Genomic DNA, 144,179 nt, shown 5'->3' on the forward strand with positions numbered 1-144,179 from the left:
CTAGACATGGTCGCCAGAGCCATACCCTGCCATAAAGTGAGAGAGAAACTCTCTCCCTGGTACTCCCCTAAACTTCGAACTTTTTAACAGAATTGTAAAAGAATGGAGAGGAAAGGCAGGAAAGATTTTAACGCCCTCAGCAAACAGATATACAGAGAATCCATAAAGCATTATTAAAAAGGAATTAAGATTGCGCAGGCAGCATACTATGAAGAGAGAATTCATTCAGCTGCTAACCCCCCCAGAGAAATTTCTGTGTCGCAAAGGACCTGTTAGAACTTTCAAGTTCCGAAACCCATCTTGCGACCTCTCCTGAGCGATGTCATGAACTAGCAGACTTCTTTCTACAGAAAATGTAGAAGATTTACACTGCTTTTCCCAGCCTACCCTGCCCTAGTGACCTACTTGTAACAAACAAGCCTTCGCCCAGCTCAGACCATGTTTTTACAGTACTTCCCCCTTTGAATTTAGCCAGGTTATCAGAAACCCTCTCTCAAATAAAGTTAGGCTCCCCTCTACACCCAGCTCCCCCCACGCACTATACAAAGTAGGAAAAGTGATATTCCCCCACATGCTTGAATTGATGCATCAGTTATGGCTACCGGCTCAGTCCCATCCCCTTGGAAACATGCCATGGTGAGGGCGCTACTAAAAAAAACGACCTGGACCCAGAACTTGGGTATTTATCACCCAATATCCCTGCTTCCAGTAATCATTAAGGCCCTAGAAAAGCATGTGAATTCGACCATCTCAGAATTTCTAGAAACCCACAACCTTTTACATCCCACACAAACAGGCTTCCGGCCTCAACTCAGAACTGAAACTTCACTGCTCGCTGTGTTGGAGGATTCTAAACTGATCCTCAACCAGTGGGGGGGTTGTGGCCATCATCCCCCTAGACCTGAGCTTAGCCTTTGATACTGTGAATTTTAATATCCTATTGGAGAGACTCAGTAGGAGAGGTATCTCAGGTGAGGCACTTAACTGGATCCAATCATTCATGTCTTTTCAAGGGAGTCATCCCCTAGAACCCTAGCAATCAGTTGTGCAGTCCCTCAGGGATTCTCCCTGAGCCCCACATTATTTGATGTACATATGCAGCCACTAGCGGACTTTGAAACCTGTCTGGGGAAGTGTCCTCATGGATAGAACACTCTTGCCTCAAGCTAAATGGTGAAAAAACAGAGCTAATGCTCCTGGGTAACACCTCCGGACTATACCTCAAACAGATCTGGCCCAATTGCCTAGGGCCGACCCCAACTCCTAAGACCAAGATAAAAAGCCTGGGCATCTGGCTGGACAGTGCCCTCAAGTTCGAAGAGTAGCTGGAGCCTGATTTGGCGCTATCAGACTATTTTGCAAGTTTCTCACCCTCCTTCAGCTGAATGCAAGGAGGACCCTGATACAGGCCCTGGTTCTATCATGCTTGGACTACGGAAACTCCCTTTACCATGGAGCACCCAAAGCAACTTTAAGGAAACTCCAAGTTGCACAGAACTGCGCTCCTAGACTACTGCTCGGGGTACCAAAAAAGAAGTCAGCCAAACCGGCCCTGAAGATGCTTCACTGGCTACCTGTCTCTGAAATAACCACATTTAAGGCTCTATGTATAGCCCATAAGGTCTTTTGGGGTACCGCCCTGGCTATCATCAGACCTCTCATCACCCCCTACCATCCCGGAAAGTGCCTACGCTCAGCTAGTCTCCATTTTGCAGTTATTCTGAAAATTAGAAGTGTAAGAAGTGGAGGCAGATCATTCTCCCACAACGTGGCAAGACTCTGGAACTCAATCCCCCTCACATCCGTGCTGAATCCAGCAATCTGCTCTATAAACTGACACCACAACTCTGTCTAATCGCTAGCGCTGGGATGCCCTTGGGTAGCTTTGCGCTCTACAAATGCTGAAGAATAATAATAATTTACCTTTCGTGATGGCATCAGGGTTTCCAAGAGGAAGCATGTTTCCTCTCTCTCTCTGTCTTCCACGAGCTGGACTCCAGGCGTATCTGACACCCTCTTGATTAGTCAGTTGTACATGGACAGGTAATCTGGGGCGAGGGCCTCTGGGTAGCTATTGACACTCTCTTCTGGGGTTTCGGCGTTGAGATCATGCCAATGGTCGTCAATCTGATCTTGTCTCTCCACAACAATGGACTCATCCTCCTCATATTCGAAGATGTCTTCCTGCTCCTCTTTGTGTGGGTCTGGTTTCGAGGGCACCTCGATGTCACTCAGCCCCAAGGGCTTTGTGGGAATGCGGAACACCTTCAGGGAGTCATTAAACTTCTTGCGCTGTGGGAGGGCTGCCATTTTGGTCTGGAGTCGACCTTAAGCAAAAGCTCGTCATTGGTCGTTGAGGAGGTCTTCCTCTTCTGACCCTCGGGTTCTTTGTGCTTCGCCTTCTTGCTCTTTCCCTTCACCCCCTCCTTTGTGCCTGCCAGCGTCAATGGTAGGTTCTAAGGTGTGCCCCATCTGTGTCCTTTGCTGGCGACCCATGTGGCTCTTTCTGTCTGTGTCGATCTTCGGTCATCAAGTGTTTAGGTTCTGAGGTGGCTTTCGGGTCCTTAGTTACCTTCTGCCATTTTGTCTTTTCAGCCTCCCTCGCCGCCTTCTTAACGGCTTCTGCTCTTTCGACATCAACAATGCTTCTTTTGCCATCCAACTCTCCCCCTTATAAAGGCTCCACTTTCTTGATGTTTTCCTTGTCATGATTGGCAAGGCACAGTCCCATCAGGGATTCCTTTAATCTGTGGGTGCCAGCCATGGCATTGTGTGCCAGTTGTTGTTTAAACCTTGACTTGAGGGTCTTTGGTGCAATCTTGGTTGCAGACCTCGTGTGGATCCCTCTATGCAAACTTGTGGCAATTAGGGAATAACTTGAAGGGGTGTTCTCTCTATCCCTTGGCTGCCTTTCTCCTCTGTATTCTCTGGCCATGTTGCGTTCACCAATGGTGTCCCCCATCAGGTTCGAGAAGGCTCCCGTCTCTGCTGTGTTTTTTCCTCACCTTTGGAGATTCTTGGTGTCTTTGGTCGAGTTTTTCTTCCTTTCTGTGCATATGTTCGTAGATTATCATCCAGTATGCTTCCATTCCCAATAGCAGAAAAAAGAATCTGAAGCTGGCGACCATGCAGAGGACCATCCGGAGTGCTGTCTGCCATCATACAGGGGACAAAGGTGCAACCAAACTGTGGTCGTCGACACCCACACAAAAAAAGAGAAGGACCACGTGGCATTATTCCAGACCCAACCACTAGATGGCAGAATAGATGCAAAGCGTGTGAATTCAGAAAAGTATTGATGCTACAAAAATAATGTTATGCAAGCAGCTATATAATGAAAATAATTTTAAAGTAGGTCGGTATTAACAATTTGTTAAATGACATTATACTGTGGTGGGTGATATAATTACGTGTTATTTTTTCTTTTTAGCTAGTATTGAAAGAATGGGAACTTTGTAATAATAGTAAATAATAATTCAATGAATATATATAGAAGTACTTTATTGACTACAACTAAAATCATTGTTCCATGCATCGTCTGAAGATGAGACAAGCTCCTCACATGGTTAGCCCTTCTCTTCCTTTTTCGCTCTGTCTGACTGCGATGGTGGCCCAGAAGAAGACTATGAAAGTACCTTGTGGTGTTTGCTGGACTATAGACTGCTTGTGTGGTTCAAGGGTCTTCGTTTATTTTGAAATGTGATAATTGTGCATATGGGGTAAATAGCCTCCTCAAATTTAATATTATGGTTAATACCATCTGTTGGACTTGGCCCTTTTCCCCAAAAATGTTTGGTGAATAAAGTGTATAGGCCATGTGTGGTGTGAGACGCCATGTTAATGTGAAAATGTAATGCAATGGTGTGCGCACCTGTGATAACCCCATGATAGAAATGTACCCTGGTGAACTGCTAATCTTTTAAAATGGAGGCCATGGTTGCGCGTTGTGCCACCTGACTGCAGTAGGGTAGCGGTCTAGATGTTAAGTACCCAACCATCCCTGCTTTCGGAGGGAAAGCCTGGCACCCAGGGTGCTCTATTCCTCCCCTGAGCCAATTTGAACCAGTTCACCAGAGAATTCCAGAAGCTGCTGGCACTGTCTGGGAGGTGGGGTGAGGGGGTTATAAATAAGGGGGATGTGCCACCATGTGCTGAGACAGAGCAGGGACAGGAACGTGAGGGGACCTGCTGCCAGGGGAGACCGCCACTTGGGCCTGTGTGCTGGACCCTGCACCCATCCACCACCCCTCTACTGTCCCCACGGCTAATGGAAGCCCCACTTCAGGAGTTCAGGCTGCTGTTCAGGAGGAGGGCTATGCTGCAGTGGGGATGGTGAAAGCCTACCGCCCTGTTTTGATGAAGCCCCCACTGACTGTTAACCTGGCCCAGTAGTGCCCACTGCTCTGTCCCCCGGACCCTTGAAGAAGGAGGGCCCCCCTAGGTCCCTGAAGTGCCGGGACCCTTCGCCATGCAAGCGCTGCGCCCAGAAGCGCCTAGAGGCGAAGGAGCACCTTGGACCCCCTCCCCCCCCAGAAGGTGAGGAGTGTTACTCTGGGGCTTGCTGCTGGGACTGTCCACTCCCCTTTCACTGTGTGCCTAGAAGAAGCGCTGTGTGCTAAAGCGCTGTAGTAGGAGGATTGTGCCCCTAAGGAGCTGTGCTGCCTGGAAGCCCTGTGGGGCCCCGGAGAACTGTTATTGGGGAGCGCTGTGCTGAGAAGAAGCGCTGCATGCTTGCTAGCGCTGCACAGCTGGAAGAGGCTGCCTTTGTGCCCCACGTGGTGTTAAGTTAAGCGCTGTGCCTTCTAAGCGCTGTGCCCGAATCGCGCTGCAATGAGGAGCGTCCTTACCCCAGCGGGAGCCTACCCCGCGTGTGAATGCTCTTCCGCGGGTGCCTACCCCGCACTTCAGAATTGGCGTGAAGTCATCGGCGCGGCCAGAGCCGACGAACGTACCTGGAGAGGGTGCCTACCCCTCATCGCCGCCGGGGAATCACCGCAGCGGCCCGGCGTGAGGTCAAGAGAAGTGCCGCTGCAGTCTGCAGCCTCCGCTACGGCCCCCGGAGCCTGGGGAGGGCCGCCGCGTGATTATAGAAGGCCGCACTGGACCCTGGAAGTTGACGCGATCCACCGTCACGGGACGGGGGCGTCGGCCGCGTCATAGGCTACGCCCCGCCAGCCGCGCAGCCATTGAATCAGACTGCTGCGCCCCTGCAAGCTGTGCTGTCATTGGCGGCTGCGGGCGCGCCCCAGGAAGACGCTCACCGATTGGCCAGGCCGCAGGAAGAAGCCGAGGAGCTGTGGAGTGCTCACGGTGTCGCGAACATCTGGTGAAGGCGGAGGGGGCCTCGAGGCACTCTGTCGGTGCCTGACCCCTCCGTGGCGAAAACCCCTGCTGCCTATTGAAGTCCCGGGCCCCTCGCAGCGGGACCCGGGTGAAGCGGAGAGCCAAGCAGCAGCGGCGGCCTGAAGCCGCGAGAAGGTGCTGCAGGTGACCTGCGGGGCTCCCGGTTGGACAGGGAAGCCCCGCGCCAGTCACGGAGGAGAGTGAGCCCTGCAGCACATACACAGCCCCGGAGGGGAAAGGAGAGCCCCGCAGCACCAGCCCAGCTATTACGGAGCCCGGGTGAGGAGGGCAGCCCGTGAGTGAGCCCTGCAGGGCCTACAGAGCCACACAGAAGTCCAGATAGATCTATATTTTAAAATGACATGTCCAGCCGGACAGAGGTCCTTCAAGTTTACTTAATAAACAAAATTCAAAAATAGAACAAGGATACTTTCCACAATGCCCCTGTGAGGTACACAAGCCTGTGCCCAACACTAGCGGGGTGATTACAGTTGAAGAAGATAGGAAAGGTTTTAAGGCAAACAAGCGTTTTTCTGTTTACATATACATTGCACAGAAAATATCAAATAGCACCATTACATCAGTTTCAACAACCAAATATGTTTGTATAAGGTGCATGAGCAAGTCGACGGCGTTTCGGTTCCCCTAAAGGGTCATGGGAACCATCATCAGGACAAACAAATAATTGCCTTATTTAACTAAACCTGAAATTGCAGAGGCAGTACGTAGTAGTCAAGGGGCAAGTCGTTGCTCAAAATTAGCCCGGACCTCTGTCCGGCTGGACATGTCATTCTAAAATATAGATCTGATTTCGTCTATATTTATTGATTGTGAACTGAACTTTGCATGGGACCATTGTTGTTTTAGAAAATTGCTCCCCGAGGTCCCTAGCTGACTGATTTGGGGTCCCTTGTTGTTAAAAAAGACACAGAAGTCCAGAGACATCGCAGAGAGCCCAGTGAGTGGGGCTCTACTGTGAGAGGGTTGGGGGGGCGTGTCGGGGCATTTAGTCGGGGCCCGCCCCCAAGACTGGTGTTTTGCTGCCACCGAGGCCGTCCTGCCCGGCTGGAAACTGTTGTCGGCCCTAGTTGGCCCCTGTTAAACTGAAGAGGCCCGGAGGGAACTGAGGCTCCTGAACTGGGCATTAGCAGAACATCTGCCTAGGGTTGATTTATTGAATGATGCCCCCACGTTGAGGAGGATGCCCAGATGTCCCTCTGCGGATGTTTTCCTTGCCTTCATGGGCAATGGTGCTACTGCTAAAGTTGTGCCTCCCTGTTCCTATGCTTTGGGCTGTAGTGGTATAGTGAGTTATATGCCTTCGCATAGGTTTCACCTAATGTGTTCATGCTAAGGGAGGTTGGTAGGTCCTGTGTTCCGCCTATATGATGGTGCCCACTGTTGATATCTTCTATGCCATTTGTATGCGCACCATGGTTCCTGCCGAAGGATAATGTCCCTGAGGCCTACTGTTTTTCTAGGAAGGATTCCGGCCTCATGATTTAGGACTGCTGCATGCCTAGGCCAGATGTTGATGCTAGGTGTTTAGGTTCTTCACACAGAGATGCTAATGCCAGGCCTGCGGTGTTATCCCTAGTGTTTTATGTTCTGCTTGAAGCCTACTGCTAAGGTTGCCTCGAGGATTAAAGCCTACGTTTTCCCTGCAGTATTGACCCTGATGTTTCATGCATAGTGTTTCTCTCCCTCACTTTGATACTGCTGTTATTTCAGGTCACGTGATAACGCTCTTTTCATTTCAGCCCGGACACTAATGGGCTTACTTACTTTTTTCTTACTTTTCCCATTTTCCTTGTAAATAATCCCCCTGGTATCCATTGCCCTGGCGCCAGCTTCTCCCCATTGTGATTACTGTGTTTTACCTTTGCAGCTTGGATCTAATACAAAAGTTATTCTTTTTCCAACCAGAACTGGCATTGTGTCTCTTTTGTGGTGTGCCTGGTGTGTCGTCTGTGGGTACTGCGTGGATGCTTCACACATGTCCTCAGGAGTTTGGCCTGCCTGCTCTGCTCCATGCTACCCCAGGTAGAATTGGTAACCCCATTTCTAACATTGTTGGTGAGCGGTGGGATAGGACTTGTGCTTGCGCAGTACCACAGCGGCCACAGGTTACACTTCAAATAGAGCTTTGAAGAGTAATCACAGTCTTTTTGTGGGGATTATTGTTTTTCTGATTATTGTGTTTTCTTTATTATTGCTTCCTCCTGAAAAGTGTTTTGAATTGTGTCCCTTTGTTGTATTGTGGGTGGTGTGTCCCGGGTGTACCTTGTCAGGGTGGGGTTGGTTTATAATGATGACGACCTCATGGATTACACCGAGCAGGAAGTTTTGTATTTCTGCAAGGAGAGAGGGATACCCCCAGTAGGCAACATTAGAAGGAAGTTGTTCCTTTACGAAGCTCTCAAGAGGGGGGAACCCTTAGAGTCCTGGGGAGACCTGTCTGATTACCCCTCTGCGTATTTGAAGGGTGGATTTCGTAGAGAGCAATGGGAGGGCTCCCAGTCCATAACCCTGGAGGGTGGGTACTCCGATGATGAGGAGGAAGAAGGTTATAGGTCGGAGACGCCAGTAGCTGATGAGGACCCCATAGATAGGGAGTCTCGCACTGGGTCCAGTCCCGGGGGCACTGCCCCATCCCTTTCCCTGTCCCCAGAAGAGAGGGTAGATAGGAGGGAAGAAAGGAAGTATCAGCTGGTGCTGGAGAAGATCAGGAATGTCAAGGAGTTAGCGCAGCTGAGGGTGGAAGAAAAAGGCTACAGACGGAAAAGGTCCTAGCGCAAGAGAGGATGGCGGAGGCGGAAAGGGCCTTTGCCAGAGAGAGATTAGCTCAGGTGGGTAGGTTGTCCCCTGAGAGTGGTTGTTTTTGTGGTCTGGATTCACCAGTGAGGGTGGGATCCAGTGGTGGCAGCGAGAGCGGTTCCAGTGCAGGGAGTCCCACTCCCAGAGCCCAGGAGACGGTGCCTTACTCCCAGGAAGAGGGGGACAGGTTAGTGTTCAGGGGCAGGGGAAAATTGTCCCACCAGTCCTGGGAGGAGTTTGCGGAGGTGTGTTGGACTGCATTTGAGGATTGGGTGGTGAGTAGAGCAGTGGAGGATTGGGAAGGGCTGTGCCATGCAGTTATCAGGGAGCACATGCTAAAGAATTGTTTTCCAAAGCTGCGTCACCACTTGTTGCAGTGTAGGTTCTCAGCCCCAGGGAACTTGCACGGGAGGCAGACATTTGGGTAAGTGCCAGAGATTCTGATAAGGCATTGGGGAGTGATCCTGAAGGGGGTGGTGCAGAGATCTGACCCAGCGAGGCGGGAGAGGTGAGGAATAGCCCAGCTAGGTCCCAGGATAGTGAGAGGGTTGTAGGGCCTCACATCCTATCTACAGGAGGGAGTAAGACAGGGAGGTGTCTCGAGGTGCCCCTACCGCAGTCACAGGGCCTGGAGAGTTTCGGAAGGGAACCCCAGGTTGGGAGCCTATGCTGTCCGTATGTGCCTTCCAGTGAAAGGGATCCCCTCGTGTGAGGAGAACCCGGAGCATCTGTAATCGTAGCTCCAGTGGTTCGGGGGTCTGACCAGCCGCAGGGTTTAGATCCTGGACTGGGGTTCCAGGTTCTGGGGTTGCCTGACCTGGAGGATGGGGCACTTGTAATCAAGGTCCCTACAGGTTTGACTCCCAGGGGTACTTCTCCGGGTAGGAGGGTGCGGAACTCTGGGAGGGGGTGCAGAGGGAGGAAGGTCTCTTCTCTGTCACCGGTTCAGCCACAGGGCGTAGATCCTGGGTTGGGAGGCCAGGGACAGGGGTTGCCTTACCTGGCGGGTGGGACGTCTGTAAACAGAGTCCCCTCCCCCCCCGGAATTGACTTCCAGGGGTACTACTCCAGTTAGGAGGGTGCAGAACTCTGGGAGGGGGTGCAGGGGGAGGAAGGACTCGCCCCTGTCACCGGTTCAACCTGAGGGTTTCGACTCCAGGTTGGGGAGAGAGTGGTGTTCTGAAGGTGTCCCGCGTAGGAGGAGAGGGCGGAACCCCAGAAGGAGAAGAAGAGGGAGGAGAGCCTCGCCCCTGGTGGCTGGTCAGCCTGAGGGTTCGGACCCCAGGTGGGAGGACCAGTGGCAGTTTGGTAGGAGGAGAGTGGTCAAAGGGTATTACGGGCCTGAGGCTAAAGCCTCCCACTCTGTGAGAGAACAAGGGCCAGAGACTTCTGGATGGCCTATAGGCCAGTCCTGGCCACATCCTACTAGAGAGCTTCAGTGGGGTGGTTTGGTTGGTGACGGGAGGGTTGAGCGAGGGAACCATCGGGTTCCAGAGTGGAGAAGAAACTGCAGGTGCTCCTGTAGTTGCGGGCCTGCGTCCACCTTTTTCCGCCCCAAGCAGGGAAGCCCATCAAGGCAATGATTGGTCTACCCTGGCTTTTGGCTGGGGGGGAGTTGTGTTGGACCTGGCCCTTTTCCCCCCAAATTATTCGCTTTTCACCCCCCTAATTTTAGGGTGTCTCCCCCCATGGTGAATAAAGTGTATAGGCCATGTGTGGTGTGAGACGCCATGTTAATGTGAAAATGTAATGCAATGGTGTGTGCACCTGTGAAAACCCCATGATAGAAATGTACCCTGGTGAACTGCTAATCTTTTAAAATGGATGCCATGGCTGTGCGTTGTGCCACCTGACTGCAGTAGGGTAGCGGTCTAGATGTTAGGTACCCAGCCATCCCTGCTTTTGGAGGGAAAGCCTGGCACCCAGGGTGCTCTACTCCTCCCCCTGAGCCAGTTTGAACCAGTTCGCCAGAGAATTCCAGAAGCTGCTTGCATTTTCTGGGAGGTTGGGTGAGGGGGTTATAAATAAGGGGGATTAGCCACCATGTGCTGAGACAGAGCGGGGACAGGAACGTGAGGGGACCTGCTGCCAGGGGAGACCACCACTTGGGCCTGTGTGCTGGACCCTGCACCCATCCACCACCCCTCTACTGTCCCCAGGGCTAGTGGAAGCCCCACTTTAGGAGTTCAGGCTGCTGTTCAGGAGGAGGGCCACGCTGCAGTGGGGATGGTGAAAGCCTACCGCCCTGTTTTGATGAAGCCCCCACTGACTGTTGACCTGGCCCAGTAGTGCCTACTCCTCTGTCCCCCGGGCCCTTGAAGAAGAAGGGCCTCCCTAGGTCCCCGAAGTGCCGGGACCCTGCGCCACGCAAGCGCTGCGCCCAGAGGGGAAGGAGCATCTTGGACCCACCCCCCAGGAGGTGAGGAGTGTTACCCTGAGGCTTGCTGCTGAGACTGTCCGCCCCCTTTCGCTGTGTGCCTAAAAGAAGCGCTGTGTGCTAAAGCGCTGTAGTAGGAGGATTGTGCCCCCAAGGAGCTGTGCTACCTGGAAGCGCTGTGGGGCCCCAGAGAACTGTTATTGGGGGGAACTGTACTGAGAAGAACCGCTGCGTGCTTGCTAGCGCTGCGCAGCTGGAAGAGGTTGCCTTTGTGCCCCACGTGTTGTTAAGTTAAGCGCTGTGCCTTCTAAGTGCTGTGCCCGAATCGCGCTGCCTGGGGGAGCGTCCTTACCCCAGCGGGAGCCTACCCCGCGTGTGAATGTTCTTCCGCGGGTGCCTACCCCGCACTTCAGAATTGATGTGAAGTCACCGCTGCGGCCCGGGCCGACGGACGTACCTGGAGAGGGTGCCCCTCATCGCCGTCGGGGAATCACCGCCGCGACCCGGCGTGAGGTCAAGAGAAGTGTCGCTGCAGTCTGCAGCCTCCGCTGCGGCCCCCGGAATCTGAGGAGGGCCGCCGCGGGATTATGGAACGCCGCGCTGGGCCCTGGAAGTTGACGCAATCCACCGTCACAGGGCGGGGGCGTCGGCCGCGTCATAGGCCACGCCCCGCCAGCCACGCAGCCATTGGATCAGGCTGCCGCGCCCCCCGCAAGCCACGCTGTCGTTGGCGGCTGCGGGCGCGCCCTAGGAAGCCGCTCACCGATTGGCCGGGCAACAGGAAGAAGCCGGAGGGGCTGTGGAGTGCTCACGGTGCAGCGAACGTTTGGTGAAGGCAGAGGGGGGCCTCGAGGCACTCTGTTGGTGCCTGCACCCTCCGCAGCGAAAATCCCTGCTGCCTATTGAAGTCCGGGGCCCCTCGCAGCGGGACCCGGGTGAAGCAGAGACACACTGGTTCAGTGTAACCATGCGCTTTACAAATGCAACTATTATTATTATTAAGCAGCGGTGGCGGCCTGAAGCCGCGAGAAGGTGCTGCCGGTGATCTGTGAGGCTCCCGGTTGGACAAGGAAGCCCCGCGCCAGCCACAGAGGAGTGTGAGCCCTGCAGCACGTACAGAGCCCCGCAGGGGAAAGGAGAGCCCCACAGCACCAGCCCAGCTATTACGGAGCCCGGGTGAGGCGGCAGCTGGCAAGAGAGCCCTGCAGCGCCTACAGAGCCACACAGGAGTCCAGAGACATCGCAGAGAGCCCGGTGAGTGGGGCTCAACAGTGAGAGGGTTGGAGGGCGCGTGTCGGGGAATTTGGACGGTGCCGGCCCCCAGGACTGGTGTTTTGCTGCCACGGAGGCTGTCTTGCCCGGCTGGAAACTGTTGTCGGGCCCCGTTGGCCCCTGTTAAACTGAAGAGGCCCGGAGGGAACTGAGGCTCCTGAACTGGGCATTAGCAGAACATCTGCCAAGGGTTGATTTATTGAATGATGCCCCCACGTTGAGGAAGATGCCCAGATGTCCCTCTGCTGATGTTTTCCTTGCGTTCATGGGCAACGGTGCTACTGCTAAAGTTGCGCCTCCCTGTTCCTATGCTTTGGGCTGTTGAGGTATAGTGAGTTATATGCCTCCGCATAGGTTTCACCTAATGTGTTCATGCCAAGGGAGGTTGGTAGGTCCCTTGTTCCGCCTATATGATGGTGCCCACTGTTGATATGTTCTATGCCATTTGTATGCGCACCATGGTTCCTGCCCAAGGATAATGCCCCTGAGGCCTACTGTTTTTCTAGGAAGGATTTAGGACTGCTGCATGCCTGGGCCAGTTGTTGATGCTAGGTGTTTAAGGTTCTTTACACAGGAGATGCTAATGCCAGGCCTGCGGTGTTATGCCTAGTGTTTTATGTTCTGCTTAAAGCCTACTGCTAAGGTTGCGTCGAGGATTAAAGCATACGTTTTCCCTGCAGTATTGACCCTGATGTTTCATGCCTAGTGTTTCTCTCCCTCACCTTGATATTGCTGCTATTTCAGGTCATGTGATAACACTCTTTTTATTTCAGCCTGGACACCAATGGACTTACTTACATTTTTCTTACTTTTCCCATTTTCCTTTAAATAATCCCCCTGGCATCCATTGCCCTGGCGCCAGTTGGCGCCCCATTGTGATTACTGTGTTTTACCTTTGCAGGTTGGACCTAATACAAAAGTTATTCTTTTTCCAATCAGAACTGGCGTTGTGTCTCTTTTGTGGTGTGCCTGGTGTGTCGTCTGTGGGTACTGCGTGGATGCTTCACACATGTCCTCAGGAGTTTGGCCTGCCCGCTCTGCTCCATGCTACCCCCCCCAGGTAGAATTGGTAACCCCATTTCTAACACCATCCTTCCCTGAAAATGGTAGATTCTATGATGAAGTACTGATTGATTTGGCAGAGTTTGTGAACCTAAATACATTCTTCTGAGTTTTCTCTTTAGGTGGTCCCTTTCGGGGTAAATCGCTCTTCGAATTCTCTTCAGTATTTTATAGGTCCAAACCTCCTCATGGGTCGAGGTAGGCTTTTAGATGCGTTTTGAATTTTCACTAAGTAATTACAGCTCATTCTCAAAACTGCAACTTAAATCTTGAAGTAAACAATGTTTTCCAAACCCAACACTAGGTTTCAGGATTTGGTACAGCAAGTGATCTAGAAAAACACTTGCTGTAAACATATAGTTGTTGCATGAGTTGCATGAGTTGCAGATCGAAAACTTCAATCCAGGTGACGAGTTTGAATGATCTCATTTACCTGCATCATTCTCAATGGTAAGGCATGCACATTCTTCTAACATATACACTTCCAAAGATAGTTGAAAACTCTTGAGAAGGGCTTACAAAAATTGTTACAGTTAAAATCTTCTACACCAATGGTTTATCCACAGGTGTAACCAACACCAAAACGTTTGCTTTATAAATTAATTTGCGAGATTCCATGTTTCAAAATACTAGTGTAAGGCCTTCAACACGGCAAAATAACAATTTGGATTAAATAAATGCATTTCGCAATATGTATGGCAGGCCTGCTACCTTTGTCATAACGTTTCATAATAAACAGATCAGACATTTGGCAATTGACATAACTTTTCCCAGTGAGTAAATAAAGCCTACAGCCTTTATCATTGATTTATCACCCTAACCAACCAAGTCTGCAATGACCGCAAGCTGGCAACTACTAGGCAGACAGTCATAAAACTATAAATATATACCAAATTAAAGTTGGCAAAGCAATATACAGCCCTTCTGAAAAGGCCTCGGAATGATCACATTGCAAGTCTTTAACTCCAAGTGATTGTCAGGGGGTAACCAACACCGAACCCTTGCCAGCGACTGTAATCTGTCCATGTAACGAAATACCTGTTTACAACCGTTAGCACAATGTAATGACAGTCAGCCCTTAAAGGCATATTAGCATTAACTAACACTTTTCACAATAAATTGATCAGGCTCGTACTTCCTTTGTCGTAACTCTTCAAAATAAATAGATCAGACTTTTGGCATTTGACATAAATAATCCCAGTGGGTCCACTGAATTCTATAAAGTTGCTGCCAGAAACTAACCCTGAGGCATACAAACAGAAAATTATAACTATACGCAAACTTCCACCCTTAATGGCCTATTGGCTTTGACATATGATTTACACAATAAATAAAAAGGCAGGCCCACTGCGTCTGTCGTACATTTTCATTGTAAAAGGATTACATCTATAACCTCTGACCTAACTTGTTCCAGTAAAGCAATTAGTTGTATAGCCTTTATCACTGGTTTGTTAGCAAATACCAAATAAGGTCTAATGTATCCCGCGTAAGCTTTCTATCAAAGCAAATATCAGTATACAGTTATAAATTACAAATATGTACAAAATTGCAATTGGTAAAACAATATAGATCCTTCCTAAATTGGCATAACAAGGATTCCTAAAGTGCAAATGGTCTACCCCCAGGGTTTGTTACTGGAGATCATCACACCAAAACCCTTGCCTATTGTGGTGATCTGTCAGTCAATGTAGCATAATACAGTCTACAAGTTTTTAACACAGTGTAATGACAATCTGCCTTTAAAGGCCTACTGGCTTTAACCTATGCTTTTCACAACACACAAGCCAGGCCTTCTACATATTGTCGTTACTTTTCATTATAAACAGATCAGGCCTATAACTTCGATCATTGGTTTGTCACCATAAACAAATTAGTTTTGCTGTATTGAGCATAAGCTTGCACACAGGGCAAAAATCTCAGTGGAAGCAATCAACCTCTGTCCAATCAAAATCTATAGTCCAGGAAATCTACATTTGGATGAAGCGAAGCCTCTCTCTCAGTACTGCTTCTTAAGTCTCTTTTCTGATGATCACATCAGGAATGATGACAGCTGCACTGTCAAGCTAGACCTTAATATAAATCTTAAAGTACTATTACTTGGTTCTGATGGTTAGGTTCACCAGTGTCATGTTTCCTAGCATTTATTCTATTCTATTTTAATTCCTGGTGGTTACCCTGTGTAGCTGACAGGAAGGTGTTGCGACTTGTTACATTTAAATGAGATATTTTAATATGGCCGATATCTTCCCCGACTGTGCTATGCTAATCTTGTGAGCCGTGGCTGCAATGCCATTTATTTGCTAATGACTTAATCCTTGATCTTTCTATCAAATATTGATTAATTGTTTGATTTTGGCTATTCCCTATGTCAGTATCGTGACTTTAAGTGCCTAGATGTTATCCTTCACATCTGACAGTGAGGTGTTGGGACTGGTTACATTCTAATTTGATATTTCAACATGGCTGACAATTTTCCTGACCAATACCATGCAAAAACCTATTTTGACCCATGGCAGCGATACCATGAGTTCTCCTATGACTTGGTTTTTGCTATTCCTATCCGATATTCACGACTCACCTGTGACTTTAATAAGATATTTATGAATGATAAATACAGTGACGAGGGCAATGACATTTAAATACCAAAAGGGGTAGTTGGAGGGGGTCTATGGCTTTGTTGGCATAACTAGCCATATGAGTTTTATGCAGGTACGCGTTAATTAATATGGAGGGGCAGACTCTGAGGTGCCACTCGAAATGGTCAATGACTTTGCAGATATACGTAATGCAGTAAACGAAATATAGGCGACTGTTGGCCAGTGCGTAATATATATGTTATTTGGAAGCAGAACGAGGGACTTGGGTCAAGCCTGGGCTCTTAATTTTGATTCCTCCCTCTCTTTCCCTTAATTCTTTATGAATAGGGGGAATAGGTTCCCGAACACTGTCTTCTTCATTATTACAGAATGTTTAACTCTGTGCACGTGCACAAATGTTTTTTCAGACCGAGTTTCTTTGTTAAGTCAACCGATCTTTTATATACATCTTCCTGTATCCTGTGACCCAACTATCGAGCTTGTGAGGTATCATCAGCATTATACATTTTCAAGCAGGACTATTTCACTAGCAACAAGGGCCACATGGATTAGAGTTTTCTTATGGAATGGGATAGACTTTTTGGAAACTACAATAGGAAAGGCAGAAAATGTGGGTGGCATGAAATGCAACTTAATGGTGATATCGTTACGAGGCGCGTATACACTACACATACAAATAGTAGCTGCAGTCCATTTGATGCTCCTTTTTTGGTGCCTGGGGAACTTCCTCACCATATACACATGTAATATTGACTTGGAATGATTCAGCTTTCTCTATAACACCGGTGATGACTGAATGTTTTTTCTATCAGGCATTTACCGTGGGCACCCTGATGCCCTTTGTACATTTTCTATCTCCAACAAATCTGAGCTGGAGCCTTTGTGTCTCATGAATTTGGGAATATATTTGATTGTATCAAGATATCTAAGGTTAGACATAAGAGCAAATTGGTGCCACTGGTGTGTATTTGAAATTAATTGTACTCTCCCCTCAACACCTCTGGTGGCTGTGGCCTTGTGTTTACCAGATTTTTTGGTTTCTCTTTATAAGCATACTCATAATTGGTTTTGACTTTTCTGTTCCTTTGTGTGGATTGTTTCTTTTGCTTAGGGAATTCTCTTTGCTCCTATTATGGGCATTACATTTAAGTTCAAACTGGTAAGTCCTTGACTGTGACCACTCACAACATGAGGTATATGAGGAGATTGAGAATCTTCTCTACATTTGAGCCAGTTATGTGTTTTAAGTCACTGGGGATTGTATGGAAATTAAAATAAACAATAAAATTAAAATAAATTAATAATAATCCTAGCTAATTATTATAGTATGTATCCAAAACATGTTTCCCTCTGTTTGTTGTTTATTTTTGTGTCTTTTATTTTATGTTATTCCATTTATATATGTTTTTTTGGTGTGGTTAGTAATGTTTCTCTTTCTGTTTTGTTCTTAGAATTTTACATTTTCCTAATTGTGATTGTCTTTTTCAGTTATTCTTGCTTGAATTGGTGGTGTCTTGTGCCGTGTCTTGATGTATTTATATAAATTTATTTTGATTATTGTGCTGTGTTGTTGATGTGTTTTTATATATTGGTTTTCAGCCCTGATGTGGAACGAAACGCATTGGCTGGACTTTCTGTGTAAACACAAAGAAATTAAATGTGAAAAATAAAGAACTTTCGTCAAAGACATCTAATTGGACTTCCTTTACCTGGTGCACCTCCATTAGCCTCGTATTCTCATATTTCCTAGCAGTCTAGGTCTGCTGGAATGCTTGAAACACTTATTGCTCATATAGGAGGACATAAGTTGGGCAACAGCTGGAATGTTAATGGAATAACAAGGCCTTTCTGAATCAAAACATCCTCATTTTTTGTATTAATCTCCAGCTTGACCGTGTTCGCACTTAAATGCTCAAGATAGCATTGTTGTGATTCTGGTTCATTTTTGTAGGTTTTTAAATAACAGGTGAACAGTTCCTTGTGTTGCTATTGGTTATCTACTTGCTCCACATTCATGTGGTTTCATACTGCCTTAGGAAGCAGGTGTTAATGTTACCCACCTCAGTGGTCCTTATTTTAGGAACCTCATAGGAATTAAAGAAGAAAGTGCTCTTCCAGGATTCAAATCTGTGTCTTACAACATGCAAACTAGTTGATTAAACCACCACACTTATCATTGTATGTAAGTAAATATGTTAGAAGGCTGTTTGTCATAGAAAAAGACAATGCAGTTGATGATAGAAATGAGTTTTATTTTGTAAAAAGTTATAAAATGAATATTGTACAAAAATAAAGTCTGTAGAGAACTTTGGTTGAATGACACAAAATGACGGAGACATGTGAAGTAAAACCTGTAGAGAAGTATGACTATTTTCTTTGATACAGTTGGGAAAATCACAAACTTTACCCTCTTGCTTTAGGGAACATTTAGTTAATTAATAAGCCTGTTGATTGCATGGTGCACATTTATTTGGGCAGGCAGTCCACAACCAGTGAAGCAGCAATAAAGGGTTTATTACCAATGCACCAATTTGAATTAAAACCATTTAAACTGGTGTAGGACCCTATTATTTTGCTCTTGAAAGGCTGATGGAAATTGATGACCATCCGCTTTGTGAACAAGGTACTAATAAAAGGGAAATTTCAAGAAATGCATGTTAACAATCTTCTAATATTGAAAACGTTATTGCACATACTAGCTCTTACTAATATGCCCAGGGCTAACATTTTACAGTGCCAGTTTACTATAAGTACAATGGAAATTATGAGTGGGGCTTTGTTTAAGAATACTGGAAATTATTTCCTTGAAAACTAATAATATCCAGGAACTAGCATTAACAATGCACAAACCGAATGGAGAAATATTTTTGCAGGACTTAATACTTAGCAGAAATTTTAAATTGATGGTGTGGCTGATAGCCTAGGTGCGCTTTGTTACTCGCATTAACCATTTCCCAGCAGCCGAAAGAAGGCTATCTATGTTGAGCCAATTGCAAAGCATTAATATTCTTTGTGCACTCCTTCTCTTACAAAGAAACTCTACCCACCTTGTGTAGAAAGAATGGTTCTTAGTGGATGAGTAATACATGTGTGCCAAGTGGATCATGAAGTATTGTGTTGAATTTGCTACTCTCATCATGTTTTACAAAGTTTTGTTTCTTTTCTGTAATCATTTAGAAATGTCCTGAATATTTTAGACAGAACTTTTTATAGATTAGTCATAATGGTGAAACGTCATCAATAATATGCCAGTGTATGTTAATAACACATTGCTACAACACACTGCAATGTGCTAGCCAGAATAGAGATTGGAAACAAATTATCAGGTTTAGGAAATATTGTTACTAAATATGCATCTTGGGACGTCCTTAATCAACCTTACATACATTTTATTGATATGCAATAGCAAAGTAGTTTTTGTTTAAAAAGGTAAAGTGAGTGATTCTTTTGTTTTTTGTAAATGTTAACACTTGGATTCTTGTTCCCAGCTTAAATCTTGCGAACATGTTCCACTTTGGCACCTTTGAAGAAAGTCTTTAATAAATAAGAAAAGAGAAAAGGTTCATAATTGGACTATAATAAATAACAATAACTTAAATCTCAATAAATATCTATTATATATTTATGAATTTGAATGGATGCATGGCATCAAATAGTCAAGTGTTGGTCGCAATGACCAATCATAGATGTACTGTTATGCAAGAGAAATTAGTCTTTTTTTGTAAACCAGAAGAAATGCCTAGCGTGTTGTGCAGCAGGATACACTAACACCCCACTACACACAATGCTTAAATCCACAATGTCTCGTGAAGGGCAACAGTCCAGTGAGATCTCAGTACTTTAAAACATTACCTGCAAGACTTCGAACAATTACCCCAAACACTTTACAGTTGTCCTTCTCCTCATCCCGCCATAAATTAAACAGTTAAGGCAAGTGTGTCTTGTTTACATTTTGATGTGCTTGTTAAAGTAAAAGACACTCTTCTGTATGTTTCCAAAGGCCATCTTCAAACAGAAAGAACCCTATGATTTTAAATGTTGTTATGTTCAATCACCCAGTAGCAATTCTCATTGTAATGGCAAAAAGTGGTTGAAACAAAATGCTCAAAATACAATATATAGTTGGTTGTGTTCAAGCCTATAAACTGATCTCACCATCCTCTTTGGTTAACCATACCCAACGAAATGGTTAAAGCACATCCACCCATCCATCAATGCTGCCAGACCAGCCATAAACAACTCTTAGTGACTCCTGTCCTATCCGTGGCTCTGGCGCTGGCTATTTCTCCCCTGGAGGCTCCCTTGTCGACTGCATTGCATCGCCCTTGGTCCTCTTCTCCTTCCTCAGAAGGCTTTTTCCTGGGAACCTGATCCCTCTGTTTGCACTACTCGCAGGAATGGAACTACTCACTGTATTGTTGTGATATTAACCAGTCAGACACATCCACATCTTCTTGCGGAATGTTGCCGTAGTGTGTGATAAACCAAGTTATCATCTAAAAATGCAAGGTCATCATCAAAGGCGATGGGTCTGCAACAAGCCTGTTTCACTTTGTCATTTGCAAACTTTTTCTTTCTAGTTAAATTTTTTAAGATTTGGTCATACGTGGTCTCTGGAGCATTGCAGGTCCCACTGCAGTACCGAAAGATAAGCTCCTCTTTGGTTTCATATCCCAGATCCAGGTCAGTCACGTTTAAATGGATTTCCTTTAAAACACAACCCTTGTTCTTTCGCCTTCTGTCTTTTCCTGTCTTTTTAGAGTAATTATCCATATTTGCTGCTACCTTTTGTCGACTCCGCTCCCTTTTTGAAAGACTTTGAGTTTGTCTGTCCGATGATCTCTTCAGTCTCTTAATGGTATCTTGGATATATTCCATCACATCATCAAGTCGATCTGGATAGTGGTCAGGCATATTCGCTGCAAAATAAAATTATAAAATGTAGTTTTACTGCTTGACAACAATGATCATCTACGAGCTTGGGTAATGATCAATATATGATTGAGATAAACTTTACGCTTTATCCAGCTAATCCCATTAAAAGCCTGTGCACAGCATCTAAATGCATCTGGACAATTGTTTGAATCATTTTGTTTGAAAAAACACTTTTGTTACCAAGTGGTGTGAGAAACAATTTATTAAAAAGTAATAAAAACCAAAGCTACAAAAGAAACATGCAGAATTATGGGAGGGAGAAGATACAGGTATAATTATGAGAGGAAGCGAAAACAGATAAAGGACCAACAGAGAATTTCTTCCATTCCAAACTAGCAAAAATCTTTTTCAAATGTAATACAAAATAAGAAGAAAGGAGAATGCCAGATGGGAAATAAGTAGGTATTAATTTGAAAGGTGTTTAATGGGGTGGGTTTTTATCATTGAAAAAAAGCTCCCAAAATCAAAAGAAACTCAAATCCATTAATAAGACAATTTCATTAATTTTCTTCACATTATGAAGAAAACTTTCAAGCAAATTGTTTTCAAACCATTTGAGTAAAAAGGAGTTGTAATTTAAATCATAACATTTTAACTATTATTGATGATTATGCACATAAATTATGGTGATTACGCTCACAAATTATGGTGTGTAATAATTATTTTTCCCACTAGTCAGATATCCTAAAACCTTTTTTTTGTATATATAAGTAAACCACTCCATTATTCCAAATAAGTGTATAGGAACATTTGTTTGTGAAGTGTTCCCGCGTCTTTGCAGGTAGTAGCATGCCCCAGTCTGTAGAAGGTCAGGGATAACCCATATGATGAAACATGCCACCATGGGGCAACCCTGGTGGGTGGGGGTTATTTAAAAGAACATTTTATTTTCCCGTCCTACAAGGAGGTTGCATCTCCATTCTTCTCTAGCAGGAGGGACTTTTCTTTGGTTACTGGATTTCAGTTTGGTGGACGAGTCTACCTCCTTTTGCCTCTACCCTCCCTTAGTGGTTTTGATATGATAATATAAATATAGTCATGCGACTGAGAATACTACTCAGACTGAAAACAGACTCTGGTCTAGGACAGAATCCACTAGGCATGGGCATGAAGGTAACCAATAGCGCTGCAAGGCCATTCTGATGGCAATCTAGTGCTGTACAAATCTCTACTAACATAACATACTGTCAAATGGAAACAATAGGGATTAGGACACCATGCTGTTTGTTAACCCCTACTAAATATTTGAATATGGCAAATGATGCAACAGAATTAATTGTTACCAAAAACAGCCGCTTTGCTTCTGAGCCCAGTGGAGTCTATCTCAATTGTCCGTTTTTTCAGGTTACAGGACATGGGGAACATATTTGAATCCTGTGTGACTTTGTGCCCTTCTTCAAGCCAGGCCTAACTGTCTGCCAAGCATGAAAGGCACTAAGTCTTTTTATAGTGTTTATGTGCAATGCTTAAGCTTAGAAACAAATGTTTTGAGTGTTGATGCCAGCTAAGCGAGCGTGTGAGATTGCCATATTATTTTAGCAGCAGGTTGACATTTGTTGCGCTTTTGTTTAGAGTTTTTCGCACTCGTGCAAACTGCTGTTTTTGTCTGCTGAGTTGGTCCGCTTCTGTGTTGTCTTTCTCTGGCAGGTTAATTGTGTGTAGGCTGATTTTGCTTGAATTGGCCCATTTCCATATTTCTTGAGCTAATTTGCTCAGGGTGAATGATTTCAGTTCTCTGTTTTTTTTTTTAGGTAAAACATAGTCATGGTGTTGTCCATTTGTATTAATACTGTCTTCTTTCCAATATGTGCTTGGAATGCCTTTAGTGCCAGGAACACTGTCGTCATCTCTAGGAAGTTGATGTGCTTTATATTGTTTCATTGACCCCATACTTTCAGGTTTCCTGAATGTGCTCCCCACCCCTTGTGGGATGCATCTGTTGAAATGGTCACGGAGAGAGTTTCTGTCCTGAAAGGTCTGTCTAGTGTTATGTTCTTGGATGCCCACCATTGTATCTCTCTTTGAATCCTTTCTGTTACAACCACTAGATATTTCTAACTCCCTGATGTTGTTTGTGACCAACTGCTGCATAGCCACTCTTGCAGATGGAGCATGTGGAGGCATAAAGGAGTGATGAGGGGAATGCATGATGCTATCATGCCCATGAGCTTCATGACTGTCCTCACTATCAGAGGCTTGTCCTTCTGGTAAATGGCGAGTTTCTTGTTTAATGGTTTGTATTCTTCTTTGACTTGGGTATGCCCATGAAACTTTGGAGTTTAATCTTGCTCCTAAGAAGGTTTTTTATTGTCCTGGCCTTGTGGATGATTTCTTGTGGTTTATAGAAGACCCAATTTTTTTGCAGTGTTGTGATCACTTGATTGATGTGAGTGTAACATCTCAGTTTTGAATTTGCTTTCACAAACCAGCTGTCTAGGTAGGGATAGACTTGTATCCCTCTCCTTCTTAGGGATGCAGCCACCGCTGCTAGGCACTTTGTGAAGACTCTTGGTGCCAATTTTATCCCGAAAGGCAGAACTTTGAATTGGTAGTGAGCGTTCTCGGAGAAGAACCTGAGGTAATTCCTGTGAGCTTGGTTCATGGGGCTGTTGAGATAGGCATCCTTTAGATCTATTGTTGCCATAAAATCTCCCTTTTGTAGCTGTGGGATTACCTCCTGCAGTGTTGCCATCTTGTAGTGCTGTGTGCGAATGAATTTGCTATGAATCTGAGGTCTAAGATGAGTCTTAGCGTGAGGTCTTGATTTGGTACTAGGAAGTAAGGTGAATAGTTTACTTTGAAGTGTTCCCTCCTTGGTACTTTCTCTATTGCTTGTTTTTGCAGGAGATCCTTTATTTCTTGTCTTAATTGTAAGAGTTCTGTTCCTTGTAACTTCTTTTTTGGTGCGTTTGGTGGGGGTTGTTTGTTAGTTCTATACAATAGCTGTGGTGTACCACGTTTAAAATCCAATTGCCTGTGGTGATGTCTTTCCATTACAGTAGGTGGTGTGCTATTCTGCATCCCACTGGTGTTGTGTGGGGGTCTTTTGTTGTGGGCAATTCACTTGGAGTTTGCTCCTCCTCCTCTTGAGGGTTGTCCCCTGCCTCTTCATCTGCCCTGGGCTGACTGCCTTGGCTGCTGTTGCCAGCCTTGGTATCCGGAATGCTATTTCGATTGCTGCCCACTGCCATGAGATTGATGTTGTTGTTGATCTGTTGAGAAAACTCATCTACCTGTGGTTCTTCTGGTGTTAAATCCTCCTCTTTTGAAGGTGCCCCTCTGTTGTAGGGCTCCCATATCTCTGGCAGCCTCATTGTTCTTTTTGTTTGCAGATTGATCCGCTTCACTTCCAAACAGGGTGACTCCTGTGAAGGGCCTGTTGATTATTAAGGTTTGTACCTCTTGTTTGAAGCCTTAAATTCTGAGCCAGGGGTGCCTTCTCAACGTAGTGCCTGTGCACATTTGTCTGCTGGGTGTATCGGCAGCGTCTAGGGCTGATTTATGCAGGTGCCAGCTATTTTATTTCCCTCTTGTATGATAGATTTTGCCCTCTTTCTATCTTCTTCTGGGAGCTTGTTCATCATTTCCTTGATGTCATCCCATTGTTGGTGGCCATACTTGTTAATAAGAGCATTGGAGTTGCAATGTGCCATTGCGTTGCTGCTTGTTTCTCTCTCGTTCTCCCTACCATGTCCATTATTTTGGTTTCTCTCTCTGGAGTTGGCCAGTGGGCATTGCCTCTTCTTCTTGCCGTGGGGACAATGATAGAATTTGGCACTGTGTTTCCCAGAATGTGTTTTGGGTCTATAGTGGATGGCTTGTATTTTTTCTCCACCCTTGGGGTTACCCCCTTTGCTGGGGCTAGCTCCTTGAAAGCCTCCTTGCCCTGGTCCAGGATGCTTGGTAGCATTGGGAGATATTGTGTCCCTTTGGTGGATGGTGGCAAAGTCTCTAGGAGGAAAAGGGAGTCTACTTTCTCCTCCTCTAAGGGGACCCAAAGGTATCAGCTACTCTGTTGATGAGGCTGTTGTAGAAGGCAATGTCGGCTGGTGGCGAAGCCTTTGAGGGAAAGCTACAGACCACCTCTTCTGGGCTTTGTATGTCAAGGTCGTTCCATTTATCCCTGAAAGTCCCAGAGGATTCCTCTTCTTCTGGATCGTTGAGTTCGTCTTCGACGGTTTCCTAGTGCGGTTCCGGGGTTGCCGGAGCTTCGAGGATCACTTCCTCTTCTTTGGCATTTTTGGCGGCGCCAGTGGGTTTCGTGGGAATTTGGAATTCCTTCAGCGCTTTGTTAAACTGCTTTTTTCATTGAAGGAGTGCCACTACTTCTGCTTCGAGGCGCTTTTTCTTTTTCTCCACCTCGAGGGCCCTTTCGACATCTGAGGCCGGGGAGATCCTCTTCTTGGGTGTGGTGGCTTCTGGCTCCGAGGCTGTGGTCTTTCCCTTCGTGGCCTCTCATTCGGCGCTTGCCTTTGTTGATTTAGACAATCTTCCCTTGATGGTATGAGATCTGTGGTTTTCGACGCCTGGGCTGCCTTTTGCACCTTCTTTTCGCGTGGCCCTTGGTTTCCTATGGTTGAGGGTTTCTTGCCTTGTCCGTCTTTTTCTCTGTCACCTTCTTTGCGGTGCGCCTCTTCTTGGCATCTCCTTCGAGGATTTCGATGTCTGATCCCTCGTGGGTTGATTCTGCAGATACTCCCTGGTCGTCCTCGTCGCTTCAGAGGTCTAAGTCCCTCAATGAAATCTATTTCTGGCTTTGGAGCATGGGTGCGTAGTGGTCTTCCCTCTGCTGTCGGCGTACCTTGAGTGTCTTCCACATGAACATCGCGCAGGCCTTGCAGTCCTTATCCTTGCGCTCTCTCTGCAGGCAGAGGTTGCGCTGTGCAAACTTGCACTGTACAAACTTGTGGTGGCACTTAAAGCAAATTTAAAAGGGGTATTTCCCATGGCCCCTACCTCGCCCTCTGTTGATCCATCTGCGTAGTTGCTCCGTCGGGGTCTCCCGACGGAAATAAGGTGTCCGTAGGTCCTTCTTCATCTCCAGTGTTTTTGGTGTCGATGATCAATGTTTTTTTTACTCGAATTCTGTGATTTCTTCAGGGATTTCATCCAAATCTTCGGAGTATCTCCCTTTGCTATCAGACCCAACAGCGGAAAACAGGATCTGAAAATGGCTACCACACACAGGAATTTCCAGGGTGCCGTCTGACGTCACACAAGGGATGGACCTAGCACCAAATGGTAGTCAACGATGCCCCAAGCAAGAAAAACACTATTCCGGGCTCAATCACTAGATGGCAGAATAATGTACAGCATGTGAATCCAGAAAAGGATTCATGCTCCAAAATCATGTGTCTGATACCCTACATATACCTTCCTTATGGCCGTATTGGGAATTATTTTTCCACCAAAAAATGCTTCCGCTTTGCCAGCGGAAATACTGTTAGTGAAAAGGTTTCACTTTAAGGGGAGCACAAAGTCATCTGTTGTCTGCGCGAAGGCTTCCATTGCGCTTGCGGGATGCCTGCCATACTGTAAATATTGTAAGTACTAAATTTACTGTCTTTTATTAAAATAATTCTGCAGAGGTTCAGTGCTTGGATTATGGGCGTAACAAATGAAAATCGCAAAGATGTGCAGGCGATTAGACAAAATGGTCACTTGAAGTGACAGCTCTTTCTGACTTCTATACTACTAAATAACATAGCATGCAGTCTGCACACAAAGGGAATTGTCACCAGTCATAATAAGCAGAGTAATACCTTGCTAATTAGATGTCCAGTCTGTGTTGTGAGGGGGACACTGTCCCCTCAATAATGTCAGCACTTTTCAGACAGAGGGAGGCACAGCTACTCTCAGTTTGCCTGCTCTGTCTCCATGGTCTGGCTCTGACAGACAGTTCCATATGAGTAGTATTACCCCTAGGCAGAGGCTTACAAGTTTGGTGGCGCGTGTGAAGAAAGGATCAGGGACCAGTTTGTATTGACATGTAGGACAGAGCGTGTGCGGGAGGAATTATGGCTGAAAGATGATCCTCCGCTAAGGGAGGTACTGATCATAGCCAGGCAGGTTGAACACATGATGCTGTGTGTGAATGAGATAAAACAAGACAGCGAGAATAAGGTCGTTGAGAATAAGGTCAAAGTGAGTGAAGTGGTGACAGAAAGCGAAGAAGTGTTAGCAGTTAAAGAGCTAAAGAAGGTGCAGAGAGAACAAACTTAGAGCAAAGGGGGGTGGAGCTTTAAAGGTAACTGTTATAGATGCGGCAAGCAAAGACACATGGCGAATGATAGGAATTGCCCCACACTGAAATATACTTGCAGTAAGTGTGGTAAGAAGGATCACTTCAGACAGTACTGCTGGAGTGGTCAAGGATACAAGAAACAGGGAAAAGAAAGTGCTACAAGTTTGTGTGATGAGATTGTTTTACAAGTGCAGGATGGACAAGTTAGCTATCCGAAAGACAGAATAACAATAGAAGAGACTGGTTTAGAAGCACTGTTCGATTCATGTTCTAAAATCACTATCATCAATGCTAAGGAGTTTGAAGGGGTGAAAAAAGGTAAACTAAAGCTGAACAAAATGGATATCAGGCTAGGGGGTTATGGGAATCGTCCCATCAATATGAAGGCCTACTTTTGGGGCACAGTGGGGTACAAAGACAGATTAACAGTCTCCAAGATATATGTATCACTAGTAGGGGATAACATACTAGGTTGGCAAGCACAAAAGGATCTGGGAGTGTACCTCAACCCTAACGAAACCCCCCTAATCTTAGTGCAGGAAATAGAGGTGAGGTCTGGTAACATTGAAGAGGAATTTAAGGAGGTGTTCAGCTGGGAACTTGGGTGCCTCAAAAATTACTCACATAAAATAAATTTGAAGTAGCATGCTGTGCCAGTGGTGGCGAAGGTGAGAAACCTACTAATATCCATACAAGAAGCAGTCAGAGCGGAGCTTGAGAAACTGTGCAACCTAGGGGTGATTGAACCTGTGGAAACAACGGAGTGGCTGGCGCCGATCGTCGCAGCCAGGAAAAAGGATAACTCTGTCCGTATGTGCATAGACCTCAGAGCACTGAATAAAGAGTTCGTGGTAGACAAGTTTCCGCTACCCAACATCACCCAAATGATGAGCAGATTGGAAGGAGCACGAGTGTTCTCGACGTTGGATTTAACCTCTGCCTATTTTCAGATCAGACTTCACGAGGATTCCCAAGAGCTTACGGCGTTCGTGACACCCATGGGGGCCTACAAATTCAAGAGCATGCCGTTCGGCCTAGTCTCGGCTGCATCGGTATTCCAAAGACTGATGAGTAACATTCTCAGCGGCATCCCTGGTGTGTTGTGTTACCAAGACGACGTGCTCATATTTGGTGGAGACAACAGACAACACAACAATAGGTTAAGACAAGTGCTGGCGAGGTTCAGAGAACAGGGCTTAACAGTGAAGAGAGAAAAATGCAGGATTAGGTGTGAGGATCTTGATTTCTCGGGACACAAGATAACGTCTAGAGGCATTCAGCCTAAAGCTGAGCTCCAGGACAGCATAATCGGTTTGGCCCCACCAAAAAACAAGGAAGAAATCAAATCATTCATGGGCATGCTGGAGTTCTACAGCAAGTTTGTGCAGAATTTTGCAAGCAGGACATACGCCATACGCCAACTACAGAAAAGAGACGTGAAGTTCGTGTGGAATGAAGAATGCCAGAGGGAGTTCGAAGAGGTGAAGAAAGCCCTAGCAGGAGCCCCTAGCCTCAAAGCGTTTATGCCAAATAGGAAAACGGTTATGACGACTGATGCGAACTCTAAGGGACTAGGAGTGGTCCTGACCCAGATGGGCGTGGGTGGAGAGGAGACAATAGCCTTCGCATCTAGATCTCTCAAGAAGTCTGAGGTGAACTACTCAGTGATAGAGAAGGAGGCCTTAGCTGTGCACTTGGCTGTGAACAAATTCCGGGACTTCCTCTGGGGTGCAAAGTTCAATCTGAGAACGGATCACAAACCCCTGGTAGAGGTTTTCAACAAAAAAGGACTTGACGCCATCTCAAGTAGAATCAGACGTTGGGTGGTGAATCTTCAGGAGTATACGTTTGATGTAGAATATGTTCCTGGGGCGAAGAATTTGGCCGCTGACTGCCTTTCACGTCTGGTGGGCGAAATGGGAGAACAACAAGTAGGTGGAGACAACGACGAAGATCAGGACGAGACACTGGCAGAAAAGGTATGCGCGATCACCCAAGGAGCTGTAGGTGAGGTAAATTGAAAAGAAGCTCTAAGAAACGATGACCTGTTGATGAAGGCGACTGAGAAGGTAAAGGGTAACTGGAATCACCAAGACAAACAGAATGACACCCTACGACTGTTCTGGATGGTCAAGGACGAACTATCCATCTCCGATGAGTGTCTGTTCTGTGGCACAAGGCTGATCCCTCCCAGTGTGTTAAGGGAATATCTTATCGATCTCGCCCACAAGGGACATTTGGGTATCACCAAAACCAAGCAGAGAATGCGGGAAGACTACTGGTGGCCAAATATGGACAGCATGATATAGAGAAAGGTCAGGGGCTGTATACCATGCACCACGAGTGACAAAGTCCTGAAACAACACACACCTCCCATGCAATGCAGACCACCACCTGTGGGGCCTTGGGAAGAAGTGGCATTGGACATAATAGGGCCGCTCGCAGGTGAACTTCGCACGCCCTACATCCTTGTGCTCGTGGACCTGTATTCCAGGTGGCCAGAGGTGAAGATGGTGTCTGAAATAACCACAAAAGTGGTCATTGAGTTCCTGCAAGAACTGTTTCTCCAGGAAGGTCTACCAAGTAGTCTCCTGACGGACAATGGGGTACAGCCATGCTCGAAAGTGATGGGGGAATTCCTTGAGAACAATGGGATTATGCACAAACGTTGCGCACTGTACCACCCCGAGACCAACGGAATAGATTCAATAAAACGCTCAAAGAAGGCATCCAACTGGCAAGAACCAATGGTCTGAACTGGAAAGAGGAGATGAGAAAACGTCTAGAGGCGTATCGCCTAACTCCTCACCAAACAACGGGGATCACCCCCTTCAAACTACTCAGAGCTAGGAAGCCTAACACGAAGTTACACCAGGTTAGATGGGGTGGCAGAAGGGGTGGACAGGGCACATTAGGGAAACTCAAGGGCTGGACAAGCAGCACAAAGCCATGATAGAGAGGAAAGAAAAGTTTGACAGGCTACACTCGGTGAACGAGGTTGGGTTCAAGGTAGGGGACACAGTAAGAATCAGAGCACCTACAGGCAGAGCGCATTGGTATGAATTCACTAAACCAACGAAGATTGTAAAACTGTTCAAAAATGCGGTAAAGACCCAGGAGGGGAGGATATGGAATCTAGGAAGGGTGGCTAAATGCCACCTCCCTCCCCAGGTCATTGATGAAGAGGTCATGGGTGAGGAGCCGACCCGGGGAGGAAGGGAGCCTACCCGCGAGGGTGTGTAGTGTGTAGTGGAGAACCTCATGCCTCACGCAGAAGTAGGCAGAGGGTAGTTAGGCGCCCCAAACATCTGGAGCAATATGTGACTATGTAATTGCTCACCATGTTGGTGTTCTGTTTCCGATATTACATGTGTTAAAGTTTGTAGGGTAGGGGGATGTGTGGTATCTTCCGATCTGCTGGGACTGCCACTGCTTGGGTCACCCCTGCCCTCTGCACCACCTTGGAACGCGCTGCAGTGACATCACTTAGAATGTCACTGTAGAGAGCGTTCCAAGGCGAGCGCCGCGGAGACCCTTGACGGGGCGTTTGACGCGAGCCAGCTGTGGTTGCGGTCCATATCTGTTAAGCAAACTCGTTTAATAAACTAACTTGTTTATCCTTCATCCGTGACTCATCCATGGTCATTTCTACACAAGACTATCCAGAAGTAGATGCAGTAAAAGTTCCAACTGCAAGAACTACAAATCAGAGACAAAATTATTACCAAGGGAGCGAAGAACACTACACAAAATAAGGTGATAAATGTGTTGCAATTATCCCTTTTAAACGCCTCCTTACTTAAGATTCAAACAGGAACTGACCACAAGAAACAAGCATTGTCATAGCCTATAGGTCTCGCCTTTGGGACCTTATAAGTATTTAGTTATGCAGCACAATATCCTTGGTGCTACAACATCAATCGTTGCATGGCTAAACACTTATAAGGTCCCAAAGGCGAGACATATTGGCTATGCCAATGCTTGTTTACACTGCTGGCGGTTCGGTGCTTGCAATGCATTATGTGTAAGCTGGATTTACCAGTGCTTGTTTTCAAAGTCCCTAATCAAGTTCAACGGAGGCTAAAGGCTGCGATACCACGGACGGCTAACAGAGGCCTTCAATTGGGGTTACATCTTCACATAGAGACTGGGGGAATATGGGAAATGTAAGCACATTTAGTGGCGCTAGAGGGGAGCAAAGCTCGGGACCACAAGAAATGTAAGCGCATTTCATTTTCAGAAGAGCACAGACGTTTTACTGGATTCACGTTTCGTGTACAATCATTTCTATTGAGATTCAACATTCATATTCTAATTTGGGAATATTTTACAAAACTATATAGTAACATCTTGATCTGATTAAGAAACCTGTTTGTGTACTAAATTATCAGATCTCCATTACAAACAGGAGACCTTTCCAAAATTAAACTAGAATACCTTCATCAGCACCACACATAGTGCAACTAATTCAAGTAGATCTGTTTAGTCTGTGAATAGCATTTAGGGCCTTACACGGAGCGTACATGTTTGTTTTACATGTTACACTTAGAGCGGCCTAATTCTAAGTCCTTGGGTACAACCAAAAGAACCAGCTCTTATGTCACATAACAGTTTCAAAATCAATGTCCAATAATTATCGATAACGGACTTTTGCTGCTGCGACAGTTCTATGCTTACACAAATGCATTATGGGTATGACGGATTTGCCATCTATTCTATACAATGGCCTCATTGGAGATTTCCTTCAGACTAAAGACTGCAATTCTACTGACTGCCGACAGAGGGCCACACTCCGGTTTACATCGTCAACCCGGGTCACAGGCTATCTTCGAACTTGGCCTTATTAGACAGCTGTGAGAATAGGAAGTCATCAAATGCACTGAACACGGGGGCGCTGTAGCATCAAACCCCGATTATGAAGATTAGCACAAACAACCGGAAATTACATAGGCCCGGAGAGATCTCTAGTGCAAACCCCTGTCCCTCAAACCCCTCTTCTCTCAGCTTCAATGGACGGACCAGCACCACGGCGCACGTGCGCTCCGATACTGCATCTTGGTTCAGTCGAAGCTGCCTCCAAAATAAGGCCAGGGCTGAAGGCCGCGAAAGGAGGGTGGCTAAAAATAGCATGAAGGATCTGCACAGAGCCCTGCCTGCTGGGAAGGCACCAGGGCCAGTAGGATTGCGTCTATATTTGGGGACTGCTTCAGAGTAGCAGACGATAAGAAAAGAGAACAGGAGGAGTGTGAGCTGATCAGCCAGACGTGTTCTCGGCCTTTGAACGGAAGGAAGGGGGCATCAACCAGAGTTTTAAAGCGCAAGAGATGCCAAAAAAGCAGACACGCGTCTTTAGCGTTATTTTCACTAATATAAATACAAGTGTGCTTATTTTCTCTACTATAAATACAGTGTGCATCATGAGCAGCAGTTACAGTACTTTGAGCCTGTGTGCGATAGATGTCAGGAAATTACATATTTTTAGCTAGACGGGCCGACGTTAATCATTTTTTCCCGCCCGAAGCCCTCTGGTGGAACAATATAACATCAACAATTCGAATAGTCTCTTCAAAGGTAAACCTACTAATATCACAATTCTCAAAGAAAAAAATGGTATTCTTATTAATTCGACATAGTATAAGGACAGTAGAAAATGCTTACGAAATGAAAGAATCAACTGTGACAGGAAAGGGAGTGCTTTCTTTGGCAGCTGACAGAAAACAAGCTGATCTCAGCAAAAAGACAGAAGTGGATGCCTGATTGTGCCCCGGGGGAGCTGCAGGACAGCAAAAATAAAAGCACACGCAAAGCGGCATTTTATTTGCTATGGCAACAAAATGGCGTGGGACTATCCACAGTCCCCACGGACACGTGCATGCTGTTTGCTATGGACAAATGGCGAGAACAGCCATGTTTGTCCATGCAGACGCGTGCATTAAAGTCCTCGGAAGATTTGATTCCAAAAGGTGCTCGCAATAGCGAGAGCAGCGCATGCGCTGCTTTCGCCAGGCGAGACCTAAAAACTCTACTTCATCTTTGACTGGAAACCTTAGATAGAATTCTCTGGGCAGGCCAACATCTTGAAAAAGGTAGTTTATAAGGCATGTCTTGGCCTCTACGCTAAAACTCATGCTGTCCGCTTGGGCTTGACACATGAAAATACAAAAACCCAACTTTGTCACACTGACCTCTAGTCCCATTACCACGCTTCTCTCACATTTATTTATTTATAAAGTTGCACCACTAGCGAATTACCTCTCCAGGTGACCGTGAGTGCAAAACACCAATGGAGTCTTAGCATCGAGGACCACGTGTTGAGCACAGCATCAAGCAACATGTTACCTGACTGTGTATGAAGAGTTCGCCATCTACTCCTGAATGCTTGCATTCTCTGGTAAGCTTGCAGCACAGATATAACAAGGTTTACATTCATGAATAATCATGCGTCCAGGATCAGTAGTATGGCAATAGCCAAGTCTCATTAATGGTGCACCCCTTAGAATGGAGTGTTTTGAATGCTTAAGCCAAAATGCCTGAAATTTGCAGCTAAATCCATCCCAGCAAAAAACTGAATCTTACAGCTACCTTACTGCCACATTTTGCCAAACTGGGTTTTTGCATCGTAACCTTAATTTTTCCAAAATAATTCTTCTTTTCCCAAAACCTAACACGGACATGTAGTCATTTACAACAAATATACTCAAAATAATTGACAATTGGACGCTAATAAGAACACATAAACACACTAACACAATAAAAATCCTTAACTCTTTCATCATATTACTAATGATATCGGAGCTTAAAATATCACAAACAGCATTGAAATATTACTGTGTTAGTTAATTATACAATAAATTGTAATGTTTAAAAATTACCTCCCCTGTCCTTTCCTACTCTCCTTTCCTCTCCTCTTTGCCATCCACCCTCATTTATTTAATCAGTTCCTAGATCTATTGTGAAGTCTAAGATAGATCAACTGACAAAGTTTCCAAATCTTTAATGGCTTTAGAAGTTGGTTAATCCCAACTAACCCACCCATTTGAGCAGTTAACGAACACTCAATTGAGCGATAATTTGAATTTAAAAAAATGGCTCAAATTTAAGTCAATGTCAAAGCACAAAGTAGGTGCAAACAGAGCTCTCATAGGGACGTGGCGACCTCTGAACCATGTGATGTCACTATAATGGTGAGTAGGGCACTTGACTTCTTTTAAGCAATTCTGAAACTGTTTCTTTAACCACATCCGTGCGGTGCAGATTTACCGCTGGTGCTGGGCCCTAATGAAAACGGGCGTGGTCATGACGGAACGGTTCCGTCATGAGCACAGCTCGACCGATGCTCATGACGGAAACGTTCCGTCATGAGCATCGAAGGGGTTAATTGAAATGATTTGAAAAGTATTCTTTCGGCCACTGTATTAGCATTGAATAAGAGCTTTGTTCTGAACCTCTCAGATAATCGCCAATACCATCCACTTTGCTGCTTCACTTTTGACTAACATATTTAGATCACCATGTAAAGCACAATTGGGGATCGCATTAAAGTAATAGCATTTAAATTAAGCAATCCTTTCGGTATCAGACTATTAGGACGATTATTTCCTATTGTTACGGACATTATTGCCTATTATCTTAATATGAATATAATGATTGTATTACTGTTATTAAGGTATTAATTGCAATATTTCAATTGGTTCCCTGACTTTTTAGTCGTACTGAGTTCCTTGGGATGGCTGGGATAGGTGGAGTTTACAAAAGATTATAGGCCATATGTATCAACATTCCGTTTTGCGATTCCTAAATAGCGATTTTTAAGGAATCGCTATTTAGGAATCGCAAAATGGTATGTATGTAGAAAATCGCTTCTTTTTAGAGATTCCTTAAGATTCCATAATTGCGATTAGCAAATTGCTAATCGCAATTAAGGAATAATTTCCCAATCATTTCTATGGGCCAGGAGGCCCATAGGAATGAAGGGGAAATTGCGAATTGGAATCTGCTAATCGCAAATTGTGAATATTTTCAAAGGTGCAGGGGTGTCTCAAGAACACCCTGCTGCACCCCTGAAAATGAACACCCTGCTGCACCCCTGAAAATGACATGTGTGCGCAATGGCACACATACATGCCTTAAGGGCATGTATGAGCGTCACATGGCACCTTTTGATTTTTTAGAAAAATGCTTTTTTAAAAGAATTCGCAACTTACCACCAACTAGAAGTTGGTGGTAATTTGCGATTCCTTAAAGGCATTTTGGAATGTTTTTTTCCTTGATACATTGCATTTAAGGAATCGCAAAATTTGCAATACCTTAAATGCAATCGCAAAATAAGGAATGGCAAATTTAGCAATTCCTTATTTTGCACCAAAAATGTTTCATACATACCATTTAGTGAAAATGGGTTCGCAAACCACGGAATTCTGCGAATTTCGGCGTTTCCGAACCCATTTTGCCTTGATACATATGGCCCCATGTCATTTTGTTCTCCCGGCCAGTGAGTAGAAAATGCTCTTCCAAATATTTTAGCTGAAGGTTTAGAATTATTGATGAAAGCATGTCTCTGTACCCTGTGAGGTTCATGTTAGGTATAAACTAGCATCAATGCTTCTTAGGGTTGAATAAAGTTTTTCCAGGTGGCAAGGTATACATCTTTACAATGTTTTATGCAAAGCTGTTGTGAAAGTGTCCGTGGCTGATGTGGGAAGTCGAATGAGATCTTTTCGGATACGGATAATCCAGCTATTTTGATGGATGTTCCTACCAAGGGAACCATGTCCCAAATGGCCCCGAGTGTAGGGGTGAGAAAAGTTCAGGTAGGTGCCTGCTCCACCAAGGGAATTCTACAATTCCTAAATTTGCTTCCTCCCTTGTTTCTTAAGTGAATAAAGAATGTAGTCGAAGGATGGGGGTGTTATAGACGGTTGTACAGAAGAGACTCGTGACTCATGAGTGAAGCGGAGTACACACTGCTTGATGACTTAGGAAGGGCAAACCAGAAGTTCATGACATTTAATATTTTTAATGTTTCTGCTTCTGACAGTTGTTTGTCCTTTCTTCTCCCTGTCCTTTCTGTCTTTTTCCTTCTTGCCTTCATTCCCTTTTACCATCATTGATGTACTTTTTTTCATCCGCTCATGCATCTATTCATTCATTCATCTTTGTCTTTTCCGTAGACTCATCCGACTTTCTGTTCATCTTAATTTGTATCCATTATTCCATCTCTGCATCCTTGTCTTTTTCCTTCTTACATTTTTCATTCATCATCCATCCATCTTTCCATTCAACTTACCTCCCTTACTTTGATCGTCACTTTCTTTTCTTCCCATACGTTCATACTTCTCTACATTCATCCTTTCTCCATCCATCTGCCATCTACTCTCCTCTCCATTTGTCCCTCCATCCATCCCTCTCCATCCATTCCTCCATCCTCCCCGCTTATCTATCTCTGCATTTCAACCTATCCATCTATTCATCATCTATCCATCCTTCTTCGATATCGCAGTCTCCAATCAAATTTAAAGGAGCAAAAAACATCTAAATATTGTTCATAGCTTCCACTTCCACCCAAGCTGAGATAGTGGCGGTTTAATGACCCCTCTAGTTCGCACCAATGAATTCTGTGCTTTTTTTGTAAGCATCCCAATATATTTGTAAGGGTGCCAGTGTAAAGATTGTTGTATGGACGAAATCCTCAGGGACTTAGTGTCTTTTTGGGGATAAAGGAATCATTGTTGAATAGCAGATGGCAAGCAATAAGTCCAGTTGAAGTCTGTATAACTAGAGGCTATAGCACCGTGTCTGCCTTTTATTAGGTTTTTTTAATGGCCTGTGAAAAAGGATAGTATCATGTTGTTTCCAGAGATGAAGCCTATGCCATGTCTTTGATCTGATTTTTAGGTCGAGCGTGGGCAGCGCATATGCTGCTCTGCGAGGCATGCTGTATTCAAGTATGGAATTGAAGTGCTGCCTGATTTCTGCCCATATTTTTCATTGGCTTGTGGCATTGTCCTTCATAAATGCTGGCTTCTAATTCATTAATAGGCTTGTTAATCCCTCCTCAGTACCTCCTTTTTTTTCATTTGTAACCTCCCATGAGGACTGGTCCTTTTACGTCTCTTATACGGCATGTCTTATTTAGTCTGTAAGCACAAGTTTCTCCTACTGCAGGCACGACATGCTTTCCTGCAACATTCAGCGTGCCATGCATGCTTTCATTTTCCAAGTAGCCCGGGACAATGGCAGCCGCTTTGCATTTGCAAGAGTTTGAGCTATTGTCATTCTAAATGACAATTCCTTATATATGTTAATTATCAAAACAGATGAATAAAAGGCATTATCATTTACAATTCCAACACCTTAAAATATCTCAAATGCGAAACCTATTGCATTGCAAATGCTTGTTACAAATGTTGTGAGTTAATGTCCTAAGCAATACTACAGTGCGACCATAAAAACTGGACTGTCCTACACAGATATTTCGAAAGGTATATTGTAACATCTCACAGCATGATCTTCCCTAGTGTGGTCTCTAACATTGTAGTCTCTTGTTATTATCTTGGTCTGGACCATGATTGCCATTTTTCTAGAGGCTTGACTAAGAAAATAATGTTGGATGTGGATGATCGAATAAGGGTTGCACTGTGATGAGCATGTGTTTCTTTATGAGTGAATAAATAGCTTTTTTTAGTAGTCTGAGGATTTTGGAGTCATTGATGGATGCACAGAAGAGGTACGTCATAATATGAGTGGTGCGGAGTTTACAGTGCTTGATGACTTGGGAAGGGCAAACGTGAAGTTGATGATATTTATGATTTTGGACGTTTCTGTGTAGAGAGAGGGTGAAAGGTGAAGTTTCCTAATGTGTACTTCTAACTAAAATGGCCTCTCGCTTGAACAACTTATCATCCAAATGTATACATTAAACATGATTAAAACAAGTGGAGTGCATGCAAAATTCAGTGTTAGAATATTATTAGGATTTATGCTTCATAATATAAAAGGCCACTGGGATTACGAGATTTTACACTAAAGACAAAGTCTGCATTCTTAGGAATTTACTGCATTTGCCACAAAACCCATCATCAAATCTGCTCTTCTGTGAATAAGATATTTCTTATTCAAAATAGATAATATCTAACAAAACTACTGTATGTGGAATATAAAACCGCTCTCAAAATCCTGGGATAAAGATTTCGAACAATTTGACTGTCCATTTCTTGACTTACCCTTTGAAACGGTGCAGACCCCTATCCTAATTAGATTATTATATCTAATAGAGGCTCTGAAAGATTGGAACAATGTTTGTATTTACCCTTTAGTAGAAAGCATAGATCTTGAACATGAAATAACAAAATTAAATAGTCTTTTCAGCAGGCATTAAAAGTTCGGATCACTTAAATACTTGAGATTAAGAAGATGAGAATCGGATGTGTACAGAAATTCCATTCCAGTTAAATACAAACATTGAACTAATGTCGTGATTTCACTTTCTGCAATCTATATTTTTAATGGATGCTTTAAAGGTTTTGTTTTATTGTTCTTTCTATGTTTCTGCTCCCTGTGCAGAATTTATAACTTCAAAACGTTTTCGGTGTATTTGTAGTGTTTGAGGTCTTTACTTTAAAATCTCTCTTAGTGGGACATTCAGATACAGGTTTTACTGACATGCTCTACTGCAGGGCCGGCACTTATACAGTGGAGTGCACATTGCCTCGTATGCGAACAAAATACCTTCCAGAATGATACCCAAGAGACCCATTTAAAGCGTACATAAAATGTTCAGAATGTAAGTTTCTTTTACTGCAGGGAGTTGGAACAAGATTGGAAACCAAACTTTATACACTATGCTAAATCTGTTCTTAAAGGAGACTTGTAACATTCTATAAAACTCCTTAATAAATAAATAAATAAAATTTCAGTAAATCTTAAGACTCTGTTATGTCTGATGAATATAGCCCTGTGTCTAAATGTCAGCTCATCGAGGCAATCGTACCAAAGAAAGCACACCACAAACTAACTTTACTGACATATGTTGTAAAATTAGGTTTTTCTATGCTACTAGGTCCAAACATGATCCGACATTTAGGAGAGCTGCTCTTTGGCTCCAGTGGCCCTGTTTATATGCTATTTCTGCATAATCTTGTATACAAAAATAATTCCTCAGGAGTTTAGGTGGACACGTAATACAAAATCTGACTGAGGAAGATGATATCAATCCTGTGGCCTTGTTTTGAGCGAGAGAGACTGAGGCCTGTCTCAGCCCCACTTCAACGCCTAACATCGCCACCGCAATACCTGAAGGATACAAGATCACCCACCTCAACAAGCATAGCAGAGGGATCGCCATCATACAGAAGGAATTAATCCAGTGCACCACTACAAATGACATCACCCCAGCCATAGAACACCTCAACTTCCAACTCCAAACAAAGAGCAAAACCACCATCAGGCACCCTCACCTACCATCCTCCGGGACTACATCCAGCCTTCTGCTACTTCATTGCCAACTTCTATGCCCCCACACCATAGACCTCAACAACATTTTCCTCAGCGACCTCAACTCCCCTCTTGACATCCACACTGACATCAACACTACCAACATCCTCAACAGCATGAACAACATGGGAATCACCCAACTGGTCCACGACACCACGCACACTGCAGGCCACACACTGGACCCAATCTAAAGCTCCAGTGACTGCATCAGGTACAGCCACACCAAGTTACTCTTCTGGATAGACCACTTTATCGTCCACTTTAACATTACCAACTCACGGACTTCCACCCCCAGTCTGCCCAATGCCCCGCACCGCAGCTGGAGCAAAGTCTTGAAGGACATAAAGATCAATGTCCTCAACACCACCCACCCCATCTCCTCCAACAACCAAACCAGAATGTCAGAAACTTCAACAATTGCATCACTAATTGAGTTGACTGTGTAGCTCCCATTGGCAACAACTTCAACAAAGGGTCCACCAAGCAGGTTTTGTGGTACACTAAAACCCTCATACCTGCTGAATGACACAGTAAACACTTGGAAAGGAGATGGCGCACCAGCAAAGACACGACCGACAATACCATTTACAAAGCAGTCCTCAACTTCTACCACAGACAGTTGAGAGAATCGAAGGAAAAGACCTTATCCTCACACATTGAATTAAGCTCCAGTAACAGCAAAGAACTCTTCAAATTCGTCAAAGAATTCGCCAACCCCTCAGTTGCAACAAACAACATTATCCCCTCACGTGAACTCTGTGCAACAACCTTACAAACTTCTTCCACAAAAAGATCGCCAACATCAGCAGAAACGTCAAACCCCAGCCCACGGCCACCGACTTCTTCAAGCAACACAACAACCTGGTTACCATCACAGAAATATGACTCACCTAATGGAGCCTACTTGCCCCACACGACTTCGCCTCCAACATGAACTCGGTGCACTCAGGGGCCTCAGCCGACCCAGGCCTTCACCACAATCTTCAACCTGGGTTAAGCCAGAATCAGCCACGTACTCACCACCTTATTCAACACTTCAATTGCCACTGCCACATTCCCAGAGGACTAGAAACACACACTAGATAATGCCCTGTTACAGAAACCATCTGCAAACCTCAGCGAACTCAACAACTACCAACCAATCTCTCTGCTCTCAGCCAGAGTATTACAAAAAGTCATCAACCGAGAACTCTCCTCACATCTGGAATGGAACCTCCTGCTCAACTCCTCCCAATCCGTATTCCGCAGCAACCACAGCACCGACACAACCCTCATCATGGCTACTGACAACATCTGAGCCTTACTTGACTGAGGGGAGACTGTGGCTCTGATTCTCCTAGAGCTCCTGGCAGCCTTCGATATTGTCTCCCCCACATGCTCATCAGAAGGCTGCACAACATAGGCATCCAAGAAGCTGCTCGCAGATGGATTGCCTCTTTCCTCACTGGAAGAACCCCAGAATTCCACCTTCCCTCCTCAACCTCCGAACCCAAGAAAATCATTTGTGGAGTACCACAAGGGTCCTCGCTCAGCCCTAATCTCTTCAACACTTATATGACACCTCTAGCCAGCACGGCCAAAACCCACCGACTCAACATCATATCCTACCCGACGACTCACACCTCATCTTCTCCCTCTCCACAGACACCACCAAGACCAACTTTCACAATTGCATGACAGACGTCGCCAAGTGGAAGAAGGACAACTGCCTGAAACGGAAAATGGACTAGACAGAGGTACTGATTTTCATAAACAAAAGCCCCACGTGGGCCCTGGTGGCCCTCATAACTTGAACCTACTTCTCACTCCACTGTCCACGCTAGGAACCTAGGCCTCATTCTGGACAACAAGCTAATCGTGATGACTCTGGTCAACTCTATCTCCTCCTCCTCCTTCTTCTTTATCAGATTTTCAAATGGCTACCCCAAAGCTCAAGATGCACCACCACCCAGACCCTCGTCTCCAGCCAACTGGATTACGGCACTACTCAGTATGCATGGATTACAGCTTACCTCCTCTGACAACTACAGACCATACAGAAGGCCGCAGCCAGACTCATTCTGGTTCTCCCAAGACACTCCCATATCACCCCTGCCTCAGGGAACTCCAGTGGCTCCATGTAAAGATAAGATGCCAGTCCAAGCTCCCGACCCTGGCATACAAGACCCTACAAAAATGCTGACCTGCCTACTTGAACCACCACCTGAACTTCCATCAGCCCACCAGACACCTCCACTTCGCATCACTTTCTCTAACCCTCATCCCCTGCATCTGACGTAGCAGATGTGGAGGCCGCTCCTTCTACTACCTAGCAGCGAAGACATGGAATGAACTACCTTTTCCTCTACGGACCTCCCATCTCTTTCAGAGTTACGAAAGTCCCTTAAGATCTGCCTATTTGGCTATTCAACTGGAGCCTGCCAGCGCCTGGAAACCCTTACGTGTGACAAGAGCTGTTCTGCAAATCAACTGATTAACTGATTGGAAGTGGCAATGGGTCATGTGTGGATAGACTGTTGATGATTTGGGAGTGTGAGACGTTTACTCCCAGGTGGGGCTCAGAAAAGGTGTGATGGCTTCACGGAAGGACGGTATATAAATGGTATTTTGAAGCTGGAGCATTACCTATCTGGAATTCAATATTTAGCAGCATATGAACTAGGTGGAAAGCTTTAAGGAAAAAGATATTGACTATTGTTACCACGTTTGGATGTTTGCATGTTTAGTACTGGAGTGGGCATATAGGCATGGTGATGAGGTGGCTGGATGCTGTGAATCGAGTATTAAGCATGGGTGAATAAATGTGATCAGATAGTGAACGTAGAAGCTCATGCCATGCCTTGTTCTGTCCAAACTCGATTACGCCAATAGCCTCTACCACGGATCCCCTTTAACGACCATGAAAAGACTACAACTGATTCAGAACTCGGCTGCCAGACTATTCTTGCATATCGAGCTGCAAGACCACATCTCCTCTGCCTTGAAAGCCCTGCATTGGTTACCGGTTGTCAGAAGATCCACGTTCAAGCTGCTTTGTATCACCCAGAAAGCAATACATGGAATGGGACCACTCTTCATCAGGAATAAAATCACCAAACACATTCAACAAAGGAACCTCCGCTCTAAAGGAGCATCTCGCCTCAAAATCCCACCATACAAGAAAACAAGCATTTGCAATGCAATAGGTCTCGCAGCATTAAAATTGAGTTATTGGCATTGTATATGACAATGTGTTGCATTAAGTTTTTAGCAAAGTCTGTATTGGTGTATAAAGATGATTTGCAAGATGATAGCTGTTGCAAAATATTAAGCAATGTTGGCAATAATATTATATTATAACAATATTGTAAGTTACTGTTGTACTTATAAGCATTTTGGTAGCGCATAATGATGTTGTGGTGCCCCTGAGTAATGCTGTGGTGGTGCCGAGTGATGCTGTGGTGATAGGATAGATAGTGAGGGCGATAGATAGATAGAGGGAGGGCGAAAGATAGATAGAGGGAGGGTGAAAGATAGATAGAGGGAGGGCGAGAGAGAGATAGAGGGAGGGCGAGAGAGAGATAGAGGGAGGGCGAGAGAGAGATAGAGGGAGGGCGAGAGAGAGATAGAGGGTGTGCGAGGGATGGAGTGTGGGGCAAGGGATGGAGTTTGGGGCATGGGATGGAGTGTTGGGCGAGGGATGGAGTGTGGGGCGAGGGATGGAGTGTGGGTCGAGACTGTTTGTGAGATCATGGGGAGAGCTGTGATGTCATACACATGGCTCAGTGAGCAAATAGTCAGCGGTGACGCCTGGTATATTCAAAAGATCCCAGCTGGAAACATGCGAGGCGGACTCAGACTTCCATCCTCCCCAGGTCGGTAAATTGACTGCGGTAATTGGATGCTTCCTGACTGGCTCTCCATACTTTTTGTATTTGCCCTCATGTTTCCCATTTCTAAAAGCGCACAGAAATGTAAATAATAAATCTGCTGTTTCCTAACAACTGAGATTGACTAACATTATGGGGGTTGTGCGCCTGTCGATAAAAAGCTGTTTTCTTTGGAATGGGTGTTGGCAGGGTGGTCCTTGTTAAGCAGCTCACGCCAGGAGAGCTAAAGCTGTTTTTACAATGGGGGTTGTGCGCCTCTCGATACAAATGGGGGCTAAAGCACTTTTAGGCTTAGCCTTAACATGCCTTTCTTTCGCACAGGCTGTGAGGGGTCAATTTAGAGTTCAATGCCCCCTTGTCTTGGGCAGAGTAGCTTATGTTAGCATTGGTGATATTCGGAGTATCATTGGTATTACGGCTGGAAAGGTCAGCAATTGTCATTGGGGGGCTATAACATGCTTCTGCAGAGGTACGAGACTATCTGCACCCCCAAATCTATCCATACCTGTACCAATGCCACACCCCACCTGACCACTTCCAATGTCCGGGTGTTGACCGAGTGGTTCCCCCATGGCTGAGTTAAATTGCTGTTTCAAGCCCCCTTGGCAGTTGTCCAGTGAGGTTTGATATGGCTGAGAATTTACTGTCTGCATATCCACCGCTACCTGAGATTGTTCCTTCAACCCCCCACCCCATTTGGTCTACTAGCCCTATCAACCACACTCATCAGTGGCGAATTTACCGCATCATCGGACAGACCCTTCAAGGAGGGGTCAGAGTTCTTGCCCCCTTCCCCAGTGCTCGGGTTTGTAAGGCTCCCAAGTTCCAAGCCTTTTTAAGACTTTGAACCAATGTCAAAGCTGGCAACAACACTGGTATCTCCGCCGGGGGATTAATAACTGCCTCCATAAGTGCATCCACCATCTCACCCTCCGCTGGCAAATTAACAAAACCGCTAGGATTAATCACTTCACCGACTTTGCCTGATTGCAATACCTTCATAGTAGGACGTCCAATTCTGGAAGTAATCGGTCGAACTGCGTTACTCTTAGTAGTAGAAAAGTATGTTTCAGCACCTGTAACAGCCAGTGCTGCCGGGTCGGTTGTCACTGTAGTAGAGCGTGAGCCAGCTCGACCTCCCTTCTGAGCCGTTACTTTTGGCGGCGCCATTCCACCAAATGAAGCGTAGACAGGTGTATGTGTCGGGGAGCTCAGCGAGTCGATCAAACCCCGCAGGGTAAGATTACAAACCCGCAGTGGCGTCCCTGCAATCAGGTCCAGCATCAGGTGAGTCGGGGTCAGCGTGTTTCACTTTCTTTAAAAAGGCTTTAATTGTTTGATATTTATCAGATAGTCCCATAATCTCCAGCAATGCGCAATTCTCATATCTGCAAACAAACAAGACGTGCGTGCGCAGACAAAAACGAAATCTATCGTGGGGCGGGACTTCCGCCTTGTGAAGCCCGCGCCCACTGACTGGCTGGCACAGAGAGGAGCAGTGGTGACGCGGGGTTCCCATGCCCGAGGGAGAGCCCCGCGGAGGCTGCTGATGTCCGGAGTGGCGGTAAGTGGGCCTTAGTTGTAGGGGGGGGGTCTTGGTGCGCGTGTGTGTGTGCGACAGCGGGGCGGTGTCTCTGTATGTGTGCGTGCGTGTATGTGCGCTCGTGTGTGTCTCTGTGTGCGCATGCGTGCAGGGGGAGGTGTGCCTGTGTATGTTTGCGCTTTCCAGAAGACAGGAGATGGCCACAGCGAGCGCGTTCTCGCACGTGACCCGCTCCGATCGCCTTTTGGAAGATGCGCGCGGCCAGCTCCTGTCTCCTGGAAAGCTGAGTCGCTGACAATAGGTCTCTGGCGAGACCGCGCTTTTGCGCGGTTAACGCCGCGAGACCTAAAAACCATGGGTGGCACATCTTTCTCGGCTCCAACAGCCAAACTATGGAACTCTTTACCCCCAACATAAGGTCCACCGACAACCACCTTATCTTAAGAAAACTACTCAAGATTTGGCTCTTCCCCACATAAGTACCATACACAAGTACCATACGCAAACAGAAATTTACAGCATATACCTCTGTATACAAGCATTTTTATAACTATAGATGTGTACCTATCTTTGTGTATTACTTTGTATAAACATGTAAAATAATGATGTTGTTGAGAGAAAAAAATAATAATAATAATAAGTAAATAAAAATCATCTTTGGTCTACATGTATATAATACCATTGTGCATCTATGTACCTTCCATGTACTTGGATCTATGTGTCTGTTACTTTTCTCCTGAAAAAGCATATCCAATGCACTACCCTATTTCTCATCCTGTGCCTCTATCAATATCTTTCATCTAAATATACTTACCTCCTTTATGTAGCTATATACTTTCAATGTAATTATGGATCTATATATTTATCACTTTTTTCTAAATTAGCATTTCCAATGCACTACCCTATTTCTCAGCCTATACTTTTTTATTTATTATTTTTTTTAATGGCATTTCTTAAACATACAATCAAAGAAGCATGTGCAATCACATTTCGGACTTCAGTTGTACAACAATCAGACAGCATGTACTTTATCAATTGAAGAAGCGTCCTATCTCCCACTCCTCCCTTGCCAAACAATATACACAATATGTTTACATTTCCAAGACACCGTTTACCCAATCCACGCGAGGCATCACTGCCTGTCATGAATCCTGTGTGTTCAGTGGGGTTTGTGTATCGCTCTGTGCGCCCTCCTCCCTTATCTGCCTGCGCTCTAGGTACATCGCCCAATAGTTTTGAGGCCTATTTCTTGGTTGTAGCAATTCGCTATAGTGCTCCGATTGTGTGCAACAGTATAACATATCGTCTGACCAGCGAGTTAATGTGGGTGTCGGCCCTTTCATCCAGTTCAGAGCTACACATCGTTTGGCAACTATAAAGGCCATGTCCACCAATCTGCGTGCAGTAGGCGGAACATCTTTAGAGTATCCCAATAAGGCTAGCAGGGGGAACGGCTGCAGTGACAAACCAGTGACTCTGTTTACTTCATTATAGACCAGACGCCAAAAGTCCGCTACCCCCAGGCACAACCAAGCCAGGTGAAGAAAGTCCGCTGTTAAGGCACGGCATCTCTCGTATCTCGGGCTGTCCCGTAAGCGGTTCGACGTCTAGATCAGTCTGCCAAGCCAGACGATGTTTCGAATAGTCCGTCATCCTCTCGGCAAGGGTGATACGGTAGAGATTAGTAAGTAATTTAGTTGAAACTTCGGCTTTGACTATATAGTCATATGCCAAAACCGTTTGTGGCTCCGCCATGTCTCCACCTAGCAAACCTCTCAGTGCATGGCGAACCCGGTGAAACTGGAAATGGGGAAGGAGCTGAGCCCCGGCTCCCTACTTAGGCCGAAGATCCTCCCATTTACAAGCCTTCTCAGCAAGGAATAAATCCCCCATTGTGTTGACATTCAATGCCGATAAAGCCCCTATCACCGCCTTCTCTCTGCAGGGGGCTAGCCACGAACACCACGCCAGCTCAGCTCCCGGGGCGTATAGCAGCGAGCAAGCCTGAGCGTCCATAAGATGATACCATGCATGTGTTGCCGTATTCATTGAGTCAAGAATGCCCGTACGCCGATCTCATGGTCGGGACATCAAGGCTGGTAGGGGAGAAGGAGAGGCCACTAGTGTCTCAATTCTCACATGCGGTGCATCAGCAGGACCGTGGATCCAGCTATAGGCATGTGCTCCATGCGCGACGCGATAGTATAGCTCCAGATCCGGAGTGTTAAGTCCCCTGTCCTCATACGACCGTACAAGGATACTCCAGGCCACTCTGGGCTGCTTTCCAGCCCATATCAAGCAGAGCACGAGTGCGTGAAGCTGCCTGAAGAATGCGTCAGACAGAACCATGGGGATGTTGCTAAACAAAAATAAAAAGCGAGGCAGCACAATCATTTTAAGCAGTGATATGCGCCCCATCAGGTTCAATGGCAGCGTAACCCATTTGTTCACGTCATCCTCTAATCTAGAGACAGCAACGCTATAGTTTTCCCTGAGGACCGTTTCCGAATCAGTGTGCAGTTTAATGCCCAGGTATCGTACCGGCTCGGTAGTCCACTGTATGGGATATTCCGAATCCACCACGCGGGTTGCAGGGGTGAGAGGGAACATTATGGTCTTCCCCCAGTTAACATGGATCCCCGACAATGAGCCGAATAAAACTACTTCCCTCAGTACCGTGGAAAGATTGTCTTCTGGGTGCCTCACATACAATAAATTGTCATCTGCATATGTTGACACTATTAATTGGTAAGTAGGAAACCTAATACTGCGATGACTATGGTATTCCTGTAATGCACACGCCAGAGGTTCCGCAACCAAGGCATACAAAAGGGGATATAGTGGGCAGCCCTGTCGGGTACCTCGCTCCACTGCAAATGGGCCTATATGGACCCTCACCCTAGGCGAGTTGTATAGAGTGTTTATGAGTTGTATAAAGAGGTCCCCCACCCCCATGCGCGCAAGACCAATTGAATGAAAGGTCATTCGACTGAATCAAAAGCCTTTTCCATATCAAAGAATACGGCCACTGCGGGAACTTCCTGCTTCGTATGTTGGAAGGCCACAAATACTGTCCGTATGTTGTAAGTCAGATTGCTAGTGGGTACAAAGCCCGCCTGTTCAGGGGCTACAAGTTTTGGGATCAGTGGGGTTAACCGATTTGCAATGATCTTAGCAAAGATCTTTGCGTCCACGTTAAGTAATGATAGCGGTCTGTAAGAGGCGCAGTCGTCTGGGGATTTACCAGGTTTTAGGATAGCCACAATGAGGCCTCTCTCATCGTCGGCGGCATCATTGCCTCTTCCGCCATCTCCACCACCAGCATCAGCAGTTTAGGTATCAAAAGGTCAGAATAAGTCTTATAGAAAGAAGTAGGGAATCCATCACTTCCAGGGGCACTCCCAGCTTTCATGGAGGAGAGCGCCCATACCACTTCCTCCCTCTCAAACGGCCTCATCAAAAATTCACGGTGCGTAGTTGTCAGTCCGGGTAATTGTATGTGTGTCAAGTAATCCAATATACGTTTTTCCGAGGCTGAACCCCTCGATGCGTATAACGCTGTGTAGTAGTCTCTAAACCTCGCAGCAACCTGTACATCAGTCAGCCTCTCACCTGTGTTGTCATCCGACATCGATGGCACCATGGTGCCCTGTCTATGTTGTTTCGCCATGCGCGCCAGAACAGCGTCCGGACGTTCACCTTCACCATATGATCTGGCTACGCTATATTTTCCTAGGTGTTTGACCTCAGCGTCCGCTTCCTCATGGTATTCACGGAACGCCTGAGCCAGCTCGCAATCCAGTTCAGGCCCAGGGTCATATATTCTTCGCGACTCAATCTCCTTAAGTTTAGCTTCTAATGCGGAGAGTCGAGACCTAATCGATTTGAGTACACCCGCGTGTTTAGCTATGGCCAATCCGCGCATATAAGCTTTAAAGGCCTCCCATACCGTGAGGAAGGAATCAACGGATCCTACGTTAGTATCAAAAAATTCCTCCGCTGATTTTGCTAATTCATCGCGAAAAGCTGCATCAAGTAGCGCATATGGAGGAAGACGCCAACTAAATGGTGGTGGACGAGTTGTCAACGCTCTGAACTTAACCAGGACAGGTGAGTGATCCGAGTACGTGCGGGGTAAAGTCAGGCACGATAGCACCGAAGATAGTAGGGGGGTAGGGAGCAGCCAGTAATCTATCCGGGTGTGTATGCCATATTGAGCAGAGTAGTGTGTGCATCCTCCTTGTGCCGGGTTTCTAGTACTCCACACATCTTGTAGTCCCAGCCTAATCATCTCAGTTTTGAGGGTTCGTGCCGAACCCGTAGGTCTACGCACCGGGCCATCTGATCTGTCCAGTTCGGGGTGTCGCACCATATTAAAGTCTCCCCCCCAGAGCACCTGTTCTCCGCAATGTTCCCTTATAGCAGAGGCTAAATTAAAATAAAAAGAAGGGCAGTCATAATTCGGACCATACGAGTTGACTACATAGAAAGACATTCCTTTTCCCTCGCATTTTGATATAATGTACCGCCCTTCAGTATCTGTGACAACAGGTGTCAGCGTCACCTTAGCCTGTGGGTTAACCCATGTGAGTACTCCTCGGGCGTCCGATGTGTACCCTGCGGCGTATATGTGTTTATGCAATCCCCTATATGATAATGTAGGGCTGTCAGGGCGTAAATTCCTCTCCTGAAGAAGCGCGATATTAATAGAGTGTCTCAACAGATATTGTATAACTTTCCTAACTTTTCTGTGGTCATTGAGACTGCGAACATTCCAGGTAAGCAGCGCAATAGTGTCCCTATCTTGAGTCAAATGTGTCTCTTCAGGTGGCATCGGTTGTAAGGGGAACAACTAGTGTCAGCCTGGTCTCGAAAGTTGTCGTCCTACATAGTGTGTGCACAACAATAAAACTCCAAACATAACATAAAACCTTAGTCCAGCCCCCCCCCCCCCCCCCAAATCCCTCAGCTGTTAATGAACTTTGGCATTCCCCCGCAAAGAGCAATCCTCTAAATTCCTACCCTCTCCCACCCACGCCTGCCCAACCCCAACATGATTCTCAGCCTATACTTCGCTCAATATATCTTCTAGCCCAACCTTCGGACTCATCTCAAACTTCTTCTACTACTCCTTCCAATGCACTACCCTATCTCTCATCCTATACATCTATCAATATATCCTCTACATCCACTCTCTCATTTATCCCAAACCCCATACCACTAATATGATTGCCAAAATAACCCTTTCTAGGCTTTCTCCTACTCTACCCCTCCTTGTATCATCTGTCACCTCTTTTACTATACCAATCCCCTAAAACAAACCTTTCTAAACTCTTCCCACTGAGTCCTCCCCTCCAAAACTCCTTTTTACTCATCCAAAAGCCTCCTCCTACTGCTAAGACCTAAAAAAAATAAAAAAAACCTTCACTCTTTTATCCCTCCACTATCCTTTTCAATCGAAATTAACAGACTAACATGTTCACTTCTCAAATTCTTTATTAAACTATACTAATATACTACCCAAATAACTGAATAACATATCCACTACTCAAATTACTTCTTATTTTTTAACTATACTAATTTTCAACAGTAATCCTTTATGGGTTCCGCAGTGGTGTGCTACTCGCCAGAAAAGCGCTTTAACCCCAATCAGGGGTAACAAGTGCTATATGAATGCAAATCTTCTTCCCCTTTTATCCCTCCGCTATCCTTCTCACTCCAAGTAACTGACTAATATCCACCACTAAAATTACTTAATATTTCACCATATTAATTCACCACTAATCCTTTGTATGCTTCCTGAATAGCGTGTGTCAACAAGCGCTATATAAATACAAACCTTTGTCCTCCTCTATCCTTCTGCTATCATTCCAAATCCAATTAACTGACTAACCTATCCACCACTTAAAATGTACTTGCATGTTTCACTATACTAATTCAACACTAATCCTCTATGGGTCCCGGAGTAGCGTGCTTCTCGCCGAAAAAGCGTTTTGACGCTTTGTCAGGGGTAGTAAGCGCTATATAAATGCAATTACAATGCAATACAATACAGTATAGGTTAGTGAGGGCTGTCGGGGGATTAAAGCACACATGAATATAGGTTATGTTACAAGTACAGTGTGGGTCACGTTCAACAGCTTTTGATGGGTAATGTTAATATTACCTTTAATTATACCTCCTATCTGACAAGGGATTTGGCACACCCTGCAAAAAAAGTTAACATTTGCCTTACTTTTGGTTTGTAATCAATTAACATTCACTGTATTGTGCAATTGAGAATGAGTATGTGTACGCCAAATGTCTTGCTAAACTCTGGGCTTTCGAAAATAAATATTGAATATGCATCAAAGGGACTGTTTTTGAGTGACAGAAAAACAGGCAATATCCATGGATATGTGTGTGTCTGTCTCTGTCTCCCCCTACAAATCTAAGTCTCCAAAGGAAATATTGGTTGCTGTGCATTTCTACAGCCTTACAGACCAATCCTGTGAGCATTTCCAATCTGCTGTATTGGAGGATTTGAAACCACTAGAGGTGTTAGGCCGTTTGGACAAGAGACAGGAAGGGCCGTAATAATTATTAGGGTACCTGACTCCTTTGATATTTTTTGCCTTAATTTCTTTATAGCAACTTTCAAATAAGACATTTTTTTGTGTTTGGTTATAGGGTATTTATTCAACCAGTTTGTTTGAATGTTTTTAATATTTTTTAGCAAAACGTTGTTTTCAACAGTAGGAAAAAAAGTCCACTTATATTTGAATTATCGACAACAATTAACACATTGGACAATTCACAAAATTACATTCATGCAAACAAATTTGAAAAAAATGTATGACAAAATATTTTAAAAATTCAAACAAACGTTGGATAAATAACCTATAATCAAACACAAAACAAGTTCTTGTTGTATAGTTGCTTTAAAGAAATTAAGGCAAAAAATATCAAAGAAGTCAGGTACCCCCAATTATTTTTGGTATTGGAGGATTTGACACTTTTTCAGTGATAAATGTTGTACCTGTTATGCAGCCTGATTTTTAAAAACAAAAATCCATAAATGTACTCCTGTGGGAACACCAGTGCTTAATTTGAGCCAGTGGTTTCCGGGGCTCAGCAGTCCCACTGACTCTACTGATAAATCTACTACAAGGTGGCGCTGTCTGTCTAATTTTGAGATGAGTCAAATAACAGTGTTTATCAAGTCAATATACATTGAAAAAGAATAAGACCTGCCGCTCACGCCTTTATTATAGCTTTGAGTGGCTTAGAAAAGGCTGAATTGTCACACTTTCGGAGTATGATATTGTTGTGTTGGTACTGTCTTTGCCAGAGCTGCCAGGGGCAATGGGTGGTGCAGGGTGCAGTGTTCTCCCCATAAAGGCCCTGGCACTTTTTTTTTTACACTTTAAGCATCAGGGAACACTCTTATTTTGTGAAGTGGAAAGGTTGTGGGCGTTACCTGCAAAGATGCATCAGTCACAGTTTTTCAGTAACAGTTCCTCGGAGGCCAAAGAATTTTCACTTGTGTAAATGTCACAAGTGTAAATGCAGGCAAGCGGGACTCCTTCACAATAGTGCTTGCAATTTCTTCTTTTCTCTATTGGGAAAATATATTTTCTGTGGAGAGACTCTTTTTCCAGAACCACCAACAGTTTGGGGATGGATATCCACTCTCAGCTTTGATACAGATAAACTCCTGCCATTGACAGGAAGGAGTAAGTCTGCAACCATATCCAGGGTGGGAACTTGCAAGTTTACGGGTGTTCACCTACTTTCCAAAGCATTCCTACTCTGGAATGCCCACTCCTTTCCCTGTCAGCGGAATTGCTTGGACGTATTATTTCGTGATACCGCTATAAAATTAAATTTATCATTAAATGTTGGTAAATTGATTTAAATATAAAAATAAAAAATTAACCCTTTGAGTTTACCACTTCCCACCCATTTGGGCTGATTTGCTCACATATAATATTTTACTAAAGTGCTACAATATTAAATCTAAGTGATGTTGAGCATTTACATTCTAATTTTGTGAATAACAAATATGAACTTACACTTGTAGAGTATGCCATTTGTGCACATGTTCAACTTAGGTGTGCAAATATCTTTGTGGAGTGAGCACATACTACTCCAGTCTTATAGTAGGTTGGATTTCACAGAGAGACGGGATGCTCCTGAAATGGCAGCAAAACTAGCCTCTAAACGAATAAAATAGTTAAAAAGACCATCGCAACCTTGGTGATAGGGTTTTAATGTAGCTGGCACGGGACTGTTACTTTTAATGCTTTTGCTTTTTTGTATTTTATATTTGCTTGGCCTTGTTTGACCATTGTTCCAAAAATAAATTTCAAGCAGTGGAGCATGTTGGTCAACTCTTTTTTTAACAAAAATATTTCAAACTATGAAATGTTATAAGTGTATACCCACTTGAGGATTATCCTCGCTTTGAAGATTTCCTTGATAATGCATGATGCCAGGGGCAAAACGGGGGTCAAAGAGATACCTGTCAGTGGAAATCAATGAGGGACAGGACATCAAAGATGCCGAGGTCAGCTGGCCTTTTAATGATTAATATTGTCCTGGCTCGTTGCCTTATTCAGCGACCTGCCAAGGAGGGAGAAAAGACATTGTGTGTCTATTCTTTGGTGGAGAAGACCTGTAGAATCTGACACTGGCCGGGTATCACCTGTCCTGCCAGCAAGGTGAAGTGTTATGTAACCTGGCGGCCGCACCCTACCGGGCCATCTTTGGACATATCAGATGGAGCCCGCTGCCCTGGTAACACGACACCCTCCTCATCACTAGGCAGTGGCGTAACAACCGGTCCCACCGCCCCCGCAGTGTGAGGGGGCCCGAGCACCCCGGAGCCCCCCCCCCCCCCACCCCCTCACCCCCCACCTCAGGCACTGTGCACGGGTGGTGGCTGAGAGCTCCTGACTGGGTCCCCCCTCCATGAACCTCTCAGGAGGGTGGGGGCTCGAATTTCGCCACTATCACCAAGCGCCTCATGTAGAGCAAGGGATCAGGGATGTAGGGTTCCAGCCATGCAGCAAATATAGGGACAAGGAAACTGGAAAGGGTACCTTTTTAATGAAAATAGTCCGAGTGCACTGTGGTCGAGGCCGCCGCAAACTGAAATGGAGCAGAATGGCGAATCTGTGCACTAAGTAAAATGGCACACGTTCCCACTCCGAGCTATTTTGCAGCGCCTTACTGTTTTACACAGACAAGGTACACTGACCATTATTGCTGCCAAATAGCTGTCAGAAAAAAAATGGAGCAAAATAGCTTTGAGAAGCTATGTAGGCAATTATTCCTTCTAGTTTCGCTATCACCGTGGTTGCATCTAGAAGACCAGATAACTTGAACTAATCGCCTGTGTGGTGCTACATCGCACAAAGGAGCTACTTAAGATAACATTACATATTGTGAGGGTGCTACTTAAGATATTACATATTGTGAGGTGGCTGCTTAAGATAACATCACACATTGTGAGGGTGCTACTTAAAGATATTACATATTGTGAGGGGGCTGCTTAAGATAACATTAAATATTGTGAGGGTGCTACTTAAGATATTACATATTGTGAGGGGGCTGCTTAAGATAACATCACATACTGTGAGGATGCTACTTATGATAATGTTACATATTCTGAGGGTGATACTGAAAATAACATTACACATTGTGAGGGTGATACTTGAGATAATATTACACATTGTGAGGGTGATATTTAAGATGATATAACACATTGTGAGGGCATGCGAATTTTCTTTTTTGTAGCGTTTAGCATAGCTTTCAAACAATACAAATATTGTTCCCATTTTGTGTCTGTAAAACAGTAAAGAACTGGAAAAATAAAGGAAGTAAAAATAGCACATTCTTACAAAATGTAATATGATGCGTAAAAGGACTACCCAGTCAGTTTAAAGAGTTCATCCACCGAATGATGTGACAATACCCAGCTGACATCACCAAACACAGTGACATTCAAGAATACCTTTTGTTAGGGATTGTTATGGATTGTTGGAGAAGCTGGACTATGTAATGACAACTGTTTTTTTCTCTTTACACTTGATGGCCTCTAAAAGTATTCTGATTTAGTGCATGCAGAAAGGGGACAGACTGATGTTTGCCATTAGTAAAAGCAGGCCCTAAAAGGTTTGAACAGGAAATGTTAAATACATGTTACAGTAGTTTCAGAATGTAATGAAACTTCTAATAATGAACCAGCATGATAGCTCAGTGGGTTAAGAGCTTAGTGCTGAAATCTGTGTGCAACCAACAGGCAGGTCACTGGATCAAACCCCAGCAAGGCTTTTCACTCCTTCCAAATGTGATAACGTGTGCATCACTGAGGTGGGTAACACCTGTTATTTACAGAGCTACAAGATGGGAAACCACTGGTACCAAGCTGTATATTTAAAGAAAACGATTATGAAACAATGTTTTTAGCACAAAGCTGCATGATTCTTCCAGCAACTTCTGCAGAACCATCTGACTCTGGTGTTACAGACAACCCACTGGGAAAAGGTCGCCCAGCGAGTCATGTTCAGGGCTCTCTGCTTTGAACACCATGAACTCCAAGGAATTAGACCAACGTCATACAATAGAGGTTGCAAAGTTACAAGCCCAAGCGAAGCCTTTCATCCACTTTGTATTGAGATTCTTCAATGGTACATATGTCATCGGGGAAAGACACCTCTTTCTCGGTCCAAGCTATGAATCTCTTTACCAGTTCACATGTTGAAACTTCAGGACCACCTCTAAATTCGGAAAGATCTAAAAACATGGCAGGGGTCCCCTCCTCCAGGACCTGCACTAGGTACCCGTCCAGTAGGCGTCTGGAAAATACTAGTCCACAACATCCTCTGAAGAGCTTTATAAACATGGCTTCTCTCTCCTGGGCCAAACCAGCTCCTTCCTCAGGACTAAATCCACTCCTGCCTTCAGTCTCAGACATAGTCTCGGAAGACCTCGCCAGGTTATGCATAAAAAGTGTGACATCTTAAACACATCTTGTGACACATGCGTCCTTGGCTTTGGCAACAAATGCACCACAGACAGATTGGAGCACATCCCAAGCCCTCCTGCATCACACCCACACAGGACACCTGTCCTGTGTGCACATTCTAACCACATGGACAAGCGCTGTGTTGAAAACAATCCCAGAGAGGGCGCCAAAGCTACGATGTCACACTAGAGTCATTTGTGCGCTGAGCCAATATCAAATAATGACATAAGACGAACGATGTATAAGATATTTTTTTTTATCTAACTTGTCTGTCCTGCTTTAAGGTAAACAATATAGCAATAGCCTAGGCCTGAGTGAGCACAAAACAAACACAAGAGCTTTGTGTAGTTTTTGCCACACGGAGGTTGGTCTTGAGTTTGTGAGTGATACTTTTCATGTCTCTCCTTTGCTGCTATGGAGCAAGGTCTGGAGATCTGATGATTTGAAACTCACAAAGGAAATTTTGCAAGACTGCCTTAAGCTTGACCATTCTATGGAGATACCATGGTTACTATATGTAAGGGAAACCCTTCATAAGATTGGATGGGGACACATATTCTTAAATCCTGAAATTGTTGGCAGTGAGACCAAATTAACAATTAAGGACGCCTACCGTACAAGTTTAGGTATGTTAAGAACTAGTGAGCATGCAGTTCATGATAGGGGTAAGCTTCAACATCAGCCCTAATTGTCATACATTATGCATGCCCAATGGCGTTTCTATTTAACAAGGTTTCGCCTTGGCACGTTGCATTACCTTTTTGCTTTCCCAAAGCAAGCAGGGTGGTGTGAGAGACTTCCCGTTTGCGCCTGTAACAATATAGTTTCACAAAATACTGTGCACCTCATTCTTTTTTGTAATCTGTATAAAGATCCACGAAATCGGTTTATCAAGCCTGTTTTGTTAACTCTTGGATCCTGTTATTATAAAGAGGGTTATGAACACCTATTATCCTTATCAAATCCAAACATATGTAGTGCTGTGCTTAGTTTTATTTAGAGTATCGCTCATTATCAGAAATCGATATTGAACAGTATTATTGTATACCAATGATCATTATCTGAAATACATCTAACAGATTACTGTATATAATGGTATCCAAATGAAATGCACATGCATCTACAGTACTGATAATATTGTCTGCTTATTTTCGTGGTTCTTTACTTTGGATGCTTTGCAAATTTAAATTGGATACATAATATGTGTTTTGGACATTAATATAACCGTATGATTTTTTTATTTTAATCCTATGTGTAATTGTCCTTTTAACTGTTTATACTTTTATGATTCTATTTTCGAATCGAAATAAAGTTACTTGACTTGAGTGTGGTTATACTGCACCTAAGAAATGTTTATCCACTGGTGTACTGAACTCAACCACGGTATAACACTGTGGTGAAAACTCCACTGATGAATGGTCCTCTAGATTTAGCCTCTATCAGGATATTTTCTATTACCACACAGCTCCAAGATCCCCATTCTCTCCTGTAGAAATCACAGTCTGGAGGAAAATGGGAGTTAGAACCCAAACCGGGATTCCAAAATGAGCAGGGATTACTGCACTCTCTCAACAATTTTCAACTATTAAAATATGGCGGTTTTCAGACGGGGGAAAAATGCCACATACCGAAATCCACACCTCAGAATAGAGGAAAAATCGTAGCGCTACCGCGTTATACCCTTATGTGAAGTGTAGAACTTCAAATCCCACTTTATACCAGTCTCTGTAAACACAGCACTGTTTCAGTATTTCTGCCGAAAGAATGAGGATTTGACATTTCCATCCCACCGTTTCTTTGATTTGGTTGCCTGTTTCTGTGGCTCCTAGATGGGAGAGCCTGCAATCTGCAGACAACCGCCCTCCTTAGGGCCTAGTGCACGTGCAGTGCAGTGCAGTGCCCCTTGCAGACACAAGAAATTATTGTGAGAACCCTCTGAATACTATTGAAATGAAAGGGATGAATTACTGCCCCATTACCGTCTATATACTAATTAGCTCTTGGGTGTCATTTGCGCTGCTTGTCCCTGAGCAAGGACCACACCGGTGCAAATCGTTTCATGTCTGCACAAAGGTCAACAAACCTCAAACATTAGTGCTTCTGCAGAACCCGTTCAGCCTTTCCAGCCTCAGAGGCATTCATGATAACTTCTGAGGGAGGGCCACGGCCCAGAAACATTGTCCCTGCTTTGTTGTATTTCCCTGGTTACTTTTTAATGGCTTTTGTGAACTTCAAAGCACAGTGCGAGTGAAACAAAGCAACCTTTCCATGGCTTCTTTGGTCCTTTCTCTGCGGTTTCTACGGTTGATTCTGTCCTTTCTGTGGCTGGCATGGCTTGCGACTGCAGGGAGGAGAGGGCGTGCTATTCAGCTCCCGGGGTTGAAGTGTTCCTGAATTGTGTTGGTCTTAGTGACCAGTGTGCGTTTATTTGTTTCGCTGCATTTCATATAGCGCTTAGAGCCCGTGGGTGCTAGTGTGAGAAACCTTACTGCTGTGGATACCCTGCGTCGATGTAGTATTACATAACTGTCCCTCCATTGTAATTACCACTGAGAATACCACTAAATCGAGTAAGCTAAGTGCTAGGGTAACTGTTCTGATTTCAGCAAGGGGTTGTGTCAGCTACAGGTAGGGGTAGTAGTTGGGCTTGGTTGTAGGGGTAGTAAGAGCAAAGTTAAGGGGTAGTGTTACCTAGAGGTAGGAATTGTGGTAATTAGGCTTAGTTGTAGGGTTAGTGCTTAGGTTTAGGGCTATAGGGCTATGGCCAGAGTCTGGCGTCGATTGAGGCTAGAACCCAGGGGTAGTAGGAATTATAGTAAATTTAGGGGTAGGATTGCGGAACGCTTATATTTAGGGCTTCGAATTAGGGCAGTGTTGTGTTTAGGGTTACAGAAGCCTTTTGATTTTGTGTAGGGTTGGAGTAGAGAGAGGTCTTAGTCTTGGAGTAAAGTTTATGGTTAGGACTAGAGTTCGGGGTAGTATAAGGTTTATGCCTAGAATGACATTGAGTTTAGGTGTATGGTTTAGATTAGGGTTAGGCATAGAGTAAGGGGGTAAATTTAGTTTGTGTTAGGGGAACGTTTGGGTTATTTTTTTTATTTTTTTTGAAAGTTTTATATAGCGCGAACAAGATCTTTGCAGATATCAGAGCGCTTTACAATGGCACGGGGGTGATAGTCAAGGTACATGTGCATAGTTACATAGTTGAGGTAGATAGGTACAAGGTGCATAGTTACATAGGTAAGTCAAAAAACAAACAGGAGGTAGGTCGCAGGTGAGGTAATGTCTGTACAAGGTGCATAGTCAAACAGTTGCGCCAATAATATAAAAGTACAAAAGTGAGCATATACTTGTTTAAGCGTGCTTAATGTGTTTTAGGAGATAACATAAAGGTGTGCATAGTTGAGGTAGGTGAGTGCAGGATGTATAGTCACACAGGTGCCTCAGTAGTACAAAAGTAGGGATAGTTGAGGTGGTGTAGGTACGGTGTGCAAAGTCAGACAGGTGCGTCAACAACATAACAATATACAGAAAGGGAACGCATACAATCAAATAAGTCATAATACAAATAGTACAAGTAGACCGAGGGGTCCAAGGCAGGTAATTACGGAGCGGATTCATGAGAAAATACCGAGTAATAGATCATGTGTATTTAGCCATGAGGATCGCTTTTACTTCTTTCTTAAACAGTTTGTTGGAGGAGATGAGCCTGGTTTCAGGAGGGAGTGAGTTCCAGATCCTGGGTGCCATTCCTGAAAAGGAGCGTTTATAGGTTTTTTCCTTCCGGAATCTTCGATGTTTCAGCAGAAGATTGCTTGTGCTTCTAGTAATTCTAGAGCCACCCGAGATTGTCAGCTTTTGAGTGAGGTAGGCAGGTGAGTTCATGTGTACAGCCTTGTGAGTCATGCAGGCGATTTTCAGATGTATTCTGGCTTCAAAAGGTAGCCAGTTCAAGGATTTAAAGTCAGGGGAAATATGCGAGTGCTTTTTTGAGCCAGTGATGAGTCTCGCTGCAGCGTTAAGGGACGCTCTTAGGGGAGCCGTTGTAGTTAGGGGGAGCCCGCAGAGGGCGGTGCTTCCGTACTCTATGTGCGGGATGACTATAGATTGTACTGCAGTTTGGAAGTCTTTGGCTGGGAGGAAGGGTTTAAGTTTTCTCAAGGTGTTGATTTGAAAGTTCGCTCCTTTGGTTGCCTTGCTGATGTGCTGCTGCATGTTGAGGTTGGCGTCAAGTGTTATGCCTAAAGATTTTGCTGAGTCTACGACGGTAGGTTGTACATTTAGAGCTGTTAAGTGCTTAAGCCATGTTTGAGCCATAGAGATTTTTGCGGGAGGTGAGATCAGGAGGAACTCAGTTTTCAGGGCATTGAGTTTGAGGTGATTCTCGGCAAGCCAGGATTGGGTGTTTCTGATCGTGGTGTTCAGAACCATGATGTCCTCGGGGGATTGTATTTTGAGATAAAGTTGGGTGTTTTCGGCATACATATGAAAATGAACATTGGATGTCTGTAGCAAAGTAGTGAGAGGTTCCATAACTAGGTTGAATAGTGTTGGGGAGAGGGAGGATCCTTGAGGGACGCCTAGCGATACAGGTACCGGAGAGGACATCGCGTTGTTACTTTTGAATCTTTGTGACCGGTTGTGTAGAAAGGAGGTGAACCACTTGAGAACAGTCCCTGATATGCCCATTCTTGTGTTTAACAGATCGAGTAAGTTCTCATGTTTAACTGTGTCGAATGCTGAGGAGAGATCCAGAAGGATGAGGAGGCAGGTATCGTTTTGGTCTAGTATTTGGAGGGCGTCGTCCACTATGTGGGTCATGGCAGTTTCGGTACTGTGCCCTACACGGAAGCCTGATTGATGAGCGTCGAGGAGATCAAACTTGTCTATGTGTTTAGTCAGTTGTAGCTGTACGCATTTTTCCAACAGTTTAGCGAGGGTGGGAATATTTGTAATCGGGCGGTAATTGTTTAGATCAGCGGGGTCTGCTGTTGTTTTTTTTAGTAGAGGTGTGACTTGTCCGACTTTGAGGGCGTCAGGGATGGATCCTTGTTGAAGAGAGCTATTGATAATTTTAGTCCAGAGTGGGAGGAGCAAAGGGGTAAAGTCTTTTACAGCGTTTGCAGGAAGGGGGTCAGTGAGGTGATTGGATGGTTTCAGGGTGCTGAGCAATCTGCCAATTTCTTCTTCGGAGTAGGTGCCAAAGGCGCTGCTGTGTGTTGGGGGTTGGAGTAAAGGATTGCGTCATTGAGGAGATCGCTTCTTATGTTGTCGGTTTTTTGGTTAAAGAAAGAAGAGAAGTCTTCACCGGAAGGTGTAGCGCCCATAGTGCTGAGTGTCTGGGGTTGTTCTTTGGATTGTGTTCTGATTAACTCAAACAATTTCCTTGGGCGGTTTTTTGCTTGGGCGAGCTGGAGGCTGAAGAAATCCCTTTTTGAGCGATTTATTTTCCTGAAGTAGGCGTGTCTCTGTTTCTTCAGGTTTTTTAGGTGCAGTGCAGAGGGGGCTGATCTCCATGTGCGCTCTGCAATTCGCATGGCCCGTCTATCCTCATTGAGGCTCCCGTCATACCAAGGGTTGGAGATCTTGGACGAGACTCTTTTCAGTTGCATGGGTGCAGCCTCATTGATTATTGTGGACATAGCATTTAGATAGTGGTCAGTCAGGAGTTGAACGTCCGTAGCGCCGGACGGGGGAAGTAGGAGATTGCAGCTGTTAGGCGGTAATGAGTTTGGGTTGAGTTTCTTCATGTCCCTTTTCCAGACTTTGGGCTTAGAGAGTTGTACTGTGTTAAATTTAATTTTTTCATTGATAAGGAAGGAGACAATATGATGATCTGACCAGTCACAAGGTTGGATTGACTCAAGTTGAATAGCGTCCTCTTTGGAGATGATAAGGTCTAGAATAGAACCTTTCTCATGGGTCGGGCTATTGCATATTTGGGTGAGATCAAGGGCGTTGAGGAAGCTTTTGAGGCTATTTACCACTGTGTCTGCTGTCATTTCAATGGAGATTGTAGTCGCCAAGGAAAATTTGGGTGTTTTGCCGTCCTGAGTTGGTTGAAATTGTGTCCATGAGTTGTTGGCAGAAGGAGAGCTTGTCCCCAGGTGGGTGGTATATGATGTGTAGTGAGCAAACCGGTTTGCTTTCGCTGATGACATCAAGGCAGAGGTATTCACAGGAAGCAAGAGAAGGGGCGGGCGCTTTAGAAACTGAGAGGTTGCTTCTGTAAATACAGGCAATTCCACCGCCTGTCTTTTTGGTCCTGTCAATTCCACCGCCTGTCTTTTTGGTCCTGTCAAGTCTAGTGATACAGTAGTTGGGGGGGACTAGGATATCCAAGATAGGTGTAGAAGAATCAGACAACCATGTTTCAGTCAGAATGGCTAGATCCGGTTCATGAGACATGATGAGGTCGGCGACCTCTGTGGAATGTCTTTGGGCCGATCTGCAATTGAGAAGTATGCATTTGAGGCTAGGGGCGCAGAGGGCGGAGGAAGGTTCTATAGTGATGGGCACATTAGTGTGGTTGTTGGGGACGGCGCCTCTGTAGTTTTCCTTTTGGTGCCTGAGAGGGTTAGAGATAATCGTTGGGATGGACAGGTGGTTGGTGGCTAGGCGATTTTGGGGAGCCGAGACGTAGGAGTGGAGAAGGGCGAGTGTGTCATGGTCTGAGATCGTATTGGTAGTGCGTCTGGGGCGATTGGTGGTATTGCGAGAGGGGATAGAGGTCCAGTGTGGGGGGAGTTGTGTGATGAGGCGGGTAGGAGGTGAGGAGGTAGTGTTGTTAGGTGTAGAGGGAGTATTCCGATTGGTGGTAATGCGAATGCGATTGGTATTGTGATTGTTGGTATTGCGAGGGGGGATAGAGGTCCGGCGTGGGGAGTGTTGTGTGGTAAGGCGAGTAGGAGGCGCGGGGAAGTGTTATTAGGTGTAAAGGTGGTGGTGGGAGGGGGGTGTCTGGGGTGTGCGATGAGCAACTCTTTGATGGAGTGTAGTTCTTCTTTCAATTGGAGGAGGGTGGACATAATCATGTCCAGCGAGGTGTTGGGCGCGGAGTTGGGGAGGGGTACAGGCGGAGAACAGGCGAATAGGTTGCTGGAGACGGGGGGGAATTGGGGTGAGGAGGTGGAGCTGGTGAAGGGGTTGGGAGTGTTAGAGAGAGGATAGGTGTTAGGGATGGTGTTGGCGTTATTGGGAAGGGCATCAGTGCTAGGGGGGGAATGGTAGATGAGGGCGGTGTGGAGGCTGGCCGTTGTGGGGGAGGAGGTGGGATAGTGGGGAGTGAGAGTGGGGGGTGAGAGGTTGAAGGAGGGGTGAAGGCTAGGCGTGACGGGAGTGCTCAGAGTGGGGGGGGGATAGACGGAGAGAGAGGGTATACACCCGTTACAACGCATCTTTTACTCCGCACTACCATTACAACGCGACTTTTACTCCGCATACCATTACAACGCATTGCGCTGGGGGGCGCTCTAGGATAGGGAATAAGTATAATTTACTATCCAACACCTTCCCTAGGGTCCACGGGGACTGGAGTTAGAATAGTAAATTATACTTACCACTATCCAGCACCTCAAAGCGCTATGCGTTGTAATGGTATGCGTTGTAAAAGTCGCGTTGTAACGGTATGCGGAGTAATAGTATGCGTTGTAACGTCATACATCCGAGAGAGAGTCATGTGTGGGGTGCAGTTGGGGAGGAGGGGTGTTCTGAGAGGATTGGTGCGGAGGACGGGACGAGAGTGCTAAGTGAGGGGGGGGAGATAGGCGGAGAGAGAGTCATGTTGTGTGGGGTGCCGTTGGGGGAGGAAGGGTGTTCTGAGAAGATTGGTGTGGAGGAGGGGTGCTCTGAGAAGATTGGTGTGGAGGACGGGATGGGAGTGCAAAGTGTGGGGGGGGATAAGGGAAGATGAGCGGAGGTACGAGGGTTGGTAGGGGGATGGGGGAGCGGGTGGTGTATGAGGGGGCAGATCTCTGTCTGAGATTGAGGGGTGGGGAGGGGTCGCTGCAGCAGGTGGGTAATTGATTATGATGCTGGGTGTGGAGGTGAGGCGAGTGTTGTTCTGGTGCTGAACTGTGGTAAGGGTGGGTGCTGTGCCTTCAGGAGTGGTAGGACTGGGGGTGATCTGAGTGTAAGCCCGAGGATTGGATAGGTGCTTTTTGAAAGTGGGAAACAGGTTGTCAAGAAGTACCAGGTTCCTGTCTGTCGATTGAATTAGGACAATCCCGTTATTGTAAATAGTGATGGTGGTTCTGTCTGGGAAGAGTTGGGATGGTGTGATGGAGAGTGTTAGGCCATGGGTGGATTTCCTGGTGGTGGAGACGTTGAGTAGGGTGAGGAACGCTTTTTTCCACTGAGCTCTGCGTGTGGTGTGGAAGATGATATGGGTGTTCAAGGGTCCATTGACCGATGAGAAGTAGGTGTCAGCAAAGGGGGTTTCAGGGTGCGATCTAAGGAAGTTGTGTTTAAAACGTTTAGCAGCTTTTTTGGTGAGTGTTAGTGGATAGTTGATTTTATATGTGTGATTGCCAATAGGATCCATGTTGGGATGGTGGTTTAGGTGGGTATGGGTGACTGCACTATAGTGGTACACATGTGCGGATAAACAGATACATACAAATACAACTACATACAGTGAGTTACACAGTACACAAGTGGTACTAGTGATCAACCAGCATAAGCATATAAGGACAGTATACAGGTGCAAACAACAATTTACGTGAATCAGAAATCAAAAATCAAAAGTGACATTAGTTAGCCGCCACAATATATGAGGTGGCACTCTTTGCTTTACTAGTGTTCAAAATACAGTTAGAGGTGACTCTAGTGAGCAACCAGAAATATATGAAGTCGCAGTCGGTGTGTTATAGGAGAGAAGAGGTGACACTAGTGAGCAACCAGAAATATATGAGGTCGCAGTCGGTGTTTTATAGGAGAGAAGAGTGAGAATGGGTGCGGGTTGCAGAACTGTGTAAACTAGTACAGAATACAGAAGAAGTGATGGTGGTTCTGCCTGGGAAGAGGTAGTAATCTGTGCATTACAAATGTTCAAAATACAGGTATAGGTATAATACTGCCATGATAGGCAAACACTCTTTCATATATAAGGTAGCAATCTGTGCATTACAAATGTTCAAAATAGAGCTAGGCGTGTAATAAGGCAATGATAGGTAAACACTCTTTCATATATGAGGTAGCAATCTGTGCATTACAAATGTTCAAAATAAAGCTAGGAGTGTAATACTGCAATAATAGGCAGACATTCTTTCATATATGAGGTAACAATCTGCGCCATACAGATGTTCAAAATATAGGTAGAATTATAATACTACAATAATAAGCAGACATTTTTTCACACTACTCTAAAATACTATAGTCCAATAGAGACTAGTCTAAAATGGCCGCCAGATAGTTCAGATCGAAACAGTAGTCCTCTGTTTGTTGCTGTTGCTTGGATAGCAGGGGAGAGCAGCTTCCGTTCACAACCATGCAGGCAAGGGGAGATAGAGATATTCGTCCTCTGTCTGCTGCTATTACTTTGAGCACAGGGGAAGGGATTACACTTTCTGTTTAAGCAGGCAAAGCTCAAGGCTAGCTGGGAGGAATTCTTATCTCTGTGTGGGGGAGTTAAGCTGAGGGACCTCGTGGGCAACAGAGGTAGGGGGGGATTTATTGCTACAGTTTTATGGCCCCAGCCATTTTGAACAAAGGAGTTAGTTTTTTAAAAAGAGAGCAGGCGGGTGGAAGAAGTAAATACCTTAAGTTTCTGTGTGCCTGTTGATTTTGCTCGTAGAGTTATACAGGAGCAATGCTTTAGACCATGGTGATGATGATCCCTTCCGCTTCGTAGATATGTCACTTCACTCACTCACTCCTATAAAAAGTTCTTCTTTTTTTTTTGTTTGTTGAGCTGTGCTTAGCTCTCGCGGGTTCGCTGCGCGAGAATGTGATACTCCTGTGTTTGCTAGCAACCAGCGTCCCAGGCCCCTCTCAGCCCTCCAAACCGTTAGGATTCCTCAGCTGCGGAGCGGGCGGGAGGGGGGGGGTTGCGTTGTCGTGTCCCGGTGCTGCTATCTGTGTCCTCTGTTGCCGTCAGGAGGGGGTCCCTGCTTCAGGTCGTGAGTGGGGGAGGGGTCCGGTGTACTTTTCGTTGTGCAGAGCGGGACAACCGCTCTGCGTATAGTGTCACTGCAGCCCCGAGTGCCAGACTCATCAATGCAGCAGCGGGCAGCTGGGGGGCAGTGGGGGGCAGCGAGGGGCTGCGAGGTGAGGACCAGGACAGCAGTGCCGATGTCCACTGTACTTTTCGTTGTGCAGAGCGGGACAACCGCTCTGCATATAATGTTACCACACTCCGGTGCAAGGGGGGGGGGGGGGGGGGGGGGGTGAGCTTCAGAACCGGTAGTCGCCTTCAGCAGCGGGTTTACCGCGCCGCGAGACGCCTGCTGCAAATACTCCTAGCGAGGTCATTAGAGGCTAAGTTCTGTGCTCCGATGGTTTGCGTTCCACTGCGGCAGCCATTTTAATTTTCCACTGTTCGGTGGAACGCACGCCGTAGTTACTGTTCTTTCCTATTTGATCGTTTTTACTCAGGCGCTTCTCGGAGCCTTCGGAATCCTGGCTTTTATATTCCGCCTCTGTGAAAGGCGAGAGGTTGGCGGCGGGCAGCCGATGGGGCCAGGTCGAGGATGGCGTTGTCGTCCAGCATCCGGCGGCCGGTGGGGCTGGGGTGAAGTTGTCGACTTCAGGGGCAGGAGCCCTTCAGGTATCCACAGTCCGGTGCAGGGGTGGAGGGGGTGAACTTTAAATCGACCGCCGAGCCTCCATAGGATCGAGGCTTGTCGGGAGCAAGGTTTAGGATTGTGGGTTGTCCTGAGTTTAGGGTTAGCCTTCTGATTAGGCTTAGGGTAGTGGATAGGCTTTGTGTTAGGTTAATTAAAGGCGTGGTTTAGGCTTAGAATTAAGGTTAGGCAGTGGCGTCACTAGGATTGGTGTTACCCGGTGCGGGTAACTCATGGTGTCACCCCCCACGACTTACCGCATGGACCTCCTCCGCTCCGAGTCTGCCAATGGACACAGTTGGCAAATAACGGGACCATACAGAATGCTTAGTAACTTTTGTAAATTTAGGTCCTATATTTACAAAGGCCATAGAAGAAAAATTGAATTCAACGCGGTCCTGGTGCAAGGACTCTCATCAGAGGCCACTTCAGCTTCCACCATACGTTGCCCATGCCAATGCTACCAATGATAGTCACAACACACTTACTAACCATCACACCCTACAAGTGTGACAATTTGGAATATTCCAGGCCCCTAAGTTATAAGAATGGCTTGGTGGGAGGGTAAGGGGGGAAAGCAGTTATTTTAATGTATATTGAATAAATGATTAACTGTTGTTGTTGTTGTCATCTCTAAATTAGCCAGACAGTGCTAATTGTTTCAAGTGCTGGTGCTGACAATTAAGTGCCAGTGCCGAGCACCGGAAACTGCCAGCTCAAATTAAACCCTGGTTTTAAATGCTGTATACAATGTATGTTCAGAGGAATCATGCTACCACAATGCACAACTTTATTCAGTCCTCATTTAAAAATATTGGAAAAGACACCATACATCACAAATTATATTGAAAAAGAATATTGTCAAAGATTACCACGAAACTTATTTAAGGAATTAAAGTCTAGCATTGCTAGAAGACACTCACCTAGAAGTTTTCTTTAGAGAAAATGAGATTGACAGAGTACAGGACCAAAGCTTTTTTTAACATTCAAAGTTCACATACATACTACATTTTTTATTATTCAAGTCTTGATTTTTAAGAAACAAAACCAACCAAATAGTTCAGCACACAAAACATAACACTTTTTGCATGTTTTGGGAGGTTACAGATGCACCAAACATGATGTGGGACTGACTGGTGGGTATAAACACTAAGAAGAAGGTGGTGACGAACAGTCATTGTCAGGGAACCTAGAGCTGAAGGTACACAACCTCCTCACCAAGATCACAAATGTTTTATGGCTAAAGTCCGGTTTGCAGATTACATTATATAAAAAAAAGTGAAGGGGCTCAAAGTTTTCCTTTGGGAGCCTGCTGCTGGCAACCCTGAAGGCTGGGGTGGCCGGATACTGGTGTTTTTATATACCAAAGCCTTTACCCTTTTCCCACCACCCTGCCTTTCTTTATCTTATCTCTTGCTGGTTCCTTTTCATCCGCCTTTTCTCCCTTTGTTACTTTTTTACATCTTTATCTTCCACATAATTGCGCTTGTTTCTACCTTTCTCTCTCTTGCTTAAAGTCTAATATTGAAATATAGGTTCTGGTCCCCAAAAATGAGCGCCGGTGCCTACCAGCAGCACAAATTATGCACATCCCCTGACGCAGAAAGAGAAGCTTCTTGTACCTGCCCTATATACCTTGCCTGCTGTCCCTGGCTCACTCCCTAAGCCCGTGGTAAAGTTGTGTTGCATCTCTTCAGAGCTTGTCTCCTCTTCCTGTCTCTCCCACCCTTTGTTTTTCCAACTTTGACCTGCCTACAAACACCTTGTATTTCATTTCGGGCTAGTTCCTCGCCCATCCAATGTGTGGCTCCTCATTATAAAATTTTGTATAGGGCATCATACAGTGGTCTGTAAGCACTTTAAATAACATGGGATGAGACCGACAGTAGGTAACTGGAACCAGTAATCTGATGTCAGCAATGTGTGTTTAACTCTCTGAATCACCTTGCCAGCTATACAAATCAAAGCGCAGCTAGCCATGAACTTCTGTGTTAGATGCTCATGATACAGTAGAGCGGATGTCTCAGTCCAAGATGACGTCAGACAGAGCACCGCACACGTGTGCCTTATAAGTTGCAGACACATTTTGCACTCTCAGTATGGGAATCAAAGCAGCAGACTCGTCACGGTAGGTCCCTGCACGTTCACCCCAGGTGACCACCTCCAACCAGCCTTAAAAATGGGGGTCCAGTTATACATGGGGAGTGGCCTGTGGGACCTAGGCTGCCAGATAGCTTCGTGTCCACAGAGTACCATGGTTCAACTCCTGAGAATCCCTTTATAAATCCCTATATTATGTGTCCGTGCAATTACTTTTATTAAATCAATCAAAGTCTTCAAATCTCAGAATGCAGTATTTGTTAAATAAAGTGCAGACCTGGTAACATAGTGACCTGGAGCAATCTGAGAACCGTGTCTGGGACAAGAGCGGCATCAGTCAAACGATAGGCAGGGCGGAGGGCTTGGACTGGTAGAACTGTCAGGGAAGCCATTGCTAATGACCGGGTCTAAAGCATGGTCGAGATAGACATCCCCCCCAAGCTGCAGAACAGCAAATAGAAACACTGGCTGGCAGCTAGACTTCGAACTAACATCAGGCCTGGAACTTCTGGAAGGTGTGTGTCACCTTAGCTCCACATCCAATTTTTACAAGACTTTTGGAGGTGGGGGTAGGTACCTCCTTAAAGTCAATCTTGAAAAATAAAATGATTCAATTACTCTGCGGGTGTCTCAAGCGCTGCGAAATTCGGAAATCACACTAACCATCGCCCCACTTACCTTTTCTTTAGACTCCACTGCGGTGGTGGCTGGGCCCCTACCGTAGGGGTTCTGCAAATCGCCCAGCAGCACTCCCCTGCCGAGACTGTCTCCACGCAGTCTAAACACGTGGTCTGGCACGCGTCAGAGGAGCACAGCGGTGGCTGGCCCAGGGCCATCATTGGTAGCGCTATGATTGACGGCCATGGGACCCACAAACTGGGTACGCCGCCGCGCATCGCACCATCACCACTATGCTAGTAGGTGGTGCGTGCGTGGCGTGCACTGCAGTATTTGTTGACTGTAAGCAGGTGCGCTTGCACAGTGCACTAATAACTGTGTGTGAACAGCGCGAGATCTCAGTGATCATGGGGCCCCCAGCTTCAAGTAAGTGTGGCCAGGCCTTGAGCAATCTAGTTGAGATGTTTGAGGAGCTGGGGGTCCCCTTGGCTCCCGGTAAGACGGTGGGTCCAGCTACCAGCATGTCTTTCTTGGGCATTGAAATAGACACAGTGGTGGGCGAATGCAGGTTGCCAGCTGACAAGGTACAGGCTTTCTCCAAGCAATAGATTCTGCTTTGACCGGTCCCAAGGTCACGTTGCATCAGCTCCAGGTTTTAGTGGGCCAGTTGAACTTTACCCTGAGGATCATCCCAATGGGGCGCCCGTTCTCAAGGTCAATAGCACGCGCTATGGCAGGGTTGACGCAGAAGCACCAACATGTCTGGCTGAAGGCTGATGTGAGGGAGGACTTGAGGATATGGCGTAGTTTCCTGGGCGAATTCAATGGTAAGGTGATTTGGCCTGAACCCGCTATATCCAGCACAGATTTGGGCCTGCTCACTGATTCAGCTGGAAGCATTGATTTGGAGCTGGGGCCTCACTGGTGCAGGGGTGATTGGCCAGCATCTTGGCATGATTTAGGCTTGACTAAGAACATAGCCTTTCTGGAGCTATTCCCGATCATAGTGGCAGTAGATGTCTGGACTGAATTCTTTAAGAACAAGTCCGTAATTTTCTGGTCAGACAACATGACAGTGGTGGAGGCTATTAATAGGCAGGGAGCTACTTGCAAACATGTTTTGAGGTTATTGAAGCATTTGGTTCTGGCCTGTTTAAAGCTCAACCTGCTCTTCAGAGCGGCACATATTCCAGGTGTAGAGAATCTAGCTGCTGATGCTTTGTCTCGCTCCAAGTTGCAGGATTTCCGGAGGTATCACCCGCAGGCGGAGGAGCGGATGACTGTGTTCCCGACATCTCTCTGGAGGATTGGAGCCCCGGCCTAGCTGGGCTGGTGGGAGCTTCATTGAGCGAGCGCACTAGGAGGACTTACCAGCAACAGTTTCAAACATACAGGACATTTGTTAAGCGGTCAGGCCGGGGGGCTCTTTTTTCAACAGGGGCTCTCTGCGATTTTCTGCTAGTGGTGAGGAAAGCTTTGGCAGGATGGGCTAGGCTAGAGGGGGTGAGAAGGCCGGTAGATGTCAAAACCTTAGGGGACATTCTTGGAGTACTAGAGTCAGTGTGCTCCTCTTACTATGAGAGCATTCTTTTTGGCGCAGCATTTACCTTAGCTTTTTATGAGGAGTTCTGCATAGGGGAGTTAGTGGGGACCTCCAAATCTGACCATGCTGGGGGGCTCCAGTGGCAGGACACAAGGTTATTCCAAGGGGGCTTGGTGGTGGTTCTGAGGCATGCCAAAACTGACCCGTTGGGCAAAAACCTTCCCCCGTGCCGGGGGAAGGTTTTTGCCCGGTAGCCAAGATGGAATCATACATGGCAATTCGGGCTACAGGGCAGGGTCAGGCACTGTTCATACACGAGCAGGGCGATTGCTTGTCTCAGTTCCAATTCAGGGCAGTCTTTAAGCGAGCACTGGTAGTTCTGGGCCTGGATCCTAGCGGGTATTCAGCGCACTCTTTCAGGATTGGGGCGGCAACTCTGGCAGCGGACGCAGGCTTACCGGCCGAAACAGTCAAAAGTGTAGGGCGCTTGTCTTCGGCCTGTTTTAAGCGCTATGTGCGGCCTGAATTACTCTGAGACAACGGATTGATGTTTTCAACAAATGATCCAGCACACACGTCAATGTATTAGAAATCTATACAATAATGGTCATTGCACGTAGGTCAAAAAAGCTAAAAAAGTTCAGTAGCAGAGTCTTCTGATGTTTTTTCAGAAGTATAATCTTTATTTATTTCTTCAATCCTGTAGCCAACGCGTTTCGTCCTCCACGGACCTCTTCAGGGCGATAGGGGTGAACTCTTCCTAATGTTGATTAAATAACTGTAATTCCAACAGGAAAAGAAACTGCAGTATGAATTTACATTTGTTCGTTTATTCGGTGAAAAAACATTCCAATTCCATTAGGTTTAGAAGATAAGGGTCAGATAGCCCAGTGTGACAAGAATTTGTAAGTCTGGATCAGACCGGCTCCATTGCGTGGCGTCTTCTCTTGTGACAACGGATTGATGTATTTGACATGACAATGCTGATGTTTACACTTCTCTTCCTACAATTAGTATGTCCTCGAAGGTGGTGTGGGTGTTGGGGCACTCGTTCGTGCGGCGAGCCACAGTCCGGCTTCGGCAGAAGCGGGTGTCTAAACCTCCAGGTTTAAAAAGAACGTTGTTCCTATGGCGCGGCGTGGGCGGCCTATGAATACGAATGTGTCAGAATGTGTCAGAATGTGTCTGGATGACTAAGTTTGTGCTTTGAGGATGTTAGGAAAGCACACAACAAGATATCGCTCTGTATGGCCAAATATGGGTCCATAAGTGACCGCTTAGTGTATCCACGTGGTCACAGATGCAACATATCCAGCCGACTCCATAGTAATACACTCAAGTAGTTATTTACTCCATCTTCCTTAAAATATATTACTCGGTTATATACACTTAAAACATATTATCCACAATGCCGAATTTTTCTGTGTGACACACGCCACAGATTTACAGAGCACCGTTTCAAAGTAACCATCTTAGAACGATCACACAGGGCACCGGCATACTAGCACTAAGCGTACTACGTCTCCCGGCATACCTTGTCGGGCTTCGCGCTCTACAAAACAAATAACGTCAGCATACGCAGCCCCGGCACCTCCACATACAGCCCAGATGGCTGCAGAGTGTACCGACGGGCAGGTAAGCCCACGCTACCCTATAGAAGCAGGTAACGAGTGTTTGTGCAGTTTGAACGAACCACGAACTAGAGTGCAAATGAGCGGTTACCCGGTGAGGGTGTTGCATTTGTAGACACTGCGAAACAGAGTACAATTGGTTGTTTCCTTTTTATACAAGCCGTTGTACGAGCGGATATGGCCGTGTTAGAAGGGTCGACATTTGAGCACTCAAGCTTTGACTTATTTACCATTATCGAAGCTGTAATAAGAGTATATCCTTCGAATCGAAATGCAGAACTGTGATAGAGCAGGTGCAAGCAAACAATAAAACAGAGAGATATGAAGGTACATAATGAGAAGGGATAAGATATACACAGGGTGTAAACATGGACAATAGTATCTCATTCATACTTGTTGGAGTGCTTTCATGCCTGACTCTCGCGTTGTTTTTAATTGTGACTCTACATATCACTTTTTCTACATTGTAGAGCGGTGCACTATCTTCCTGAGCTGTTGCCAGGCGAGGAGTGGCACGTTACTCTTACCCTAGAGGTGAGCGAGAGGAGTTAAGTGACCCAGTGATTAGTAGCTGGTCATTTAGGATTGCCATAAAATCAGATGACAATATGAGATGACTTACACTAACCATAGTAATGTCGTTTTTATCTTTGTATGTGTCTTTTATTTATGTTGTCTGTGTCTTGATGACGTCTTTTCCTGGGACATCCCCTGCACAATTAGGAGGACTACCAGGTTTAAACAGGTGATATCTGTATCAAAAATCCTTTTTATATATCGCACCTTCGAGCAGTAGCAAATGTTATAGGTCCTGAAGAAGCAGGAGATACTTAGTGATCTTTAAATTACCGCAGAAACATGTCGACCATCACATTGGGCCAGTGACTATCAGGGTTAATCACTGGCAACTTTGCACTGAACTGTTTTTAGCCTTGGAAATGAACGGTACCAGAATAACGTTTTTTTGCGTTCATTTTTCAATTTTATCATAGGGCACATTCTTTCCCCTTTTTTGGTTTTCACAACTCGTTTTTGCACTGCTCCTCAGTTACTACACAGCACTTCCCTTTAAGTCCGCACTGAACTGTTTTTAGCCTTGGAAATGAACGGTACCAGAATAAAGTTTTTTTGCGTTCATTATTCAATTTTATCATAGGGCACATTCTTTCCCCTTTTTTGGTTTTCACAACTCGTTTTTGCACTGCTCCTCAGTTACTACACAGCACTTCCCTTTAAGTCCGCAACCTCATAACAACAGCCTTTCCCATAGAAGGTGGCAACAACTAAGACTCTCCACTCTGGGAAGTGGTTTAAATGATGAAAGGGCGGAAAAGGGCGAGTAACTGATGCATATCTTCCCATACAGAGCGATATCTTGTTGTGTGCTTTCCTAACATCCTCAAAGCACAAACTTAGTCATCCAGGCACATTCTGACACATAGTTGACCCACAGTTATTATTTTTTGTATTTGTACATTTGGTTAAGGGGGCTGTAACTGCGTGGTCGGTAAATATTCCCTAGGACCCTCCGTTTATTTGTCTGTTGTTATCGGCCTACGAATACGGCAGTTGCGGCGGCTGGTCGAGGAGACAAGAGAGCACGAGGGACATTAGTCCCCGGATTTGATTATCCTGCATTTGGGCGGAAATGACATGGTAGAGTTGGGTCGCATGGCAATCAGGGAAGCTTTATTGACTGAGTTTGCCTGGATAGGGAGAGCTTTTCCTAACACGTGGATTGCCTGGCCATGTTTGATACCGCGCCGGACATGGGCATTCAGATCAAGGGCTTTGAACGTATCGGTGAGGCGCCTCAACGGAGAATTGGCCAAGTTGTGCTCAGGCCCGGGCCGCTTGTGTCACATTCCACATAGACTGATCAAATGGGGCTTGATGTTTCATCATGACGGAGTCCATCTGTCGGACATTGTCACGGATGTATGGATCAAAGGGATCTGGTCTTCTGTGCAGAACTTGTTCGCAGGTGGGGAGGGTGAAGGACCTGTGGGCCCTGGTCACCCTAGTGGCGGAAAAGCGGCCACGGAACATTGATTTGCAGGGGGGTTAACGGGAGGCCTGCTTACATACTCCCGAGGCCAGCAGTTAGGAGAGAGACGGTAAGCTCTCTGCAGGGAGAATGGGGACACCGGCGGGGGAGGCAAGGGCGCCTGGTCACACGAGCCTCCTTGGCAGTCTGGTGGTAGAGGGGTGGGCCCCTGGATATGACGGACAAGGATCGAGGGCTGGGGGCTCAAGGACGCAGGTGGGTTGCGCCTTGCGTGGTTCTCAGATAGGAGATGCGAGCCAGAGGGCCCCTTGGTGCTGGAGTAAGTAGTTATCGCATAACCGGTGGTTATGAACAGTTATGATACTTGTACATATTAAAATGTGTTCATCTGAATTTTTAAAATATGTCTTGTGAAAAATGATCTTGTCATGTTTCCGAATGTTTTGAAGTTATTAAACATGGCCGTTTTTATCCACACTCTGGACTGGTTAAGTTGATTGTGGGGTTGCACGAGGTTGGGGCGGGGGTCATGCTGGGGGGTACGGGCCCTATTACACAGCGTAACCAGATGGTGTCACTCCATGATGGTGTCACCCAGTGCCGTCCGCACCCCCCTAGTGACGCCACTGAGGTTAGGGTAGCAATGAGCTTCAATGCAGTGATATTCTCATAGTGGTAAATTTGATTTTATGGATTCGATGCAGTGATATCATGCTGTAGTCTTCTTTTATATCATGACATAAACCTGCTGAACTTCTGTTGGGAAGCTGCCAAGAAACCAAGAGGTCATATTTTGGGGTGTGTTTATTAGTTCGCTTATCAGGTGCCTACATGTAGTATCACCTAGTCGTGGCTTTACATTCAACAACCTAATGCATTCTGGCAATTGCAATCTCGATTCTTAACAACTGGTTTAGTTCAACGTATATCAATCACAAGAATCTGCGACCTTGTGTTACCCTTGAACTAGTGAAGTAGATGGTGGAAGTGCCAGGGAGTATATGAACCCTTCAGCGGTGTTCAAATTATGGTATGGATTTGTGTACACCCTTTGTGAGTCTCCAGTAGATTTACCTAAGATGTACTTTTAAAAGGTATTTTAAATATGGATTGTCCTCTTGCCGGTTTATGCTATGTTTGCTATGCACAATGCACTTTTGTTACCTAAACAATTGAAATCGGTCTTGCATTTTAATAGGTTAAACTGATGCATTCCTATGGTATAATCGGGTTGCAGATCACCTAAGATGCACTTTGGTTGAGAAGGTATTTTATACACCTATTTATATTTTTTTAGGTCTGTGTTATGTGGCGGTTGCATTGATGTGTCTTTGTTCTGTTTATTGGAGATTTTATGATATTTATTAAACGATAACATTAATTAATTGAAAAATGTGTTATATTTATGTAAGAATATATTTATGGGAAATAAAGAATTTGACTTGAGCCACAAAGTGTTTTGGAGAGGCAGGGAAATTATACACTAAGCCCTGTCAAAAGATTTATAGAAAGACTTTGTTACCGTGTACGTAATTTGCTCTAATTTAATAACTCAGTTAATTCCGGGAGCTTTAGTCTTGTTTATTTTGTCAAATCTGTTTGCATATTTAACCAAGAAAAACAGATACTAATATTACAAAAGCATCATGATTTAAGTGCAAGTCATCCAACCGGCCTCCAGAAACCTATTCTTCTGAATATAATAGCATTCCTTCCGTTATTGAAATAATAGCACACTATATATCGGAATTCCATTTGTGTAAATTTCAATGATTTTAATGCCAATCACTTATAGCCGGATTGGACCATTGGTAAATAGAAATGCACACAGATGCTTGGCTTTTAAAGGGTGGAAAGGCTACGATGGTCATTTCCTTCCACCTTATAACGGAATCTCTGTTTACAGTCCTGGGATTTTGTGCACAACATACTGCATTGTTTGTATTTTAATCCTCATTTGCACTAAGTGCTGTAAACCCCCAGATAGCAATGACTTGAAAGTTACAAGCCCAGAACTGGATATACCATGTCTATGGAGTGAGGATGCCACCCTGCATGGCACTGAGCTTTTATCAATCTTGACATGTGAAGAGCTGAGTTCCAGCCCTACTATCCTTTCAGACAATGTAATCTGAAGGTCTTTTAGAGCTGCCAGGCGAGAAATATTTTGAGAGCCCCTGCATGGAACAAAGTTAAATTTTATTACCCATTTCCTGATGATTCAAGCCCCCTCGCCCCCCACCGATGCCAAACAGTGCTCAACTATTTGTTCAAATTTAACAGGGTCACACAAGAAGAGATGAAAGATTCGGAAATATTTTAGATGACACCGGGTGAAGAAACTAAGCCAGGGGTAGATGTAGGCTAAGGGAGAGAGGTTTTAGACAACGAAATAGAATAGGAGATGGTCAAACAGTGAGAAAGTTACTTTTCCCAGGGGGCCTCTTTGGAAGTGGGGTCACTGGGAAACTGTCCACTTTGCCCATGCCTTAAAGCGTCTCTGCTTTCAAATGCTATTCCTCTGCCCCAGTATCTCTGCCTACATCTGAGCAATGCACCCGCTTTGCCTCCCACCCCTTTGTAAATAAAGTGTTTCTTACTGTGGGTGGGGAGAGCCCTGAGCCCCAGGCTGGATGGTGGGTCTCTAGGAAACTTCGGGAACAGCGGGGAGATCTGGTTCTCCTCTTCCTTCTCAGGCTCTCGCAGGACCGATGACTTCTTAGCGGCTTCCCAACTTGCTGGCAGAGGAGAGTTCGACACGGAGCTCAGCAGCAACACGCAGACAGCCACAGCAGCCCATAACTTCATCTTAGATCAGCTTCCAAGAGAGGGACCTTCCCAGGGCCAAAGAGAGAGGGAAAAGAAAATATATTACAAACCCTGGTAGACGAGAAGGCTTGCTAGCCACAGTCAACTCATATCTACGCTTCCTCCTATCTGCTGCCGTTAAGTTATGCTTGCATGTGGAGGGTTCGAAACGAGAGCCTTATCACATGGGGTGGAGCAGCGCGTCCCGCTTACAACCAGGTAAAGGGAAAACTAACAATGGCTTCGGCAGTTTTTAACCAGCCTATCTCCTTGCTCCTCTAAGATGGCCAGCTTTCCACTCCTGCATCATCTTTTTTTTCTGTGCATCACCTTTAAATATATCCTGGTTCCCGTCCCCTTATCTTTTCTACCCTAAGACTCTGGAGTTTCACGCACTCTCAGGCTTTATTTTCAATTTCTCCTCTCAAACCACCATGCTTGTCGAATTGTTTTCAATTACACTTGTTCCTTAACACTGGATTTTGTTCCACTCCATTTAAGATCTAGCCCTAGCTTAGTACCTTCTCAGGGATCACTTCTCTCTTCTGTGTATTACCTTTGGTTACTGCATTCCGACTGTATACACTTGCCCTTAATAACTATACCATATACTTTAAAAATGATTTTACAGTGCTTTGTCAAAAGCTAAATAAATTCAGTATGTAAATAAATATACACATAATTTTAGCTTTGGTCTGTGTGGCCAGAAATAGGCCCGCAATGCAGTGACCATTGCTTTCTCAAAACCACAAATTACCATACGAAAATATTAGGAGGTCCACTAAAGACAGTTCTGTGCCACGTGGCTTATTATAACATCCAGAGACCTGCGGACATATATTTGCATGTCTTCAATAATAACTTGTTCTTATCCATTGCATAATGGAGCGCTGCGAGCACTTCAACAATTCAAATCAGAGTTAATATCCGATCTTAGGCCGAAACAATGTCATGGTTTGCAACTTACAGGTCTTTGGAAGAATGAAAGGCTATGCTGGCCTTAGACAGATTGGAACTTGTGATGGACAAATTACATCAGATATCAAAAGCAACTCTTTACTCACTGGGCCATCTTGCCTTTTACCCTCACAGTTTTAACTATAACTTTTTGCCTTAAATGGGTGCAGCATTCCAAAATAGTGAAATCATTTCTGCTGATAGCTGTGCGACCCACCCTTGCTGCCTGGCCTGGCCTGCAGCTCAGTTCATGATGCTTGGATCTAAGGCCATTCTAGCCCTCATCTGCAGACGTTAATGAGGTGGCATAGGTTGTAACACTAGTGCGTCTTAGACATTGAATGTCTTGACAACCATAGAGGTAATTGCTAACACTATCCCAGTGCTGTACAACATTTGTGGCATGTGAACGTTGCATTGCAAGTTGTATTCATTCATGTATTCATCAACAGTTTATATACAGAGGCAGGTACATGCTACAGTTGGCTGTAATACTGTGACTGTCAGTCATCACAGCATCATACACTATGGGGTATGGCTGATGTATAAACATGCACCGATCACAGCTGCAAGAAGCCTACACCATATAAAATGTGACACACAGATCCAGATTGGTATTGTTGGGGTCTCAAGGAAGCGTTGATGGATAACCTCATATCCTGATGGAGCGATGCGCCTCTTTCCTGCTTCATCGTCTCAGACAAGTTTAGGGATCGACCCACTAAAGAAGCAGCTCCACTGCTACAGACAGTGGGGTTCAGAGAGCCACTCACCGCTCAATGCCCTACTCTTCCCCAGCCAGGATAAAAAATACACTGGCTGCACAGCTCCCCCTCCTACAAATTGGGGGGTTGGAGCACATAAGCTGGGCACCTCCATGCAAGGTAGATGGGTTTGTATTGCTCTCATTGCTTTTTAAGGCCGTTGAGGAACTTTACATCTCACATATTGACACTTGAAGGCCTTGCATGAACTATTTTCACTGCCAGCTTGGGCCACTGAGGGTTTGGCAGTTTTTGGAACGTAGGATTGAGGACCCATGCTTCTGATCTTTATGGCCCTCACCCGGGAGTTCCATGTGGTGAAAAGAGAGATCTGATCCTGAAAGACACTTTTAGTGATGGTTGACTAAGTTCACCACAGAGTATGGTTATTTAAGGATGGTGTTGGCACTCCAGCATGATTGCAATAATATCATTTTAGTATGTCGTTTTTAAGGGCCTTGCAAATAGTTTAGAGCTGTCAACTTTCTAAGCTTCGTCATAAAATAACTGTGAGATGGGTTCTGGGCTGCAGCAATGTTGACATTAAATTTTGCTTGTAAGATATCAATTCATTTCTAATGAAAGTAATGTAAGTCGCCTTTTTGAACTTTTGTCAGTATTCCATTGTCATTCCCTTGTTAGGATAACGTTTTTATAAGTACAGTGGGATTGTGAAAAGTAACCAATGTTTTTCTATAAAATAAGACCCATACTTTATATTAAAAAAAATATTTGGGTTATTTGAACCCTTCTGAGTAGAGCGGGTTCCATGTCTTGCCTGTCCACAGACATACCTTATGACATGATGACAGCGGTGCCGCCTGTCCTCTCAGGCCTGTCCTCTCAGATCCCGCACTTACCACAAAATAGTCTATGTAAATATCCAACCTAGAATCCCCAACTCAAGAAATTGTGAGTTGGAGTAACATGGTGATGGTCAGATACAACTGGACGCACCTGGCCAGTCTCTTCTCTAGCCAGGAAGAAATGAACATTCTTGTGACAGCGTTGCTGCCTCTCCTTCCAGCTCGTTTAACGAAAAGGGTAAACCCGGAATCACTGGGACCTGGGTGCTAGGCCGTATACAATTAAGTGGTCCCAGTATTGTAACATCCAAAGTGTTAAACAGACAAACAAATCATAGTAAAATACAATTGTGCAAACACAGTTTTCTGGTTGTAACAGTGTTATTTAATCACACTGAAATGTTGTTGCCAAAGCCTACATTTTTTACATGACAGTGCCCCAAGTAGGTAAGGAGGAGGGGGGGGGGAAAGGTTGTGACTTCAGTGGGGTTGTGAAGTCAAGTTTTAAACAAAATTGTCTGAGTTTTATGTGTGTCTGAACTTGGATATGACACTCAACCCCTTGTCCCCTTCCAGGTCCCCCCTCACCCCACACCACTGTCCTGAGGAAGACCCCTTGCGTCAGACTGATAACTACTTACACAACAAAGTGGGGTCGAAACGTCGACTTTTGAACATTGCCAGTCCTTCTCAACAGTACTTGATTTACTGTGAACAATATATGCCTGAACTATTTGGGATTTTTTGTCACCATCTTTCCTAAAACTTCACTTCACTACCCCACTGAAGTGACAGCCCCCCTTCCCCCCCCCCCGCCCCCCCCCACCCCCACCCCACTTCCTCCTTCCCTACTTGGGGCACTGTCATGTTGAAAATATGTCAAAAATGTAGGGTTTGGCAACACAAATTCAGTGTGATTAAATAACACTGTTGCAACCAGAAAACGGTGTTTGCACAATTGTACTTTACTATGATTTGTTTGTCTGTTTAACACTTTGGATGTTACAATACTGGGACCATTTTATTATATCTCCTTTCAGCTCAGCCCACATACTTGTCTAGATATACCCGATATAGTGATTAAATCAATGGAGCATTACCAACCCCAGTAGTTTTTTTTTTTTTTTTTTTGAAAATCTGTTTATTAGCATAGTAGGTAAAGCAGTCACAGAAATTTCCAGTCCCGGAGGGAAACAGAGTAATACATACATAAGGTTGCTTAGAACATATAATTGCATAGTTGTCTCGATTATTCATTTTGTTGGTGACAGTAACCGTCACAGTTCATACAAACCCCGGTCAAAACTATCACTCCCCCCACCCTCAACAAACCCACCCGACACTCTCACAAAAACATATGATTGAGCAATCATTAGACTGGGGCACATACAGAATCACAACATATGGCTCCATTCGACTGTACACATAGGTGGAACGAGACCAGTACAGAGATTGTAAATTGGGGACCCCTCGCACCTCCCCGTAGCGCACCACGGTTAGTGGCAGTGCATGTCAGTCCGGCCAAGGACACATTTATCGTGCATTCGAAGAGGCACCTGTACCCTCGTCTTCCCCGTCTCCCCCAGTTTCAAACATACCTAATATGGTATACCAGTCCAGTGAAATTGGCGTTTTCCTCAGGCCTCTGTATTCCTCCCTCTGCAGTGCAACTCCCTCTGCCTTACCCCATCGCACCACCTCTGCCCTCCACAATTCCGGGTTGGGAGGTCTGGGTGACTTCCACCTCATCGTGATGGCACGCTTCGCCAGCAACAGGGCCATGTCCGCGAAACGTGCCTCCACGGTTCTAGTGCGCTGTGAGGGCCCCAACCCCAGTAACGTGCCTTCCAGTGTAGGAGATCGGGTCAAAGCACCCGCTTTCTGGAGCGATTCATGGACCGTGGTCCAGTAGTATCCTAGTTTGGGGCATTGCCAAAGCATGTGTATTAGTGTTGCGTCCTCAGTGTCACATCGGGGGCAATTACTTTTCGCATCAGGAAACATCAAGTGTATGCGGCGTGGGGTCAGGTAGGCTCTGTGTAGGAGCATCGATTGAATGAACTTAAACTTGGGGTTCCTAGCTACTTTTTTGGGAAACTGAAGGATACGTTCCCACTCCTTATTTCTCAGGGGCCTACCAATGTCCCCCTCCCATGCTGCCCGGAGTGGTGACAGATCGAAAGCCCTCCCCTTCTTAATACTAGCAGTGAGCCACCTTGTAAGGTGGGCGCCCGTGCCCATCAGGTAGTGCATGGTGATGAGAGGATTTGTAGCTGGCTCCATGCCCCTAGGGGACCACTTATGTGTAATATAGTGGCGAAGGCCAGAGTGTAGCAGGAAGGTGCCTCCAGGGACTCCATGGGTAGTTCTAAAGTCTGCAAAGGACAGTAGGTGCTCTTCCGCGAACAGGTCACCCACGTGCGACACTCCAGCGTCATGCCATTGTTCCAGCGAGTCCGCCGACAGAGTCCCCGTGGCCAGCTGGATACCCAAGAGCGGGATCGTGGGGGCATAGGACGACCCAGGGGACGTGTACTTTAACGCCTTTCGCCAGTAAGTTATCGCCAGTTTGAGGAGAGGCGGAACATCCCTCGGTATAACCGAGTTGGGCAAAAGTAACGTGTGTATTCTCCCCAATGCATGATCCCTATCCGTCATGTTGATCTCCTGCAGATTGCGACCCGCTACCCAGAAGGCCAGCCATTGCAGTTGACACGCATAGGTGTAGGCCCTAAAATCAGGCAAACCCATGCCACCGGCTTCAGAGGGGAGCTGTAGCCTGGACAGACCTATACGCCTGCGGCCGTGCCCCCACACAAGTTCGGTGAGTAGAGTGTCTAGGGTCTTAAAGGTTGCTGCCGGGATCAGGTGTGGCAAGTTAGTGAAGTGGTAGAGAAGGCGGGGGAGCATCACCATCTTGGATATCGCCACTCTGCCGGGTATAGAGAGTGGTAGTGTGAGCCAAAATTGTATCTGCGACTTCAGTGTTTTGATGGCCCTCCCAAGGTTACCGTCGATCATCTGGTCTGCCTCCCTGTAAATCTGCATCCCCAGATATCTGAAGGTGGTTTCAGCTATCCGGAACTCGTGGGGGGCGAAGGGTAGTGGAGTAGTCAGACCAGTTGCTGCAAATGTGAATCCATACGATTTGGATTCGCTTATGGTCAGGCCTGAGATCGACCTAAAGTCCTCAAATACCTGGGCAACAGGGCTCAAGTCGCCCCTCAAGTCCCGGAAATATAAGATAATATCATCCGCATAAGCGGACACTATATGTGCCGTCCCATGACGCAGAATGCCAAACCGGGGGGCCATGTGGCGGAGCCTACAGAGCATCGGCTCAAGGGCAAGGACGAATAGGAGGGGGGAAAGTGGGCAGCCCTGTCTGGTGCCACGTGCGATAGCTATAGGAACTGATATATGACCTGAGGTGCGCACTCTAGCTGTGGGGGCTGTATACAGCAATCTGACCCAAGCGAGGAATTCGGGGGGTATCCCAAATTTCGACAGTGTGTCGAACATGTAATCCCATCTAAGGGAATCAAATGCTTGTTTCAAGTCCAGGGAGATGCAGCCTTCGGAGCTCGTGTCCTCACCGTCACCGAGCATGAGCTGAGCTAGTCGCCTGAGGTTCATGGCTGTATTGCGGCCCGGGACAAAACCACATTGGTCCGAGTGGACCAGTTGCACGAGCCTCGATGCCAGCACCTTGCTCAATATCTTGGAGTCAGTATTGAGAAGGGACAGGGGTCTATAGTCAGCCATCTGGAGCCCTTCTTTATTAGGCTTTCTAAAGGGACGTGATTAACGCCTGCATAGACGATTGCGGTAGGGTGGCTGTCCGCAGAGCTTCCAAGTAAATAGCGTGTAACCGTGGGGCTAGTAGGTCTATGTATGTTGCATAAAAGTCGGCTGGTAGGCCATCTGTCCCAGGGGTCTAGCCCTTAGGAAGGGCGCGTATTGCCTGTCTGATTTCAGCTATAGTAATGGTGCGCTTAAGGTCTTTGACCTGCCCGTCTGTAAGTCGAGGCAGGGCTAAGTCCCTCGTGAAGGCCTCAAATGCAACCTCGGGAATGGGCTGTGGGGGACTGTACAGCGTTGTGTAGTATGCCCTGAACGCAGTGTTGATCCCGACCTGGGTGGTGATTGGATTTCCTGCTTGGTCCAAGATTCTCAGAATGGGGTGGCTCACTGGGGAGTCCCGTAAGAGGCGGGCTAGGAGGGGGCCAGCTCTATCCGCTTGTGCATGCTGCCTGTTCGTATATTCTCTATAGTCTAGGAGCCTCAGGTCTTCCAGTAGCTCTGCGTGTCGAATGTGAGCCTCCTGTAGTGGCGTGAAGGGTGCATGTGTGCCGGCAGCCTCATTCTCTAGGGAAGCTAGGGAGCCCTCCACCTCCTTCGGTTGATCAATTATCTCTCGTTTCCTGCCCATTCCAGCGGCCATGGCCGCCCCCCTAAGACAGACCTTAAATGCGTCCCACTCCACTTGACAGGTGCTGGCCGTGTTCATGTTTGTGGAGAAATATGTTACTATAGCATCAGACAGGGAGGCCCGGAATACTGAGTCTTCAAGGAGATCTGGGGACAGTCTCCAAGTGGGGATGGGGGCTAGTCGCCTGCCCCACTGCCATGTGAGTTCTACAGAGCTGTGATCGGACAGAGTTTTCCCCATGTGTTGGGCCTGAACAATTGTATCTGCCACGGAGCGGGAACAGAATATGTGGTCAATTCTGGTATGAAGCTGGTGTGGTGGGGAGAAAAAGGTATATTCCCTCTCTTGTGAGTGTGTACTGCGCCATGCATCAGTCAGGTCCCAGCCCTCAGCCCACCGATTAAGAGCATCCGCTTGTTTCCTACTCTCAGTCGCCTGTAAAGGGGGATGTGACCTATCCAGCGTAACATCAAGCACAGCATTAAAATCACCCCCAATAAACCATCGATGATCAGCCCACTCCGTCAGCACCCCGTTCACCATTAACAAGAACTCCGATTGATTAGAGTTCGGCGAGTAAACACACCCAAATACAACAGCATCCCCGTCTAACAGCCCCCGCACAAATACATATCGGCCCTCTTTATCGATTCTATGCTCTAACATCTGAAAGGGGACAGAGCCACGGAACCAAATCGCTGCCCCCCTTGAAAACGCAGAATAGGAGGTAGCAAATAGTTGTCCCCTCCATTTCTTGCGCAGCTTCACAGCTTCAGAGGCGTTCAAATGTGTCTCTTGCAGGCATGCAATCTGGGTTCCCCTGAGGTTAAGCTGGGCCAAAATTCTATGGCGTTTCTGGACTGCTCCCATGCCACGCACGTTCCAGGTGCACAGTTGGTAATTATTAAGTGGCCCCATAACCATCTATGTGGTGCGACCCAGTGAAACGCCCTGGGCCCCATGTCAGTTCTGCGTTGAGATAAGGTGAGTGTGTCGTGAAAACAAATAACCCCATAACAAAAAGGTCCCCAAGCCAACGTGCCCGGGATCCAAACTGTGGTGCCCAACGTGGGCACAAGTCATTGGAGTCCGTGTGCATACCGGGGGGTGACAGGCCTCTGTCGACTGTCATTGAACGGTCTGCATGGGCTCGTTAGTCCTCAACAAAGTGGGTTCCCCATGCAACCCACCACATGCGAAAGGAGGGGGGGGGAGTTCAAGTATACATTACCACCTGGAGGGGATCATATTCTCAGCAAATCAGAACTCCTCTGCCATTTGGGCTGTAATTTTCGGGAACAGCGGCAAGCTGTCCATTGAGCCAGACACCTCTGTATGAGTGTCAGTGGTGGCGGAGTGCCTGTCATTAAGTGCTTGGGCGTCGTGTGCTGCCAGTGCCTCCTCCGTGAGCTGCTGCCGATGAGATGACGATGGGTGGCTCGCCACCCGAGCATCAGGAGGGTGCGTCTTCGCAGAGGGTCCATGGGAAGAGTGGTGTCCCGGGCTGGGAGTGTTGTGCCGTCTGTCCGGTGTATCTCCGCGTTCGTTGCGGCCGCCTTCCTGGTGCTCCCCGAATGGGTCCTGTGAGGTCGGCGGCGTCAGAGTGACCTCCATCCATTCCTCAGCCTCTTCTGGTGAGTAGAAGAAGTGGGATTTGTTGTCGTGCAGGATTTTGAGCCGAGCAGGGAACAGCAGCGCATATTTCATATTTCTGTCTCTTAATTTGCGTTTGACACCCATGAAGGTGGATCTGGCGCGCTGTACAGTGGGCGTGAAATCAGGATAGACTGAAATGTTTTTATCTTCAAATCGTATCGGTGCATTCTCCCTTGCCGCACGCAACACAGTGTCCCGGTCTCTGAAATGAAGGAGGCGCGCGATCAGGGGACGAGGGGGCGCCCCTGGTTTGGGGGGCCGAGGAGGCATCCGATGTGCCCTCTCCACGCTGTACAGGGCAGTGAGATCTTCTTGGCCCACCAGTTTTTGTAACCAGTCCTCCACGAATTGGGTGGGGTTCCTCCCCTCACTTCTCTCTGGAATGCCTAAGATGCGGACGTTGTTGCGGCGCGCACGTCCTTCTGCCTCATCCACCCTATCCCAGAGATGTTTAAGCTGTTTCTCCACACCCTCCAGCCTCGTGGAATGCTCCGTCTGCTGTGGCACTAGGTCATTCAGTGCTATCTTCTGCTCCGCCACTCGTTCCGCCAATTTGTTATGGTCCGCCCTTAGTAGTGATAGGCCAGTCGCCATATTGTCTATACGCGATTCCAGGGCTTCACGAGTCGCTCGTATCTCATTAAGGATAAGGTCCAACTTTGCGTCTTGGGACCTTTTCCCAGTCGGCGGAATGATGTCCATGTTGGAGGAGGCCAGAGGGTCCTCGGAGCCCGTGGACTGCAGGTCCGTCGCAGCGCCCTGTCCATGAGTCTTGCCCCTTTGCTTGCCCATGGCTCTCGTTAGCAGGGTGACGCCGGAAAGGGCACAGCAGATCGCCGCCGCCCACTCCCGTGTCTACTCCGGACGCCGGACTGCGTCCGCCGCAGGATCAGAATGTGGCGGTCAAGGGTGGGAGTAGCACAGGCCCAGGGTTGGCAGGGAGCGCGTAGAATCTCTGTCCTTGGCGTCGGTGTCAGTATAGGCGGCTTCCTCAGGGAGGCCCTGTGTGCAGAATCGACTGTAGCTCCCTATAGGACAGATGAAGGAAGTAAGGCTCCTGCTGCAAGTGTCCAGTGAATCGGCCTTACGCAGGAGCACTCGAGAAGTCTGGGCCAGTGCGTGGTGGTAGGCCCGCAGCGCACGTGTCTCACCCCTTTGCCGCTGTCTGGGGCCGGCTGCCCGGATATCCAGGGTCTGCTGTCCACCGCCCTCTGCTCACCGCCGGGCACACCGCCCTCCGCAGGCCGTCGCTCCGCGTGGAATCCCAGTCGCGGTTCCGCCAATTGGCCAGTGTGTGGGCCAGAGAAACGTTCCAGCACAGGGCCGGGGACTCTCCCCGCCCGGGTCCCAGTGACAAGATGGCGCCAAAATACTGCTTATGAGGCCTGCAGTGCCCGGGGGGGGTCCGGGGCAAGCGGTGCTGGTGTCAGGTGCCTGGCGCTGTCCGCCCCACAGTCCCGGTCGGCGCAGCAGGTAACGGGCGGCTTGCCCACTGTGTAGATTGGGATCAAGCCGGTCAGCCGGTTAAAGAAAGCCTCCGCTCGATCCGCAGGTCACCCAGCAGGGCGGCCGGGCAGGACTCCGCTGCGGAGACGGGGGCCGCAGGGTCGCCGTAGGATCAGATCACCTCTTCATAGGCGAAGTCAGCCGCTGGTGTCCGCCTCTGTGGTCCGGCGCTGAGTCCCGATCGGACCGCGCCAGAGGCTATGGGGAGGCCGGGGAGAATGCCCACTCGAGCCCGGGGCTTCACCCTGTGCAACAGGCCGCGGCCGAAGCAGCCGTGTCAGAGCGTCAGCAGAGCGGGCGGAGTGGAGAAGCACCGCTCCGCTTCCAGGACACCTCCGGGGACCTCCGGTGCAATAATCAGGTGGGTCGCAGGTGGGGGAATCAGGATATTCAGCTCGTGTAGAGGATTACGGACGGAGCTCTCGGGCTACACGTCCACCATCTTCGGCTCCAGGCCACGCCCCCCCACCAACCAACTCCAGTAGTTGATATCACTGAGCTAACTGTGGATGTGACTTCGCCTTTGGAAATGGTGCAGTGCTACAAATCCATTTGAACTGCTTCCGGACTGTAATGGTAACCAGGTTAAGGAATTTTTGCAATATATAATTGAATCCAGTCTTCTACGTTACTGCTGTCTTATTTTGGAAAAACATTTCTCGTAGCCGAGCAGACAAACTAGCATGTCGAAAGTGGGCAGATGTTGAACATTTTTGATAATTATTAATGTTCAACGATAGCCTTGAAGGCATAACCAGTGAACATTTCTTAGGATCCCTTCATACCTATGTCTTCCTGTTTCCTTATCTGACTCTTGAAGGTTCTTTTTATTATCTAATTTCGCCAAACATAACTTGTTCCTATCTTTCTCGTCCTTTCTTTCTCCCTTTGCTGTCTTTCTCTCTGTTGCTCTGGGCCAAAGTTTGGCGATGAAAAATAAAACCCCATCCCCAAATATGAGTGCAGGTCTGCGCCACATGCAACCATTGTGACAAATTGAGCACTACCTTAACTCCATTTTGTCTCCGGTACTGGATCTAACTCAGGGTGTCATTCAGGGCTATATTACAAGATATTCACCTACTTTGACACAGTCTGTACCATATGATCAAAAGGGTCACAGGGCCATTTTGTGATACCAAATGTGCGGAGGAGCGTCGCCCTACTGCTTCACAGCAGTGAAGTGAGGGAAACATAAAACTTGTGTTATTATCATTTTATGTTTCATTCTGCTGTAGCTTTACGTTTGGGGCGGTGCTGCTCTGATGACAGAGGAGCTGGGGAGGAGTGGTTTGCCCGCTTTTAAGTGCACATGGCAGTTTGGCCGGCCCAAGACATTCATACGCACTTCGCATCTTCTCCATGCAGGATGCATTACAGCCTGCGTGGAGAACATGCCCAGGCCCCCATTCCCTGGCTGAGCGCCGATCCAAGGTGCTCAGACCAATCACAACGCTGTATTGCAGTGCAGCATTGTGATTAGCTAGTGGGAGGCTGGGATCCGGGCTCTTCCTGCTGCTTCCTGCATCCTGCTGCAGTACCGGAGTCACGAAGAAGAGCACAGAGGAGAAGCAGCGGCCAGTCGGCTGTCACAGAAAAGTGTTTTGTTTTTACTTTTTTCGTCGCCTCCCTCACCTCAGCCCAACCACCCAGGTCCGGTAGCAGCCGCTACTGAAGTTGACAATCAAACTTTACACCCACATTTCTAACCACTTTCACTGGTGGAAGTGGAGGGCGAAGTTCCATATGGCCATTATTGGTTGGTCCATGCTCAGTGATTGTTACATAGGATCACGAACGGGGCATGGCCGCCCCGTCCTGCCGGCGAGGGATTTACATATTTGTCTATGGGCGGCCGCTGCCCCGGAAGCACTAAAGTGCTTGCGGGGCAGTGTATGTTGATTCCGCCCCTATTTAAGCGGCTCAAGCAGGTCTCTTGTTTCCTGCTTGCGCCCTGAGAAGACACGATCGCTGTTGGACGCCACCAGATTGGAGGGACACTCTGGGATCTTTACGGCATCCTGTTTTACCAAATTTAACAGTGGCGTCCCTCGACCCTCCAAGTGGTGCTGCCACCAGGTCGAAAGGAGGTGGTAGGGTTGCAGGAGTACTGGGTGGATGCTGACTCCCGGTCCTTACCTATTTACCACCCGCGCAGGCGCATTTGGGCACAACCTAGTGATGGAGCAAGAACTTGTAGAAAAGAGACTTGCTCGGAAGCAATCCGCTCCTTTAACTCACTACCAAGTTATTAAAATTGTTTCCTGTAAAACTAATGCGCACCACACAATAACCCGGTTAGTGAAGCTTGCTTATGTGTTTACTAATGATAATAACATGAACGAAGGAATAAAACTTCATTAAACGGGAAATTTTTACTGCGCATGCATCATACTGCGTATGCATCTACGCAGTATGACGAGCTATCGCTTGGAAGGAAATTCTTGCGCATGAGCAGAAGACACTAAAATGGAGTCTTGAAGACTTGCATGCTTGGCATCTGCTTGTTTGAACTAAACCGAGTGGTTTTTACTAAGGCTAACGCGGGGATAAGTCTAATAAATAACCTGGGATAGAGTAGAGGTGGGTGGTATACAGGGAAACCATTTATTTGTGAAAGTAACATTTGTCTTTATGACTTTATTACTTGTGCATATTTGGGCCTCTCATGTATAACTGAAGTAAGCTGAGTCATCTAACGACTGCACATGACTACTAAAAGTTGAATGATGACTTAGAAGTTGAACGAAAGCCAGTGTCGCAAAGTGTCCTAGCTTGGGAACGGATGGTGAAAAGTTCAACGATGTGGACTTGCATTCAGACTATTAACAAATATGTTGCAAATAAAACGTGAATGCGTGTGTGAAATAAAAATTTTAATAAATATTAAGGGGATGGGTTTGTGAACAATGGAAAAACTGATTTAGATGACATGTAAGTTTGGTGTGATGATCTTCCCCCCCCCCCCCCTTGCCTGACCAATTAGATCTCATATTTAAATGATATTGAAACTTTAGTGGGTGGTACATGAAGAACGAAAGGTATCATTGAGATAGCCTTGGTTAGTTAGCTAGCGCGATTTGGGATGCTGCTGCTGCAGGAGGTGCTGTTGCTGGGAGAGATGTTGTGAGAAGCTGATGAAGAATCAAGTGTAGAACCTGAAGCAGAACTTTCTATCCTAATTTAATTGGGTAAGATAAGAAGATCGCGGAAGAATCTCGAGGAGGAAGAGAGTGTCAGAGGGGTAACGTCAGTATTTAGAGAGGTCAACTATCCTGTCCTGAAGTCTTTGTCGCCTGATCTATCCCGGGGGACACTTACCAGTCCTTTGGCCAAGGGTTGTTCTTCTCACCATTCTTGGTAATTATATTTTCACGTTATTCGCAGATATTCTTTTTTCTCTCTCCTCTCCTTTTCTGCGCATTGATCATTGCATAAGTCCAAAGTATGTTGTTTGATGAATTAATTGAATTTTCTCTCCTAAGAATGATGGTGACTGCACTGTGGAGGAGTGTGGCTCAATGGTTAGATCGGCAGACCCTGATGCAGAGTTCTGGCCCGGGACCAGGGTTCAATTCCCGCCTCGGCGGGTCTTGGGCTCAATTTCCTTGGACCTGATAATTCTCGCCTCGGTGCCTATTCTAATCATGGGTCCCATGCTGCAACTCTGGGCAATAGCTTGCTTAACTTCCACACTGGCCCCAACAGCGCTAGGATGCCTGGCTTCACACTGGGGGTGCCCAGGAGTGGACACTTCACAGGGAAAGCCAGGAGGGGTTCCACAGCGGTATGAGTAATAGCGCCAGGAAATTGCTTGGTGACAGTGCGCTCTACAAATGCATTTACATTTACTGTGTATTTGAGATGGTTCACATGCGTTTGAAATGTAGATAAAGATTTAAAACTTTTCCCGAGTCTGTGGTTATTTACATTGAGATAGAAAAGTAAGCTTATGTCATTTTCACCATCAACTAATTCAACTAATGGTCCATCGACCGGAAAAAATAACTTTTTGGTCAGTGAAAAGTTAGTTAGGCGTATTGAATAACTAATCTTGAAAACTGTGGAAAAAATTATAAACTTTGATTCTAGCGGTTTACTCAATTGTGTTTGTGAGTTTATGGACCCAGGTGAGTATATGGTAGGGGAGTATCTGTTTTTGGTACGCCGCTGGATCACTAGCACTGGCCCTTGGGGGACAACAAACCTGAGTGTAGGAGGTGCCCGCGGTAGGAATCCTATGGCCAGCCGGGTCCCCTGCACAAGAATTTCAGAGGTTGGAGACCTCCGCGTAGGCAGGGGAGAGGGAAGGTGGGCTCATCCCATAAGGAAAGCCCCCGTCTTTTGGGACAGAGGAATGGGTAAAAGAAGGGGCAGAGCCAGTATTGATCTCACTCGGAACAGTAATGGAATATTTTTGTTGGTTGCACAGGAACAGACTAGTTATGGTTAGGTGATTCCCATGTGCTAGAGTCTCTGTTAAGGCTAGGTCACATTTGTAAACATAAAATGTAAATAATGAAGCTACAGTGTGAAAAAGTTATAAAATGTGTTTTTATTGTGTGAGAAATGATGATAAATAGGGCCAGAGGTCTTAGGACCCCTATTCCAAAGAAATGGGCTCATTGCATTGTTGTGTCATGCGGTGGGGTGGATAATATTAAGTATTCATATTCGTGGGACGTCGGCGACTCACTATCCATATAGTTTTAGATGATTTTTATTTGCTTAGGTGTGACAGAGACCAAACATTCTCTGAACCTTTTTAGGTTTTGCCTAGCGGAAGCTGCGCTCTGCGCAGCTTTTCCGCGCAGGCGAAATCCTGTTGAGAACTGTAGTGTGGCTTTTGTTCGGCCCTCGTCCTTGATTGGCTGGCTCCGTAAACGGAGCCTTGCCATTGGACGAGGGGCCTGTCCGTCAATGCCGGACCAGACACGGGGGCGTTCCCGACATTCTTTGGCTTTTGCCGACGTCACGGGACGCCGGGAACGCCCCCGTGTCTGGTCCGGCATTGCCGGCACTACTGCATCCTACCACTTTGCCCTCTTGCGCACTAATGAGGATTTATGGCGAGTCCACTAGTCCTTAGTATTGGGAAACCCTTTCCCCATTCGTTCAATAGCAGAAACCGCCGCCGTGGCTTCGACAGCGCGACCAGAGCCAGTGGGCTCGTCAGGAGGGCCGCGCTGCCATTGGGTGGCCCAGGGAGAGTTGCCGCGCAGCCATTGGCTGTTCCCCGGGAGCAGAGGTCCGGCCCGCCGCCTGGTTGTGGGCGGGGCCGGGAGGACGTGTTGTTCCGCTTCCCCCTGCCTGGGGGAAGCCTTTGCGGGAGTTGCCGGTCTCCCGTGCCCAGAGGGAGACCGGGGAAGAGGAGAGGTCGCGTCGCCGCTGCTGGGGGCTCCCGGCGCCCCGGAGGAGAAGTGAATCGGGAGCCTGGCGGCTCCACTCGGGAGGACGACGGCGGAAGGAGAAGGCGGTGCTTCATTATGAGGAGGAGACCCGCCGCCGAGCCGCCGCCCAGCAGAGAGGCCGCCGCCCGGAGGAGCCCGCCCAAGAGAGCCCGGTGAGTCTGAAGGGCTGGGGAGGGCTCCGTGCGGCTGCTGTTGGTGCCGGAGAGCGGCACATGGGCGGGAGTGGAGGTAGGGCGGCCCGTGGGTGAGCATTAACAGTTGGCTCCTTCTTGTGGCTTTAATATGAGCTAGACATCTTAGGTGAAAGCTGCACCCGCCCGGAGGCGAAAGATCGGCAGCATCAGCCAACAGTGCACCACTCTTGCACCGGTCGGTGCTTGCTGCGTTTGGGTGTCACTTAACTCCGTCCAGGCTGCCAGGCACAGGAGAGAGGCCGCACGGCAAGTGTCACTCGATTCTCAGCATACGTGAAAGCTGCACCCGCCCGGAGGCGAAAGATCGGCAGCATCAGTCAAGTGCACCACTCTTGCACCGGTCGGTGCTTGCTGCGTTTTGGGGTTTCCTAATCTCTTCCTTCTGTGACACACCAAAGACTCACCTTTAAAGTCGGTGCAGATGAACCAGTCCAAGTGTTTTACAATGCATTCTGGAACTTGTTGGCATCGTTGTCGAGGTTTTCATCAGAGCACAGGTACCCGAATGCAAAGAAAACCCCCAAAGACAAGATCAGCAACTTCCTTATGGGCTCGGAAACTCGAACATTCTCTACCGCAGGTGCTTCCCCTCAAGCCACGAATTTCCATCCAACCCCCTCCTCTTATGTCAATGTTTGCTCCCCCCCACCCCCTTTAGCAGGTCTTATGTCTTTCCTCCCACTGATCTTTCCCTGATTCCCTCCCCTTTTACCACTGCCCCTTACCCTTAATCGCACTGTGCATTCCCCCGCTACTCACAGCACACCAGCCCCTCCCGTGTACCCCACTCCCCTGGTTCTTTATCTTTCTTCACCATCCCTCCCTCATTTTCATTCACCTCACAACTCCCTCCCCAATAGTGCCTCTCACCTTCCCCTGGCCACGCCTCACTCTCTGGGGCGCAGTGTGTGCTCCCCGGGACACCAACTCTAGTCCATCAGGTGCAATCCGCTCTCCGCCCTACAAATTCCAATATATGCCCTCTCCCAGCCTTTGGTACTGTATGTGTCCCGCCCCCCGCGTACAGAACGCTCAAGAATCCCGGTTCCGCGCGCGTGTAGCTTATCCAGACCAGAAGGTTGCTTTGCATCCTGGGACTTGCAGTCCCATTTATTCCAGAATGCACAGGTGCAAAAACACTAACGGGTCACATCCTCGGCACCCATAGAACGGGTAAATCTGAGCACTCGCTAAGGATGTGCTGGCTCGTGCCCTCAGGTAGCCTCTGTGCACCTCTTACTCGGAGGTGCAGGGTGTACTCTCCTCTTACCTAGACTGACTTAGTTACTCTTCTCTCAGTCCCCACGGGTAAGGCTGAGCCTCCCTCTGGTAAGACAGCCCCTATACCCCCCATGTACGAACTGTGCCCCCAAGTAGCCTCTGTTAAACCCAGTGCTCGAAATGGAAAAATAGATGTGTTCTGTGTGTCTGTTCCCGCTCCCCCCCCCCCCCCCCGCTGTCAGTGTGTGGCCGTTCCCGCCCCCTCCCGCTGCATTACAGCATTTACGCCTGCGGTTTCAGTAATTATCAGTTGTAATGCCTGTTGATAATTGAAGTGCCTACGAAGCCATCAGTATGATATTGAACTCTGCAGCCGCACTAAAAATGTACTTTTTAACTCCCCGCGCGAGTCCACCCCCCCCCCCGCAAGTCCCGTCGTCCCCCACCCCCAAGTCCCGCCCCCCCCCCGCGCGAGCCCCCCCCTCGACCAGGTGTGTGTGGGTAAATACCCCCCCCCCCCCCGCGGACGGGATTCTGTGCTTTAGTTGATGGGGTGAACCAGCCGTGCGTGTCTTTCCTGGTTAGTTGAAGCAATCTGGTTAATTTGAGTAGGCGAAACTTCTTGGGTGTCTGTGCTGGGTGGGCGACACTTCTTGGGTGTCTGTGCTTGGTGGGCGAAACTTCTTGGGTGTCTGTGCTTGGTGGGCGACACTTCTTGGGTGTCTGTCTGTGCTTGGTGGGCGACATTTCTTGGGTGTCTGTGCTGAGTGACTGCAACCCTGTAGAAGCTTGGACTGAGGGATGGGCGAGCACTTCCCTCTGGGTCACTGCAGACACTGTTTCCAGCCCTACACTCTTGTGTGGTAGCATCGTGCAATCTCAGAGTTGGCGTCTTCTTTTGATTTCACTGGTCTAATTGGGCTAAACCAAGGATTTGTAGGCGAAGCGGTCAGGGCCGGGAGTAGCGTCATAATGGTCTGGACTAGGGCTGGGTGGTTGGATACTGTTAGCATTTTGGGGGGCAAGGCTGGTGAGTGTCTGTGCTGGGAGGGTCACTGACTGTGCACTGTGTGCAGGCTTGCCTCTTTGTGTGCCGGGCTGTGTGGGTAAATCCCGTGTGAGTGGCGGTGCTAAGAACCTCTTACATGGGCTCCAGGCAGCCGCCCGCAGATCACCATAGTTTAAAACACAGCTATTCTGTTGCACTGTCATAGTCAATGCTTTATTGTTTACGTTAATAAAAACCATAACAGTATCATCATGACAGAGAAACGGTCAAACAATTTGCAGGCATTTAAAATATTTAAAAAGACGTAACTATTTTTCCTTTAAGAAAAAAAACACAGTTCATATCATGTTGCACTATTGATGCGGCCCCGTCACCCCTCAAAGCAGGTGGACACGGCCCCACACCCGGGCCTGGAGGAGACCCGCAGGGGGCGCACCCGTCTCTGGATGTGACTAGGGTCGATTTCGGTGGGACGTGTACATTGTCCACCCCTGAGAGTCTTGGAAGGGCAGTGACCACCGCTCTGTGCAGGTGTTATACGTGAGAGGCTGTCTCTGACACGGCCCTGCTGGTCTGGAGGGCCCCTCTCTGATGCTCGCGAGGGAGTCTCCCTCGTGGGGATTTGTCCTCCGGGTGTAACAATCATTTCTCCAAGTGTCTCTCTGTCGCTCTTGCTGGTTTGAAGTGTCCCTCTCCGGGTGGGGGGGGGGGGGGGGGACGCCTTTCAGTGGCTCTCACTTGTGTGGCAGTCTCCCTTTGTTGGGCTGTCACTGGAGTGAGCATTCTTTTGGTACTGTGGGAGTACCTCTCTCGGGGTCTCTTTGGGTACCTTGGGAAGTCCCATCTGGGGCTGTCACTGGAGCGGGGAGTCCCTCGTTGTGGCTCTCACCGGTGTGGGAGTTTCCCTGGAGTGCTGCCGTGGAGAGGGGGTGTCTCTGGATTCTGTGGGAGGGCCCCTTCTGGTGTCCCGCTGGGTGGGGAGTGGCCTGTGTGAATGGCTCGGCTCATGGGCGGAGAATGTGGCCGCTCTGTTTTGTGGTTACAGGCTTAGACCTCGGACAGTCCCGAGAGTGTAACCCCCAGGGCTTTTTCTTCGAGGCCTGCAGCTGAGGGACAGAGGGTCTGGAGAGAGGGTTCGACCATCACCGAGGGACTCCACCCCCGCAAGTCCCGTCGTCGTCGTCCCCCACCCCCAAGTCCCGCCCCCCCACCCCGCGCGAGCCCCCCCCACCCCGTGGATTTTTCGTGTGGAAATGGACGGGTGTCACTGGGTGGGTACTTGGGCTCAACTGTGCAGATGCAGAGCGTAATATTTCAAATCGATCCAGTATCTTTGCATTTACATAATGTCTTTTCTAGGTATGGTGACTTGAAACTAAAATAAACGTGATCCGAATTAAGGGTCTGTATACATTTTGTGGCTCAAGATAATTGGGCTGTCAGCTTGTGGGTGTCTTTTGCACGTGTGTGCCCCTGTTGTCTGCTTGTGCCTCTGTGTGCCCCTGTTGTCTGCTTGTGCCTCTGTGTGCCTCTGTTGCCTGCTTGTGCCTCTGTGTGCCCCTGTTGCCTGCTTGTGCCTCTGTGTGCCCCTGCTTGTGCCTCTGTGTGCCCCTGTTGTCTGCTTGTGCCTCTGTGTGCCCCTGTTGTCTGCTTGTGCCTCTGTGTGCCCCTGTTGCCTGCTTGTGCCTCTGTGTGCCCCTGTTGCCTGCTTGTGCCTCTGTGTGCCCCTGCTTGTGCCTCTGTGTGCCCCTGTTGCCTGCTTGTGCCTCTGTGTGCCCCTGTTGCCTGCTTGTGCCTCTGTGTGCCCCTGTTGCCTGCTTGTGCCTCTGTGTGCCCCTGTTGCCTGCTTGTGCCTCTGTGTGCCCCTGTTGCCTGCTTGTGCCTCTGTGTGCCCCTGTTGCCTGCTTGTGCCTCTGTGTGCCCCTGTTGCCTGCTTGTGCCTCCGTCTGCCCCTGTTGCCTGCTTGTGCCTCCGTCTGCCCCTGTTGCCTGCTTGTGCTGTTGGTGTGTGTGGAGGGCTCTGTGTGGCTGTGTGTGTGGAGGGCTCTGTGTGGCTGTGTGTGTGGGGGGCTCTGTGTGGCTGTGTGTGCGGGGCTCTGTGTGGGGGTGTGTGTGGGGCGGCTCTGTGTGTGAGAGAGAGAGATTTGTTTAAATACCAGGATAATTGCCGGCAGCAGCACCCTTGCCGTGTAATGCCTTGTACTACATCTGTGTTAGCAGTCGCCTCAGGCTGTTGTTTTTTTTTATGCAGGGGACGGGATTTGATCATGCCCATTACGCCGTATTGCTTTTCAAAGGCAACTGTTGCAGAGCCAAGTGGGCTGTTGAAAATTGTGTTTTCTCCACCTGCCCCTGTTGCCTGCTTGTGCCTCCGTTTTCGTGCCCCTGTTGCCTGCTTGTGCCCCTGTTGCCCGCTTGTGCCTCCTTGTGCCCCTGTTGCCTGCTTGTGCCTCTGTGTGCCCCTGTTGTCTGCTTGTGCCTCTGTGTGCCCCTGTTGCCTGCTTGTGCCTCTGTGGGCCCCTGTTGCCTGCTTGTGCCTCTGTGGGCCCCTGTTGCCTGCTTGTGCCTCTGTGTGCCCCTGTTGCCTGCTTGTGCCTCCGTCTGCCCCTGTTGCCTGCTTGTGACTCCGTCTGCCCCTGTTGCCTGCTTGTGCTGTGTTGGTGTGTGTGGAGGGCTCTGTGTGGCTGTGTGTGTAGGAAGCTTTGTGTGGCTGTGTGTGTGGAGGGCTCTGTGTGGCTGTGTGTGTGGGGGGCTCTGTGTGGCTGTGTGTGTGGGGGGCTGTGTGTGCGGGGCTCTGTGTGGGGGTGTGTGTGGGGCGGCTCTGTGTGTGTTTGTGTGTGTCATTTGCGATAGATAAAGCTAGTGGCATTGTAAATGACAATGCCATTTATTTATGTTAAAAAAACATAAATAAAAATAATGTCAAGAGCAATGCCAATAGCTCTAACTTTAACAAAGGCAAAACCATTGCATTGTAAATGCTTGTTTTGGTTATTGGGATCCTCCTCGGCTAGAGACACAATCAATTGTGTGTTTGTCCGCATGCAATAACATTATGATTGCAAGCCAGCTCTGCCAATGGAAATATCTCAACATTAAAGAACACAGAGCTGAAGGCAGGCCTCTGAGGAACCCCACAATCCAAAGAGATCGAATTAGAAAAAAGAGGAGTGTAACCACTTAATGCCCATCCGCTGGAAGTTTAGTAATCTAGGCAGTTGCAGGGCCATCGACATCAATATCGGCTAAAGGATGGATAAGAATAGTATGGAATATGGTGGGCGGGGTTACCACTTGGGTAAAATTTAACAGACGTTAAATTACCAGCACTCTGTAGCCATATATCTTATAAAAATAAATATTTACATACGACAGGAGGAGTAGGAGCAACATAAGAGTGTTTCAAGGTAGGTAGCTCTGGCCTGTTGTCGGTAGGCAGTAGAGGCCAGTGGTGGGAGTGCTGCTGGGCGCTGCCGTGTGGAGCAGGAGGGGCAGGGTGGGGGGTAGTAAACTACGGATTACAGCCGAATAGGGGTAAGTAAATATATAAATAAATTAAATTAATTTCATTGCACGCACTGCATCGCCAAATGCAGTTTTATTTATGTACATGCTTATTCACCTCTAATCAGCCGTAATCTTTAGTTCACTACCCCCCAGCCTGCCCCCGTCCCACGTCAGCGCCCAGCAGCACCCCCACCACGGGCCGCTACTGTTGGTAGGTTATTCTAGTAGGAGCTTGTAGTTCTAATCCTGGCTGCCAGGGCAGGCCTTTACTAAGATAGCGCCCAGGGCATTTATGGAGAGAAATGTGGCACCCTTTCCGATGGTAGTGAATTAAATCAAGCAGCAGGGGGTCCATTTTGTTGTTTACTGGTCAGTACCTGGATGAGCAGGGACCAGCCCCTGAACTCAAACTTCGCGGACCTCCAACAGCTCACCTAAATCACCCATAACTTAGGTTAGCTGCCTGCCGCATATATGGGTTTTATTGATGTGTGCCTGCAGGGGTCAGAGGGCGAGTGGAGGGCAAGAAAGGGGGATGGTGGGGTGTTAAAAACATCGCCCATCATATATTTTTTCTTCGATTTTCATAGCTCGAAATCGACCCGAAGGTATTGGAGCACTTTACATGAGCACCAGTTACGTCACACAAGGACACATTCTTTTTTATTTTAGTAGGCCCGGGGAGATTACATGACATAGTTCCCAGAATCCGAGGATTCCGCAGAGGCTCGAACCTAATTCCCCAGCTCTAAAGTCAGCAGCTCTGGCCGAAAGGCCACATCCTCTCACTGTATGATAATGAAGGACTAAAGCCACTTTAATCCAGCAATTCAGACCGACACTAACAGGCCGGGATAAGGACAGGGCTGGAGAATGATGATAAGGGCGCTGTTGTTGGCATTACCTTAATGAACACAGCTCTATGCGCCCCTCAGAAAATCGGAGCCCTGGGCCTGCGCCTATCTCCCCAGGCTAAAGGCCGCCCTGCTGGCTGCCCCCCTGTATGGCATATTGTGATTCTGTTTCTTTTTGACAAGGAAAGCTGCGCGCCCTGGCGTGTGACCTGCTGTTGCTCCCACTCAGGCGTGCACATACCCCAGACTGAGAGGGCAGGGCCTCCCGGGGGTGTGGACATGATTTACACCCCACTAAATATTATCACAGTGAGGCACTCTGTGCGAGAAGCCGCTTTAGTGTTCGGGCCCCCTTGATCCACGATTACTGTGTTTCAGGGAGAGACAGTCCCGGCCTCGAGTTACAGTCCGGGCAGCGCGTGCACTGGCGGTGGGTGGGTGGGGGACTGCCACGCTCTCTGCAGACACTTGTTGATACTTCTTACGGAGGAGCGCGTTCACGCGAGCCCCGCGGCTACCTATCACCTCACTGGAGGAGGGAAATCCGTGTACACGAGGGACTGCTCCACGGTCACGCACGCGCCTAATGGTGCAAAGGACTCCGCTCCAGGCATCCCCTAGGAAGCAGCGTGGACCGTGCTACGTGTTTACACAGCAAGGCTTTCTTTATTCAGTCATGCATTCCACAGCAGCGGAATGCAGGCCCCGTGGGTATGCATACACTTGCGTATGTATATGTGCAACCGGTTTTTGCACATACACCTACATAACGAGTCCTATGGAAGTAAAAGCATTTTATCTAATTGACATAAAACCCACAAACTAGAGAAAATCTGCAAGAAAGCGCTCCTGGAGTTGCCTCAGTCCGAAATTGAAGCGCTATAAAAACATTTCTCACTAATACATTTAGACGTACCCTACCTGTTCTAAGTTCATGCGGCCCATTTCAAATGTTTCTACAGCATCCAGTTATATAAGTTAGAATTTTTGACATAAGACTTCAAGTGTTCAGAAAAAAACACAGGCCTTGGCTCCTGGCTTAAAAACGAACGGACATAATCATCAAGGTTTCCGGTTTTCACTTTTCACTGATTTTTACAAATAAAAACACAGAATGCCATTTACTTCTCTGACTGTATTTATATAAAAGCATGGACAAATAAGGAAACCACAATTTGTAACGATTCTGTCTTGTTAGCCAATAGCTGTGCAGAATGACTGATAGGGGGTGAAGTGAAGAACTTTTTCTAATGAAACATCTGCAGACATGAATGAATGTGTGTGAGCGGAAACACTCATGTTTTCATAGGAGTGTACTGATGTTTCATATAGGTGTATGTGTGCCATCAAAACCCGCCAGGCATCCAAGTATGAATGCCCATGATTCGATTCAATGGGCATCTAGAATATACTACTTGCAGCTTCATTTTTTCTCTAAACCCTAAATAAATACGGATCAATTCACATAAAATAAACAAAACATAAACATTGATGAATACAAATAGAAATCCTACAAAAATAAATGCCATCAACCGACAGCCTTAATCATTGTACTCTACCAACCAGTTTTGAATGTAGATCTCGAATTAAATTTGCAGACACACTGAGCTCTGACGTCGTAAAGGATCGTACTACATGGCAGGCAGTCTACACACCTCAGAGCCCTTCTGCCCACATTGAGAAATGCAGCCCGGGGTGGAGGTTTGGGTTGAGGTTCACAGCAAGAGTTATTTCCAAACGCCCTCTTCACGCGTGTCTATGCCACAAGAAGCCCCAGGGCCTGAATCACAAAGCATTTACTCGCACATTACATTTACAAGCTCAAATAGATCTTTTTTTTTAATCAGTGTTCCACAAAACGTAGTTTTACACTCTTAAAGAGATGTAATCAGTCACATTTTTTGTGTAATTCTTCTCCCAGTAGCGGAGAGTGGATGTTCTTGGTTGCCAATGCCATTGAACTTGTGGCAACAGTCATTAATACCCTAGTTTCCAAACATTCACAAACGTTTCCATCACCCATTCCCACCCAGAAACCGGTTGGAAATTCCTGCTTGCCAACTGCAGGAGTAAATCTCATCCAGGTTTGGAATTGGAGAAGAACACTCCTGAAAATGATAACTGTGGCACGGAAGGTTTTTGTTCTGCAGGAAAAATATATTTTTTTAAGTTGAGAATATTTATTCAAAAAGTTTCTAGGAGCCACTGCACTTAAGCAAGACATTTTCCTATGCAAAATAAAAAATATTGTAAATTTGTACAGATATGTATGCAGAAATGTGTCTGCAATATCACAGGTAGCGATTCTAAAAGATTTTACAGAGTATGCCATGGAATCTGTGACTGTTAAAGCAACCCAAGCAAAATATTGGAAAGTTTTGTGGCTTTAAAAAAATCTGAAATTCACTTTGAAGGTTGGAGAAAATCTAAAGAAGTACATTTCTAATTCTTTTTTTTACTCAGTTCCACGATGCAGGAAAACGTCCCACGGCCTGGTCACTTGAGCAAATATCCCCATGATTCTGAAGCTGGTTGTTAGAAGACGAAGGAAGCTTGAACAGTGGTAGTCGTCTGTGCTGTGGGAACTTGTATTCTCCACAGTGCTGCCTAAAATGTCTCAAGAACGTAATAAAACCAAAAGACCAAGGCAGCAGAACAGGCAAGCACAACGGATCATTAAGTTCCTAGGTTAAGGTGGTGCAATCTCTTCCAACATCCGCTGCCGTAGGATGTACAAATTATCAAAATGCAAAGAAACAGAATGGAAGGTGCACTCAAATGAAGTCAATAGAAAATGAAATTTTAAATATCTTCTTCTTTATTCAACAAAGTGTTCATGAAGCAAAGGCACAGCCAACGCGTTTCGTTCCTCTTTTTTTTGCCTTTTAGGAACTTTGTCAGGGCGAGTTAATTAACAGAAGGGGCTGGGCTCAAAAGCCAGGCAGGATTAAACCGGAAGTGGTTGCTAGTTCGGTGGACCAGAAATAAATGCCTTAAGTCGAGAGAAGTACACCCTAATAGGGACGACCTCGAGTAGTTCCAGCTGGTGTAGTGCAATCCAGTGTGTTACATAAGCTAGTGGCAGCCCCAAGAAAAAGCAAGACGCCTCTTGTTAATTAACTCGCCCTGACAAAGTTCCTAAAAGGCAAAAAAGAAGAGGAACGAAACGTGTTGGCTGTGCCTTTGCTTCATGAACACTTTGTTGAATAAAGAAGAAGATATTTCAAATTACTTTTTCTATTGACCTCATTTGAGTGCACCTTCCATTCTGTTTCTTTGTCTCAAGAACGTACCCTGGCTTACAAAGCTCTTGGACCCTGAGTGAGGGTGCTATGCTAGCTGCTGTGGTACTTTTTGTAAGGCGTTCCAGGGCTCAGCAGTGTGGCCTTGCCACCATTTTGGCATTGCAGTGAGTGTTAGGCTTGGTCCTCCTAGGAGTATGCTCAGTGCTATAAAAAAAATCTGAAAGCTAGGAAATGTTGGGGAACAAAACGCATTATTCATCATCAATGTTTGATCTACTGCAAGATATTGGAAAGCTGAAACGGAAGAAAGAAGGATAAAATGGAAGATAGCAAAACTACCACAAATGCAGAACGTGGTGATCGTGGTGATGAACAAGGACCTGTAAGCATGAGAAAAAAAGCACAGAGTGCAGAGTGGTGCAGTGTCATCTTAAAGATTTTCGAGGTCCTGTGCAAGACATCTTTTGGTGGCCCCTTTATGGGACAGTCTATTCTTTTATTACCCGCTTCTCGTTAACTCATGCCAACATGAAGCCACTCAATACACAATGTTGTTTTAAACTTTAACAGGTCACACAAAACAGCTGAAATGTGCCTTAAGGTGGCATCGGGTAGAGAGACAAAGTCAGAGGCAGAGCTAGACAGCGAGTTGCAGAGCTTTAGATAGATAATAGAACAAACAGAGAGAAAGTTCACTTTCCAGAGGGCCCCTTGGAAAGGGCTGGCCCTGGGCAATTGCCCAATTTGTCCATGCCTTAAACCACCTCTGGGGTGCTGGATGAAAGAAGTAAACAGGAACAGACAGCCTTGGTGTTCAGCAGCCCGGTATTCGGCTCTGGAGCGGCCCCTAAGAAAACCATTAGGCACACGCTCCTATTATTTTTAATATACATTATGGACTGCACTGGGCCTGGAGCCCCGGCACCTGCAGGCCTAATGAGAGAAATTGTTGTGAGGCAATGTTCATCAGTCCACACTACTCTCTATGAGACATCATGGACGCTCAGAAAACATGATGGGGCTCCACCAGTTCTTGTATCCGTGCCCGGGAAGAGTTCCAGGGTCATTCTGAGCAGCGCCTGCAGGACATTTCAAAACCGGCCATTATGGGTGGACCTAGGATTGGGACAAACTAATGTTTTCTAACACCGGGTCTTTTCTAATGGAGACAAATACCTTTCAGGTCAGCTTGCCAGATTATTGGGAGCGCGCCCAGGTGTGTTCCTGGGACATTTTAAACTCCAGTGTAGATGGTTCCAGAGCCGATCCAGCGCGCCCTCTTCTTTGTAGTGTGGGACCTAGAGCTAAGGTCGTTCTTCGAGCACTGCACCCCTACTAAATAGAAACTAGGCAGACCTTAGAGATAGCACAGCGGGCTCGCTGCTGATATGAACACAGAAGGTCAGGGCTGGTTCGGCATTTCATCCAGGCGAGGTTGTCTAGCGCCTAGAGACTCTTCTGCTTGTAGAGCGTCCCATAGAAGCAGTCTTGACGTTAATATTACCAGCAGTAACAACTGCAGTTATCGTAGTAGTAGTAATACGAATGGTGGTAAAGATGGTGATGTTGTTGCTGTCTTTAGTGTGACTGACAGTTGAATCATGGTGTGCACAAGTCCATTTCCGTTGGCTTTTTGACCAGTCAGTGGACAGAAACCGCAGATATCGGTGATTCGCGAGTGTTTTTGCCCATTTTATCCCTACTGGCAGTGTAGAGTGCAGGAAGGGTGAGACAGCTCACTCTTCTAAAAAAAAACTTCCCATCCTTTGTTTAAACGCTCAGAGACAGTTCCTGCAGCTGTGGAAGCGGATTTATGTCACTCAATCAACGTATACATTTCAAAAGAAATGTATATAAACAACGCGCCGGGACAATCTATATAACTCAGAACAAATCGCGACTTTTGCACTATGGGGCGGTTTGGAAAGTAAGTGTGCATCTATAAGCCGAGTACCGTCATCACCTGAGGTGGGTTCTTGGTCTTTTCGAAATACTGTCTCCAAAGTACCGTTGTACCAGGGGTTTGAGAAACAACACCCTTTGCCAAATAGTTGTGTAAAAATAGCGGCACAAAACAGCTGCAGTCACAATAGAGCGTTGAGTAATTGTGAGCACGGTCCACTGCTTGTCAGGAAGTTGTACATCCTCCAAGCACGAGTTCAAAAAGCTGTTATGTCTTGTGTGCAGTTTTCTCACCACTGTTCCGTGTACGATCGTATTCCTATAAGACGCATTTTGTGTACACCAATGTTGAACGTTTATGCTTCAGTTTGTTTGCCTGCCTTGCAGTGTGCACATGGTTGCTGACGCAAATGCAGTGGCGTTACGCAAAATCCTGACCCTTCCTCCCCCTTAGAATGGGACGAGGGGCCCCTGAGTGAGTTTATCATATCTCACAAATATTAATTGGCTGCGGGTCGAATAGAGGGTTCTTCAGTACTCTATAAGGTCGCCCCTCTACCTCCAGCCTAAACTGTCCCTTTTTACACAGCTTCCCGCGACTTTTGACCTTCAACAGTTTTTCTGGAATTTACAGTGCACTTTTTAGTTTTCTGTGCCGATCTGCACTTTGAACAGATGGATGAAGAGATTAGCAGCACATTTTACTTTCACCTGTAGAATTCGGGATCTGATTTGAGCGACAGTCGCGTGAAGGCAGCATTAAAACATTGGGCGTTCAAGAGGGCAGAGCCATCGCGTCCAGATGCCCCCAGTGGTGTGTTCTCACCGCTAGAGGGCAGCGCTAGTCAGCCACTTGAACGCGGCCTTTACACTCTTGCAGGGCAAGCAACGATTATGGAAATTACACATTGTCAGTTTGTAGTGTGAAATGCAACGGCGTTTAAGGAGGCAACTATATACAAAATTAGACTGTCTCGTGCTGAATGACGCCGAGGGACATGAGGGGGGGGGGGGGGGGATTTGTGTAAATTTCAAAGCAACAATGTGCAGACAAAAGCAAGCAGATGTCTTTATGACAATCCCTTGTTAACATATAGTAGAACGACTAAGGTAATCTCTCTTTCCTTTAAATGGTACAGTGCTGTTTGTAGAATTCAAAACCAGAACCTGATTTTTAAAACAACACCGAAGCAACACGGCTTGCTGATACCTCCATATGCTTAGTTCCAAATGGTTCCCATAACAAGCAGATTGTATGCAAGACCTAGGAATCTACCGAAGAGCTGAGAGAAAATCTCAGGTGATACCAATTATTTCTACCACCGGGATGTTGCTATCAAAGGTGTCTGTTGTCTCAATTGTTTTGTTTTGAGATAAACGTGTTTTTTTTGGGCAGCAAGTCTATTACCCAATGTCGAAAACCCGTTGGCACAGCCCATTCCGAAAGAATCTATTTGATACCAGTCAACTGGAATTTCTAGCTGGGCGTACACGTATAACAGCCTCCTCAAGTCTGAGAGTTTTACTTAAAAAAAGGCGGGAGCTCAGTTGGGCCTGTGTGCCTTGAAGCTGCGTGTGCACAGAACTGCTCGTCTGTGCGCGAGTGGCAGATCGCCAGCCTCACCAGTGTGGGCGCACTAATGAAAGTGGCAGTGGTCTGGGCGCGTGCATCAGCACGCCTCTCCCCACGGTCCCACATGAGCACAGCGGCCGCAGTCGCGCGAGGCCTTAATGGACGCGGGCTCCTGACAGACACGTATGGCGGCGATGACAGAAATGAATATGCCAGCTGCTAGCGACACATTTCTCTTTCTCGCGGATACCAGTCCTGGGACTGAAGGAGCCAGAACAAGTCATCTGCTGCGAGGTCCGATTCATCGGACACAAACCCCTCACGGGGAGGCAGTAACCCAATTTCACGCCGGCAGGCGGCCTGGCCAGCAGTCTGCACAGGGGGCCGCGAGGACATGTCAGAATGGAGTAATAAGGTGCTTGAGTTACCAGCAGAATCGGATGTCCGCACCCCAGCCCTTCCATCCGACTCTTGTCCAGTCCACAGAGTGGACAATGGGTTGTGCCCTTGTGTCCCACAAACACCCCAACTTTAGACCGGATTGTGATATATGTTTGTTTATGGCTTAAACAAACCATGTAAAAACAGATGAACTTCCTCAATGTGTTTTGAAAGCAAGGCTTAAAAATACATCTGTTTCGTCTACCAATATTGATTTCAATATTTCATAAAAAATCTAAGCACTCTTAGGACTTAACCCATAAATCCAAACTAATTACTCTTATGTAATTGCTTTCAGATGGGCCACACATTCTTGAATCCCTACCAATAGTGCTTCTGTTTTTGGGGACTGGTGCCTCATATCCCAAGGTGGAAGGCGGTATGAAAAGACTGCACGCCCCCTTGGTTGCCATGAAGTCTTCAGACCTTCAGGGACCACCCACAAAAACTTTGGGCCTTTAAGACTCCCTCTATCTGAGGTACAAAGCCACATGCCTTACATAACATAACTAAGAGGAATCAAACATACCAATGTACATAAACAAATACTGGTAGTGTTACTGAGCCAGTTCAGTCAAGGCATAACTAACAGCATCACACTACAAACTCCTACCTATACAAACAGTAACGTGCTTCTGTCTCCACAGTATGGTTTCAAAATATCGTCTGACAGAAATATTATGTCCTAAATGTTTACAAAAAAATCGACGACTGATAGAGAATCTACGCCTAATTTGACAATAATTTTGCAAACAATATTTCAGAAACAACATTTCTATTAGGCTATATTATTTGCTAATGACGTTGTAATATACAACTCTAAACACACACAGTTATGTAATAGATGACATAAGGGCAAACACAGATCCCAGAATGGACTAGCTTTTTAATGACTTGCACTTAAAGAGACACTAATTGCTGACAGAGAGATTTTCCCGGGGACAGCAATCTAATTTGAGCTGAACAGCATAACAAACATATGCACTGACATGCTTCTATACTTGAAAGAGCTCATGGGCTTATTTCAGCCTCAGCGAAACACGTGTCACCTGCGTTTGTAAACATACAACACTACGCATTCGAAATTGTCTTGGGAATCAAACATAAGTGTTAACTACAATTAAATTATAGCCTATGGACCTTTTAAGTGAATTTATGAAACTGCTGTACCCGACTAACGCTAACATGTCCACTTTAGATGCACACATTTACCATTGTTAAGTTCTATCCTTAGAACTTTCTGTCTGGATATGTTTATTGGGTTTTCAAATGAGCAGCTATTCAGCTAACAACACTAACATCAAGTGTATATCCTTAGAAAGTTCAATACATTCTTTTTATTATGCTTGTTGACTGAAGTGGTGAAAGTGGTATTTGAAAGCACCACAAGGCCTGCTTGCAAACCATGCACCTAACCATTGAGCAACACTACCATTCAAGAAGTACTAGCTTACAACACCTTTCAGTTGTATATTTTTATACAGCAACTTAATGTATTCACCCCAAATTCAAAGTTACATAAAACAAACACATTCCATCTGAGTGTTGCCACATGGCTATGTATGCACTATGGGACAGTCAATTGTTAGTGTGTCCAGCAACTCAAAGTGTAAAATGTTCATCATCAGTGAAATGGCCCAACCTTGAAGGCATATATAAAGCAAGTGAACGTGATATCCGTTGTAATGCTCTTTCCACCCACTAAGAATGACATTTCTGTATCTAAAACCAATTACCTAATTTCGTAAATGTCCTTGAAGGTCATGGCCATCAGCGCTTCGCTGCCTTTGGCTAGGTTTGCGCTATAGAAATACCATATAAATATATATATCTACACGAGCACCGGGATAGGCCTTGGAGGCCAATGTAACCGCTGGCTTTGAGTGCTGTAGAACTGAACCGTGCAGCTCTTACGGTTACATCTGTGTATGAACAACTGACCAGGATTCTGAAGGCTATGAGATGCTATCAAAAGAAAGACTATACATTTTTTAAAAATTGCAATGTAAGGTGTATGCCCCAGTTGCAGTAACTGTTGACTTTATTTTACCAATGTATGCGAACCACATAGATGCATTGATGCAAGTCCCATTGGGAAACATTATTCATCAGCCATGTTGCAACCCGATCACATCATTTCCTTTAACGGCCCGGTCCACGTCTATTGGTGTATCCAATATTGAACAGCGTCAGAGCATTGCACAATCACACTGCAGCCAAATGTAGTGCAGCTTGCGTTGCCATTTCAATGCTACAAGGGATAAGATCTTTAGTTTAGATAAGGCAACGTCCTTTTATTTTTACCACTGTTCAACAAGAAACGAACATAGCTTCTCCTATTCAGCAAAGCTGCCATATACTAAGGCAGTGGAGCAGAGTCCAGAGTGCACGAAGCAGGACTACTGACGTGCACTTTACAAACTCATAAATGTGTTTATGTATCGGGCCCAAAATGTGCAACTCCCTGGTAGTAGGAACGCAAAGACTGCACTTGCCACTTCTTTCTATTTGTACTATTGCACATGAATATTCCCATTTCACAAGTTTTGGGGACAATTCGAAAATGCATTTAAGACTGCATTAAGCAACATTGAAAGAGTATCGCTTTACATATTTTCGAATGCCCTTTTTTCTCGACTCCTCTGGCTCTTAGAGCTTGATTCAAATTCCCAGAATATTGGTGCATTTTATAATATGGAGAGTAACGCCATTTATATGATATAGAACTCCAGTATACACGTCTCTGTGAATGAACACATTGTGCAAACAAAATGACTAGCTATGCACCCACAGCTTTAGCCATAGCCAATGTGAATGTATGGGGGATCCTAGTTTGCTATAGGTAGAGACTTATTTGGATTTTTTGTATTTGAGCTTTGGCACACTTTAGACGATCTGCACAAAATGTCACAAGCAATGTGGCACAGCATGCGTTGAAATAATTAACTAAATACGAGTACTTTAATCCAACCACACAAACTGCGAGAATAAATACAATAAAATGAAAGATGGGTGTCTGTGCAAGAAAGTGTTTCAATGCTGCGATCTCTGCCTTCCTTCACTCTCTGGAAGAATCTGCCTGAAAGCGTGCATGCAGCAGTAGGCAGTGCAGTGTCATATGACAGCACGCACACACTGTGGCATAAACAACACGCGCCCTGCAGGCTGTGGCATAGCGGCCCGTCCTTACAGATGTCAGAACGCCGCCGTACGTGAGGAGAATGTGCTATCACACTGGTGCGCCCGTCCACGCACACCCCCACAGGAAGGGCGCCCGAGCCAGCGGGGTAAACACACGGAAACATTTTGCATGCTGTGGTGAATTTGCATCGGGCGCTCCTCGGACACTTTGCCTAAGAGAGGACTTGCCTTTTGCGTGTATCTCAGTCCTTAATTGGGTTTTCAAAGGAAAAAAGAACAAGCACTGACCCATATGTACGTAGCATCACATAAACATAAAGTGCAAATGATACATATCAGGGAATACGTGCAGAAATCCTGCCGTCTATCGCGTGCACTAGGAGTGCTCATGCCGTTGACGTGTCACACACACACACTCCCTCCTTCCAACCTCCCTGCATTTCTTTTGATATACTCTTGAAACGACGCCCCAGAGCACCATCCACCCCTTCTTTCATGGGGCCCTGGCTCACCTTTTACTCGCCTCCTCAGACCCCAGACGGACATGAACTCCTCGGACTCTGTCCGCCAGTCCTGAAAGACATGGGGCGCCTCTTCTCACGCAGCGACTGCAAAAAGTTCAGCGCATCCCCTGTCGGTGCACGAGAGGGATGTGCCTTGGAGCCAGTCCGGGCAGCTCCCGAGGGAGCAGCCCTGCCTCTAGGGAAGGGGAGGGGAGGGGACAGGGTGTCCCTCCCTGGTGCCGGCAGGGGGTGCTCCAAGACCTGCAGGGACCCGAGAGTTTCTCTCTCTGCTTCTCTCCTCTCCCCAGGCCCGCAGGAAGATCTGATAGCCCCTCTCTTGTCACAAAAACGACACCATCTCTCTGGTGCTCCTAGGCGTGACCTCCTCGGATTCCTGTGCGCTCCCCCTGCTCCGGTTCCTACAGAAAGATTAGATTCCCCTGTGTGGTTCGTACAGAAAGGAGTGATCTCTTTCTCTGGTTCCCCCGATAGATTCGATGGTCTCTCTTTGGTTCTTGAGGAATGGAGCGAGCCCCTTCTCTGGTTCCTGCAGGAGATGTGATGGTCTCTTCTGTGGTTCCTGCAGAAAGGGCTGTTCTGTTGTTCCTACAAGAGGTGTGGTATGTTACTCTGCGGTTTTTGCAGGACGATGCTATATTCTCCTCTCCGGTTCCTGCACGGGCAGGGTAAGCTGCCGTCCCACTTTCCTGCCAGCAGCAGACCTGTTGCTGTCCTTCCCTGCAGTTAGGTGCACTGTCCTAGCACATTGCTTTCTGCAGGAGGAACGCCTCGTGTTTAATGACCCCTCAAAGAAGGCGCTTTGATGTTCGCAGGAAGTCGTCCATGCCACTCTCTCTGTAGGGGGTATGCTGAATGCCCTTCTTGCAGGAAGATGCGTTGATGCCCGCAGGAAGAGCCCCCTGCCACTATACCTTCAGTAATTATGTGTTGATGTCGACAGGAAGGTGTCCTGCCTCCTTTTCTGCAGGGAGGTGTCCCTTTGACTCTCCCTGCACGAAGGCGTCCTTTCAAGCTTCTCTGCTGAAAGGTGTCGGGTCTGTCCTTTCTGAGGAAATATGTGCTGATGTCCGCAGGAAGAGATTCCGCTGCGTAAACTATTGCTTTTAGCGCCCTCCCTGAAGTATGAAACGTTGCTTTTCTCCCACTCGCGAGAGATTGTCCCACTCTCTTCCCTGCAGAAAGATGAAGTGTCCTCCCTCTGGAAGAAGTCCCGGCGCCCCTTTGGCCTCGGAGCCGCCCTCTCAGTAGCAGCCAGGCAGCAGGAACCTCGGAAGGATGCTCACAACCTGTCTGGAAACCCGAGAAAGACGCACGGTCAACAAGTGCGGGGGGTCAGATGAAGACATGGGTGCTCCTGTGACAGCAGCTGGCCCGGACAGCGGCGACAGCTGAGGGGTAGGAGCACCAACGCGAAGACCTGTTGGAAACACCACCCGACAGGACCAGGACAAGCTCCAGGAGGAATGTGTGCAGCCAGGAGGGCCACCTCGGCCATCCAAACTTCGCCAACACCGGGGCCTCTCTCTGTACCTGGACCCGCGCGGCGGTCACGGGCCTCTGGACCGGAGGCGGCCGGTTCTCCAGAACCCGAGCCCACCCTGTCCTGGGGCCTGCACGTTGAGTCCCAAGTTTCTAGTCTGGAGGTGGCTGGCGCTGCGCGTCCAAGACAGATGTGTGGACGTCCATGTGCGAAGCGCTCTGTGTGCCAGCGGCAGCCGCTCCGGGGGTACATTTATAGCCTCCCTCCCGTGACGTCCTGCTTGCACACACCCCTGATTCGCCCGCACAAGCACACACGCTCTCTCCCAGTGACAGGACCCGTCAGACTACTACAGATCTGAGAGTTCGCACATGTCTCGTTGGTGAAGTCAGAGCTTAATATCAAGCGTTGCCGGCAGCCGGAGAAAGGCTCTGGTGCTGGCTGCCTCTCCTCATTTTAATTGCTGAGGAAATAGACTACGGGCCGCCGACTTTGATGTGGGGAATGCAGGCTGGCACCCGTGCCAACGCACACGCCAGAGGAGCAGTCCTGGAGGGCACGGGGCACAAGAAGAGCCAACAGAGGCCACAGCCCGCTGCAGGTTCCACCGGGGCGCACTGGCCGCGCTCTCCCACAGACCCTCCCTCGACGCCTCATTTACAATATTCAAATCCGAGACGTCTTTCCCCTTGTTTAGAAACCCAGTCACGTGTCTGCCTCCAGTTCTGACATATTTACTCAGATGGAAAACAAACAGCAGATGTTTTTTTCCGGTGCGTAGATGCACAATACCGGTCCGCGCGCCTTGCGGTCTGTGTGCAGGGCGCTCGTTCGCCTGCCACCTGCCCTTACCGGTGAGCTCGGCATCGGGGGCAGACGTGCTGAAGGGTCCTTTCTCAAAATGCTCGGTTTCTTTTAAAGTATGTGAAGCACGTGCTAGGCAGCGGCTCGAGGCGAGCCTATGACCCAAGTGAATCCTCCTGCTGCTTTCGCTGGGGGCCCCGGAGCGTGTACATACTCTCGGTTTACAGCCCCGACCTCTTGGGCCCATGACTCATACCAGGGAAGGGGGTCAGAGAAGAGCAACAGGCCGAAACGCAAGTGAAAAGCCAGAAGCGGGGAGAGCGTGTGAAATAAATACATCTGGGAGAATGCTTTCTGTAGCTGGCAGGGTGGAGTCTGCAAGGCAGTGCGGGCCTGGCAGGGTGGAGTCTGAGAGGCAGTGTGGCGCAAAGCGTGCAGTGCTTTGATTCTTAAACTGGGCCGCCACCGATATCTCCTCTGAAGAAACCAGAAATATATTCTTTCCTAGCAGTCACTATGCAAGGGTCTAACTAGAGAAATTGGACTAAATCCAACCAACATCGGGGTAGGACTGGAAACAGATGATTCTGAAAGGCTACTTAGAACACTGGTGGTGTGACCAAACACCACAGCAGTGCCCGCGGCCCTGGCAAACTACCCACGGCATTCATTAACCCTCCGCCTACCTCCTCAGTTTTATGACCGTGCAGTTCTGGCCTTCTAACAGTGTATGGGCTGGAGCTGCCGATCAAGGACCCTTTGAAAACGACCCCCCTCTCCCCCTCCTGCACTACAGAGGTGTGCACAGCACTACAGGGGTGTGCATAAATATCACTTTGTAGTTCTGTTTTCCGAGCGTCCCACGTGCCCCTTCCACAGTGAACCGTACTCTCTAGCCATTGGAAGTCAATGTATTTGTATTTTGTATTTTGTATCTGGGTTTTATATCGCGCCAAATCACCGACAGGTCTCAAGGCGCTTCTGACAGAGTACAGCAACAAGAAGTAGGGTGAATAAGAGTACAGATTACCGACCTATCTTACAGGGATGCAAAAGCGTCCCTGAATAGCAGTGTCTTCAGAGATTTCCTAAAACGGAGAAGATTAGATTCTTTGCGAATGGGAAGAAATATAACCAAGTACACTCAAACATCAGTGCGTCTTGGTTACGCAAAAAGAATAGCACAGATTTCTGCCCAGCCTCTTTCACTGTCTCAACTCCTATCTCTTTTTCTCTGTCTCTACCTCTTTTCCCACACTCTCCAACGTCCTCTTTCTTCCTTTTTAGGTCGACCTCTGCGAAGCATGCTGTACTGATGTAGGGACTTGAAGCTCTGCCCACTCTCGGTCCTCATTTTTCATTGGCTTGTGTCACTGTCCACTGTAAGCTGTGGCTGTTTATTGGTCAAAAGGCATAGTAGTCCCCCTTGCCTCATTTTGTAACCTCCCCTGGCAAAACCCCCTGTTATGTGTGTTGTTGCTTGGTAGGCTTTAGTTACAGCCTCCGAGCACTATTTTCTCAAATAACTTTGCCTTGCATGCTGTTGCAGGCAGGACATGCTCCCTCCTAATTCTTTAAAAACAAGCATTTGCAATGCAATAGGTCTTGCATTTATGTGAATTTGAGCTAGTAGCATTGTAAATGACAATGCCTTTTATTTATGGTTTAGTTTTTAAAACATAAATAAAATGCATTGTCATTTACAATGCTAATAGCTCAAACTCGCATAAATGCGAGACCTATTGCATTGCAAATGCTTTTTATAGCTGATTGAAAGAACTTTATGGGGACAAGGACAGACAGCAGGTGATTAGGAAATACGTTGAGGAACCAGCACCATTCCTGCTGTCTTGTCTGAATTTGATTTCAAACCAGTGGTCTCAAAGACTGAACGATCTTGGTCAATCTAGAATTCCAGATATCAAAGTTGAATGTCGGACCAGCTACCTGTAGTCCCAGCTTGCTGTCGTCCACAGAGATATACTGGCACATGCATCAATATTGTATATTGCAATTCCTTAATTGCGAAAAATAAGGAATCACAATTAAGGAATTGCAAACTGCAATGCATCAAGAAATCGCTATAAAAATAGCGATTTCTTAAAATTCCTTAATTGCGATTCTCGAATTGAGAATCGCAATTAAGGAATACCTCCCCATCCATTCCTATGGGCCTAGAGGCCCATAGGAATGAATGGAAAGACATTCTTAATTTGCAATTCACCATTAGAAATTCGCAAATTAGGAATGCAATTTCAAGGGTGCAGGGGTGTCCAAAGGACACCTTGTTGCACCCCTGAAATCTGCTTAGAAGTACATTTTGCACACTCACATGCCCCAAGGGCATGTGTGTGTTGAAAATGGAACTTTGAAAAATGCACTTTAGTGCATTTTTCAAAGTTTTCGCAAATTTCCATGAAGGTCAACTTCATGGTAATTTGCTCCCCTTATTTGCGAATTAGCACATTTTTAGAGTTTGATGCATTGCATTTAAGGAATCTCAATTTGAGATTCCTTAAATGCAATCGCAATTTAAGAAATCGCATTTTTGCGATTTCTTAAATTACAAAAATGTTAATGCATCCCAAAAATGGGAATTGCATTCGCAAACGGCCGAATTTTGCGATTCACACCATTTGCGAATGCAAATTTCCTTTGATGCATGTGCCCCATAGGCTTTAAAACCTTCGGAGTGTTGAAACTGAAGTAGATTTTCTAATATCAAAGTTTAATAGTAACGCAGAATGAGCTGACGTTGTGGGAACCCAGCAGGTGGTTTAATAAGGTCCTGATGTAATGAGGAATGAACAATGCAGGTCACTTCTGAAGTAGCAGGTACACGTTTTACTAATCCGCAGCCAATAGTAGCACATCATTATCATCAAGAGGGAAGTTTCAATGCCATGTGGAGGCAAATTGCCTCATGATAAGACTAGTGCCATATCTCAGGTCCCTAAGGACAAATTGTAGTTGGATGCACAGTGTTTCTAAAACCCGTGACAACCATGGAAGCCATATAATAGCCAGAACATTATTAAGAGAAGCAGGAGACGAAAATGTTTTCTTTAGCAGTGACATCACTCCAGACTTTTTAAAAGTAAATCTGGCATCATGCCAGTGGTCAGGGAACTGTTCACAATGTTAGTGGCATCTCTTGCTGACTTTGCTTGCCTCCTTATTCTAATGTGCCCTTCCCTCACACAGTAGCCCATTTACAGTAGGCTACATGATCACCTCTTTCTGTACTGATGCACTAACGGCTTGCATTCTTTACTTTCTGCGAATCTCAAATAATGGCGTAGCTCTGTGAGCTTCAAAAGCCGAAACAATAAACAAAATTAAATCAAATGTATGTACAAAATGCACTTTGGCAAAGAACGACAGTCTCTCGCCATACCATTGAAAATATCTTACTAGCCCTGTGAAGGCATATTTCATTTAGAGCTTATCAGCAGATTACTCCAAGGAGCACCAGACAGGGCAATGCTGGTCTCTCACTGCTGAACATCTTTGAGAGCCGCTGGTTGTAGACTCCAAAAACAATGCTATATTCAGAGCTTTTCCTTGAAATAATTACACCTAGAATGTGTTTTTTCCTCAGTGGTACTCTGCATAGACACTGTTTCTACTCGTGCCTTCGTTAAGCAGGTCCACACAAAGACTCCGGTGCAAGCATATGTAGGAACGTACCGTCTGCACCTGAACGTGCTCCTTCTATATTAGTACACGCAGTAATGCAAAGCCAGGACCAGAGATGTAGAATCATTTGAGCCAAGGAACCATCTGATTCTGTCAGTGGATAGGCAGAGAGCTCCATGGAACACTCTTCCTTCACTAAGACACAGAACACTAACCTCACGCATATCCCACTGAAGAAGAGACATCTGAAGATATCTAAATATCCTTTTGCACTTTCTCAGAAATGGTTTAAAGACATTTCTTATAACTTCTAATGGTGACACATGTCCGTGGGAAGGTCAGTGCTCTGCATTTACTTACAGTTCTCATTGTGGAGTAACCTGATCTGATTTTTTCACATACTTCATGAAAATCAGTACTGCAGTAGTGCGCATGGGCTTCTAACTTCTTCTCGTACATCACCTCTTCGGAATAATTGTGGGGTGCAGGCTTTAAGTGAATTTTCAGCTGGGGAATAATAATGAATCCACTGCCTGGGGACAATGACCATTCATTTTGTTGCATCCTTTTGTAATGATCTGCAGGTCTATGTGTTCTATCACTATAATAGTGTCGGGGGAGCCACTTTGCAGTTAAAACTAGGGTTGTTCGCTAGCTCTTTCAGTGCTTGACAACATCAGGTATTCAGCAGCATCAGTTGCAAGTTTGGTCCTTTATTCTTGCTTTTTCCTGACACGTGTTTTTCTACCTGTTCTGTGTCCATGTGTTTACAGCCATCGGTTAACCTTTCATTCCGTGCAGGACCTTTTGTGACCAGAAAATCATGGCAAAGGTGATGACACATCGAAAACAAGCACCGCCCTTCTTAAAGAAGCTGCAGTCATCAACATGCAGTAAAACATAAAAAAAAATAATAATACGGTAGAAACACCTTCAGGACCAGTAACTTGAAACCAGAGCCCCACGGAGGGAAAGTGAAAGTACGCGATGCATGCGCTGTGCTGCCGGTTTCAAAGCTGACGGGAGAGAGGAGTTGGCACGCGCGGACAGGAGATGTGCACGCGTACGGAGTGCACATCTCCTGTCCGCGCGTGCCATTGCGTGTCTCCCTTCAGTACAGAAAGCGGCAACAATAGGCTCGCTAGCGAAACAGCGCAGGTGCTGCGTTCGCACGCGAGACCTAAAAATGTATAGGACACATCTGCAATGCAATAGGTCTCGCATTTGCAAGAGTTCAAGCTATTGGCAATGTAAATGACAATGCCTTTTATTTATCGGGTTTGATAATTAACGCATAAATAAACGACATTGTCATTTACAATGCCAATAGCTCAAACTCTCATAAATACGATACCTATTGCAGTGCAAATGCAGGTTAACTCTTCTCATATGTCTTACTCCCTGTCTTTCTCTCCTCTCAAGTATCCTCTCTTCCCCGGTTTGTATCAGCCCCCTCTCTTCCATCCCCTTTCCTTCCACCACCAGTCCCTCGTCACTTATCACTGTAGTGCTCACCTGGCCTCCTCCCTCTTTTAAAACCAGTGCCCTGGAGCAAGAGTGTCTCAGCGCTATGACTGGCAAGCTGAGAATGTTCTGATGAAGACAAATGTTTACCAACATGCAAATAGGATTTACATATACATTTTACAATAAATCTTTTGCTGACCTTTTTGTGCTTTTGGAGACCATGTGTGTTTGCTGGATGAACCCTTTAGTTATCAGAGGTTTACCTTTTATTTCTGTATTTTTATTAAGATGTTCTTGATGTAATTTACAATATTATTTGTGATCTAATCACATACTGGATGAGCAGCACTGTCCTTGAGTGCACATTCAAGGTTGCAGTTTTCCACATGTGAATGAATGATATGCTGTTAGGATTTTCTACCTATGTTGAGGCGTGGAAGTGCTTTTTGGACAAGTAGCAGCCTACTATGTGAGAGGTTTGGTGTTTAGTTGATAGAAAGAGGACTAATTTTCTTCTTGTGCTGGCTCCGTGTGGGAAATTAGTTTTTATGTGTGTTACTCAAGAGTGGGATTAGTGATGAGGTAAGGTTTGTATTAGTCAGGGTTCTTCACTCTTTTTGTGCTTTAAATGAGTTTTAAACAAATACTTACGTAGGACAGAGCTGCAAAATGTAAAACTTCAAGGCTCATACGTGGAAGACCATGTGCATGTATGACCCAGAGTGCATGTGTATGATTGTCTGTAGCAGAGGTGTTGGCTTCATTGCAGGTGGTCGTAGGGGGCACGCTATACAGCACGGTCCCTGGGTTACAAAGCATCTGTCTCCTTTGACCTACTGTGTTTGTGCATATAGTTTCCAGGAGCATACTGCATTTGTCCATGTTCTTTGTCTCGAAGAAAGAGTTGAGACCCTGCATAGACTTTAGAGGACTAACCAAGGTCACTATAAAAGACACATATTCTCTTCCTTTGATTAAAGAAATGTTAGAGTCCTTTGGAGGTTCTAAAATGTTTACCAAGTTAGATCTTCTTGGAGCATATCATCTTCTCTGACTAAAGGAAGAGGACAAATGGAAGATGGCCTTTAGAACACCACTAAGGGCCATATGTATCAAGATACCAATTAGCGATTCTGTAATAGCGATTTTTAAGAAATCGCTATTTCAGAATCACTAATTGGTATGTATCAAGAAAATCAACATTTTTTAGCGATTTCTTGATATTCCTTAATTGCGAATTCGCAAATTGTGATTAATTTATTAATTAATTTGCAATTAAGGAATACTTTCCCATTCCTTCCTATGGGCCTTCTGGCCCATAGGAAGGAATGGGAATTTATTCTCAATTGCGATTCGCAATTTGCTAATCGCAAATTGAGAATAATTTCAAGGGTGCAGGGGTGTCCAAAGGACACCCTGTTGCACCCCTGAAATAAGTATGGGTGCACATGTGGTGCACATTCATGCCCTAAGGGCATGTATGTGCGTCACATGGCACTTAGAAAAATGCCAATTTCTTTAAGAAATTCGCAAATTACCACCAACTTGAATTTGTTGGTAATTTGCGATTCCTTAGGGACAATTAGCAATTTTTTTTAGCTTCATACATTGCATTTAAGGAATCGCAAAATTAGCGATTCCTTAAATGTAATTTCAAAATAAGCAATCGCAAATTTTGCGATTCCTTATTTTGCACCATATTTTCATTCATGCGAATTTCGGCTTTTGCGAATGCGAATTTGCTTCATACATATGGCCCTTTGTCACTCAGAATAGCGAGTTATGCTTTTCAGTTTGAGTAATGTTCCAACCATTTTTCAGCGTTTTATGGACTACGTTTTTGCTGAAATGCTTAACCAATTAATTGTAATAAATCTCAATGATATCTTGCTCTGTTCGCCTGATCCCTTCTTACACCACTAGCATGTCCATCAAGTTTTACTTAGACTCCGTCAGAATCAACATTTTTTGCTAACCTGAAAAATGTGAGTTATATCATTCTGAAGTTGAATATTTGGGTTTATGTTTGAACAACACTGGAATCTCAATGGGCCCACATAAAGTAACTGCCATTCTGGATTGGCCAGCCCCTCTAGTATTAAGGAAGTACAGGATTTTCTTGGGTATGCCAGTTTCTATCAGCAGTTTGTGGGTAATTTTCCTCAGTTACCCAGGAATATTGTCTGTTTACTTAAGAAGGAAATGTTAGCATGGTTTCCAGTGGGATTCCGTAGCAGAGAAAGCTTTTAAAATAACTGAAACAAGCCTTTACTTAAGCCCCAGTCTTTCACTAGGCAGATCCAACTTACAAAGTTATTGTTTAGACTGACGTTTCTGACGGGGCCATTGGTCCTACAGCTTCAAGAAGATTATGGGTTAAAACACCCAATTTTTTTTTACCTCAATCATATTTTATCTGACTCTGAATTACTCTGTCTTAGAGAGATAACCTCTGGCAATGAAAACGGCTTGCCGTGAAAGGAGACATTTTTGGTGGTAGCCCGTGAACCTTTGTAAATTTGCACATTACAACTTACAGCACCTCAGGAATATGCAGTTCAGGAACAGTCGACAAGTATGTTGGGCCTACTTTTTCAATTATTATGACTTCTTTATTACTCATATTCCTGGTTCTAAGAGTACTTTAGGTGATGCTCTTTCACATAGATATCCCGATTCTTCTCCAACTTTTTCTCAACATGTCCTTTTGCTACAAGTCATCACTGGGGTGATATAATCTTTTATTGAAAGAGTTCAAGATAGTTATTATAAAATCACAAGAAAGGATTGGGAAACCTTATGAGGGTAAACCTACAAACAAGGAGATCTTGTATTCCAAGGAAAGGCCTTATTCATTCTCTGCAAGGAATTAAGGTTGGAAGTCATCAATATGTGTGATGAATGTCTTGTTGCTGGCCATAGAGGAATTCAATCTACTCTGGCGCTCTTTCTGCATTCTTTTTTGTGGCCCTTTTTTGTTGCAACACTGAACTTTATAATAAATCATGCTCCATCTGTGCCCAGGGGAAGGTTTCTAACTCATAATCTTCTTGACTTTTAAAACCCTTACCATTACCTCCAGAGCCATGGCATACTATTTCCACGGATTTCATTGTAGCCCTGCATCCATGAGAAGATAATTAGGTTGCCATGTTACCATGTTCGCTGTTGATTTTGTCTTTTTTTATGAAAATGTCTTTGTTTCTATAGGCTTAAATAATTCAGAGCGGGAACCTCAATATGTCTCCAGTTTTTGGAAGGTCTTTTACACATCTTACCACATTAATGTGGCCTTGTCTTTAAGATTTCATCCTCAGATCAGCGGCCAAACTGAATGATTTAACCAGGGACTAGAACAGTATCTTTAATGCTTTTGCAATTCTACTTTAAGTGACTGGTCTTCTTTTTTTTCCAGTTCGGAGTTTCCCTGTAACAGCTCCGTTCATAGTGCCACTCAGTCTTTGCCATTTTTTGGTCTCGATTGTCAAAACTTTCATTCTGTTTTCAAGGTCCAGTTACGGTTCCTGCAGCTACCAGCTTTGTTCGACAATTGCAAACTGTTCGACATAAGACTTTGCTGACTTTTCAGGAATCTAAAAAGAGAAAAAAGTTCTGCTCTGATGGTCATCATAAACGCTTGCCTGATCATAACATTGGGGATAAGATTTTGTTTTACTTTAAGATTTTGGCTTCTTGTCTTTCCCTCAACAAATGTAAATCTCAGTTTCATGGCCATTTAAGATCATGCAAATGGTGAATTCATTTACCTTTAAAGTTCAGTTGCTATTGAGTTCAAAGTTTCATCCAGTATTTCATTCCTCCCAGTTGAAACCCTGCAGTGTGGATCCCTTTCGATGCCTCCCCCTATTTTGGTGAGCAACCAACCAGAATTTGAAGTTCAAGAGATTTTTGATTCATGGTCATTCCCATCATCTTTACAAGAACTTTATTCGGTTACAATTAGAACCATAAAGGTGAAACATTTACATATGACATATATATTACATCAATAATATCCTAAAACCAAATATAACAAAATAAATCAATCCTAATATACCTCGTTCTCATAAAAGCTTTTTTTAAATACATACAAAGGGTTTCAACATTCCAGTCTGCTCTCTATATAACATGTTTAGTTCCAATAAATAATCCCTCGCCCATTTCAACTCTATGCTAGCCATGGTCTAGGCACTGAGAAATAAGTTCTCCCCTCCCAAGCTTTTAAACTCCTCCTTAATATATGCAAATCATGGAATCTTAAATGCATGATCAAGTAATAAACAATCCTTAAGAATCAACCTATTCAAATGGGATTCGGCCTATGTCCAGACCTTAATCCAGTATAGCACAGGCCTCTGGACAGTCATACTGCTAAGGTACTTTACTCCAAATTCTTCATGCACACATACTGACAGGGTACTTTGGGAGACGCTTAACATGCGCCTTAAAATATATTTACAACCATCTGCAAGCATCCAACCCTCTTATATCCCCAGATATCGCAGCCCTCCATAACTTTGGAGATACAATTTGCCTGATAAATCTGTGTTCGAGCCTTGGGCGGTCTACTCCCCAGTCTAGAGGCAAAACTAGACACGGCTGCATTCACCATTATAGACTCCTCTTTCTTATTGGGAATCAGGGGTTTCCAATTTATATTGGAGTCAATTTGAACCCAGAGCTACAGAAAGCCGAAACTTTAGACAAGGTGTGATTACAAGCCCTAAAAGTTTTGGTTCTGGTGGAATGGGGTCTCAACACAATAACAAAAGAATTACTAAAATTAACAGAGCAATTCATACTGTCCATAAAGGCCACAAATGTATTCAGAAGCAACTGTAAACCAACTGCGGTCCTGGACATCAGGACAACATCGTCTTTATAAAGTAGAATCGGAAGCAAGCACATACCAATTTGGGGACAGTTAACATGGACAGACAAATAAAGCTTGCTCTAGCCCATTTATATAGAAGGGGAAGTAAAAGGATGTGAGCATACACCTTTGTCGAAGTCCTCTGGCAGTTTTAAAAAAATGGGTGTATGCAGAATCCTTAGTATACTGGTCAGTAGCTGTAGTGTTTGCGTGTAAATCTCTAAAAATAAAAAACAATGTCAGCGTCCACCCCAGTAGAGAAAAGCATACAGCATAATTTATTGGATGTATGACAGAACCATGCATTCCGTTGCAACACATGCCATTACAAAGTGATTTGGCCATTATAACATGAATGGCATTGCGACGCAAAACCTTTACCACACATCTTTTTTCAATGCATATGCCCTTTAACACGCATGCCTTTACAACTTATTTCGGGGCATATTTACAAGAAACAGGCAGAGCGCGGTGTTATGCCAAAATTAGTACCACCGTGCTTGACAGTTTCAAAATGCAGGAATGCGCCGTATTCACAAGAATAGGGCACACCCTTGCCTTACCCCTTGCGCTGGTGCTAAAAAAGATGCCTAGTGCCAGCACAGGCACCCTACCACCTTTTTGCTAGGGTGATTGTGCTGCAGGAGAAATTGTTTATGTGCAAGAAGGGACACCTTCCTGCACATCAACAATCATTACAGGTGATTTGCTCTATGTATATGTGCTGCTGAATTCAGCTTACCAGGAAAGAGCAAAATACGAGCAGAAATAAAACATTTCTTCTTGTATCGCCTGCTTAAGACTAGGTATTTTGTGGCAATATTTGTGGTGCTGCCCCATACCTTGTAAATATGGGGCAGCATCAAAAAGCAATGGGTGTTCCTTCCAGCACATAAACAATCATTACAGGTGATTTACTCTATGTATGTGTGCTGCTGAATTCAGCACACAAGGAAAGAGTAAAATATGAGGAGAAATAAAACATTTCTCCTTGTATGATTATGATTCGGATTTGTAGAGCGCAAAGCTACCCGGGGGCATCCCAGCGCTGGACTTGAGGAGTTGGCTAGGGAACAGAAAGACCTAAGGGAACAGCCAAGTTTTCAGGAGTTTGCGGAATTTTAGCAGATTGGTTTCCTGGCGGATGTTGGGTGGCAGGGAATTCCAGAGTTTGGAAGCGTGTTATGAAAACAGGCGCCCGCCTGCTCGGGCCTTCCTGATTCTAGGGACGTTAGCCAGGAGGAGGTGGTCGGATCTAAGTGACCTGTTGGCTTTGTAGGGTGTGATCAGGGATCTCAAGATAGGCGGGGCCTTGTCCTGTAGGATTTTGTGTGCGATGCAGAGGGTCTTGAAATGGATTCTCTCACGGATTGGGACCCAATGTAGGGAGCATTGGGCCGGTTTAGTGGAGCAACGGTTTTTTGTGCCTGTTAGCAGCCTGGCTGCCGAATTCTGGACAAGTTGGAGTTTATTTGTGGCTGATTTAGGGGCACCAAGGTACAGGGCGTTTCCGTAATCCAGCCTCGACCGGATGAGACCCTGGATGAGGAGTTTTCTCGAGTGGGAGGGTAAAAGGGGAAGAATTTTGAGAATGGTGCGCAGGAGACCAAAACAGGTTCCTGCGGTTTTCCTTGCTTGAGTTTGAAAGTTGAGTTCTTGATCGAGCCAAACACCCAGGCTTTTTATTTCTTTTTTTGGGGCGGGGGCTGGTTCCATGCACGATGGCCACAGAAGAGTAGTGGTGAGTTTAGATTGGTTGCCTAGCACTAAGATCTCTGTTTTTTCTCTGTTCAATTTGAGGAGACATTTGCTCATCCATCCGGAGATTTCTTTAAGGCAGGAGCAGAGGTTCTCCTGGCAGTGGTTCGACTGATTAAGGGAGACTATGAGTTGGGTGTCCTCGGCGTATGTGACTAGGGTAAAGCCGAAGAGGGCTACAATTTCCTCAAGGGGGAACATGTACACGTTAAAAAGTGTGGGGCTAAGGGAGGAGCCCTGGGGTACCCCACATTGGAGAGGCATGGCTTTGGATCGGATGTTCCCCTCGGCGACCTGAAAGGTTCTGCGTTCTAGAAAAGATTTGAGCCAGGATAGGGCTGCGCCTGTGACTCCTGTCTTGTTAAGGCGATGGACCAGGATGGAGTGGTCCACCGTATCGAAGGCGGCGCTTAGGTCCAGGAGGACCACCGCTGCAGAACCGTCTGCGTCCATGATCATTCGTGCCTCTTCAACTACTGCCATCAAGGCGGTGTCAGTGCCCTGGCCAGGCCGGAAGGCTGTCTGTGAGTGGCGAAGGAGGGAGCTGGTTTCAAGGAAGTTGGACAGCTGTTGGTTGACGAATTTCTCCTCTGTCTTGCTAATTCACGGGAGCAGGGATATGGGCCGGTAGTTGCCCAGCTCTAGGGGGTCCAGATGGGGTTTCTTTAGCAGAGCTCTGACTGTGGTCCTTTTTCAATTGGGGAGGACGGTGCCTGATTCTAAGGAGGAGTTGATCAGGTTAATGATAAGGGGGAGACAGTAGTAATCACGAGTTTCAGGATGTTGAGGGGTGCAGGGTCGAGTGGGGAGCCGCTTTTGATTGAGTTTAAGATGTGTGGAAGCTTTTCGGCAGTAAGAGGGGAGAAGGAGTCCAAGAGAGGGGCGTTGGTTCCGGAGGCTGCGGGGAGGGGTGGGGGAGCCGCTTTTGATTGAGTTTAAGATGTGTGGAAGCTTTTCGGCAGTAAAAAGGGAGAAGGAGTCCTAGAGAGGGGCGTTGGTTCCGGAGGCTGCGGGGGGTGATCTGGTAGAGTGTCGGGGGCGGGGAGTGTTTTTAGGATATTTAGAATTTCGGTGGAGAAGAATTCTGCTAGGTCATTGTATCTGCTACCTGAAGGGGCGGTGGCAGCCGTTGGATCAGGGACTTTCAGGAGTTTTTTTGACAATACGGAAGGTTTCTCTAGAGGAGTTGGCTGAGTCTTGGATTCTTTCTTCAAAGAATGCCGACCTGCTTAAGACCAGGTATTCACTGGTGTATTTTTGGTGCTACCCCAAACCTTGTAAACATGGGGCAGCATCAAAAAGCAATGGTGTTGCGTTGGAACGCCTTTACCATTCATGTAAAAGCATGAATCGTAAAGGCATATGCGTAGTAAAGATTTTACAAGTAAATATAAGTATTTTACAAGTAAGTATAAACCACATCGGTTTATGTTTTCCTGTAAAATACTTACATTTTTGTGGCAAAGTAATGCATGGTAAAGGCATATGCATGCTAAAAAAAATTACCAGTAGGTACAAACACTTTTTTGTGTCAGGGGTTGCTTTTATTCATTTCAGATTGGGTTGGTTGGTATTTTACCAATTCAATGCTGTAATACAGTGCCTGGAGAGGTAAAAGGCTTTTGCCATTTTACAGCTCGTCATGGATGGCACTGTGCTAGTTCTGTGCTTAAATACTTTGGTATAGCAATGGCAAAATACTTTGTCCCTTTCTTTCTTGGCATGGATGGCACTGTTCTAATCCTATGCTTAAAGACTTTAATAAAAAAGCAGACATTTGAGGTGATCAAATCTATAGTGTCGCTAGTGTTGAGGGTGCTCTATATAGGGGCTGCTTTCCACCTGAACTTGAGACCTACCCAGAGTTTTCTGCTTCTTTTTTGCATAATTTATTCGTCACTCTATGCCTGAAAGGGTATTGTTTTGGCTTAATCTGGGTGCTCCCTTGTGTCTGGAAAAGCTATACCTCTCTGGTGAGCTCTAATGAGAGCACAACACGTGTCAGGGGTTACTTTTATTAATTTCAGGTTGGCTTGGTTCAATCAGGTTTCAGTCCAAGGTACAGTACTGAATCTGCACTGATTGCTGTTACAGACACTATTAGACACTCTCTTGATAATGGTCAGGCAGTACTACTGGTGCTGTTAGATTTATCAGCAGCTTTTGACACTGTATCGCATCTCATCTTTCTCCAGAGACTAAAAGAGATTGGGATCTGTGAACAGGCTTTGTTCTAGTTTTCCTTCATCCTATCCTATCGTCCATAGACTACTAATCTTGGACCTTTTCATTCTTGGACAATGGAACTTAACAACAGAGTGCCACAGGGATCTTGTCTCAGTACCACTTTATTTAACATTTTTGTGGCCGCCCTTGATAAAATAATCAAAGTATTCAGCTTCACTCCAATCTCATATGCTGATGACACCCAGCTTCGACTTTCATTTGAAAAATATACCCCGAATGTCCAAGTTTGTTTCTCAGAAGGAATGACTGCAATTGCTTCTTGGATGTCGGAGTATTTTCTTCAGCTGAATGCTGGGAAAACTGAGCTCATGGTCTTTGGGATGCCCATTAGTTGTTGTCACCAGAATAGTGGCTTGCTGAGATGGGCATCGCCCCCACCCCAAAGACAGTAGTTAAGAACCTGGGTGTCCGTCTAGACCAGAAACTTACCATGAAGGATCAAGTATTGCCACCTCTGGTTCCTGTTTCTATATGCTGAGCCTTTTACGCAGAATGTTTCCTCTCTTTCCCCTCTTTGTGCGTAAGATGCTCATTCAGGCACAAGTGAGGAGCTGTCTGGACTACTGCTATTCCCTTCTGATTGCGGCTAGCGACTCTTCACTGAATAGGCTCCAGGTAGTACAAAATACGGCTGCCCGTCTTGTTAGGAATTTACCTACTAGAACTGCTTCCCTTCCTCTCCTTTGTCAACTTCACTGGTTACTAATTTGCAAGAGAATTACATTTAAGATATGTTGTATTGTACATAAAGCTGTGTATGGCAGGGGCCCTGGATATTTAACTGATAAACCTATCGACCAAACAGATCCCTTTGCTCAGGAGATAAATCTCTGCTTGTTACTCCTCCGTTCAAGAAAGCTCGGACAGGTGGTAATGCCTTTTCCTATTTGGCCCCCCATTACTGGAATCAACTACCAATATATCTTTGAACATGTTCAGACTATTTTTCTTTTAGAAGACTTCTTAAAATGGAACTCTACTGAGTAGTGGCTTTCTGGTCGGGTCTGTCTGTCTGTTCTGCTTTCTATAGCGCAGAAACCCCTTCGGGGGTGATTCATGCGCTTTATAAATTAAAAAATAACTAAATATAAATAACTTGGTTGGTATTTTTCCAATTCAATTCTGTAACATTGTGCCTGGAGTGGTTAAGCCTTTTGTCATTTTACAGCTCAACATGGATGGCACTGTGCTAGTCCTATGCTTAAAGACTTTGGGGTCGATTAGGATCGCGGACGGACTTGCGTCCGTCCGCGACCCCAGAGCAGGAGGGAACCTCCGCATGGCATGCGGAGTTCCCTCCTGTGCAATTAGGATGTGACCGCCACCCTGGCGGTCACATCCTCTATTTTTAACATTGCCGCGGGTGCAGCTTCAAGCTGCACCCGCGGCAATGTCAAAAATGCACGCATTGCATTTGCATGCAGAAAGAGGCAGGCACCGCGCGGTGCCTGCCGCTTTCTGCATGCAAATGCAGGGGGGTACCATAGGTACCCCCCATGTGCACCCCCCACCCCCCCCTTCACCTAGGGGGCCCGCAACGGGCCCCCGCAGTGAAGTTCCGTATGCTTTTCCACGGCGGAAAACCTGCCGCGGAAAAGCATACTTTACTGGCCATCCTAATATGGTGGACGGTGTCTGGAAGACACCGTCACCATATTAGAGCTTTTCCGCCGCGGTTGTAATCCGACCGCGGCGGAAAAGCTGCGGACGGAAACCAGGACCCACCAGCCATCCTAATCTGGTGGTGGGTCTTTGGTCAGTCCGCTGCGGATTTTCCGCATCCTCGGGCCGGCGGTGGCTTCCGCCGGCCCCGAGGATGCGGAAAATCCGCAATCATAATGACCCCCTAGGCTATAGCAATGGCAAAAGACTTTGTCCCTTTCTGTCTCAGCGTGGATGGCACTGTGCTAATCCTATGCTTTAAGATTTTGATAGAAAAGCAGACATTTGAGGTGAGCAAATCTAGAGTGTTGCTGGTGTTGAGGGTGCTCTGTATAGGAGCTGCTTTCCACCTACACTTGAGAACTACCCAGATTTCTCTGCTGATCGTCAGGGGTGTCTCCTTTTCCAGCACTTCTGCCAACATGCTGCATTATTTTCTCAGTTTGTCTCCACATCAGAACACAACAGTGGCACTCTAAATTAAGTTTTTCAGGTGAAAATGTAATCAAGGCATGAGGGCAATCAACGTATTTTGGTAGCCAGCCGCTAAATTGGTCATGATTATACTCACCATTTTTTTTGCAGAATGTAAATAATATCAATCAATTCCATAGTGCTTTGTGTCATTACCAAACATTTCCGCAGTTCATTGAAATAGTTCACCATTTTTAACATCTAATTACATATATCATAAGTTAAGACTCAATCGTCTTTTCCACTCGTTACAATCTTGTGTGGTATTATCAGGATATGAGATATACAATTTATAGAATATATGAGTCTGGGGAGATTGTTATGTGATCGCAATTGCTAAGGAACATAACTAAGTACATAAATGTATATGTGAATTAATCCAACATCGATCATACCTTGGATTGTTACCCCTTCGTCATTCCCATTTAATTGTAAGCTGTTAGGTCCCTCCATAGTTACACATTCCTTAATCTAATTTATTTTTGATAATCATTATAAAGAGAAAAGAAAAGGGCATATGACCTGACTTTTGGTATCTCTCAATATTAGATTGTTTCTAAAGATAGCACCCCATTGGGCCTAAGAAGATTCAACCAATCGTGCCCTATTGGGCCAATAATATATCCAAAGGGAAAAAAATCATATTTTTATATGAGCAAAATCACAGTATGCCATATCCATTGTTATTTCCTTTGAACCTGCATTACGGGAAGTGGCATGGAATTTGGTTGTGTCTCTTCTCTTTCCTAATATACATCAACATAACTATTAGTAAATAAACTTGTGTCTTGCAATACAATAATGTATCATGTTGTTGCCGCCCCATTGGGATGGTGATGTATGTAGGGTAGAGAGTGTATATCTTCCTATACCATACCAAAATCACCAGAGAACCTGGGGTCTAAATAAAGCAATTTATCAAATCCAATCATATTTCAAACACAATTTGCCTTCCTATGCTTCATCTTAATACATGTTTCTCTTATGACGCAAAAGGTTATTTTAAATAAAGTAAAATTGTGTCTAAAGCAAAACTAAATTATACAACACACCTTACCCATCTAGTACTAAATCTAAAATTTCTTTCTGATGTGTGTTATTACAGACAGACATTGAATGCAATTGGAGAGAGTAGACAGGAATTCTATTAATCTGAGGCTAGTATGTAGTTCTTCATCTATTTTAAGCCAAAATACTTCCTGTTGTCCATATCTAATATGTATTGTGTTTCAAGTTGTCCAAGTTTTACCTCTCAATCCCCCCTTCTCTGATTATTAGGAAACAGCTATATTTGATTACGGGTGCATTGCTGTCATGATATTTATTTAAATGTTTTGCAACTGGACACTATGTATCCTTTTTGGTTAAGGCCCTCATATGTTGAAGTATTCGTTTATGGGCAGGTAGCATAGTGCTGCCTTTGTAGATCTTTGGGCAGGGGCACTTCAAAAGTTAAACTACAAACTCATTTTTGCATGTGAGCCTGCCCTTTGGAGTTAAAAGTTGTTTCCACGTGGGTTATATTCTCGCCTTGCTGGCATGCTTTGCAGCAGGTACAATTCACAAAGCCTTCTTTTTGAGTCTGCTTTGTCCTCCTTGATGTGATGGGGGCTAGCTCAATTTTTACCAATTGGTCCCTGAAGGAACTGTCATGTCTAAAGGTTATCTGTGTTTAAACGTATTTGTATATGTCTACATTGTATGTAGTAACATATCTCTCTTTTCTGCTCTTTTTGAGATGTTTCGTAGATGGGGTAAATAATGCTATTGCTCTTTGGTGTGCTCTACCCCTTCCCGCAGCAACTTTAATGAGAGTGTCTGAGTATCCCCTCTCATAGAACCGGGCAATCATGGCTGTCTCCTTTTTAGTATATTCTTCTTCTGTGCTACGTAGCCGGCGAGCTCTATAGAATTCCTCAAAGGGGATACTCTTGATCAGTGATACTGGGTGGCTGCTATTGCCAGGACTGTATTGCTTGCCGATGATTTTCTATACACTGTTGTCACTAGTGATTCACTCATCACATTTACTGAGACATCTAGAAATTCAATTTTTGCTTTGCTAATTTTGTTGGTGAATTTCAGATTTGAATCATTCTGATTTTTCTCACAAAATTCTCAGCCTGGGAGCCTGTTCCCTTCCAAAGTAAAAATAAATCATCAATTTATCTCAGTTCTAGGGCAATGTATTCTACCCATTCTTCCTTACTGCCTAGCACCTGCTCCTCCCACCAGTCCATATGCAAATTTGCATAACTGGGGGTGAAGCAGGTGCCCATAGCAGCCCTCGCACCTGGTGGTACAGTGTGTTGTCAAATGTAAACATGTTCTTGGTGAGACTCCTTTCCATCATCCATAGCAGCATCTTGTTGTGCTCTACAAATTTTATTGGTCTCATTCTCAAATAGTGCTGTGTGGCTCGAAGGCCATCAATATGTCTTATGCTGGTGTAAAGTGTAGATACATCTAGAGTCATGAGGTACATAATCTCTTCCCACTGAGCATCAAATATTCTGCGTACAAAGTCTGCACTTTCCTGGATCTATGATGGTAAAGTCTTTACTATAGGGTTAAGAAAGAAGTCAATATATTCGGATGTATTCTCAAAGTTGCTCTCTTGGGCTGCTATAATCGAATGTCCCGGCTGTGTCCTTGCATTCCTGTGCACTGTGGGAATGAGATGGAAGTTATGCAGCTTGGGGTAATCTGTTTTAAAAAAATCCATTCATCCCAGTTCAAAAGCTCCCTTTTGTGCCATTCCTAGAGTAAATTCCCATATTCAGTGTTTACTTCTTGATATTTCATGTTGGCAATTGTCCAGTAGCATTCTTTGTCATTTAGTTTCAGTTTCAGTAAGTCTTTATTTCGAAATAAAATTCATAAAAGACATAAAAACATTACAATGATTTTTAAGAAAAGGGGGAAAACACTATTAGACAATTGTTAAATTGTTAAAAAAGTATTAAACAGTTAATTAAATAATAACTTCCCGTAAAAGTGGTCATCAGACATACTCATTAAAACATCTAGATTAGAAAAGCGTTCTTAAAATCAAGATAGGATATTTGGGTGTCTGCTACGGATGATCCATGCCCATCCCAAGAACTTGGCAACGCCAACCACCACAAACGCAGACTGGTTAATACTAAGGGAACTCAGGGCGGCCAAGTGCCCCTTACAATCTAGCCTCCTACAAACAGGTTGGAGCCACTTAAGTCGAGGCGAGCGATAGGCAGGACATACAAAAAAGAAATGACCAATACTCTCAAGTTGATCTGGGCACCAAGGACAACAGGTGTTACAGTTGGTATTCCATTTTGCCTTAAAGGAGTTAATCGGAAGTGTTCCAACACGAAATTGATGATAAAGTTTGCGATCCAAATTTTTACAAATCACATCCCAATATGGCTCTAGGAAGGGTGACAGTTTATGGGATAAAAACTTTCCAGTTAAGTTAATCTGCTCTGATTGGTTCACTGCGATCAACTTAACTGAGGCCCAAAATAGGTCTTTAAAGTTTTGTTTTGATGGAAAGACGGACATCATCGGATTTATCCACAGCTGGTCAAGGACCATCTCTCGCAGAATTAACTTTACGTCCTTTAGCCATGGGATTTTGGAGGCTCCCCACAGTGTTTTGACCTCATCTAACTCCTTGGCGAAGAGGCTGAGTTCTGGAGTTGTCCAAATCCGATGCCAGAACGCCACCAGACGAAACCTGGCCATCTCATTTAGTGGTTTACACCCAAGGTCTAACAACAACGGTTTGGTAGGCGTTGATTGGGGAAGGCCAACCAAATTATGCAAAAATTTATTTTGTGATATGACCAGGGGGGATAGATTCTTAAAACCCCAGATATCCGCACCATACAATGTTGCTGCGTTTATCTTTGCCTCATAAATTTTCAGTACCGGGGCAACTCGTTTCGTCAAAGACTTCTTCTGCTCCTGCAGTAAACTACCCGTCAAACGTGAGAACTTAAGGGTTAGCGCCTCAATCTGGGGGGCCCAACTTAACTGGTGGTCCAGGGTCACACCCAGATAGGTCATTACGTTTACCTGTTCTATCGATACACCATCCAAGCTAACGTTACTTCTAATTGGTTTTTTATTGCTAAAAACCATGAATTTAGTTTTATCTACATTGATCTGTAGGTCGTTTACCCTGCAGAATTCTGCAAACGTGTTTAATGCTGTTTGCAGCCCACTACAGGATTTTGAAAGGAGCCGGGTATCATCAGCAAAGATTAGCATTGGATATTTCGACCCACCCAATGATGGCGCATCAGTATGTATGTTGGAAAAGAACCTCACCACCTGATTTATAAATAGGAGGAAGAGGGTCGGGGCCAACACACAACCCTGTCGCCTTTCGGTCACCTGACCCTGTCCGCCCCACCTCACTTTGGCATAGTTGGCGTCATGCAATCTTATCACAACATTCAAGAGTTCATGGGGGAGGCCCATCTGTCTAAGGGAGTCCCACAGCTTCTCTCTCGGGACCAAGTGGAATGCCGACTTCAAGTCCACAAATGCGGCATAAATGGCCCCTCCTCCCAGGGTTACCACCTTCCAATACAGCATGTTTAGCCTGAAGACCTGATCTAAAGTACTGGTTACCTGTCTAAAACCAGCTTGCATGGGGGACAGTATTTCTTCCCTCTCCATCCACCCTTGGATTCGTGCAAGTACCATCCGTGAAAAGATTTTTTGCAATGAGTCTATCAGACTAATAGGTCTATAGTTTCCTGGGGAAGACCGGTCACCCTTTTTGAACACAGGTAAAATCTCAGCCCCTTTCCAGGAGTCGAGGACCCTGGCCCCACCTGCAATTGTGTTGGCCAACACTGTGATATACGGGACCCAAATATCGGGATTTAATTTAAAAAGATCTGCGGGGATCGCATCTAAACCGGGTGCTTTTCCCGACTGTACATCAGCTAGGGCATTTCTTACGTCAGTTGGAGAGAATATAAGTTCAACTCCACCATTAGTGTGAGAGGCCCCAAAATACTCCTGCTGATTTTCTATAATAATTCTTGTGTCTTTAAATTGCGTGGAGAAAAAACTCACCCAATCCTCTTGAGAGACATAGTTCTCAGGCCTATGAGATTCAGAACTTCTGCCCCACTTAACTGTCTCCCGGAACTTGTTCTGATTGGAAGAATAACATGCCAAGAGGAGCTCTAAACAATAACCATCTTCCCATTCTTTCTTCGCTGCCCATAAGATTTTTTTTATATAGAAACCTTGCTTTTTTAATTTCAGTGCTATCCCTTAATTTAACAGCCTTAATTAGGTCTCTATGAGCTTCTCTACAACTCTGGGTGTACCACCTTTTATCATGGTCATTTTGTTTTGCCCTTAAGGGCCTAGTTAGCAGAGTTTTCAATCCCACAAAACATTGTTCGTGAAGATCAATAATCTGCGAGCTATTCACCAGAGGCAGGGGATTTGCAACCATAGCACCTAGAGTATTTGCAACAGTTTCTTCTATATTTTTGATTAAAGATGGGTCAGCAATAACCCTCGACCATTTAACCCGTCTTCTGTTGTTACTTAAAACGACGTCAGACGTTGCACAGAATGGTTCCTCGGGTATAATCCCAGCACCTGGTAGCCTAAGTCCTAGTGAAAGGGGGTTATGGTCGCTCTCTGGACGAGCCAGAACCTCCATATCATTAACGAAAGACCAAAGTTCTAATTTGACCAGTATATAGTCGATCCTACTCATACTAGCCCCATTATCGAAAGTTGACTGTCCTGATTTGTCAGATGTTGTACGCCCATTCACAGCCCGCAGGCCCCACTCCAGGCAAAGTCCCAACCAGAGTAAAGCTGCCTCTGTACCCTTTATGTTATGTTATGTTATGTTAATACAAATTTAATACCGCGCACATACACCAATTGGTTTCTTGGCGCTCAAAGACAGTGGGCTATGGCGTGGGGGGTGTAGGCAGCTAGCCGTGGGCAAGACGAAACAAGTGAGTTTTTAAAGATTTACGGAAGGTGGGGTAGTCAGAGATGAGTCGAATAGGGAGGGGAAGGGAGTTCCAAGTGGATGGGGCAAGAAAGGAAAAGGCAGCACCGCCGTGCTTCTTGCGTCTAAACCTGGGAGTGACCAACAGGTTGTGGGCAGAGGATCTGAGGTGTCGAGGGGGAACATAAGGGTGAAGGCAGAAAGAAATAAAAGCTGGAGCAGAAACAAAAAGAGATTTAAAAACAGTGCAAGCAAGTTTGAAAATGCAGCGTTGCGCAACCGGGAGCCAGTGCAAGGTTTTTAACAGCGGGGAGACATGTTGATGTTTGGGTTGCTGGAAGATTAATCTGGCTGCCAGGTTTTACACCTTTATTAATTGACAAACTTGGGATATTCCAAACAGTGTCCACCTCCGTGCCCAAATCCTCACCTAAGCTAAGAATGGGTTCGAAAGAACAATTCAGGTCCCCTGCAACCAAGATCAAATTATCTCCATTGAAGCTGCTCAGGAGTGCATCGAGAGCATCCAAGATTGGTTGCTTACGACCACCTTGGCAGCCCCTAGCGTAAATAATAATTAACACTACGCACTGATCATGAATCCCACTCTACTTTATGCACAAGAGGTCTGGATTATCCACCCTTATTTCAGAGCATTGATATCCCAGACACTGTCTGATCCATACCACCAGCCCCCCAGAGGCTCTGCCCTTTAGACCCTTAATCGCAGGCTTATAAAAATTCAGATATCCCGCTCTATGTAGCGGGCCGTTGCCCAACTCTCCTGGAGCATAACAATATCATACATGTCTATAAAATCTACCCAATCCTCATTTTCAATACGACCCCTTAGCCCTGCTATATTCCAAGAGGCCAGTTTAAGCAGTCTTCCCTGTATGCCTACAGGACTGGATACTAACCCAGCCGCAACCCTCTTCCCCGGTTCTATGATCTGAGACAAGGGGTAAGAATCTGTTGGGAGACTATTGGGTGCCTGGATACTTCCTGAACTACAGGGTTCCACCTCAAGCCCAGTAATTGTGCTTCCAACTACTGAGGGCATCATTGGGTCCATGATAGTAATTATCCCAGGATTTGTAATTGGTGGATGGTTCTAACCAAGTCAATCTATAGATTCCAGCCCAGACAGGGGTTCAAATCTGTTCGACAAGTATGGATAACAGGGGGAATTAAGAAAACTCATAGCTTGGTTCCTCTCTATCAATCTGTGGCGTGGAGGCATGATAGGAGGGGGGACATTGTATCTCCTAGGATAGTAATAGTTCAAACCTAGGGATTGGACATCCCCCACCCTTCCAAACCTGGCCTCCCTACGTATAAACTCAACTGCCCAGGGGTCACTAAAATTAACTAAGATACAGTCTCCCTCAAGGTCCTTACTACAATACCCCACCCAGTCAACTCTTCGGACGGTCAAGATCTTAATATTAGTATTGGGTGGGAGAGGGCGATTCTTGCTTAACCAAAATGCAACCTTGTTCCGGAGGTCACCGTGTGACTCCAATCGGCCATTCGCAAGAGGTGCAACACCTGTCAACACTATGGTATATGGCGTGGTCTCTGCGGGCAAGTCTGCAGGTGGCGGAGCTCTCCTAGAAGTGCTCGTGGCAGGGTAAGACCTCCCAGAGACACTACCAGCTTCCCGACGAGAACTAGTCATATGATGAACAGGGTGACTGGTTTTAGCTGCCCCCGCTGACGAGGTCTGGGTGGGGGGCAGTGACTTGGATGTACTCGGCAGCTCTACACCATTAGTTTTACTGCTTGCTTTTTTATGATTAGGGGGTTGGGCGATAGGAGTCAAGGGTTGGTTTGGCCGACTAGGAGCTTTAGAAGTTCTTACCATAGGGACTGGTCGAGTGGTGCTAGAATTTGATGCCCCACTACCCACAGCAACTTTAGGGACGGTTGCAATGCTTCCCTGGGGTTTTGGATTGCTATTTGTAAACACAGGGGCTACAGGGGCCTGGCAAAGTGCTATTTTTTTTAGAATGGATGCGTTTGCGATGATACGAGACTCAAGGCTATCAATTTTAAGGCTCATGAGTCTTGTTCTCTTGACTACTGGCAACAGAAGGGTCTTAAATAAAACCTCTATCCGCGCCAGCATATCGACATCACAACTAGCCATGTTGATTACACCTGCTCCCAACAGCCCCGGAGGAGTAAGATCTAAGTTACTAGATTGTTGTGAAGGTAATAAATCACCTGTTAAGGGACACAAATTACTTGAGGGGGGAGGTGGGCAGGCTATCTTCTGAACCTTTAGTGGACCCCCCTTCTGGCGTTTCTTGTTACGCTTCCTTTTACCAGGATGATAAGACTTAATAGTCTCATCATCCGACGTGGAGATCATTAGGGAAGGACTGGCTGAAAGCAAACTATTATCCCCCTCAGACTCAGAAGTAACAACGTCATTATCATCAATAAGTAGACTTGAAGAGGGAGAGGGGCCATTAGCTACACCATGAATATCAGCAGCAACAAGGACTGCATTTTGCATATTATTAGTAGTAGGGGGGGCCACAATAGGTACAGGAGTAGTTGCTGAGGCAATATGCCCTAATGAGGAACGTTTCCCACTAATCAAATCCAAAGATAGTCGCTTCTCAACAAATGCTATCTCTTTCTCAAGTATGCCTGTGGCTTTCTTAATAAATGCGTCCAGGGGACCAGAGACCACCCCTTTTGTGGTCTGCAAAGCCACCTAACGGTCCCTGCCAGAACGCAGCGGCATGCTGGAAGAAAACACCAAGGCAACTAATAAAATACTTGGAGGGATAGGCAATCAAATAATATAGCCCAACCGTGAAAAACAATGTGGTATAGTTCTTATCAATCCCTGGTATTAATCAAAATTACAAAGGGTTCGATTTTTTTTTTTGGACTGATTGAAACACCACAGAAGCTTACATATGTTCCTTTGCGGTATATGTCAATAAGGTGGCCCAGCCCGGCCCCCTTCGGCCCCGGACGGCCACAGACGGTCCCGCCCTTGTCCCAGGCTTCTCCCGGTCGCTCCCGCGCAGCGGGGCGAAGCCGTTTAATTTGTATGGTCTAAAGAAGAAGAGGGAGGTGCCTGCAGGGAGAGCTGCCCAGGTGGCTTCAATGAGGGCGGGCGGGCGCTCCTGGGACAGGTAGTCCTGCGCCTCCGCCTGCTCGCAGCCCTGCAAGTTTGGTGAGCAATATCCCTCTCCGGTTACAAGTTGGTTTAAAGTTGCTTCCCACACGACGCGGGACCCGCGTAGCGGGTACCGCGAGTTGCTGACGGACACAAAGGGAAGAGAGGTCAGTTCCGCTGCTACTAACATGCTGCTGATTAAACAAAACCATTTAAAATAGGGTCCAAGGGATATATATTTTAAAGACCCACACCTGATTTTATCCCCAGCACCAACTGAATGTATAACACACGAAACACAGGGGGTCTAAAAGCCAAATTGAGAGGCTACACTGTCGATACTGAGTCAACAAGATCTCAAAATATCTTTATCGCACACACATGGCGTATTAATGTACCGGTCTCCTCTATGCATGTAGTGTTAGCCTTTTTTTCCTTCTCTATCCTTACTAACAAGCTGCTGCCAGGAAAATGATTCGCAAGGTATCCCACCGGTAGCCAGATTCAGCTACCTTTTCTTTAGTCTAGTGAGGGAGGAGCCTGCAGGGAGAGCTGCCCAGGTGGCTTCAATGAGGGCGGGCGGGTGCTCCTGGGACAGGTAGTCCTGCGCCTCCGCCTGCTCGCAGCCCTGCAAGTTTGGTGAGCAATATCCCTCTCCGGTTACAAGTTGGTTTAAAGTTGCTTCCCACACGACGCGGGACACGCGTAGCGGGTACCGCGAGTTGCTGACGGACACAAAGGGAAGAGAGGTCAGTTCCGCTGCTACTAACAAGCTGCTGCCAGGAAAATGATTCGCAAGGTATCCCACCGGTAGCCAGATTCAGCTACCTTTTCTTTAGTCCAGTGAGGGAGGAGCCTGCAGGGAGAGCTGCCCAGGTGGCTTCAATGAGGGCGGGCGGGCGCTCCTGGGCCAGGTAGTCCTGCGCCTCCGCCTGCTCGCAGCCCTGCAAGTTTGGTGAGCAATATCCCTCTCCGGTTACAAGTTGGTTTAAAGTTGCTTCCCACACGACGCGGGACCCGCGTAGCGGGTACCGCGAGTTGCTGACGGACACAAAGGGAAGAGAGGTCAGTTCCGCTGCTACTAACAAGCTGCTGCCAGGAAAATGATTCGCAAGGTATATTCTTTGTCATTCAATTGTTTGTATGCTTCTCTCAAATATGATTGCCTGTCCCACAGACCTATATTGTCTCCTTTGTCAGAAGGTTTCCCTATTATATTGGGCAATTCTTGTAGCTTGGACACAGTCTGTTGAAATTGTTTCTGTTCCATATTGTATCCTCTCCTTCTTTTGTTGGCTCCTATATGGATATTATGTATTACCTTGATCATGTGTTTTCCGAGAAAGAATCTATGTTATATTTGTTTGTTTGAGGGATGTATCTAGATTTAATTCTAAACTGGGTGTTTCCACATACCCAAATGAAACCTCAGATCTTCCAACCTCGCATCCACAGAGCCAGAGCAGGCGTTAAGACCTTTGCTCACATAGCAGCCAAAACCTGGAACGAACTCCCGGCAGACATCAGACGCGCCCCCTCCCTGAACACCTTCCGGAAGACTCTCAAGACCTGGTTCTTTGGCTAACAGAGCTGCGGACCCCTCCTCCCTCAAAACCTTGAGACCCTCACAGGTGAGTAGCATGCTTACAATCCCCCTGATTGATTGATTAATTGATTGATTGGTGTCCCCCCCACCGATCTCAATATTTAACAGTTCTCCCTCCAATTTTTTCTTGTAGCTCTCTTCACTTTCTCCAGGATCTCGTTCTATTTCTATGAGGTCTTTTAATAATTAAAACTCTGATAACTGCAGATTCCCATTTCCCGAGTTCCTCACCAGGCCAGTGACTTTATCCATATTTCTATTTTTGTAAACTTTAGCTAATTTAAATTCCTTACAAACTTGTATAAGTCAATTCTGATCTGTGCATAATTGAAATTAGCTTGTTGACAGTAGGAGAATCCCAATGATGAGTTCTGCTCGTCTTTCTCTGTCATGGGTACCTGTGTCACATCAATTACCGTTTTGCTTTTAATGTGCGGGCCATGTTTTCTACTTCTGAATGCTCCTGCTGTTTCTCCTGGATGGTCCGTCACCTTTTTACCTGAAAACATTTATTTGGAGTGCCCCTTTTGTGTCCTGATGTGGAGACGAATTGAGAAAACATATATATGTATATATATTCTATAAATATTTATATATATATAAAGACACGGGGGACTTTCTCACCAAACTTAATTCCATCCAGTGGCGCCAAGAATGGTGTATTTTAACTTTGGATATTGAATCCCTATACACTTCTATAGACCACACTCAAGGATTGAACGCCATCACTCATTATCTGGGTTTCCGATCTTGTGAATATTATGCACACAATAAGATGCTGTGTGAATTAGTGCAGTGGTGTTTGAACAACAATTACTTCATGTTTGCTAAAGATGTATGGAGGCAAGTACGGGGTGTGGCGATGGGATCGTGCTTCTCCCCCAGTTATGCATGCTTGCATGTAGGCTGGTGGGAGGAGCGCGGTCTCACCAACACTCCCGGTTTTGAAAAGGTTCAATATTGGAAACGGTTTATTGATGATGTGTTTTGCATTTGGGAGGGGGATGAGGAAAGCGCTAGAGTTTTTGTTGATGCTCTAAATCAGAACAATGATAATCTGTTCTTCACGGCCAACATCAGCAGAGAAAAAGCAGACTTTCTAGATGTACATGTTGCCATTACCAACAATACAATTACCACTTCATTGTATCGTAAACCAACGGCTGGCAACAGTATATTACACGCTAGTAGTAAGCATCCCCAACACGTAATCACCAATATTCCTTATGGAGAGTTGCTCAGAGTGAAGAGAATTAGCAGCACTCCAGAAACCTTTGAACAAGAGGCACAGATCACAATGAATAGACTGAAAGCCAGGGGGTATAATGACAAGGTTCTCAATAATGCACTCAGGAGATGCCGAGCTAAATCTCGGGAATCCCTTCTGATTAGTGAAAATGTAGAACAGGAATCAGATAATCCTGCCCCTCGTCTTATACTGGCATTCAGTAGTCAAGAAAAACAGATAAGATCCATTGTGAAAAAGCACTGGTCAGTTCTTCGAACAGACAGTGTCTTGGGTGATATTATCCCCAATGCCCCTACCATAACATACAGAAAAGCACCGAGCATGCACAACTGTCTGGTCAAAAATAGCCCTGAATTATGTAATGGTAATGCCTGGCTCAAACACAAAGGTTTCTTTAAATGTTCCTCCTGTAGGGCTTGTAAATTTGGTGTCAATACATCACATTATTTTACACCGTTCAGCTCTAGGAAGAAAGCCATTCGGGGGTACTTCAACTGTCACAGTGAGTTTGCAATATATGTCCTGACGTGTACCTGTGGCCTACGATATGTGGGCAGTACAAAGCTACAGGTGCACGCCAGGATCTTGCAACACTTACGTGCCATTGTGAACAATGACAACACGTACCCAGTAGCACGTCATTTCAAGTCCACACATAATAATGATTTATCACACTTATCTTATTATGTTATTGATGTGGTCGCGCCCCTCATGCGAGGAGGCGATAGAGAAAGACTGCTACGTAAAAAAGAAACCGAATACATCATAGAATTAGACAGTAAGTACCCAAATGGGCTCAACACCACAGAAGATCTGCACCATTTGTTATAGCTTTAACTACTATGATATTCTCATGAGGTTTTCTCCATATTTTTCTCCTCAAGGTCGTTCTGAAAATAACAAACTGATACCAGATGGCGCCGATTCGGCATCAAATGGGAGTCCAGCAAGGATTCATTTATCATACTGATCTTGAGGGGTTTTGCCTTCATGTAAATATTATCTCTCCATCGATTCCCTAAAATATTTTGGTGACTAATGATTTTCAAGTCAACCAAGAATTTGTTTTTAGTTCACGATTTTGCACTTTTACAATTTTTTCAATATAGATTTATCACCAGTGGGTCAATTTAATATCAGTGTTGCCATGATATGGATACATATACATATAGATGTCATACATTTTCTTCCAAATCATAGTTAACAATTTTGTATCTCTATGTGTCCTTTTGTCCATCTTAATACCATGAAATTTTCATATTTGAGAGGAAATGAATGTAAATTTGTAAATAGGAAGAGAGTATATATTTTTGTAGTACATAAAATTGTTGATATGTATAGGAATATATAGATTTTTATATATATATATTTTTTCACATAACATTTGGATACTGTATATAGGATAGTCTGTACATATATTTATATATAATTTTTTCTAGATTTCTATAGATGGATTTGAATTTGATGGACCAGCTTCAGTATAAAACGGAGGGATGTATATATGATATAGTTGCATGTATATATATATTCTTTATACATGGTTATGGCTTAATGAGTCAATAATATTGCATTCATGCAGTTATGTTTTTTCTTAAAGCCACAAACACTGGTTTTTATTACAAGTGTATATAGAGGTGAGCACGTATTGTATATGTGACTGCGTATTTTCTCTATGTCTACACCTTGTGACCCACGAGAATGGGTGGAGCATCACTGGTTAAAAAAATGTATAAATTTGTAGCTGACCTGGTGCGCGGTGTGTGACCAAGGGCACTTGGTGCTCGAAACGCGTAACCAGGAGCATTATATATATATATATATATATATATATATATATATATATATATATATATATATATATATATATATATATATATATATTAGAGCAGTCCAATGTGCCATACCAGCCCTTACCATCTGAAGAATGGTATGTACTTCGTGCTTATATAGTTGTGGAACTGCAGGCTTGTTTCTTTCAATTGATTTTAAATGGGTGGTGGGAGGAGAGTGGTTGCCCTTTTATAAATGACTCTCCGCACAATAATTCTATAACTCTATGACCCAGTTGAAGGCTTGTTGCTGAAATGCGTAGGTCTGTTTCCATCTGATGCACGTGCGCTTTTGCTTGAATTAGGAAAAAATGAAAATAGGATTGCCTCCGTTGTGCTGTCTTCCTAAGGTGTCCGAGTTGGCTTGGGTGGAAACATTTGTCGGACAGCGGCTGGGAGTGTGTTTGGCAACCAAGTAATTCAATTTCATTCAAATACTGAGAATTGTATATGTGGAATGATGGTAAATTGATTACATCCCACATGTCTGATTTTACTTGGGCAATGGAGTGGATAAAGTGTATGTGGAAATCTATAACATACATAAGATCGACCATATCTATGATAATATACACCACTCCAAGATGGCGCTGGTGAATGTCAGTAAGCCATAAGTCCTTCCTTTATTGCTGGGATAATGTTTTATAAACATGCCGATGTCTAGTGGCTACTGACATCGAGAAAGGCTGTGTGCCGAAACGCAAACACGTCTGTCTTGTCTATTGTGAAATAAAACAACCTTTGGTAATTCAGCCCTGCGAGTGTGGATAATTATTTTGCGAGTGGGAAGAATTTGGAGCACAATAATTGGCGGCGTCCACGACCGCTATCCGCACCCATCAAAGAGTGCACCGAGGACTATGGAAAACAAGGAGCTGTGTCCTGAACGGGCGTTTAATCGGTTGCATCGCGTCTGCCACGAGGAGAAAAGACAAAAGCTGAACCAGTTGCGGGAAACGACGAGCGGCGCGTCGGAAGAAGCGCAGCGAGACGTAAGAACCGCGATCGGGTGAGCTAACAATCTCCTTCTGTTCTGAAGAATAAAAGACAGTTATGTGTGGCAGTGCGACGTAAGGGGCGATATACCAACAAGAGGTTGCGAGACTCAAACATTTAAAGTGTCCTAGACAACAGCCAATAGACGACAGCATGTTCTGCGAATCAACCAGGCATGAAGATGCCAAAGACATGTTTAAAAAATCAAATGGGGGTGGAGCACAAGCCAGCGTGCCGGATCCAAAGCAACCCAAGACCAGGTTCAACAACATAATGTTGAAATTAGAGCGCTTATATGAACGCAAAGTCAGAAAATGGTGGGAGGCTACAAGCTTACAGGGGTACATTGAGGTGGATAGAGTCCCAAGAGGATTAAGAGTATATACTGTCCCCTCGTATGAGAACCCTGATCCTCAACTTTTGACTGACATGGCGGAACATACGGCCCACTACTGCAAAGGAACATTGGGATTGCTGGTAAAGTATGCATGGAGTGACCGCGATAAGACATTAGCGGAGATCAAGCAGCTGGAAGAAGATCTACACAAAGAGGAAGATGACAAAAAGATAACTGAAGCATTGGAGCAAATGAAACCAAGACTGTTGAAATACGAACAAAAAATAAAAACTCGCAAGCAAGAGAAGTTCCAAAGAGACGAACGAGATTATACTCAGGGCAGAGTATTAACTTACGCAAAAAAGTTCGATGTTTCTCGCAAAGAATTGAGTTCCAAATCAAAAACAACAGCACAAACAGTGGTGACATCGGAATCCGATTTG

General features: G+C 45.9%; 1 protein-coding gene across 1 annotated transcript; it reads right to left on the minus strand.

The window, feature by feature from the left end:
- Positions 1-17,699: 17,699 nt before the first annotated feature.
- On the minus strand, positions 17,700-111,897 carry GDNF (glial cell derived neurotrophic factor). Its single transcript, XM_086960550.1, has 3 exons — positions 110,182-111,897; positions 76,844-77,077; positions 17,700-20,387 (listed from the first exon to the last, which is right to left on the minus strand). Exons 2-3 carry the CDS (start codon positions 77,049-77,051, stop codon positions 19,903-19,905), a joined length of 693 nt encoding a protein of 230 aa, XP_086816676.1. The 5' UTR covers positions 77,052-77,077; positions 110,182-111,897; the 3' UTR covers positions 17,700-19,902.
- Positions 111,898-144,179: the final 32,282 nt, after the last annotated feature.

Source organism: Lissotriton vulgaris, chromosome 3_1 (assembly GCF_964263255.1).
Source record: "Lissotriton vulgaris chromosome 3_1, aLisVul1.2, whole genome shotgun sequence".
Lineage (NCBI taxonomy): Eukaryota > Metazoa > Chordata > Amphibia > Caudata > Salamandridae > Lissotriton > Lissotriton vulgaris.

What these genes read in the sequence shown, in the direction of transcription:
- GDNF (XM_086960550.1), bottom strand. Translation starts at nt 77,051, where the DNA reads ATGAAGTTATGGGCTGCTGTGGCTGTCTGCGTGTTGCTGCTGAGCTCC. An exon ending in CAGGGCTCTCCCCACCCACA is followed by an intron (nt 20,388 to 76,843) that starts GTAAGAAACACT and finishes TTTATTTTGCAG; the next exon opens with CGAATATGCCTGACCACTAT.